Consider the following 144179-nt stretch of genomic DNA (forward strand, 5'->3'; position numbering starts at 1 on the left):
GCATCCTCACCAACACTTGGTATGGTGGGTCTTTTTCATTTTAACCATTCTGAAAGGTGTGAAGTGATATCTCATTGTGGTTTTCATTTGCATTTCTCTGACTAATAATGCTTAGCATCTTTTCCTGTGCTTATTTGCCAACTCTATATCTTTGGTGGTGTATTCAAATCTTCTGCACTTTTAAAAGTTTGAGCTGATTTTTCTTTTGTCATATTGTTGAGTTTTGAGAGGTTTTATATAGTCTGGATTCAAGCCCTTTATCAGTTATATGCTTTGCAAAATTCCCTCCTAGTCTATGGCTTCTCATTTTCTTAACAGTGTCTTTTGAAGAGTAGAAGTTTTTTGGTTTTTTAAAAAATTTATTTTATTTATTTTTGGCTGCATTGGGCCTTCGTTTCTGCGCGAGCGTTCTCTAGTTGCAGTGAGCGGGGGCTACTCTTTGTTGCGGTGCGTGGGCTTCTCATTGTGGTGGCTTCTGTTGTTGCGGAGCACGGGCTCTAGGCACGCGGGCTTCAGTAGTTGCAGCATGCAGGCTCAGTAGTTGTGCCATGCAGGCTCTAGAGTGCAGGTTCAGTAGTTGTGGCACACGGGCTTAGTTGCTTCCACAGCATGTAGGATCTTCCCTGACCAAGGCTCGAACCCATGTCCCCTGCATTGGCAGGTGGATTCTTTTTTTTTTTTTGCGGTACACGGGCCTCTCACTGCAGTGGCCTCTCCCGTTGCGGAGCACAGGCTCCAGATGCGCAGGCTCAGTGGCCATGGCTCACGGGCCCAGCCGCTCCGCCGCATGTGGGATCCTCCCAGACAGGGGCACGAACCTGTGTCCCCTGCACTGGCAGGCGGACTCTCAACCACTGCACCACCAGGGAAGCCCCGGCAGGTGGATTCTTAACCACAGCACCACCAGGGAAGTCCAAGAGCAGAAGTTTTAAATTTTGATGTAATCCTTTTTTTTTTTATCAACATGTTCTTTTATGTATTGTACTTTGGAAACAGCATGTGAAACACTGACCAGTTTAAACTGGTTTTGTTTCCTTAAAACAAGTTGACTAATCAAACCTGGAGCTATTTTACAGAGACAGCACTGCACATATGCAAGACGGGAACCCACGTCTCCTGAATGACCCCAGGACCAAGAATCTCCAGTCTACGAAACTCAAATAATAGAAATATTGCCACTGGGGCCCTTTATGAAGTGAGAAGTCCTTCAGTAAGGAAAATCCAGCTTCCAGCAGCTGATTACCATATGTGGACTGATCTAAGACTCGCCAATTAGCTTATTCCCCTCACCCCTTAAATTTCACCTGGAACTCTGGAGGGGGAGACAGATTTGAGCCCTGCCTCCTGTCTTCTTACCTGCTGACTTTGCAATAAAGCTCTTTCTTTTCTCAAAACCCTGTACCATTGTACTGGTTTTTATGCAGGTCGGGCAGCCAGCCCTTGCTCGTTAACACTTTTTGTGTCATATCTAACAAATCTCTGGCTAACCTAAAGTCACATGTACTTTCTCCTAGAAATTTTATAGTTTTAGAGTTTACATTTAAAAGTTGGTTTTTGTAGATGATGCAAGGTATGGATCCAAGTACTTTTTTTTTCATACAAATATCCAAATTGTCCCAGCACAATTTGTGGGCAGACTATCCTTTCTCCATTGCATTGCCTTTCCACCTCTGTAAAAAAGCAGGTGTTCATGTATGGGTGGGTCTATTTCTGTACACTTTTTCTCCTCCATTGATCTATTTGTACAAAATACCACTGTTTTGATTAGTGTAGCTTTATAATAATCTTGAAATCAGAGAGCATTAGTCTGTCAATTTAGTTCTTTTTCAAAGTTGTTTTGGCTGTTTGAGGTCCTTTGCCTTTCCATATAAATTTTGGTTTTGGCAGTCCTGGCATGCGGGATCTTAATTCCCTGACCAGGCATTGAACCCATGCCCCCTGCAGCAGAAGCACCTAGTCCTAACCACTGGAGTGCCAGGGAGTTCCCCTAAATTTTAGAATCATTTGTCAATTTCTACAAGAAAAGCCTACTTGGATTTTGGGTAGGATTGTGTAGAATCTGGAGGGAAGTGACATTTTAACAATATTGAGTCCTTTGACTCATGGACAGGTATAACTTGTCTTAATTGGGTGTAAGTTTCTCTTGGCAATATTTTGTAGTTTTCAGTGTATAGGTGTAGTGAACTGAATCATTGCCCTTCTATCCCATCCCCCAAGATATGTCCACATTCTAATCTCCAGAACCTGAGAGTGTGACTTTATTTAGAAAAAAGTTCTTTGTAGATGTAGTTAAGGGTCTTGAGATGAGGAGGTCATCCTGGATTATCTAGATGGGCCCTAAGTTTAATGACAAGTGTCCTCATAAGAGACATGTAGAAGAGAGAGAGAGAGGAGGAGAGGGCAATGTGAAGATGGAGTGATACGGCTACAAGCCAAGACACACCAAGGGATGCCTGAAGCCAGCAGAAGCTGAAAGAGGCAGGAAGGATCCTCCCCTAGTGCTTTTGGAAGGAGCACAGCCCTGCTGACACCTTGATTTCAGACTTCAGACCTCCAGAAGTGGGGGAGAACAAATTTCTGTTGTTGTAAGCCACCAAATTTGTGATAATTTGTTTTGGCAGCCTTAAGAAACTAATACAGCAGGTTGTTCACATCTTCTGTCAGATTTATACCTTAGTATTTCTTCTTTTTTGCTGCTATGGCATTGTTTTCCAATTTCAGTTGCAGGTTGTTCATTGCTAATACATAGAAATGGAATTGATTTTTATATATTGATAATGTATCCTCTCACTTATTAGTTCTCACAACTTTTTTCTGCAGATTCCATCAGATTTTCTATATAGATGATCATGTCTAAGGATAAAAACCATTTTACGTTTATTCATGCACCTCAGTGTTCATTGTAGCACTATTTACAATAGCCAGGACATGGAAGCAACCTAAATATCCATCAACAGAAGAATGGATAAAGAAGATGTGTTACACATTGGTTCAACATGGTGGAATAGAAGGACGTGCTCTCACTCCCTCTTGCGAGAGCACCGGAATCACAACTAACTGCTAAACAATCATCGACAGGAAAACACTGGAACTCACCAAAAAAGATACCCCAAATCCAAAGACAAAGGAAAAGCCACAGTGAAATGGTAGGAGGGGCGCAATCACAATAATATCAAATCCCATAACTGCTGAGTGGGTGACTCACAAATTGGAGAACACTTATACCACAGAAGTCCACCCACTGAAGTGAAGGTTCTGAGCCCCACGTCAGACTTCCCAACCTGGGGCCTGGCAATGGGAGGAGGAATTCCTAGAGAATCAGACTTTGAAGACTAGTGGGATTTGATTGCAGGACTTCGACAGGACTGGGGGAAACAGAGACTCCACTCCTGGAGGGCACACACAAAATAGTGTGAGCATCAGGACCCAGGGGAAGGAGCAGTGACCCCATAGGAGAATGAACCAGACCTACTTGCTGGTGGTGGAGGGTCTCCTGCAGAGGCAGGAGGTGGCTGTGTCTCACCATGAGGACAAGGACACTGGCAGCAGAAGTTTTGGGAATTACTCCTTGGCGAGAATCCTCCCAGAGTCTGCCATTGGCCCCACGAAAGAGCCCAGGTAGGCTCCAGTATTGGATCACCTCAGGCCAAACAACCAACAGGGAGGGAACCAAGCCCCACACCTCAGCAGACAAGCAGATTAAAGTTTTACTGAGCTCTGCCCACCAGAACAAGAGTCAGCTCTACCCACCACCAGTCCCTCCCATCAGGAAAGTGCACAAGCCTCTTAGATAGCCTCATCCACCAGAGGGCAGACAGCAGAAGCAAGAACTACAATCCTGCAGCCTGTGGAACAAAAACCACAGTCACAGAAAGATAGACAAGATGAAAAGGCAGAGGGCAATGTACCAGATGAAGAAACAAGATAAAACCCCAGAAAACCAACTAAATGAAGTGGAGATAGGCAACCTTCCAGAAAAAGAATTCAGAATAACGATAGTGAAGATGATCCAGGACCTCGGATAAAGAATGCAGGCAAAGATTGAGAAGATGCAAGAAATGTTTAACAAAGACATAGAAGAATTGAAGAACAAACAAACAGAGATGAACAGTACAATAACTGAAATGAAAAATACACTAGAAGGAATCAATAGCAGAATAACTGAGGCAGAAGAACGAATAAGTGACCTGGAAGACAGAATGGTGGAATACACTGCTGCGGAACAGACTAAAGAATAAAGAATGAAAGGAAATGAAGACAGCCTAGTAGACCTCTGGGACAACATTAAATGCAATAAAATTCACATTATAGGGGTCCCAGAAGGAGAAGAAAAAGAGAAAGGACCTGAGAAAATATTTGAAGAGATTATAGTCAAAAACTTCCCTAACATGGGAAAGGAAATAGCCACCCAAGTCCAGGAAGTGCAGAGAGTCCCATACAGGATAAACACAAGGAAAAACATGTCGAGACACATAGTAATCAAATTGGCAAAAATTAAAGTCAAAGAAAAACTATTGAAAGCAGCAAGGGAAAAATGACAAATAATATACAAGGGAACTCCCATAAGGTTAACAGCTGATTTCTCAGCAGAAACTCTACAAGCCAGAAGGGACTGGCATGACATATTTAAAGGGATGAAAGGGAAGGACCTACAACCAAGATTACTCTAACAGTCAAGGATCTCATTCGGATTTGATGGAGATAGCAAAAGCTTTACAGACAACCAAAAGCTAAGAGAATACAGCACCACCAAACCAGCTCTACAACAAATGCTAAAGGAACTTCTCTAAGTGGGAAACAGGAGAAGAAAAAGACCTACAGAAACAAACAAAAACAATTAAGAAAATGGTAATAAGAACATACATATCGATAATTACCTTAAACATGAATGGATTAAATGCTCCAACCAAAAGACACAGGCTCGCTGAATGGATACAAAAACAAGACCCATATATATGCTGTCTCCAAGACACCCACTACAGACCTAGGGACACATACAGACTAAAAGTGAGGGGATGGAAAAAGATATTTCATGCAAATGGAAATCAAAAGAAAGCTGGAGTAGCAATACTAATATCAGATAAAATAGACTTTAAAATAAAGCATGTTACAAGAGACAAGGAAGGACTCTACATAATGATCAAGGAGTCAATCCAAGAGAAGATATAACAATTATAAAGATATATGCACTCAACATAGGAGTACTTCAACACATAAGGCAACTACTAACAGCTATAAAAGGGGAAATCGGCAGTAACACAATAATTGTGGGAGACTTTAACACCTCACTTACACCAATGGACAGATCATCCAAAAAGAAAATTAATAAGGAAACACAAACTTTAAATGACACAATAGACCAGATAGATTTAATTGATATTTATCAGACATTCCATCCAAAAACAGCAGAATACACATTCTTCTCAAATGCTTACAGAACATTCTCCAGGATAGATCACATCTTGGGTCACAAATCAAGCCTCAGTAAATTTAAGAAAATTGAAATGATATCAAGCGTCCTTTCTGACCACAACACTATGAAATTAGAAATGAATTACAGGGAAAAAAATGTAAAAAACACAAACACATGGAGGCTAAACAATACGTTACTAAATAACCAAGAGATCACTGAAGAAATCAAAGAGGAAATCAAAAAATACCTAGAGACAAATGACAACAAAACCACGATGATACAAAACCTATGGGATGCAGCAAAAGCAGTTCTAAGAGGGAAGTTTATAGCTATACAAGCCTACCTCAAGAAACAAGAAAAATCTTAAATAAACAACCTAACCTTACACCTAAAGGAACTAGAGAAAGAAGAACAGACAAAACCCAAAGTTAGTAGAAGGAAAGAAATCATAAAGATCAGAGCAGAAATAAATGAAAAAGAAACAAAGGAAACAATAGCAAAGATCAATAAAACTAAAAGCTGGTTCTTTGAGAAGATAAACAAAATAGATAAACCACTAGCCAGACTCATCAAGAAAAAAAGGGAGAAGACTCAAATCAATAGAATTAGAAATGAAAAAGGAGAGGTAACAACTGACACTGCAGAAATAAAAGAGATCATGAGAGATTACTACAAGCAACTCTATGCCAATAAAGTGGACTGCCTGGAAGAAATGGACAAATTCTTAGAAATGCACAAACTGCCAAGACTGAATCAGGAAGAAATAGAAAATGTGAACAGACCAATCACAGGCACTGAAATTGAAACTGTGATTAAAAATCTTCCAACAAACAAAAGTCCAGATGGCTCCGCAAGCAAATTCTATCAAATATTTAGAGAAGAGCTAACACCTATCCTTCTCAAAGTCTTCCAAATTATAGCAGAGGGAGGAAAACTCCCAAACTCATTCTATGAGGCCACCATCACTCTGATACCAAAAACCAGACAAGGATGTCACAAAGAAAGAAAACTACAGGCCAATATCACTGATGAACATAGATGCAAAAATCCTCAACAAACTACTAGCAAACAGAATCCAACAGCACATTAAAAGGATCATACACCATGATCAAGTGGGGTTTATTCCAGGAATGCAAGGATTCTTCAATATATTCAAATCAATCAATGTGATACACAATATTAACAAATTGAAGGAGAAAAACCATATGATCATCTCAATAGTTGCAGAGAAAGCTTTTGACAAAATTCAACACCCATTTATGTGAAAAACTCGGCAGAAAGTAGGTATAGAGGGAACTTTCCTCAACATAATAAAGGCCATATATGTCAAACCCACAGCCAACATCATCCTCAATGGTGAAAAACTGAAAGCATTTCCACTAAGATCAGGAAAAAGACAAGGTTGCCCACTCTCACCACTCTTATTCAACATAGTTTTGGAAGTTTAGCCACAGCAATCAGAGAAGAAAAGGAAATAAAAGGAATACAAATCGGAAAAGAAGAAATAAAGCTGTCACTGTTTGCAGATGACATGATACTATACATAGAGAATGCTAAAGATGCTACCAGAAACCTACGAGAGCTAATCAATGAATTTGGTAAAGTAGCACGATACAAAATTAATGCACAGAAATCTCTCGCATTCCTATACACTAATGATGAAAAATCTATAACTGAAATCAAGAAAAGACTCCCATTTACCATTGCAACAAAAAGAATAAAATATCTAGGAATAAACCTTCTGAAGGAGACAAAAGAACTGTATGCAGAAAATTATAAGACACTGATGAAAGAAATTAACGATGATACAAATAGATGGAGAGATATACCATGTTGGATTGGAAGAATCAACATTGTGAAAATGACTCTACTACCCAAAGCAATCTACAGATTCAATGCAATCCCTATCAAACTACCAATGGCATTTTTCACAGAACTAGAACAAAAAATTTCACAATTTGCATGGAAACACAAAAGACCCCGAATAGCCAAAGCAATCTTGAGAACGAAAAACGGAGATGGTGGAATCAGGCTCCTTGACTTCAGGCTATACTACAAAGCTACAGTAAACAAGACAGTATGGTACTGGCACAAAAACAGAAATATAGATCAATGGAACAGGATAGAAAGCTCAGAGATAAACCCATGCACATATGGTCACCTTATCTTTGATAAAGGAGGCAGGAATGTACAGTGTAGAAAGGACAGCCTCTTCAGTAAGTGGTGCTGGAAAACTGGACAGGTAAATGTAAAAGTATGAGAGTAGATCACTCCCTAACACTATTCACAAAAATAAGCTCAAAATGGATTAAAGACCTAAATGTAAGGCCAGAATCTATAAAACTCTTAGAGGAAAACATAGGCAGAACACTCTATGACATAAATCACAGCAAGATCCCTTTTCACCCAGCTCCTAGAGAAATGGAAATAAAGACAAAAATAAACAAATGGGACCTAATGAAACTTCAAAGCTTTTGCACAGCAAAGGAAATCATAAACAAGAGCAAAGGACAACCCTCAGAATGGGAGAAAATATTTGCAAATGAAGCAACTGACAAAGGATTTATCTCCAAAATTTACAAGCAGCTTATGCAGCTCAATAACAAAAAAACAAACAACCCAATCCAAAAATGGGCAGATGACCTAAATAGACATTTCTCCAAAGTAGATATACAGACTGCCAACAAACACATGAAAGAATGCTCAACATCATTAATCATTAGAGAAATGCAAATCAAAACTACAATGAGATTTCATCTCACACCAATCAGAATGGCCATCATCAAAAAATCTAGAAACAATAAATGCTGGAGAGGGTGTGGAGCAAAGGGAACACTGTTGCACTGCTGGTGGGAATGTGAATTGGTACAGCCACTATGGAGAACAGTATGGAGATTCCTTAGAAAACTACAAATAGGGCCTTCCCTGGTGGCACAGTGGTTGAGAGTCTGCCTGCTGATGCAGGGGACACGGGTTCGTGCCCCGGTCCGGGAAGATCCAACATGCTGCGGAGCTGCTGTGCCCGTGAGCTATGGCTGCTGAGCCTGCATGTCCGGAGTCTGTGCTCTGCGATGGGAGAGGCCACAACATTGAGAGGCCTGCGTACCACAAAAACAACAACAACAACAAAACTACAAATAGAACTACCATATGACCCAGCAATCCCACTACTGGGTATATACCCTGAGAAAACCATAATTCAAAAAGAGTCATGTACCATAATGTTTATGGCAGCTCTATTTACAATAGCCAGGAGATGGAATCAACCTAAGTGTCCATCATCGGATGAATGGATAAAGAAGATGTGGCACATATATACAATGGAATATTACTCAGCCATAAAAAGAAACGAAATTGAGCTATTTGTAATGAGGTGGATGGACCAAGAGTCTGTCATACAGAGTGAAGTAAGTCAGAAAGAGAAAGACAAATACCGTATGCTAACACATATATATGGAATTTAAGGGAAAAAAATGTCATGAAGAACCTAGGAGTAAGACAGGAATAAAGACACAGACCTACTAGAGAATGGACTTGAGGATATGGGGAGGGGGAAGGGTAAGCTGTGACAAAGTGAGAGAGTGGCATGGACATATATACACTTCCAAATGTAAAATAGATAGCTAGTGGGAAGCAGCCGCATAGCAGAGGGAGATCAGCTCGGTGCTTTGTGACCACCTAGAGGGGTGGGATAGGGAGGGTGGGAGGGAGGGAGATGCAAGAGGGAAGAGATATGGGAACATATGTATATGTATAACTGATTCACTTTGTTATAAAGCAGAAACTAACACACCATTGTAAAGCAATTATACTCCAATAAAGTTGTAAAAAAGAAAACCAAAAAAACAGAAAAAACTTGACTTACCAGTGATGATATTGACCTTGATTCCCTGGCCAGGACCTGTTTGCCAGTTTTCTCCACTGTAACCTGATACACCTTCCTGCCCCCTTCCATATTCTACTTTCTGTAAGCAACTTACTAAGTGCATCTCACATTTTAGTGGGGAAGAGAAGAGTATCTACCTAAATTAATCTGGAATTCTTCATAGGAGATTTGTCTCATCTCCTCCACTTATCTATTGCTCACTTATTTATATAATTATGGCCTCACAGATATTTTATACTTTTTGTATGGCTCATGCATTGTAGAAAAACAAATGGTGGGCTGGATTTGGCCTGAACCCAAATCTAGGAGACTCCTCAGGAAGGACTCATGTGAATAATATTCTCTGAGTTATTTTATGTTCATACAAATGTGTGGCCTTTATATATAACGGTTGCATTGCTTGGAAACAAAATCCTTTTTTCCATTTCTTCAAAAACACAAAGGGGGGGCTGTTGGAATTGCATTGAATCTTTAAATAGCTTAGAAAATAGCTTGACATTTTAACAAGCTACTCATGTATCATTTATCTTCTGGCATGGTGTTGCTTTTGAAAAGTCTGATGTCAGTCTGATTTTACTTCCCTTTTAAATGACTTGGTCTCTTTGTCTGATTCTCCAAAGAGGTTTTTCTTTTTCCTTTAAAGTCCAATCATTTTACTAGGATATGTGTCATTGTTGGCCAGTCTGGGTCGATTTTCCCATGTATTGATAAATGGAGTGAACTTTTAGTATATACTTTTAAGTCTTCTTTTACTGAACCATTTTTTTGGTATTACAGTTTATAATTTGTTTTTTCCATTATTTTGGCTTTCTTTTTTGGATATTCCTATTATACTTGTGTTGAATTTTCTTTGACTATCTTCTGTATCTATCACTTTTCTCAAATCTTTTTAATCTTTGTAAATTTGTTTTCCTCCTTCCCACCTTTGTCTCTCTTGGATTTATTTGCTCTTGTGCTCCATCTAGTTTAATTTTCAGTTTCTCAAAGCTTTTCTTATTTCTAATTTTCTTGAGTTCATCTGCTTTCCTTTCAGAACTTCTTTTTATCCAATCATGTCATTTCTGAGTTTTTCATATTCTGATTTTTTGTTATTCTATCATAGCTTCTATAATCCTAATTTTTAAAGCTCATTTAAATATTAAGTATTTGCAAGCGTATTTTTCTGGCATCCTTTCTTTATTCATAGAGATGTTATTCTGCACCTAATCCATTAATCTTTTTTATTCTTTTAATAATTTTATATGGGATTGTTGCTCATTCTATGTGAGATGGGGCAGAACTGCTTCCCTACCTTCATGGTTTCAGGGCTTCTTTCTCTGTGGTTTTTGAAAAGTGATGAAAAAAAAAACCAAAACAACAACTCATACTTTCTGTTCCTCTCCCAACTTTTAAAAAGATCTTCTCTTTCCTTTGTCCTCAATTTCTCCCTCCTTGTCAAATTGAATTCTACTTCCAGCAGCATCTCCTTAGTAGGAGTCACAAAGATATTTATGTTAAGAAGTACAGAACAGGTTTTTGTTCTTCTAAATGAACTATTTTAGAAATTTTTCAATTACTGATATATATAAATATCAATAAATACAATATAACTAAGCAAAACCTCTTTGAGGAACTTAATGATTCTTAGGAGAGCAAAGGGGTCTTGAGATAAACCAGTCAGAATTGCTGCAGAGGAGCCAGTGTTTGTTGTGTGCATTTGTGTATGCAGAATCCACTGTCACATGCATGTATGTGTGTATCAGTGACTCTACAGCTTTGCTTTGTCACATAGTGTCTCAGTTGCTGAGAATGGAATGCTGAAGTCCCAACCCTAATTGTGGCTTTGTCTATTTCTCCTTTCAGCTCTATCAGGTTTTGCTTCATGTAACTGGACGCTCTGATGGTTGGTGTGTATGTATTCAGGATTGTGTGTCCCTGGTGGGTTGATCCTTTTATCACTGTGTAATGTTTCTGTAATTTTCTTTGCTCCAAAGTCTACTTTATCAGATACTAATATAACAGTTCTGTTTTTAAAAAATAGTGTATGCTATAACCTATCTATAACATTGTATTTTAATGTTTCTGGCAGACAGGATTTATTAATCATTTTTTATCCACTTGGCCAATCTGTCTTTTAATTGGTGCATTTAGACTATCTGAATTTAGGTAATTGTTAGAACTTAAGTCAGTCATTTTATTATTTGTTTGCTTGCTTTGCATTCCTCACTCTTGTTTCTTTTCTTTCCTGTTGTAGTTATTTGAACATTAAAAAAAAGTCCATCCTGATTATAGTTTGTAAGAGTATCACTTTGCATAGTTTTCCTAGTGCTTACTGTAGGTATGACATATGTAACTTGGCACAGTCTACTGGCACGGATATTTTACTACTTTGAATGAAGTGGAGAAATATTATTTCCATTATGCCCCTATACACTCCACTCTCTTGTTTTTAAATATAATTGCCCTAGCTATTTTTTCTATATACACAGACATCAGGGCTCTCCCCTCCTTTCCTCTACCCCCTTCCCTTTCTTTTACCCTCATTTATTGAATCCCTTTTATGTGCCCAGTGTTACACTAGGAGTAGTTCTATGGATGAAAAGAATATCAACAAATCCAGCATCCTATGTTTAAGTCCTGTGAGAGACAGAGATGCATGTGAACACACACGTGAGAGAAGAGGAAACACAAATGTCCCCAAACATGTAATAACACATTGGAACACTATCTCCATCAACTAGATCTGGCAAAAATCAAGCATTCATCACACAGTACTAAGTGTTGACAAGGATGCAGAGCAATGGGAGCTCTCATTCATGGCCGCTGGGAGTGTAAACAGGTACAAACATTTTTAGAAATGCTTTGTTATTGCATAGGAAACTGGACATGTGCATACCTTAAAGTCCATAAATTCCACTCTGAGCTACACAGGCTAGAGAAACTTGCGTGTGTGCACTCATGTGTTTATATTAATGTACAAATATAAACCACCAAGTGTCTATCACAAGTCAAAGGGATAAATGGTGGTATATCCACACAATGAAATACCACTCAGCAGATAACACACAGATCACACATCAACACGCAGAAATATGAGCATGTTGAGCAAAAAAAAGCAAGTCACAGGAAAATGCATACTGCATTCTTCAGTTTACATGAAGTTTTTAACCAAGCAATGTGCTATTTGAAGTAAAACTATAAACACACACAAGGTACACTGTAAGCACTGAGGAGGAGCAGAGATTTTGCTTTCTCCTGTGTCAGTCAGCTCAGGCTGCTGTAACAAAATACTACAGATGGGTGGATTAAACAACAGACATTTATTTTCCCACAATTCTGGAGGCTGGGAGTCCAAAATGAAAGTATCAGCAGCGTGGGTTCCCCAGTGACCTCTCCTTGGCTTGAAGATGGCCATATACTCTGTGTCCTCATATCTTCTCTTTGTGCATGTCTGTGTCCTGATCTTTTCTTCTAAGGACAGCAGTCAGATTGGATTAGGGCCCACACATATGGGCATCCTTTTAACTTAATCACCCCTTAAAAGGCCCTATCTCCAAACACAGTCACATTCTGAGGTACTGGGGATTAGGACTTCAACATATGAATTTTAGGACATAATTCAGCCTATAACACCTCCCCACCTCCTTGGTCGTCAGGTAGTTGAATTTTACACTTAACAAAGAGTTAATTAGAACATATTCTGTTTGAAGGGATCAGAGCTGAGTTTTGAAGGACATCCAGAATTAACTGAATAACAAGTGTTGAGAATTAGTCTTCCAGCATTGTATAGAAAGAGTGCAAGTGTGGACTGAAGGGGGTAGCGAGGTGGCATACAATGCAGAACTCAGGGTGCTGATGGAAGGAGAAGATAGCATGGACAAGTGACGTGGCAGATATAGACTTGGCTCCTGATGGCGGGATGAATGATGGAATGATTCCTGGGTGTCCCCAGCATCAGCAGAGTGCAAGCACAGAGTAGCACAAATCAACTGCTGAAAGAATAGGAGTTTCGTATTAGTCTCTTCCAATTGTATTGGAACTCTAATGTGAGCATACAAGATATTCTTAGAAAATAATTGATCATCTAAACTTTGCTAAAATAATTCAGAAAATGTCACCTACCAGTCCCAGGTACACTAAATTTAGTATTTGGTTGAACCATATGAAATGGCCCATATTTGATAATTCTTGACTTGCAGAAATGGCCATTCAATATGGTTCAACCTGATTCAACGTCTGAGTAGTCTTGTTTTATTTTTAAGAGGAGAAAAAAAATGATAAAGCAATTCACTAAATCAAAACCAAGGAATATTTGAAGACTGTAATCAAATGGTCATGTAAGTAGGAAAGTATTCTAAAAACATAACTTCTCTCCCAAAGAGGCAATTTTAAAACATGTTTTCATTTGCCTCCCAGAGGCAATCTTAAAACTTTTCATTCTTAAAACATCTTTTCATCAAAAAAGCCAGGAGGCAAGAGCGTAACAGCCTTCTATTGTGATATAAATTGCAGTGGATGTATGAAACTTATCTTGAGTGCAAAAGGTTTTATGATATTAAAGTCTTATTGGGACATTATTTTTAGTGACTGGATATTTTAATTGATGGCTTAGAACGAAGATTTGCCACAGCTCCACTATTGAATGGCTCCATTGTGATTACTTATAAATCAGTTTTATTGTCAGCGTTGGGCTAATCAGAGATCAGCTCATGCTTAAAAGCATAACTAAAAAATAATGCACCACTGTGTAACAGGATTTGTTGAATTTTTCTCCTGCCATTTTATCTGTAAATAATTTTCAACACCTAACAATGAAAAGGGCTCCTTTGGTAAGGTGCTAATCTTGGGCCACATTCATAAAAATAAAAAGCACCAAAGGGAATGTGGTTCTTGGTTCACTTGCACTGAAAATATATCAATGCTTATTAATTTTGAACAACAAAGATCCTATGAGTAAGCTATCACTTTTAAACAATCACCCAAATTATTTGGGGGCCTTCAGATATCAAGAACTTGGGGCATGCACTGTTTACAACATAGCATCTCTGGAAATTTTTTTAGACTTCTAGAGAACAGCCAGAAATAGCACTCAAGCATATGAGTAAGTGTCCTCCACTTAAGAGAAAATAGAGATACTTTCTCTCTATTGAAGTATGATATATGGCTATTTTCATGGAATCCAGAGTGATGAAAGCACATACTCTTTCTCAGTTGGAAATGGGAAGCTGGCTGAAGCTATGAGAAAGTAGATCAGCGTAGCATTTCTGAGTTATGCAAATAGATGAAGCAATCTCTAAAACAGCAGCACTTCATCTCAAAGAGCATCAGCAAATCTCTGAAATAGGAAAAAACTAAAAAGTGTGATATGCTAGAGATTTTATATATATATATATATATATATATATATATATATATACACGTGTGTGTGTGCATATATATATAAAACAGTAACAGAGTGAGCTCACTCTTTTTCAGAGGACAAAAAATGTGGGATATTTTTGCTGCAGTTATGGATAATGCGATGTTCTATAATGCCATCGTGGAGTCAAGTGCTGAAAGGGCCTCAAGAGGGAGGTGAGCATGGTTCAAAGTCAGTCAGAGGGGAATTCTTTCATCAGCCAAGTGTGAAAAATACTTCTCTCTTGGTCTTGTAAGAGAAGTAAGCAAGACAAGCATGTGCTCAGCCATGGTAGTTAAGTTCTGAATGTGTGCGCTTTTGGCCCTTTCCACTCTGCTGACCTAAATTTTGCAGCCCTGTAACTTCTTCCAGTAGGTAGATTTCTATCCTCCGGGCTACAAAGAACTCCCCACCATTTCAAAGACAGGAAGGCAGGAATCTTGCTGACCTTGAGATTTTCCTCACACATTCCTCTTAGAACCCTCGTATCTGCCGCCCTCCACCCCTTTGTCATTCTGAACCGACAGGGTGGGGACTGACTAGAGCCTGGCTAGCTAACTATTCAGCCTGCAGCTCAGGCTGCCCGTCAGGATACTCTAATCACAAAGCCACATCTTTATCATCGGGACCTCAGAAGCACCAAGCTAAAGAACTACAAGACGAAGGTTATGGGTTTTTGTTTTCCCCACTTTTATTCAAATTAATACAAAAACTGTATACAGTCTAATTAATTTCTCCCACCATCTCTCTTTTTCAGGCTGGTGCACTTAGATTTTAGACATGCACTGCTGTGGTCACATCATGGCTGTGCAGGATCTATCCTCTAATTTGAAACGACCATTTCAGACACACAAGCCAAAAGCCACTTGTCAAATAAGCCATGGGTGGTGCCTGCCCACGTGAGACTGACTGAGATGAGGATAAACACCTTTTTAGGTAAAAAACATATTTTTATAATGTACCTTTGGATAAACGTAACTGTTTTCTCCCCTTCTTTCCCAGATTAGGCACTTGAAAATAAGAAATTTCAGGAATGGGCAATCCAGTTCATTAAAATTCACTGGATTTGATTTCGTAAAAAATTCAAACAGCGTGGCATTTGGCATTTGCCACTAGAGTTAGTAAGACCGATAATGACTAAAATATTTTTGATGTGCTAGAGCTTGATTCAGAAATGCACAAGTTGGAGAAATTTCATTTGTTGTAAATTAGCCTTATTTCCCCTGAAATTCTGTCTTTAAGATTAAGTAGTAGCTTTAGTTAGAAACTGGTTTAATATCACTTTTATTGGGAAGAACTACTATCTGTTCTGTGGCTTGGCCTCTCGTGCCCCACATATTCATTTAAATAATATTTAATGGCTTCAATTGCTGATAGTTTTGTTTATAAGGAACTAAAATATTTTGAGCAATTACTTCCTCTTATCCAAATGAATGCAACCTACGTTGAGTCAAATTCAGTTTAAAAGTCTTAATTCTCATAGAAGTAAAGCAGCCAAAGATAGGGCCCTGAGGCATCTGGGTTTATGGAACGATAGACTCAGGAGGTGTGGGCTGGTGCTCGAGCTATCACAACATCGGCATGAACAGAACTGCCTCTGGGGAGAGGCTATGGCTGGGGTGCCCGCCCCTGTAAGACAGTTCTTTTTGCTGGAGTCCTGCAGCTTCCCATACTGCCTGTCACTGATCTCACTTTCTCTGTAAAGATGCTGCTCAGCTTAGCAACAGCCCAGGGAAGTGGGAATAAGGTTTGATGTGTTGAGAACTGCTCCTTCCGCCTGTGACAGCAGAGGTCAGTGAGGTTGTCTGGAAGCCTGACCAAGAGCAAGTCTATTTCCTACAGTAATAAGTCCCAAACACTGCACTGTCAATCCTTTAACGTAAAACTAAATCACTCTGAAAAATAATACATTTGAGATCCTTTGCCACACTTATAAAAAGAAAAAACAGATTCAAACAAATATTAAAAAATCCTTTAAAAATGCTGAGTCAATTGCCTTCTTATTAACAAATATAAAACCGTTTAAGACACTTGGTGACTTCCTTAGGTCGTGTATTGGGGAATAGACACACAGTGAAGTTTTACTACTAAAATTATCTATTTGGTAAAAACTCTAGGAAGAGTTCCATCAATAAGATAATTGTTTTGGAAAGAAGAGTTAAAACTTTTTCCAAAATGTCAAAAAGAATAAGGATGTAAACACCACATTCTTAAAATATTAATACAACAATATTAATCCAGTTAAATAAATAAAAGAAGTGGCACCAACTTTATGGCAATTTTTCAACACAAAAATGTAACTCAAAGATATTTTAAAATAAATAATTGCTCCAAACAGGAACAAGCATTCTTAGCACAAACCAAGAGCATCTGAAATAAAGTGCTATGAGACGAAGCAGTTCCACATTTCAGCTTGTTCAGCTATGAGCAGAAATGCCATCTAGATCTTCAGGTCTGAAATATTCACGAGGGGAAAGTCAGCTTCACTAAATAGCAGGCTTAGGGCCGTCTTTTGCCATTTTTCTTTTTTCTTCCAGTGTGTGCTTAAATATTTTCTTCAGGGTGTTGTAAACTATTGGTCCATTTTCAGAATCAAAATTAACCTGGTAACAAAGAAAATTTATATTCAGGATACTATAACAAGGATTTTAACCAGTCTTTATTTTGGGAGAAAAGGGGGTGGAGAAAAAAACAAAGACTTATAAACCAAATTATATACAATTAAAATGCACACACAATGCATTTCACACACTAGTTTTAATTAAAATACTATATTAGAACTGCCAATCATGTCAATACCAAATTTATGAATGAAAACTAAAAAAATTAAATCTAGTGCCTGGATATGTACAGTACTCATGAAGCAAGTCAACAGTGAGTGTGATGGGGGTTTTGAATGCAGAAACTAATCATGGATGGTATAAGGGAAAGGTCTCCTTATTAAAACAATGCACACCAGCTTAACTGTTGGACTGAGGTTACCTGAGTGGGAAGCCTAGCTTTCCACCTGTCAGCAATTATAGCCTCAGGTCATACCTAATCTTTCTGTAAAATGAAGACCACAAGATCCATCTCCTTAGGATTTCTCTGAGTACTAAATATGAGGCTCTAACACAAGCTTGGCACATGGAAATACCTCCATAAAGTTAATTTCCTTTCCCATTGGTGGGAAGGCACCACATATACATATTTGGATTGTTTACCCAAGTTCACCGTATTGCAGGGTTAGGAGTAATGTTAGGACAGAGAACCAGAGCAGTCACCACACCTCCACCCCACTCCCATCGCCAAAGCAATGTGTGACTCCTTAGGAAAGGATGAGGATCACTTGGCCAGTGATCCCTTCCCTCCTGGAGAGAGAGAGTGAAGGCTGTTCCTTATGAAGGGCTGGGAAGAGTCTGAGATTTCACCCTGATAACACACCTTATAGATGCTAGCAGAAGACATGAGATTGCTGGGTCAGAGACAAACAACTTTATGACTGAAGGCAGCACATGCTCCATAATCACATGGGTTCCCTTGCCCTCCAACCCCCCTGGGGATGATGCAGAGGGGCACAGGTGGAGTCTGCATCACAGCTGAGGAACTCCATGCTTAGGCAATCCCCCATGTTTGATGAGGGAGCTGTGGCAAGACTACTAAGCTTTGGCCTGAAGGAAACATGATCTTTGTTACATAGGAAGCAGATGCTACACAGATTTCCTTGAAGAGCTAGCCTGGAATAGAAGCTATCAGGGCCTTTGCTCCTAAGATTGTGCACAAGGGGAGAGACCCAAGAACGGTATTCTAATATTTTTACAGACAGATTTGGAACAACTGGTATATTTAACTTTTCATTAGTATCCCCCTAAAAGGTCAACAGAAGTTGTAAAGAATTCCTACCACTTTCAGAGAGATCAGTATTCAGGATTTTTTTCCAGTTAAATTCAGAAATTTAACTTTATCTTAATCATTATTTTGTCTGTCCTATCTGCAAAAACTTAGTAACAACAGTTTGAACTGTATACTTTGTTAAACACCAAATCACAACCATCCCCACACAGCAGTGGCCTCTGGGTCTATGAAAACATAAACAGAGACGTAAAGGATCACATGACTTTGGTTTTGAGGCGCTGACTCTGGAAACAGTCATGAAGAGACTGAGAGGATGCAAAGTGGTTACTGCTGTAAAGCATCAGATGAGGAACAAAGAAACCTGCCAGAAGGACATCACTTTTGAAAGAGTGGATGGGGAAAGAGATTGGTGAATGAGTACAAATAATAAGTGCTATTATCATTAATGTTTGCCACAGATGCTGTCATCGAAAAACTGGGTTCTTTGTTTAATGACATTTTTGTATCACATATGAGAGATACCAAACAAATTGGTTTAAGAGGTATGGGGAACATTTTCTTTCTTTCAATATTCATTTGGCTGCACCAGGTCTTAGTTGTGGCATGCGGGGTCTTTTGTTGTGGCAAGCGGGCTTCTCTCTAGTTGTGGTGAACAGGCTCCAGAGTGTGAGGGGTCAGTAGTTGCGGCGCGTGGGCTTAGTTGCCCCCGTGGCATGTGGGATCTTAGTTCCCCGACCAGGGATCGAACCTGCGTCCCCTGCATTGGAAGGTAGATTCTTAACCACTGGACCACCAGGGAAGTCCCAAGGGAACCTTTTCTCTTGGTATGAAATCTGGCGTGTTTTTTCAGCCAGGAAAGACTGCTGCAGGCCAAAAGGATGTGCATGGAAAGGAAACATTATTTTACTTTTTGCTTAGGATTTGCCAACCAGACACGGTACCGAACTGCTAACGTTGGATGTTAAATTCTCAGCAGACAGTTTCTTGTTCAGACCCAAGGTAGAACTGGCTCAACAAGAAAAGATTCTCTGAGTTCTACTAGGAACATGATTTAAAAATATTTTCTCAACACTCAATTGTTTCTCTCTACACAAAACTTCTTTGTTCCAAAGTTTTCCTTCAAAAAACCCACAGTTCAGCCTTTTATATCATTGTTAGGAAACTGATATTTTTTAGCCAAAAGTTTGCAACTATTTTCGAGAAATGTCAAACACATTTCCATTAAAGGGAAACATGGCCAAAAGGTTTATTTTAGAGAAGGCTGGTGACCCTCGGATTCTGATTTACAAAGATGATACTGAGTGTGGTCTGTAGGGGGAAAGAGAAGTGCCACCCACCTTAGTGAAGGCTTTAATGGCACGTGCAAGAACGGCTTCCTCCACGTGGGCAGGAATCATCTGCAGGCTCACTATGCAATGCAACACGCAAAGAATAGTCTGTTGCTGCCCCTGTTTTTGCAGAAATCAAAATCAAACAAGTTAGGGGTAGGATAGGGAGGGTGGGAGGGAGACGCAAGAGGGAGGGGATATATGTATACATATAGCTGATTCACTTTGTTATATAGCAGAAACTAACACAACATTGTAAAGCAATTATACTCCAATAAAGATGTTAGAAAAAAAATGCGTCAAGAAATAAACTTAAAACAACTGCTAAGCCAAGAACTGGTTTGTGACCAAGTAATCATTACCTCAAATACTAAACTATCTACCAAGGGCTCTACCAGTGTTTAGGGTTATGTGTTAACTTGAAAAGCTTTCAGTAGATAATATCAATGCTAGTTAGTTATTACACAAAGTAGAATTGAATCTGAAGATAAGTGCAATTTAAAATCAAATGCCTTCCATTCAGTGAACTGAGGACGATCCATTCTTGTTGTTTCTAGACATAATTGTTTCAGTATGGCTAGTAGATGCTGACACGTCACAGCAATACGTGGACTAGATGGCTGGGTACTCAGTGCTCAGTACCTTCATCATGTCTTGCCAGTGGCAGACAATACTGAGTGGGGAGGGGCAGAAGAAGAAAGACAGCCACAGCCGTCCAGGAGCATGCCATAAGGGGGAAGGTCCCTGAAGAATGTGTCCCCAACTTGACTCCTGCGGGTTGCTTACTTTGGAGAAACAAAGGAGAAACTCCATCACTGGAGCAATTCGCATTCAATACACGTTGCCCCCTGAGAGCCACTAATTTCACTTCTGGAAATCTACTCTAAGGACATGATCTGAAATGCAGAAAAACCTGCAAGCACAAATTATCATTACAGTGATGCCTATAAAAGTAAAAAACTCTAAATAAGGTAAATGCCCTGCATGTGAGGGTTGGAGTGAATGATGAGGAAACAGCACAATGTGACAGAAAGTACATGACCTTTGTGCCGGAGTTTGTATCCTGCTCTGACACATGCTGCACACTGTGGGCAGACTGCTTCACATTCCCTTTTATGAAAAGTGGGGCCTCTACCTCTCTGAGTTATGGAGATGAACAAAGGTGAAAATATAAATTATGACCTAGCGAGGGCCTGGCCCATTGCCACCCAATGAAAGTTAACTGCCTTCCTTATCCACCCTCCTGTTTCATCTCTAAAATTTAAATGCTCAGAAAATAGCCTAAGAAAGGGACTGCAGATACAGGAAAAACCTTATCTTTAAAGACATGCATCACACAACTGTGAGCAAGTGCCTGTCTGTATCTCTGTGTGTCTATATGAAGTAGTAATAGTAGTAGTAGAAGATTTGGAAGGAATGAGGTGTTTACACCACAGCGTAGTAGGTTACTCAAGGCTGATTATAACATTGTTTCCTAAAACAAAACAAAGCCGATTTATAAATGAAAATTTAATATCTCTTCAGGGTTAAAAATATTAAATTGTATAAAAGAATCTACAATGAAAAGTCTCTCTTGCTTCTTAGATCCACTGTCTCCTACTACTATTCTCTAAAGCAGGGGTCCCCAACCCCCGGGCCACGGACTGGTAACAGTCCATGGCCTGTTAGGAACCAGGCCGTACGGCAGGAGGTGAGCAGCGGACGAGTGAGCAAAGCTTCATCTGTATTTACAGCTGCTCGCCATCACTCGCATTACTGCCTGAGCTCTGCCTCCTGTCAGCATTATGGTGAGTTGTATAATTATTTCATTATATATTACAATATAAAAATAATAGAAATAAAGTGCACAATAAATGTAACGTGCTTGCATTATCCTGAAACCATCCTCCCCCCAACCCACTCCATGGAAAAACTGTCTTCCATGAAACCTCTCCCTAGTGCCAATAAGGTTGGGGACTGCTGTTTTAAAGGCAACCACCATTATCAGTTTCTTATTTTTCCCTCTATATTTTATACATACACAAATTATATACATAAATGTATATATGTGACACACACCCTTTTTAAAGAAATACAAATGAATGCATATTCCAACCTACCTCAGTTATTCACATTATATGTTCAGAGTAAATAAGTAGAAACAAATACTTGAAAATGAAAAAGTGGTTAGTTATAACATATCCCCATGTTAGAGCATTATCTACCCATTAAAGTTAACATTAATGAAAAACGTAAACATGGAAAAATAACTATGTTACAATTTTGAGCAAAAATGAAGTATAAAGTTGTATGTGAAATAATTTTTACCAAGTTAACATATGCATCAGTAAGATTGAAAGAAAAGACTTGAAAAAGTTTAAAGTAGTTCTCCTGGGGTTATGGGTATTTTCCCTTTTTATTTTTTGTATCTTCTAAATGTTTATACTGGGGATGCATTTCTTCTCTTACCTTGGAAAAATTTAAATTAGACCCCGATAAGGGATTCTGTGTGAATTCTTTTTTTTTTTTTTTTGTGGTACGCGGGCCCCTCACTGTTGTGGCCTCTCCCATTGCGGAGCACAGGCTCCGGACGCACAGGCTCAGCGGCCATGGCTCATGGGCCCAGCCGCTCCGCGGCATGTGGGATCTTCCCGGACCAGGGCACGAACCCGTGTCCCCTGCATCGGCAGGCGGACTCTCAACCACTGCGCCACCAGGGAAGCCCTTCTCTTTTTTATAATGTTTTTTTTCAGTCTGTAAAACTTGTATTGAGGGCCTTAGTTAACTTCATCAACTGTTCAACAGCTACTTTACCTTCTCTAATAAAAACAGTGCTTCTGCGGCATCCGCAGATCTGTCAACCAACATGTCCACGTCCTCTTTGGTTATCACAGGCTCCTTCAGCTGCTCCACCCAAGACCACATCAAACTGCACAGGATGAAAGGATCCCTTTCGCCACATATTCTTTCCCAAGCTCCATCTCGGGAATTTAGTTCTTTCTAAAAAGGAAGGAAGAAAGAAAGAGAAAAAGAAAGGAGAGAGGAGAGGAGAGGACAGACAGGAAAGGAGGGAGAGGAAGAGAAAGAGAGAGACAAAGTGAGGGAGAGAAGAGGAGAGGGAGGCAGGCACGGTTTGACATCTGATGATCCTTAGGCTGTCCAGGAGAGTAAACTCTTAGGCTCTGGGGTGTGGAATGGGACCCCTCCCAGTGACCCCACTTCCAGCCAGTACCTTGGGCTAAGACATGCAATTTCTCTAAGCCTCAGTTTCCCTTTGTAAAAGTTCATCTCCACCCCACAGGTAGACTGACTAACTGAGAAGGCTGTTAAAGCTCTTGGTACAAAGAAAGGCTTAGCTAACCTGAGTTCTCCACTTTGTTTAGAGACCACAGAAACAGTTCAAGAAGAAGGAACCTTCCTTTTCAGGCTCCTTGGAACAAAACAAATATTTACTGCAAGGAAGTAGAATGGTAGATGAAAAAGTGTAAAAGTGCCAAAAAGTCAGTAAATGTGGTATATGTATTTCTTTCAAATTCCTTTTTAGAATCCTATGTAGAATTTAACAAACAAGCCCTGTATTCTGAAATTTGATAGGGTAAAATAACTAGGAAGTCTTGCCAATACTCCAAATGTCTGGAGATAATTTAAGATTTTAAAACTTTACCTCACAGAGATCAGGGGAAAAGTGAGATAAGAATTTTAATTTCTGACAGGGTTCAGATTTGTTTTTAATAAATAAAATATGTGTTTGCAATAGTAATAAGCAGAATAACTGCCACCATCCATTCATTCACCCATCCAATATTCATAGAATACTTATAGTATGATAAGAACGATGATACAAGACTTATCTCTGATTCTTACAGCAACCCAGCAAGGAGGTCTCCTTTACAGATAAATGTACTGGGGGGCTCAGGAAAGATGAAGTAACTTGCCCAGGAGCCCAAAGTGTGAGAGCGCATTCCCAACCCAGATCTGCTCTATCCCAGTCTGTGATGTTTTTCTCATGCTACCAGGGTCCTCCAGCAACTGGGTTTCTCTTTATTATGTCATAAATAAGCCAAAACTTTTAGTTGTGGATAGTCCTTCATATCCCATAGATCATGTACATAGCAGAGTAGCTTTTACTCAATTTTTATGTTGGGTAGAAACAACATGACTCAAAGACCCTCTTAGTAGAACAACCATTACATCATTGTTGTTTTCTGAAATCTTCCCGCTGGGTTAGGAAAAACATCAGGGATGATGGAAAGTATTAAACACATGAACTGTATCCTGGCCCTGCTGCCTTTGGACCACATCGCCTCAAGCACATCACTTGACCTCTGTGACCCTTAGTTTCCTGAACTGTGATACTTAATTCATAAGGACTGAAAGATTAACAAAGAATCTGTAAAAAACATCATCTGTCTCACAGGATTTCTGTGAAAATCACATGAAATAATAGATGTGAAAGGGCCTAATAAGGGCACAGGCAGCATTATCCTACTCAAATCATGTTCATTTTACTTTTTCCAGAATTCAACTGATTTGTTTTATTACTGAAAGACCCACAATAAAATCTAGAAAGGAAAAAAAAGGCAAACCTATCCAAATGATAGGGTAGTATCTACCTCTAGGAAATGCTTTCGTTTATATTATGTGTTCAAACAGTCTGGCCCATGTGGGGCTGACCCACGAGGGGGTGGTGAGCTCTCAAGCCTGAACTCGGAGGTCCTGCCACTAGCTACTGTGGCTCACAGCAACACAGAGGAGACCTGCCCACTGAGTGGAAGGCTTGTTCAGTTTGGAGTAGGAAATAAAGAAAATACTTCATGTTGGAAGAAAGCAATACATTTAACTGTTCATTAAACAAAACACTACAATTCTGATGGAGAAATCGTGTGTGGAAGCGCTCTCCTCCTGTCACACAGTTGCAAGTGAGGGTGAGGCTTCACGCCTACCCTTCCCGCCTCTGCATCTGGAAGGTCTGGCCTCCTGAAAAGTGTACACACCTTGTTTGATTAATGGTAGGATATGGAAAAGTAGCTACACAAATAATTCATGGTAGGTTATGGGCTAACAAGCCAAAATTTCACTGAGCCAGGCCTCCCCAGGTCAGCCCCGCATTTGGGCAGTTTACTTGTTTCTGATAACTAGGTTTATAAGGCCTGCCTTTTCTCTAGACCAGCTGCTTATTTTGGGCAGAGAGCAAGGCTAATTTAAGACTGTCTTCCTAGTGAAAGTACAACACAAGAAGGCGTTAAAATTTAAAATTTCACATTCTAATTTAAGTAAAGGCTAAGAAATAGACCCCAAGAACCCAATCTCAGATAAAACCAGTGGCACAAAGGTACGCTGAGGCCACTTCCATTTGCCTTCCAGAATCCAACACCTGACTTATTGGGGTGGACTGGGAAGTCTGCAGGAGGGAATGCTGAGCAGACAGCATCCATCACTTGTCCTTCTGGCTTTACTTGATAGTTGGGTTAATGAGCTTTGGAAAAGAATTGTCTCTATTTCATTTATATCTCTGTCACTGGTTCTCAGAGAGTAGTTCCCTGCTAGGTCTCAGGTTAGAGATACTTCGGGTCAGTTCCTACAGCTGTCTGCTGTGGTCTGTTCATCTGTCCATCAGTCCTGCAAGCCCAGTGAGAAAGAAGGAAACTATCGACATCAATCAATATCATTGCCTTGCTCAGTCAAGCACCCTGCTGAGTGCTAAGCACTAAGGGCTTTCCTTCACAGAGACTGAAATGAACCTACAAAACAGCCCTGTGTCTGCTGTTTCTATGACAGCAAGCTGGTATTATAGCTGAGTAACTTGAAGTTCAAAAGTTACGTATTATACAAACATGTCTTCAAATTCCTGTAACAAATGAATTTGGGAAAATGTACTGTTTTTGCTCTTACACAAATATTTCCCACTCATATATAATTAAATGAAATACAAGTACCTGCCACATTTCTACCTTCTTTTTCACTTCCTCCTTTTCTGCAATCTCATTTAAATTTGCCAGGGCTTTGGCTGCCAGTATTCTCCTTGCTTCAACACTCAAGTCAGAATGTAAAGCCGTGTATGGAGCAACTTCAGACAGGTATTTGCTATCCTGGGTTTCAGGTCCAACCCAGAACTGTGCTTTGGGACTGGACGCACAGTCCACGGGGTGGTGGCAAGTCTCACTGTCCTCCGTAACAGAGCTTGGGCTACAACCACCACGAGTTTCACACTCACAGTGGGACATTTGCTGGTGAGAACAGTTTAGTTCCTTAGGGATATTTGCAAAATTTGGTGTAACTTGTTCCCCAGGGTTGTATGAACCTGAAATACCGGAAGAGAAGGTTCTACTTCGCTGTACTTCCTTTGGAATGTTCGTCCTATGGAAAATTGATGACCTGTCATCTTTGAGTCCTTCCAGGCCTCCCAATTTAGCATGATTCCAGAAAGAAAATGTACTGCGGACCAGCGTTTCCTTATTTAAATCTAGCTGTGGAGACTGTGGGGAGTAACAATGGCTTATGTGCTTCTGCTGCCTGGGGTTATGGCAAAGCAAGGCCTGGGCAGGCGCTGTCCACGGAGTCCTCCCTTGCTCCAGAAATGACTCGGCTCTCTTTAAGTCCGAGTCACTGTAGCTGAGCTGCCTTTTCAGACGAGTCAGGGGCTGAAGGCACTCAACATTCCGCCTCTTCCAAAGAGGGTCAAACTCTTGCTCACTGGAAAGAATCACATCCTGATTCTCAAAATCTGCCACCACTGCACTGGGGGTGAAAGAGTCCGATGCATCACTGTCATGTCTCAGTAACTCTTTATCCAGCTGCATTGTGACCATCTCAGAAACAGTCTTTTCAATTTCAGCAGAGAGGCCAGGTACTTCTGCCACTTCTTCCGTCACTACTGGCCTGTTCTCAGCTAAGTCCAGCAACAATTTGCACACGAGATGGATAATTTTGGGTACATGTTTCAGAAGTCGTGCCTCATAGCCATGAAGCAGATGCCGCTGACGAATGAGATACTGTGCTAAGGTGACAGCATGTGCCTTGGGGTCACAGCAAGAGAATATATTGCGAAGAGGAATCAGAAACTGAGTAAATTCCCTTACACATAGTAGCTGTCCTCGGGTTTGTATGGAATTAGGTCGCTTTGCCCGAACAAATATAATTGCTTGGTCAGCAGTCATTCTTGTTGCAAAAACTAAGTAACATGCTATTAAAACACCTGAACAGTGAAGAAGAGAATATTGATATGAGAAAAGCTTATATTTTTATTTATACTCTTTGGTGATTTAAAATTTGAATATCTGTTAGGAAACCATATAAATACAGAAACATTTTAAGGACAACGATAACTTTTTGTACAGGTGTTCATCTATTTACTAAGTCTATGTGGCAACCCTCCCCTTGACTGAGAATGCTTGGTCACCTCTGTACTCCAGGGCAAGCACCAAGAACTGTCACAGTGAAGCTGAGTAGGTGTGGAGTGAGGGCGGATGACTGAGTGTGGAGGGTGATGACTGAATAAACTGATGACCTGGCCCATTGACGGTCATTAATGCCCAGCTCCAACATGGAAGAAAGCCAATCCTGCTTTCCACGTTGAACAGTTCTTAAAAATTTCTATCCAATCAGTCTGTACACTCTACCTGGAACTTCCCACCCCTGCCATCTTTGACATCAACTGGTGGCACATTCCAGACTGGCATTTTTCCTACTTGGGTATTTTTATCTTTGGCAATTATTCACATTCACAATCTATTTTTTTCTCCTGATGATTCTTATTTAAGACTAAACTAATGCCTAAACTAATATGTATTTTCCTCTAGACCATAACTATTTTTCTATAAGCCCTTAATATTAAGGAAAACAGCCTTAACAGTATAAACATTATGTATTCTTGTTAATTAATACTAAATTAAAATGAATAATAAAAAGGCAATGATCAATTAACTCAAATATAAAAGTTAATTAACATCAAGTAAAAGGCAATTCAAAAGACATCTGTGTAAATCACCAAGTTTGTGAATCTCGTTACACGTGAAAATCAGAGCCTCTGAAAAATGCATGTTTTCCTAGTACACGGCAAGGTCCAACCTATCTTTCTCACTAGGACATGGCAGTTCTTTAGGGTAAGTATGAAATATCTGCAGAGCTATCATGTGGAATCCTTAGAACAGTGAGATTTTGGCTCAACCATGAGAGCTGACAGTCTGGGACAGAACTGAGTCTCTACCCTAAAGATGCTCCCCAGAAGGTGGAAGACCCAGTGGTAGGTATATGGGTACACTGTGGACAGAGTCGAGCTCAGGTGTCTGGCTAGATTACATGACAATGAAGATTCCAACTCTTTTTTTTTTTTTTTTTTTTGTGGTATGCGGGCCTCTCACTGCTGTGGCCTCTCCCGTTGCGGAGCACAGGCTCCGGACGCGCAGGCTCAGCAGCCATGGCTCACGGGCCTAGCCGCTCCGCGGCATGTGGGATCTTCCCGGACCGGGGCACGAACCCGTGTCCCCTGCATCGGCAGGCGGACTCTCAACCACTGCACCACCAGGGAAGCCCAATTCCAACCCTTTTTGTGCCTCAATATCAGTATTGCACTGATATTCTGCAGCATTTTTAAGTAAAATCATTGATTTTTATATAGAATTCTAGGTACAGGTAAGACTCTCCTTTATAAACAAAATCCTTACAGCCATGGGTTTTAAATCATGGCCCTGCCACTTACTTGATGTAGCAAATTAACCTCCTTCAAAACTTACATTGTTGCTAAAGACTTAAAAAGATAGTAGGTGAAACAATGCTTGCTATTTTCATTATTATTTTGGTTCAGGAAAATTACATTTTAAAAAGACACTGCATATTAAAAATAAAATGTTGATTTTTTCCTTTAAAAAAGAAAATCAGAAAGATCATTTAGCTAGCTTTGGAAATCCACCTATTTATTACTCAATATGATGAGGTTTTAGCACTAAATCATTCAAAAATACTCTTATGAATATATGGTCACTGAAGCTATCTAAGATATTTCAAGTATCTTTTACTGACTTGTTCCATTTGACTTAAAACTTTGATAGGAATCTGAAAACTATCCTCTAGAATTAGGAAATATTCCTTATATGTTTAAACATGTAGAAGGACAATAAAACCACCTCCTAGAATTTACCTGTTCGACCAAGCCCTGCATGACAATGGATAGCTACTTTTCCTTCTTGTAAGGCAAATGTCATCACCTTCACCATATCTAAGATGGTGGTAAGGGATGCTACACCATAATCCTTCCATCCAAAATTGTAGAAGTAAACTGGACAATGAGAAAGAGAACAAGAAGAAAATCAACATACAGGAAAAATACTTGTAAAGACATTTGAAAAAAGTGAGTGAATTCATGAAAAGTATAAAGCTGTAAGGCATGCAGATCTCACTGGATGAGTAGACCTAAAATAATAGGCTTTTTACATTTCCAGTAAATTTACTGTTAACATTTCTTAAAAAGAACATTCTATATTACTTAATACATTTCCTGCTGAAACTCAGTCAGAAAGAATTAAGGAAAAGCAGGATTGCAAATTAAAGTCAATGATCTATGCCAAAATTACTCAACCATGGAGGGAAAGCATGCAACCTTGTTTAGCACGGAAACATGTCTAACTGACTGATAAATGGCATAAGGTAGTACATATAGATTTTCTAACTAGTGGGATAAAAACCTAACATACACTTCTTAAAAACAAGTTGTAGATTGTCACATACAGAATCCCTGCATCCTACCCAGGGGCAGAGCTATGCAGTAGGTAAAAGCATGAATGAGTCCTGGGTTCCAATCCTGCTGCCATGTTTAAGCTGTGTGATCTTGGGCAAGTCAGAACTTCCTCAGCCTGTGTGACCTCATGTGTGAAGCAGAACAACTATATTATGTGACTGCTTTAAGGATTAAATGAGATGACAGGTCTGGATACTGTTTATATTAATTATACAGGCATTATTTCTACAAGGTCTCCTCTCAAGTCCCCTCCCACAGGGAAAAAGAAATCTTATACTTTCAACACCAATACCACAGAAGAATGATAGCATTATTTAAAGTCAAAGTTAGCTCATCTTCACTTTTTAGAAGCCCTACTACACTACTATGCAGTAACTGTTTATTTCCATCACCTTTTTAACCTAAGAGCTGAATAAACAGAAAGTCTCTGAGTTCTGTCCTTGGTAACTCATGGAGAAGAGGATGGAAGGACTTACTGCCAGCCTCCATGAAGGCTTCAGGAAGGTATGTGAAGCCACTTTCTTGTTCCAGAGGGTTCCCACAGCTGGCATGCTCACCAGGACGCTGCAGGTTGATGATACTTTTTATGCCATGGCTTAAAGGAAAAAGAAAAAAAAATTAGTCATATTGGAAGGTAGTGTTAAAAAAATTAACCATTTTTGGCATTAATAAACATTATTAACTACTTTCAAAACCTTAATTGTCTTATTTGAAATAAGTTCTTCACACTCCTGTTGGTAAAATGAAAGCACCTTTCCATTTGAAGTCAAAAGCAATAGAAGAGAAAACACAAGCTGGCTTGTTAAAGTGTGTAAACACGCAACGTTTACCTTCGGAACTGCTCGATGATGCAGTACTTCTCGAGGAGCTCAGTGGATGGGCGTGCCATGGCCAGGATATTATCAGTGACCCTACAGATGGGAGGAGGGACTGGTGATATGCACAAAACTGAGAAAGCAAGATTTCAAGCCCTTACTTTTTCTATGATTTCAACAATGCTATAAGGTAAGAATCTCCTTATACAAATCCGACTTCAATTCTGTATTATGATTAGGGCTCTAAGAAACCCTAGCTTCTTAAATCCCTGGAAAAAATTCCAGGACATTAAGTATTTATGGACTCCAGCAAAGTACTTTCAAGGACTTTCATGAGATTATAGTGGACATGATGGAATGATGGAGAAACCTCAGCTGGCAGCAAAGGACATCCTGGATTAGTTATCCAAAGGTTACTGGCTAAATGAGGAGGGCCAGCTGGGAGGCATTTTTAGTTACATAGCTATCCGTACCTCAGTTACCTAATGTATTGAGTGGGGATAATGCCTGCCTCACAAGGTTGGTGTGAGAATTCAATATGATGTGAATGTAAAGACTTTAGCACAAATCCTAGCATGTGGTTATGAATAAATGCTGAGTTATTGTAATTTTGCAAAAAATATGGCTTTGGAGTCAGTCGGACCTGGTTTCAAATGCTGGCTTTTCTACTTTCTAGCTGTGTAGCAAATTACTTAGTCCCTCTGGACTTCAATTCCTTCACCAATAAAATGACATTAATGATGCCTACTTAAAGAGTTTTATGAAGATAATAATTTGAGAGTGTTCAGCACCGTGCCTGGCTTTTAACCAAATGGATGTTTACTGAGTGTACAAATGGATAGAGACCCAGTAAATGGCTATCACTCTCACTAGGGCTCTGGCTTCTGTTCTGATTACATTTCTCACCAGTGGCCTAGTGAAAGATACATAAGGTAGACTATTGCAAGTTGTGGGTCACAAGAACCTGAGAGGAGTAACAGAGACATTAGATGAACAGGTCAGGATTCAGAAAGATACTATCCCTCATGCCTGGGGCAATGTCTAAAACTGTTTAACAGGGACCCCCAAAGGTTTGGGACCCCCCAAATTTAATAGCATTTAGTGTAGGATTGAGAGAGATGTAACATGAAAGCAGTAGAGGCGAAAAAAGTTCAGATAGTTTAGTCAACAATAAACCAAAAATATGAATGTGACCTTAAGCTTCATTATTAGAAGACATTATTGTGTGACCACACCTCAGGAATAGTGTTTGCTTTTTCACAACATTCTTCAAGAAAGATAGTGATAAACTAGAACATGATCTGTGGAGAACAACAGTGACAGTGGACCCCAGACTATAGTACTACACATGTATCCAGAAAATCCAATATGACAAGGTACAGGGTTGCAAGTTAGTAAGCTGGTTGACAAATATCTAATTTGTAAATGAATTCTTGCTCTATAAAATGATTCACAAGCACAGTTCTTTGAATAGTGAATTCCTCTTAGTGCATTCCAAATGTGATTTGGTTTTGAATATCAGAATTTTTTAGAGATATCACTACATCAAAAAAGGTATACTCGACAGTTTACTATTAATAATAAAAGCAGTATGATTCAATAATGAATGAATTACACTTACATACCATAAACAAAGTAAGCATCTTATATCATCTACTGAACTGACAACTCGTACCACCTTCTACTGAGGCAGACTGGAAGTGTATGTATTTGTATGAAAATGTATCCTTTTATACAGAATACAGGAACAAAATAAAAACGAGGCTAAAGCTTACCTGTATGAAACTGAAAAACTACCTATGTACCTCATAATTTCTCAAATTTATAGTTGAACATTTAAATTATTTTTAGCAATTTCTGAAATTTAAGAGCTATCTAGTTACCATTTCTTTAAGATACTTTACATACAGCATTCCATTCAATTAAAAAAAAACCTTATAGGGTTGGTTTCATTATTTCCATTTTACAGATCAGGAAACTGTGGCTCCGACTGCCTGTGTGAGTAGACCAAGATCACACAGCTTGTCAAGTGGCAAAGCCAGGGATGGAGGTGAGGTCCTCCGATTTCAGAACCCCACATTCCTTCTTCTACAGCCCACTGCCTCCTGGTCATCTCCTACACGTCCATTCTGTTTTCCCACTTAGCAGTAGGTGGGAGCTACCAAAGACAGACAGAATCACTTACCAGGATGAGTAGACCCCCTTAATAGCTTGCTCCTGTTCACTCCAGCGAGCTGCATTTTCATACTTGCAAGCTTTGCCACCACATGCCATGGAACAGGCCATATGTCCAGGAATGACATGCCGTAAACGCTCTCCAACTTTTGTATACTTTGGTGTTGGACGTCCTGAATTTCCTAGAACATTCAAAGGGACGATTCAAAATCCTACTCTCCGAACAGAATAGTAACATGGGAAACAGCTTCCATTTTCTCTCAGGATTGTAGATGACAAGCTGGTGCTAAGTCCCCTTCACTTTGTCAGGAATAAAACTGTTTCCCTTTCGTGTAAGTACACTATCCTTTACTACAGAAAAGGCTTTTGCACACAATAATCTCCACATGTCACATTAGTAATGAAAAGGAAGAAACTGTAAAAGCAGACCTTCTACAAGGGAATGAGTTTTGTGCAAAAACTACATTTTTAATGAAAAAACATAAAACATTCAATCATTTTTATCTCCTATTACATGTCTACTGAATCTCTTAGCATAACAGACAATAAAAAGTATAATGCAGGATTAATTGTCAAAAATTTAAAAAGTATCAACACAGTATAACCTCTTCACAGTTCTTATATTTAAACTCAAAGCTGTGGCAATCTTTAAGAAGAAAAGGAGCTTTACTTTTTCTCTCGGGGCAAGTTGGGTTTCTCTCAGCACAGCTGACGGAGGACATGGCCACCATCACCTGGAGAGAGGATGACGAGAGCATCTTGGCAGTGGAGCTGCGCCGCCCCTGCTGCAGTCGCACGATGGGGTCGGAGGCAGAGTGTCGTCGGCCCTGGAAAAAGGAGCTGAGGAATGGCACAGCAGAAAGCCTCCGGGGTGGATCCTGCATGGCGCTGGGCTTCCAGGAGGGAAGAGCTGGAGGCAAGATGTCAGCGCCAGCCTGCTCCATGATGAAGTTACACTGAAACATGAGCATCACTCTGCGTGATCTAACCGCCATTCAGGATAGGCTGACTTGTTTCCATAGTGACAAACAAAGAAACTACTGATTCCCACTCAGATCTGTACAAGCAAAATCCCATATGAATGGATTGTTTTGAACAGACTGTTCAAATATAAGGAAGAATAACATGTATTTTAAATAGATTATACTTAAAATGTGACTTTTCTATTGTTTCTCAAACACATTTTAAAAGATCTGACTGCTCAAAGAATTACATCTAAAATACTGTAATGAATTTAGAAAAATGTCTTTCTGATGTAAACACACACATATAAAAATATTTAAATTTTGTTATTCCTTTCATATCTATTCTTTGAACAGTTTGAAAAATATTCTCTTTCTACTGCTCTCTGGAAGAGGGCTGATAAAAAGTTAATTGTAACAAAGTGAGAGAGTGGCATGGACATATATACACTACCAAATGTAAAACAGATAGCTAGTGGGACGCAGCACAGGGAGATCAGCTCGGTGCTTTGTGACCACCTAGAGGGGTGGGATAAGGATGGTGGGAGGGAGACGCAAGAGGGAGGGGATATGGGGTATATGTATATGTATAGCTGATTCACTTTGTTAAACAGCAGAAACTAACACAACGTTGTAAAGCAATTATATTCCAATAAAGATGTTAAAAAAAAAGTTAATTGTAGTAAAGTGGGATATACTAGATACCTCTAACACTATTAAAACACCATTTAATTTTTCAAAATAAAAAGAAAATCCTATTTTTTTAATAGAACTATTAAAGAAATGCTTGGATAGAACAAATAAAGACATCTGTAGAGCTGATATATTAATCAAAAGACATTTATATTCATATTCTTATTTTCAGAATGTGAAAACCCAATTCTTGGTTATTGGATAGTAATAGTAGTCATAACTATAGCCCTCAAAAACTCAAAGACACGATTCTGTGCCTTTTGTTGCTGACTATGGAGAAAAGAAAAGCTTCAGTAATGTCTTGGCAGAGGCATAGGAAGAAAATTCACTAAGTATCACATTTTTTAAAGGAACTGGATGAGGGGGAGGTTGCAACTTGATGATCAAGGATATAAAGAACACAGAAACTATAACAACCACCAACTGTCTGCCTCCTCTCTTGTTAATGTCAAGCTGCACACCCTAACCCCACCCCCGTGTCTCTCTCCCTCTGTCTCTCCAAATGGTATTTCAGCCATGTGCAGGTGGAAACAGTCTACTGTCATAGATAGGGTTCTTCTTTGTTTTGTTCTGTTTTATTTTAACAATTAATAATGCTTTAAAGCATGCTCCTTTTAAAACACAGCCCCCATCTCCCCAACTGGATGTGCTTTGTCAAATAAGACAGAGTTGCTCAATTTGGTGCCCAAATTCCTACGAGTATAGCATCCTGCCCCTGTTATTTTGCATACAGCAATGGAAAAGAATTCCTTTTAACATACCTAACCCAGAAGGCACAGCTTCCACACAGTTTTACAGGAAAGGAAAGAGTAGAGGATGCGGTATGGAAGGCAAGTTGGAACCTGATGGCAAGAGACCCTAAATGCTCAAACTAAGGGGTCTGAGTCTGCTATCTGGGGAACAGGGAGTCTGACTCAAGTTTCTTAGTGTTAACATTCCCTGCAAAGATAGGGCCGGGAGCCAAGGACTGGGGGCCTGCTGGGACTGTGACTGTGTGAACGGAGCTAAGCATGGAAACAAGACAGTACAGGGGCAGACACTGCACTGGGTGCTGAGACTTCAAGCCTAAGTGAGCAGCAGCAAGATACTGAAGCAGGTAAATATGGAAGTCCATGAGAAGAAGGTGCGAGAGAAAATCCGGCAGGCAAGTTCCATCTGAGATGAAAGGCATGTGAGGCAGCAACTAGGAGGTCTCAACCAGTGAGTAGGAAATGCATTATCTGTGCAGCTCTAAAGACATCCACAGAGGAGAGTCCAAGTGACTCTGTTCTCAACAGTTCTGAAAATGAGAATGAATTTGATGAGGATAGTACTTGTCTGGACCAAGCTAAGGAACGAAAGGTTTATGTATTAAAATACAATGTCTTACAGATGTGTGAAACAATAAGTGTGAGTATATGTAACTAAACTGACCCAAAAAATGAATAAAATAACTATTTTCAAAAAGAATACAAAAAGAGACCAATTTGGTACAAGTTCTAATATCTTTTATTCCATGAATTAGAAGACAATCCCTATAAAGTCATGGCATGATTCTTTTTCGGCAACATTCTGTGAACAAAAATGTGGTTATGTGGAGATGTGGATTTCTGAGGTCAAGGAGTTTGGCACAATAGCCTAAAAATCAATTTAAAAATTTAAATTGGGGTGAATTATAGATTTCTAATGATGAATTGTTCAGACTTTTAGAAATAACGTTTTAATATTTATTTAAATTACCAATAGGGAAAAAAGAGAAGCCTTATCTTTAGATAGAAGGAGGAACAAGACTATTTTATTTTCTATTTCATGTATTATATAAGATGGAAGTATTTTAGAGTAAGAGTAATTCTATGAAGGGCCATACTTTCAACAGAAACTAAAAGGTAAAGAACTGAGTTATTTGTAGTGAGGTGGATGGACCTAGAGTCTGTCATACAGAGTGAAGTAAGTCAGAATGAGAAAAACAAGTACCGAATGCTAACACATATATATGGAATCTAAAAAAAAAAAAATGTTAGATGAACCTAGGGCCAGGACATGAGTAAAGACACAGACATAGAGAATCGACTTGAGGACACGGGGAGGGGGAAGGGTAAGCTAGAACAAAGTGAAAGAGTGCATGGACTTATAAATACTACCAAATGTAAAATAGATAGCTAGTGGGAAGCAGCCGCATAGCATGGGGACAGCTCGGTGCTTTGTGACCACCTAGAGGGGTGTGGGATAGGGAGAGTGGGAGGGAGACGCAAGAGGGAGGAGATATGGGGATATATGATACGTATAGCTGATTCACTTTGTTATAAAGCAGAAACTAGCAGAAACTAACACAACATTGTAAAGCAATTATACTCCAATAAAGATGTTACAAAAAAAAAGGTAAAGAAACTTTTTTTCTGGCAACCACAGAGAAAGTCTGTAGAACCTCGTTATTATAAGCTACATTCACCTCTCTGCTCTCCTTCCCTCCTTCCTCCATAGTTATAACTTGAGGCCACAAGAAACAACACTACTGTTGTTTCTCCACTTACCTGCTAACAGGATCTATATTTTCCTTCTCCGACAAAGTGTTTTTCTAAATACATAAGAAAAAAAATATCAGTTTTCTATATTGCATGAATATAAAATCATAGGGGACCCTGCCTCATTACTATTTTTACCCTTTTTCTTCCAAATATGCTATCTCTAAAAAAAAATCAGTCTCCAAGAAAAAGTAGGAAAACAAAAGATAATCCCCATGACCAATCCTATACTCCCCCCTAAGATGCTGTCATCATCAATGCATAAAAGACCCCTCTCAAAGCATAAAGAATATGGGTGCTGCACTCTAAACACAACAATACCTTTGTGGCCAATGGCCTGTTTGTAGGTAGGCAATCAGACCTTCCCAAATTCAGAATAATATTTAAGGAACCAAATGAGATACTGGTCACTGCAAATGTGAAAACAGTAAACAACAAAGAAACCTACCTAAAGTTACTTATGAGCCCTTGGTCTTTTCCTCTTTAATTTCTACATGTGGGTGGTTAGAGCACTAAAGAGTCTAAAGAGATGTGGAGCCTTGAGAACTGGTAATTCCCTTTTATACTCAAGAAAGGACTAACAACTTCCTATTTAAACAAACTCATGCAACAATAGGCCCAAGAATGCAGTGGGAGATGGAGGTCCATCTGGGCTCAGTCCTAAGTCAATACAGGAGTCATTTCCAGGAACTGGAAATGGACTAGAATGCTGACTTTACAGCTTCTTGTTTTCCACTTTTTGTGACAGGAGGCTCACTTCTCACAAGGCAACTAACTATTCTAAACTGTTTGACAGCTCAAGATGTTTTCTAATGTTGAGTCAAAATCCATTTCTCTGTAAACATTGGTCCTGGTTCTTCCCTCTAAAAATTAAAAATAAAGCATCTCCTTGACTTGCAAGGTTTTCAAATATCTGAAGACAGAACTCCTCTAAGTCTTCCCCTATTCAGGTCAAATCTTCTTAATTTTTCAAACATTCCTAGTATATGTCATTGTCTCCAGATCCTTCACTATAATTCCCCTTCTTCAGAGAGCCCTCCCTCTCCCCTTTACTGCTAAACTTCTAAAAAAGTTGACTTCATTTGCCATTTCCATTTGTCACCTTCTCGTCCTCAATCTATTCAACTCTGGTCTCTGTCTTCAGCATCCACTGAAAATTGATCTTGCTAAGGTCTCTGACGCCTTTTTATAGTTTCTGTCTTATTTTGACTGCTTAGCACATTTAACACAGTTCAACAATTTAGTTTTTTTTTTATTAACAACTTTATTGGAGTATAATTGCTTTACGATGGTGTGTTAGCTCCTGCTTTATAACAAAGTGAATCAGTTATACATATACATATATCCCCATGTCTCTTCCCTCTTGCGTCTCCCTCCCTCACACCCTGCCTATCCCGCTCCTCTAGGTGGTCACAAAGCACTGAGCTGATCTCCCTGTGCTATGCGGCTGCTTCCCACTAGCTATCTATTTTACGTTTGGTAGTGTATATATGTCCATGCCACTCTCTCACTTTGTCACAGCTTACCCTTCCCCCTCCCCATATCCTCAGGTCCATTCTCTAGTACGTCTGTGTCCATATTCCAGTCTGGCCCCTAGGTTCTTCATGACAATTTTTTTTTTAGATTCCATATATATATGTTAGCATAAGGTATTTGTTTTTCTCTTACTGACTTACTTCACTCTGTATGACACACTCTAGGTCTATCCACCTCACTGTAAATACCTCAGTTTTGTTTCTTTTTATGGCTGAGTAAAATTCCATTGTATATATGTGCCACATCTTCTTTATCCATTCATCTGTTGATGGACACTTAGATTGCTTCCATGTCCTGGCTATTGTAAATAGAGCTGCAATGAACATTGTGGTACATGTATTTTTTGAATTATGGTTTTCTCAGGGTATATGCCCAGTAGTGAGATTGCTGGGTCGTATGGTAGTTCTATTTATAGTTGTTTAGGGAACCTCCATACTGTTCTCCATAGTGGCTGTATTAATTTACACTCCCACCAACAGTGCAAGAGGGTTCCCTTTTCTCCACAGCCTCTTCAGCATTTATTGTTTTCTCCACAGCCTCTTCAGCATTTATTGTAGATTTTTTGATGATGGCCATTCTGACTGGTGTGAGATGATATCTCATTGTAGTTTTGATTTGCATTTCTCTAATTAATGATGTTGAGCTTTCTTTCATGTGTTTGTTGGCAATCTGTATATCTTCTTTGGAGAAATATCTATTTAGCTCTTCTGCCCATTTTTGGATTGGGTTGTTTGTTTTTTTGATATTGAGCTGCATGAGCTCCTTGTAAATTTTGGAGATTAATCCTTTGTCAGTTGCTTCACTTGCAAATATTTTCTCCCATTCTAAGGGTTGTCTTTTTGTCTTCTTTATGGTTTCCTTTGCTGTGCAAAAGCTTTTAACTTTCATTAGGTCCCATTTGTTTATTTTTGTTTTTATTTCCATTTCTCTAGGAGGTGGATCAAAAGGGATCTTGCTGTGATTTACGACATGGAGTGTTCTGCCTAAGTTGTCCTCTAAGAGTTTAATAGTGTCTAGCCTTACATTTAGGTCTTTAATCCATTTTGAGTTTATTTTTGTGTATAGTACTAGGGAGTGTTCTAATTTCATTCTTTTACATGTAGCTGTCCAGTTTTCCCAGCACCACTTATTGAAGAGGCTGTCTTTTCTCCACTGTATAGTCTTGCCTCCTTTATCAAAGAAAAGGTGACCATATGTGCATGGGCTTATCTCTGGGCTTTCTATCCTGCTCCATTCATCTATATTTCTGTTTTTGTGCCAGTGCCATACTGTCTTGATTACTGTAGCTTTGTAGTAAAGTCTGAAGTCAGGGAGCCTGATTCCTCCAACTCCGTTTTTCTTTCTCAAGATGGTTTTGGCTATGCAGGGTCTTTTGTGTTTCCATACACATTGTGAAATTTTTTGTTCTAGTTCCCTGAAAAATGCCAGTGGTAGTTTGATAGGGATTGCACTGAATCTGTAGATTGTTTTGGGTAGTAGAGTCATTTTCACAATGTTGATTCTTTCAATCCAAGAACATGGTATATCTCTCCATCTATTTGTATCATCTTTAATTTCTTTCATCAGTGTTTTATAATTTTCTGCATACAGGTCTTTTGTCTCCTTAGGTAGGTTTATTACTAGATATTTTTTTCTTTTTGTTGCAATGGTAAATGGGGGTGTGTTCTTGATTTCACTTTCAGATTTTTCATCCTTAGTGTATAGGAATGCCAGAGATTTCTGTGCATTAATTTTGTATCCTGCTACTTTACCAAATTCATTGATTAGCTCTAGTAGCTTTCTGGTAGCATCTTTAGGATTCATTTTGTATAGTATCATGTCATCTGTAAACAGTGACAGCTTTACTTCTTCTTTTCCGATTTGGATTCCTTTTATTTCTTTTTCTTCTCTGATTGCTGTGGCTAAAACTTCCAAAACTATGTTGAATAAGAGTGGTGAGAGTGGGCAACCTTGTCTTGTTCTTGACCTTAGTGGAAATGGTTTCAGTTTTTCACCATTGAGGATGATGTTGGCTGTGGGTTTGTCATATATGGCCTTTATTATGTTGAGGAAAGTTCCCTCTATGCCTACTTTCTGCAGGGTTTTTATCATAAATGGGTGTTGAATTTTGTTGAAAGCTTTCTCTGCATCTATTGAGATGATCATATGGTTTTTCTCCTTCAATTTGTTAATATGGTGTATCACATTGATTGATTTGCGTATATTGAAGAATCCTTGCATTCCTGGGATTAAACCCCACTTGATCATGGTGGATGATCCTTTTAATGTGCTGTTGGATTCTGTTTGCTAGTATGTTGTTGAGGATTTTTGCATCTATGCTCACCAGTGATATTGGCCTGTAGTTTTCATTCCTTGTGACATCTTTGTCTGGTTTTGGTATCAAGGTGATGGTGGCCTCATAGAATGAGTTTGGCAGTGTATCTCCCTCTGCTATATTTTGGAAGCGTTTGAGAAGGATAGGTGTTAGCTCTTCTCTAAATGTTTGACAGAATTCGCCTGTGAGCCATCTGGTCCTGGGCTTTTGTTTGTTGGAAGATTTTTAATCACAGTTTCAATTTCACTGCTTGTGACTGGTCTGTTCATATTTTCTATTTCTTCCTGGTTCAGTACTGGAAGGTTGTGCATTTCTAAGAATTTGTCCATTTCTTCCAGGTTGTCCATTTTATTGGCATAGAGTTGCTTGTAGTAATCTCTCATGATTCTTTGTATTTCTGCAGTGTCAGTTGTTACTTCTCCTTTTTCATTTCTAATTCTATTGACTTGAGTCTTCTCCTTTGTTTTCCTGATGAGTCTGGCTAATGGTTTATCAATTTTGTTTATCTTCTCAAAGAACCAACTTTTAGTTTTATTGACCTTTGTATCGTTTCCTTCATTTACTTTTCATTTACTTCTGGTCTGATCTTTATGATTTCTTTCCTTCTGCTAACTTTGCAGATTTTTGTTCTTTCTCTAATTGCTTTAGGTGTAAGGTTAGGTTGTTTATTTGAGATGTTTTTTGTTTCTTAAGGTAGGCTTGTATTGCTATAAACTTCCCTCTTAGAACTGCTTTTGCTGCATCCCATAGGTTTTGGGTCATCGTGTTTTCATTGTGATTTGTTTCTGGGTATTTTTTGATTTCCTCTTTGATTTCTTCAGTGATCTCTTGGTTATTAAGTAGTGTATTGTTTAGCCTCCATATGTTTGTATTTTTTACAGATCTTTTCCTGTAATTGATATCTAGTCTCATAGCATTGTGGTCAGAAAACATACTTGATACTATTTCAATTTTCTTAAATTTACCAAGGCTTGATTTGTGACCCAAGATATGGTCTATTCTGGAGAATGTTCCATGAGCACTTGAGAAGAAAGTGTATTCTGTTGTCTTTGATTATGTCTATAAATATCAATTAAGTCCATCTTGTTTAATGTATCATTTGAAGCTTGTGTTTCCTTATTTATATTTTCATTTTGGATGATCTGTCCACTGGTGAAAGTGGGGTGTTAAAGTCCCCTACTATGATGTTTCTGTCGATTTCCCCTTTTATGGCTGGTAGTATTTGCCTTATGTATTGAGGTGCTCCTATGTTGGGTGCATAAATATTTACAATTGCTATATCTTCCTTATTAAATTGATCCCTTGATCATTATGTAGTTTCCTTCTTTGTGCCTTGTAATAGTCTTTGTTCTAAAGTGTATTTTGTCTGATATGAGAATTGCTACTCCAGCTTTCTTTTGATTTCCATTTGCATGGAATATCTTTTTCTATCCCCTCACTTTCAGTCTGTATGTGTCCCTAGGTCTGAAGTGGGTCTCTTGTAGACAGCATATATATGGGTCTTGTTTTTGTATCCACTCAGTCAGTGTGTGTCCTTTGGTGGGAGCATTTAGTCCATTTACATTTAAGGTAATTATCGATATGTATGTTCCTATTCCCATTTTCTTAATTGTATTGGGTTTGTTATTGTAGGTCTTTTCATTTTCTTGTGTTTCTTGCCTACAGAAGTTCCTTTAGCAGTTGTAGAGCTGGTTTGGTGGTGCTGAGCTCTCTCAGCTTTTGCTTGTCTGTAAAGGTTTTAATTTCTCCATCAAATCTGAATGAGATCGTTGCTGGGTAGAGGAATCTTGGTTGTAGGCTCTTCCCCTTCATCTCTTTAAATATGTCCTGCCACTCCCTTATGGCTTGCAGAGTTTCTGCTGAAAGATCAGCTGTTAACCTCATGGGGATGCCCCTCTATGTTATTTGTTGTTTTTTCCTTGCTGCTTTTAATATTTTTTCTTTGTATTTAATTTTGGATAGTTTGATTAATATGTGCCTTGGAGTGTTTGTCTTTGGATTTATCCTGTATGGGACTCTCTGTGCTGCCTGGACTTGATTAACTATTTCCCTTCCCATAATAGGGAAGTTTCCAACTATAATCTCTTCAAATATTTTCTGAGTCCCTTTCTTTTTCTCTTCTTCTTCTGGGACCCCTATAATTCACATGTTGTTGCATTTAATGTTGTCCCAGAGGCCTCTGAGACTGTCCTCAATTCTTTTCATTTTCTTTCTTTATTCTGCTCTGCAGTAGTTGTTTCTACTTTATAGTTGTTTCTATTTTATCTTCCAGGTCACTTATCCATTCTTCTGCCTCAGTTATTCTGCTATTGATCCCATCTAGAGTACTTTTAATTTCATTTATTGTGTTGTTCATCGTTGCTTGTTTCATCTTTATTTCTTCTAGGTCCTTGTCAACTGTTTCTTGCATTTTGTCCATTCTGTTTCCAAGATTTTGGATCATGTTTACTATCATTATTCTGAATTCTTTTTCAGGTAGGATGCCTATTTCCTCTTCATTTGTTTGGTCTGGTGGGTTTTTATCTTGCTCCTTCATCTGCTGTGTGTTTTTCTGTCTTCTCATTTTGCTTATCTTACTGTGTTTGGGGTCTCCTTTTTGCAGGCTGCAGGTTCGTAGTTCCCGTTGTTTTTGGTGTCTGTCTCCATTGGCTAAGGTTGGTTCAGTGGGTTGTGTAGGCTTCCTGGTGGAGGGGACTAGGGTCTGTGTTCTGTTGGATGCGGCTGGATATTTTCTTTCTGGTGGGCAGGTTCACGCCTGGTGGTGTGTTTTGGGGTGTCTGTGGCCTTATGATTTTAGGCAGCCTCTCTGCTAATGGGTGTGGTTGTGTTCCTGTCTTGCTAGTTGTTTGGCATAGGGTGTCCATCACTGGAGCTTCCTGGTCATTAAGTGGAGCTGGGTCTTGGTGTTAAGATGGAGATCTCTGGGAGATTTTCACCGTTTGAAATTACGTGGAGCTGGGAGGTCTCCTGTGGAGCAATGTCCTGAATATGGCTCTCCCACCTCTGAGGCACAGCCCTGACACCTGTCTGGAGCACCAAGAGCCTGTCATCCACATGGCTCAGAATAAGAGGGATAAAAACAAGAGAAAGAAGGAAGAAAATAAAATAAAATAAAATAAAATAAAAAAGTTATTAAAATAAAAAAATATTTAAAAAATTTTTTTAAAGTAATAAATAAAAAACAAAGAAGAGAGCAACGAAACCAAAAAACAAATCCACCAATGATAACAAGCCCTAAAAACTATACAAAAAAACAAAAAAAAGGACAGACAGAACCCTACAACAAATGGTAAAAGCAAAGCTATACAGACAAAATCACACACAGAAGCATACACATACACACTCACAAAAAGAGGAAAAGGGGAATATATATATATATATATATATATATATATATATATATATATATATCTCATTGCTCCCAAAGTCCACCTCCTCAATTTGGGATTATTCGTTGCCTATTCAGGTATTCCACAGATACAGGGTACATCAAGTTGATCACGGAGATTTAATCCGCTGCTCCTGAGGCTGCTGGGAGAGATTTCCCTTTCTCTTCTTTGTTCCCACAGCTCCTGGGGTTCAGCTTTGGACTAGGCCCCGCCTCTGCGTGTAGGTTGCCTGAGTGCATCTGTTCTTCACTCAGACAGGACAGGGTTAAAGGAGCAGCTGATTCGGGAGCTTTGGCTCACTCAGGCTGGCGAGAGGGAGGTGTACGGAGTTCGGGGCGAGCCTGCAGCAGCAGAGGTCAATGTGACGTTGCAACAGCGTGAGGCGCGCCGTGTGTTCTCCTGGGGAAGTTGTCCCTGGATCACGGGACCCTGGCAGTGGTGGGCTGCACAGGCTCCCAGGAGGGCAGGTGTGGATAGTGACCTGTGCTTGCACACAGGCTTCTTGGTGGCTGCAGCAGCAGCCTTAGCGTCTCATGCCCATCTCTGGGGTCTGTGCTGATAGTTGCCTGCCTCTGGAGCTCCTTGAAGTGGTGCTCTTAATCCCCTCTCCTCACACACCAGGAAACAAAGAGGGAAGAAAAAGTTTCTTGCCTCTTCGGTAGCTCCAGACTTTTCCCGGACTCCCTCCCAGCTAGCTGTGGTGCACTAACCCCTGCAGGCTGTGTTCACGCAGCCAACCCCAGTCCTCTCTCTGGGATCTAACCTCCGAAGAACGAGCCTCAGCTCCCAGCCTCCAACTGTCTTGGCGGGTGAGCAGACAAGCCTCTTGGGCTGGTGAGTACTGGCTGGCACAGATCCTGTGTGTGGGAATCTCTCCGCTTTGCCCTCCGCATCCCTGTTGCTGCACTGTCCTCCCTAGCTCCGATGCTTCCCTCCTCCACCACCCGCAGTCTCCGCCCATGGAGGGGCTTTCTAGTATGTGGAAATCTTTCCTCCTTCACAGCTCCCTCCCACCAGTGTAGGTCCCGTCCCTATTCTTTTGTCTCTGTTTTTTCTTTTGCCCTACCCAGGTACGTGGGGAGTTTCTTGCCTTTTGGGAGGTCTGAGGTATTTTGCCGGCATTCAGTAGGTGTTCTGTAGGGGTTGTTCCACGTGTAGATGTATTTCTGATGTATTTGTGGGAGGGAAGGTGATCTCCATGTCTGACTCTTCTGCCATCTTGAAGCTCCCTCCGCCAACGATTTAGTTTTAATTTTTAAAAAATTTTGGAGAGGATTTTTTTTTTGGAGCAATATTAAACTTACAGAAAAGTTATAAGACCAAGACTATTGTTTCTTGAACCATTTGAGAATAACCTGCAGACATACTGCCCCATTACTCTAAATAACTTAGTATATATTTCCCATAAACAAAGACATTCTCTAAAATTCCCCGAAATCAGAAAATTGATTGATACATTATTAGTTGCCCACTATTCCTCAGACCTCACTCAAGCTTCACTGATTATCTCAATGTTCCTTATGGTAAAATCATACTACACAATGTTCAGAATCACAAGCTGAATTTTAGTTGTCCCCTCATTTATTTCACTTTAGAACAAGTTCCTCAGTCTTTCCTTGATATTGATGCCTTTGACTTTTGAAGAGTATAGGCCAGTTATTTTGTACAACATCTCTCAATTTGGGTGTGTCCGCTTCCTCATAATTAGATCCAATAAGTCCTGGTGTTTATTGGTAAAGAATAATATTTGGAAACCAAGTCCAGATGCTAGGTGTGCTCATTACTGTTAACAGTGTTGTTGCTAGCAGGCCCTCTCAGTGGACACAACTAAAGAATATGTGCACTATATACATGCATACACACACACATCACACATTTAAATTAATATTTACATATGCATGCATATATGTTGAAAACTTATTCGAGTTCACCCTGACATTACCAGTTCCAATCCAAGAGCACAGGTTTCCTCCTAATATCCCCCTTTCCATAATTATAACTCCCTTCTCTGATGGTGAGAACCCTGCTATTATCCTTTACTTCTCTGACTAGTCCCCCTCTATGTGACCAATCTCCCCTCACTGCTGATGGCCCCCCTTACCTAAGTGGATGCCTCCCTTCCTCCAACTGAACTCTAAGATCCTGAGCTAGCCTGCTGTTGCCACCCACATGTGTGGATGTCTCCTCACTCTGCTTGTGTTCTGATACACTATGAGGGGTCACTCTGCCATGAGGAGCTCTCCTAACCTCATTTGAGCTCTGACACCTATTCTAACACCCAGGAATCAGGTCAGCCTCCCACATGATATCATCCTGCTCAGGAATCATGACTGCCAGGCTGCCCCCCTATATGGATCTGCCTCACCCTGTTTGGCTTCCAGTGTTGCAGCCTTACTCACCCTCTGGTGTGGATGCCTACTTTTTATGGTCCCGCCCAGTGGCTTTTGGACTGTTCAATTCAGGAAGGGAAGGAAAAAGATGAGGAAGAGAAAGCTCCTTCCTTTTTTTCCCTTGTTAATGGTGGCAAAATACACATAACATAAAATTTACTATTTTAACCATTTTTAAGTGTACAGTGCAGTAGCATTACATACATTCAGATTGTTGTGCAACCATCACCACCAACCACCTCCAGAATTTTTTCATTTTCCCAAACTGAAACTGTATACCCCCTAAACACTAAGTCCCCATTTCTCTCTTGCCCTAGTTCCTCGCAACCACCATTGCGCTTTCTGTCTCTAAGAACTTGACATTCTAGGTACCTCATGTAAGTGGAACCAAATAATTACTTTTGTCTTTTTGTGACTGGCTTATTTCACACAGCTTAATGTCTTCAAAGTTCATCCATATTGTAGCATGTGCAGAATTTCCTTCCTTTCTAAGGCTGAATAATATCCCTTTGTATGTACATGCCATATTTTATCCATTAATCTATTCATGGACGTTCAGGTTGTTTCCAACTTTTGGTTAGTGTGAATGCTGCTATAAATATGGGTGTACAAATATCTGCTCAAGTCCCTGATTTCAATTCTTTTGGTGTATACCCAGAAGTGAAATTGCTGGATCATATGTTAATTCTATTTTTAATTTTTTGAGGAACTACCATACTGTTTTCAATAGTGGCTGTACCACTTACACTACCAGTAATACAGTAATATACTAGAGTTCCAATTTCTCAACATCCTTGACAACAATCATTTCTGTGCTTTTGATAATAACCATCCTAATGGATATGTAGTTGTATCTCACTGTGGTTTTGATTTGCATTTTCTAATAGTTAATAATGTTGAGCATCTTTTCATGGTTATTGGACATCTGTGTATCTTTTCATGAGAACAGTCTATTCAAGTCCTTTGTCTGTTTCTGAATAGGGTTGTTTGTTTGTGGTTGAGTTTTAGGAGTTCTGTATAATTCTGGATATTAGTCCCTTGTTAGATACATGATTTGCAAATAGTTTCACCCATTCTGTAGGATGACTCTTCATTCTGTTGATAGTGTCTTTTGAGGAACAAAAGTTTTAAGTTTTGATGAAGTCCAATTTATCTATGTTTTTCTTCTGTCACCTGTGCTTTGGTGTCATAATCAAGAAATCATTACGAAATCCAATGTTATGAAGATTTTCCCCTTATTTTATTCTAAGAGTTTATACCTTGAGCTCTTATGTTTAGGTCTTTTTTAAAAATTGAAGTACAGCTGATTTACAATTTTGTGTTAATTTCAGATGTACAGCAAATTGATTCAATTTTATTTAAACTTATATATGTTAATATATAACTATTCAAATTTATATGTTAACATATATATATTTTTTTCTTTTTCAGATTAGGTTATTACAAGATATTTGTAATAGGTTATTACAAGATATTACAGTTCCCTGTGCTATACAGCAGGTCCTTGTTGTTTATCTATTTTATATATAGTAGTATGTATTTGTTAAGCCCAAACTCCTAATTTATAACTTCCCACTTTCCCCTTTGGTACACAAACAAGTTAATTTTCTATGTGAGTCTGTTTCTGTGAGTCTGTTTCTGTTTTGTAAATTGTAATTGTTTATTTGTATCATTTCTTTAGATTCCACATATAAGTGGTATCATGTGATATTTGTCTTTCATTGTCTGACTTCACTTACATGATAATCTCTAGGTCCATTCATTGCTGCAAGTGGCAATATTTCATTCGTTTGTATGGTTGAGTAATATTCCACTGTGTGTGTGTGTGTGTGTGTGTGTGTGTGTGTGTGTGTGTGTATACACATATACTGCATCTTCTTTACCTATTCATCTGTGAATGGATACTTAGGTTGCTTCCATGTTTTGGCTATTGTAAAGAGTGCTGTAATGAACATTGGGGTGCATGTATCTTTTTGAATTAGAGTTTCATCTTTTCCTGATATATGCCCAGGAGTGGGATTGCTGGATCATGTGGGAACTCTATTTTTAGTTTTTTAAGGAACCTCCATACTGTTTTCCACAGTGGCTGCACCAATTTACAATCCCACCAACAGTGCAGGAGAGTTCCCTTTTCTCCACACCCTCTCCAGCAATTTATTATTTGTAGACTTTTTGTGGACTTATGAGGTGGCACCTCATTGTAGTTTTCATTTGCATCTCTCTAATAATTAGCGATGTTGAGCATCTTTTCATGTGCCTGTTGACCATCTGTATATCTTCTTTGCAGAAATGTCTATTTAGGTCTTCTGCTCATTTTTTTTTTTTTGATTGGGTTGTTTATTTCATACTGAGCTGTATTTAAGTCCTTAAACCATTCGAATTTATTTTTGTGCATGGTGTGTTCTCATTTCATTGATTTACATATGGCTGCCCAGCTGTCCCAACACCACTTGCTGAACAGACTGTCTTTTCTCCGTTGTATATTTTTGCCTCCTTTGTCAAAGATTAATTGACTGTAGGTGCATGGGTTTATTTCTGGGCTGTCTCTTCTGTTCCATTGATTCATATGTCTGATTTTGTGCCAATACTCTGCTGTTTTGATTACTGTAGCTTTGTAATATTGTCTGAAGTTTGGGAGGGTTATGCCTCCAGCTTTGTTCCTTTTCCTCAGGATTGCTTTGGCAACTCTAAGCCTTTTATGATTCCATATAAATTTTAGGTTTATTTGTTTTAGTTCTGAAAAAATGTCATGGGTAATCTGATAGGGATTGCAGTAAATCAGTAGATGCTTTGGGTAGTACGGACATTTTAACAATATTAATTCTTCCAATCCAAGAGCATAGGATATCTTTCCATTTTGTTGAATCATCTTCAATCTCCTTTATCAATGTTTTATAGTTCTCAGCATATAAGTCTTTCACCTCCTTAGTCAGGTTTATTCCTAGGTTACATGGTGACCTTTCCTGCAGTTTTGGTTGTATGAGATCTTCTGCCAGCACTCAGTAGGTATTCAGTGAGAATTATTCCAAATATGGATGTATTTTTTATATATTTGTGGGAAGAGGTAAGCTCCACGTCCTTCTACTCTGCCATCTTGATCTCTCTCAGATTCTTGATTTTGAGTTAATTTTGGTATATGGCATAAGGTAAGGGTTCAACACCATTCTTTTCCATGTGCATACAGTTTTCCCTACAACAACTGATGAAAAGATTATCTTTTCCCCACTGAATAGTCTTGGCACCCTTGTCAAAAATCATTGACCACATTTGCAAGGTTTTTTCCTCCTGGGATCTCTTTTCTGTTCCATTCATTTATATGTCTTTGTTTATGCCAGTACCACACTGTTTTGATTACTGTATCTTTGTAGTAAGTTTTGAAATCAGGAAGCAAGTCCTCAAACTTTGTTCTTCTTTTTCAAGATTATTTTGGCTATTTGGGGGTCCTTTGAGCTTCCATGTGAATTTTAGGGTGAGTTTTTCTATTTCTGCAAAAAACATCATTGGGATTTTGACAGGGATCGCATTGAATCTGTAGATCCTGTTGGGTTGTACTGACATCTTAACAATTCTTCCAATCCATGAACACAAGATGTCTTTCCATTTATTTAGATCTTTAATTTCTTTCAGCAATGTTTTTTAGTTTTCAAATATGTAACTATTGGTGGAAACTGAGTAAAAGGTAAATGAGATCTTTTTGTACTATTTCTTACAATTGCACACTAGTATACAATTATTTCAATATTTTAATTAAAAATGTATATATAATCAAAGAAAAAACAGTCACAAGGCAGGCCTAAGTGAGGGTCATTTAGCAGAGGTCAGGGCCAACACAGGGAAGACAACTAACAGTGTATGGTATGTGACCTGGCAGGGCGTGGGCTCCGTGTGGAAAAAAGAGCTAAGATGGATGATGGCTGGGCAGGGCTGGGAGGGCAGGGCTGAAAAGGAGGGCTGAATAAATAAGGAAATATATTGGGGATAATAAGAGCCAGGTTTCTCATTCTTAGAGAACAGAATTATAAACAAAAAATGGGAAAACCTAGAATGATGGTAAAGTGTTGGATTAGAATAGAAAGTACCAATATGAAGTCATGGTTTTCAATATGTATAGACAGAAACAAAAATAAATATATATGTAAAAGTAGACATATATATATATATGTATATATATTAACATATATTTTCTAGCTTTGTCCCCTAGGGAGCTTGGGAACTGTGACATTTCAGTGGTAGTTAGCACATCCAGTAGTGAGTACATCTTGGTTTCTAAATACCATTCCCCACTAAAAGGGCTCCTTGGAGAAAAGGTTGATTTCAGGGCTAGGATAGGGAAAGTGCAACATGAGACTGGAAGATCTTGCTGTGCTAGAAAGCAAGGAATGCTGGAGTGGTGGGGACTTGTCAAAATGATACAGCTAAGGGCCAAAGATTAAAGTATCATACTTGAGCATCAAACAAATGATGGTAAAAGATGATATTCCACTGAACAAAAGAGGAATCTACACCGAAATAAATAACTGAGCAAATAAATGGAAAGGGAAAGTTCTTCCTCACAGAAGAATGCCAACTAAGAAATGCCTACGGAATGATGGAATTAGAAAACCTCCATTTAGTTATCTATCATAGTAATAATTAAAAGCTGAAACTACTGGGTAAAAGCTGGACGAGGACCAGGATATATATATAAGGTCTCAAAGCATCTCTCCATAAAATATTAATTATGAAGGGAGAAAGAATAATGTATAATAGGTAAATCTTGGCAGATACCACTTTACTAACGTGATCAAACTTAACATTTCCAGTTTTATGGCAAAATGATATCTTGCATCACTTGACAGGATGTATAAGAAGTGTAGAGTCACTTCTGTGATGTTTCTGCCAAAAATGCGTAACCTCAGTCTTATGATGAAACAGTAGATAAACTCATATTAAGAAACATACTGCAAAATAACTGGGCTGTAATGTTCACAAAGGTCAAGAAAGTACTAACTGTGATCATTGAAAGAAACTGAATAAACATGACAAGTATCCTTTTGTTATTAAAAGATATTATTGACACAGTTGATAAAACTTGAATGGGGGTCTCCGGTTGAAAATACATAGAAATTTTTTGTGTGCTTTTCTGTAAGTTAGGAAATTATTTCAAAAATAAAAGAACTAATATTACAAAAAGAGAGACAGTCAGACAACATGGGAATCCTGATGGAAGAATATAGCACAGTCAATGAAATATTGTGCCAATAAAAAAAACCTGACTAGACTCTACAACAGTCTATGAATCCAATTTATAGGAACACTACGAGGGTATAATCAGCAAATACGGATTGTGACAAAATCTACAAGGTAAAATTTCTGGTTTCTTCAACAAATAAAGTGTAAGGAAAAAGAGGGGGAAACCCAAATTTAAAAGAGATGTAAGATACATATCAACCATGTATGATATATGAAACCATATATATTGTCGGATCTCAATTCAAACAAAGATACATCCATGTATGAGACAATTAGAAATCTGAGCAATGTTTAGATACCTAAGCAATTATTGTTAATTTTTTTAAGTTATTGCAATGATGATATATGATTAACGAATGAAATGAAGTAATATGGAAGTAGAGAAAATGAGTGGAGGAAGTGAGTGAGCTGAAATTGTTAAAGCTGGGTGATGGTACCTATATAGGGGATCGTAATTCCATGGCAGGGGGGTGGTACCCACATGGGAATCTTTACTGTATTTTGTATACTTCTGTGAATGTTTGAAATTTCCCAAAATAAGTTTTTTTCCCTCAAAAGTAGTAGAACCAAGATTTAAATTGGGGTCTAATTCCAAAGCTAATTCTTCCTGAGTTTTCTATTTTCCTTAGTATTTTATTTATATATCCCCTAATTAAAATTTCCCATGACCCATTAGTCAACGTTTAAAAAATATACTAACCCCATCCCAATGTTAACCTAATAAAGTATAACTGACTAAATGAAGATGCACTTTAAGAAAGTTAAATATAAAGTAAGTTTTTTTATTTTTCCAGATTTTTTTTCCTAATTAAAAATTAGCTACACTTATAAAATGAGGAAAATTTTATTTAAAAAAATGTTTTTGGAAAGGTGAAAATCAGCTTACCTAGTGGATTACAATAGGGGTTACAACCTTCCTGGGGGCACTTGGAAATGTATATGATTTTTTTGGTTGTCATTGTAATCTAGGGACATTACTAGATGAGCGGGGCAGGGATACTAAATGTCTTCAATGCTCAGGGCTCTCCTGTACAGTGACCAGTTGCTCTGCCTCAAAAGCCAACAGAATCCCAGGTGAGAAACACCAACTAAGAGGTAACATTCCAACAGAAGAAAGGATAGAGAAAAAGGCTCATCTGATTCTTACATTCGTTAGGCTGGAAAGTACTCAGGGGAAAAAAAACCCCATTATTCTACAAGAGAAGCAGCAAATAGACACCATTATTGCATTTGTTTTAGACAGCACTGCTTTCTAAAACCAGGTAAATGAAAATGTATTGTAAATCTGGCACATAGAAGTTGTCCACAGATGGTAATTATCAGAAGTATTAGTCCCTCTAGAGTACCTCTAGAGTCAGACACAGCACAGACAGATGAAGGAGAATCCACAAGGATCTGGAATTTAGACAAGGTCACAAGTATAAAACACTGGTTTTCCTGATGAAAGAGAGCACCCCCTGGTGGAGTGGTTAGTTTCCAATAAGAAGCATAAACAACTTTGTGAACCAATTATTCCCAGCAAGCATTTAACTCCAATACCTTTAGACCTTTACTCCTTTACTTTTCCTTATATTATCTAATCCATACTTAGAGGGGAAAAAACCCTATAGAGGACCACTAAAGTGAACTTGGGCAAAATCCAGAGTAGGCAATAAGAAAATCATGCAAAGGGTACTGCCAAGAAAAATTATTCAACATGTCTCTTGGCTAACTGCTGGTGGTAGCAGCAAGACTAGTGGTGCCAATGTGGCAGGAAATCAGGGTGTACTTCCAGCTTAGAACTTTCAACAGAAAGAAACAGTGAAGGTGAGTGTGGTAGTAAGAGTCCAAGTCACAGCACCCTTCCTTTCCTGGGACACCTTGTAAAAATCAGAACTGTAGGACCATGACAGAGGAGAGAAAAAAAAAGAGGAGGAGGGCTAGCACGCTTCTGAATGTGCTTTATAAGTGACACTTGCGAATAACAAAAGAAGAAAAAATTGAAAGGTCGAATTGCAAGTAGGCATTTGATGAGAGGAACAACCAGATAATTTAAGTCTAAGAGGATAATGAAGGAGACAAACATTGTTTTCAATATTCCTTCTTAAAAGGCTAAGGAGAGAGTGGCCAAGATGGTGGAGTAGAAAGACTCTGAGGCCACCTCCTCTCATGAACACACCAAAATCACAACTATATGCAGAAAAACCATGGATGAAAAAGGCTGGAACCTACCAGAAAAGATCTCCTACAACTAAGGACCAAGAAGGAAACAACAGATGGGTAGAACAGGTGGACTCAACGATATAATCAAATCCCGTACTCTCCACAAACTGGAGAATAATTACATTGCAGAGTGAGTGAGAATTCTGAGTCCCACATCGGGCTCCCTAGCCCTGGAAGACAAGCCTCCAGAGCATTTGGTTTTGAACTCCAGTGGGGTTTAATTTCAGGAGCCCCACAGAACTGGGGAAACAGAGACTTTACTCCTAAAGGACACACACAAAATCACACACACCAGGACCCAGGGCTAAAGCAGTAATTTGACAGGAGTCTGGGCCAGACCTACCTGCTTATCATGGCGAGTCTCCCGGAGAGGTGGGGGCAGCTGGGGACAAAAACACTAGTGGCAGCCACATTTGGGAACATTCTGCTGGATGAATACTGCTTCTGGCAGCTGCCATCTTGGCTGACTAGCGCTAAGACCTGGTCTCACCCAACAGCCTATATGCACTAGAGCTGGGCAGCCTCCAGCCAAACAACTAACTAGGCAGGGACACAGCCCCACCCATCAGTACACAGGCTGCCCAAAGACTTCCTGAGACCACAGCCTCCTCTAAGACATGCCCCTAGACATGGCCCTACCCACCAGAGGGCCAGGACCCAGCTCCACCCACCAGTGGGCAGGCACCAGGCCTTCTCCCCAGGAAGCCTGCACTAGCCTCTAGAACAGTCTCACCCACCAGAGGGGGCAGACACCAGACGGAAGAAAATGACAATCCTGCAGCCTGCGGATCCAGGCCGCTCACAGCAGGCCAAACCCTACCCTGGGACCAGCTGGGTCCTGGCCCTGTCCACTAGCAGGCCAACGCAACCTTCGGGACACCCCAGACCCCATACTCAACTGTGACAGGAACCACTCCCCACCCCTGCCACCAACTATCTGAAAGGAGCTCTGGGATCCCAGAGAGACTCCAACAACTGGCTCTGCCTACCAGTAGGCCAGCACTAACCCCAGGACCTGGCTTCACCAACCAGTGGGCGGGCAACAGCCCTGGAGTCTTCAGGACCCTGACCCTGCCCACCAGTGAGCCAGCACTAGCCCTGGGGTTCCCTAGGATTCTGTAGCCAGCCGCCTTGTGACCAGGCCCTGCTAAACAGCAGCCAACAGCACCTGCACAATGCAGGGCCTGGCAACCAAATGGGCTAGGGGTCAACCAAGCTTAAATGACCATCCACATAGCCCCCATAACAGAAGAACCCACATATTCCCTTTAGGGGGAAGCTCTAGAGCATATAGCTTGGATGATGAGAGAGGAGTGCACTGCTGTAACACAGGACATCTCCTACAGAAGGCCACTTCTCCAAGGTCAAGAAACGTAACTAACCTACCACATACATAAAAAAATAAATAACAACTTAGACAAAGTGAAGTGGCAAAGGAACATATTCCAGAAGCAGGAATAAGATAAAACCCCAGAAAAAAACTAAGTAAAGTGGAGATAGGCAATCTACCCAAGAAAGAGTTCAGAGTAACAATCCTAAAGATGATGAAAGAACTCGGGAGAAGAATGGATGCGCACAGCGAGAAGTTAGAAGTTTTTAAACAAAGTCTTAAAAAATATAAAGAATGACCAATCAGAGATGAAGAATACAATAATTGAAATGAAAAGTACACCAGAAGGACTCAATAGCAGACTAAAAGATAAAGAGAAATGGATCAGCGAGCTAGAAGACAGAGTGGTGGAAATCACTGATTCTGAACAGAAAAAAGAAAAGAAATGAGGACAGTTTAAGAGACCTCTGGGATAATATCAAGTGCACTCATTTTGGCATTATAGAGGTCCCTGAAGTAGAACAGAGAGAAAAAAGGCCTGAGAAGATATCCGTAGACACAACAGCTGAAAACTTCCCTAACCTGGGAAAGGAAACAGTCACCCAAGTCCAGGAAGCATAGAGTCCCATGTAGGATTAATCCAAAGAGAAACACACCAAGACACATGGTAATCAAAATAACAAAAGTTAAAGAGAATATTAAAAGAAGCAAGGAAAAAGCAACAAATTACGTACAAGAGAACTCTCATAAGGCTATCAGCTGTTTTTTTTAGCAGAAATTCTGCAGGCCAAAAGGGAGTGACAACTTGTTGATGTGGTGTATCACAGTGATTGATTTGTGGATATTGAAAAATCCTTGCATCCCTGGGATAAATCCCACTTGATCATGGTGTATGATCCTTTTAATGTACTGCTGGATTTGGATTGCTAGTATTTTGTTGAGGACTTTTGTGTCTATGTTGATTAGTGATATTAGCCTATAATTTTCTTTTTTTTGTGGTATCTTTGCCTAGTTTTGGTATCAGGGTGATGGTGGCCTCACAGAAAGAGTTTGGGAGTCTTCTTTCCTCTGCAATTTTTTGGAACAGTTTCAGAAGGACAGGTGTTAGCTCTTCTCTAAATGTTTGATAGAATTCACCTGTGAAGCCATCCGGTCCTGGACTTTTACTTGTTGGGAGTTTTTTTTGATTTCAGTGCTGTGATTGGTCTGTTCATATTTTCTATTTCTTCCTGGTTCAGTCTTGGGAGACTGTACCTCTCTAAGAATTTGTCCATTTCTTCCAGATTGTCCATTTTATTGGCATATAGTTGCTTATACTAGTCTCTTATGATCCTTTGTATTTCTGCAGTGTCAGTTGTAACTTCTCCACTTTCACTTCTACTTTTATTGATTTGAGTCCTCTCCCTTTATTTCTTGATGATTCTGACTAAAGGTTCATCAATTTTGTTTATCTTTTCAAAGAACAAGCTTTTAGTTTCACTGTTCTTTGTTACTGTTTTCTTCATCTCTATTTCATTTATTTCTGCTCTCATCTTTACGATTTCTTTCCTTCTACTAACTTTGGGAATTGTTTGTTCTTCTTTCCCTAGTTGCTTTAGGTGTAAGGTTAGGTTGTTTACTTGAGATTTTTCTTGTTTCCTGAGGTAAGACTCTATTGCTTTAAACTTCCCTCTTAAAACTTCTTTTGCTGCATCCCATAGGTTTTGGATTGTTGTACTTTTGTGTTCGTCGGTACGTATTTTTTGATTTCCTCTTTGATTTATTTCTTCAGTGATTCATTGGTTGTTTAGTAGCATGTTGTTTAGCTTCCACATGTTTGTGTTTTTTACAGGTTTTTTTTCATGTAGGTTATTTCTAATCTTATAGCATTATAGATGGAAAATACGTTTGATATGATTTCATTTTTCTTACAAATTGAAGAATAAAAACTATATGATCATCTCAATAGATGCAGAAAAAGCTTTTGACAAAATTCAACACCCATTTATGATAAAAACTCTCTAGAAAGTGGGCATAGAGAGTGGGCATAGAAAGTGGGCATACCTCAACATAATAAAGGCCATATATGACAAACCTACAGTTAACATCTTACTCAAAGGTGAAAAGCTGAAAGCATTTCATCTAAGATCAGGAACAAGACAAGGATGTCCTCTCTCGCCACTTTTATTCAACATAGATTTGGAAGTCCTAGCTGTGGCAATCAGAGAAGAAAAAGAAATAAAAGGAATCTAAACTGGAAAAGAAGACATTAAACTGTCACTTTTGCAGATTACATGTTACTGTACATAGAAAATCCTAAAGATGCTACCAGAAAACTACTATAGCTGATTAATGAATTTGGTAAAGTTGCAGGATACAAAATTAAGACACAGAAACCTGTTGCATTTCTATACACTAGCAATGAAAAATCAGAAAGAGAAATTCAAGAAACAATCCCCTCCCAAAAAAAGAAACAATCCCATTTACCATCTCATCAAAAAGAACAAAATACCTAGGAATAAACTTACCTAAGGAGAAAAAAACCTGTACTCCAAAAACTATGAAACGCTGATGAAAGAAATCAAAGGTAACACAAACAGATGGAAAGATATACCATGTTCTTGGATTGGAAGAATGAGTATTGTCAAAATGACTACATTACCCAAGGAAATCTACAGATTCAATGCAATCCCTATAAAATTACCAATGGCATTTTCCACTGAACTAGAACAAAAAAACCTTAAAATTTGTATGGAGACACAAAAGACAATGAATAGCCAAAGCAATCTTGAAAAAGAAAAACAGAGCTGGAGGGATCAGGCTTCCTGACTTCGGACTACTACAAAGCGATAGTCATCAAAACAGTATGGTACCGGCACAAAAATAGAAATATAGATCAATGGAATAGGATAGAAAGCCCAGAAGTAAACCCACGCACCTATGGTCAATTTATCTATGAAAAAGGAGGCAAGACTATACAATGACAGAAAGACAGTCTCTTCAATAAGTGGTGCTGGGAAAACTAGACAGCTACATGGAAAAAAAATGCAATTAGAACATTCTTTCATAACATACACAAAAATAGGCTCAAAATGGATTAAAGACCTAAATGTGAGACCAGACACTATAAAACTCTTAGTGGAAAACATTGGCAGAACACTCTTGGACATAAATTGCAGCATTATCTTTTTCCATCTGTCTTCCAGAGTAATGAAAATAAAAACAAAAATAAACAAAGGAGACCTAATGAAACTCAAAAGCTTTTGCACAGCAAAGGAAACCATAAACAAAACGAAAAGACAACCCACAGAATGGCAGAAAATATTTGAAAATTATGTGACTGATGAGGGATCAGTCTCCAAAATTTACAAACAGCTCCTGTGGCTTAATATCATCAAAATGAACAACCCAGAAGACCTAAATACACATTTTTCCAAAGAAGACATACAGATGGCCAACAGGCATATGAAAAGATGTTCAACATTGCTAATTATTAGAGAAATGCAAATCAAAACTACACTGAGATATCACCTCACACAAGTCAGAATGGCTATTATCAGAAAATCCACAAACAATAAATGCTGGAGAGGGTGTGGAGAGAAGGAAACCCTCCTACATTGTTGGTGGGAATGTAAATTGGCACAGTCACTATGGATAACAGTATGAAAGTTCCTTTAAAAACTAAAAATAGAGCTATCATATGATCTTGCAATCCTATTCCTGGGCATATATCCAAAGAAAAACGTGGTCCAAAAGGATACATGCACCCCAATGTTCATTGCAGCACTGTTTACAATAGCCAAGACATGGCAGCAACCTAAATGTCCATCGACAGAGGAATGGATAAAGAAGACGTGGTACATATATACAATGGAATATTACTCAGCCACTAAAAATAACGAAATAATGCCATATGCAGCAACAAGGATGGACCTAGAGATTATCTAGGTCCTAGAGATAATGAGTGAAGTAAACCAGAGAAAGTGAAATATTGTATGATACCACTTACATGCAGAATCTAAAAAAAAATGATACAAATGAACTTATTTTCAAAACAGAAAGAGACTCACAGACTTAAAGAACAAACTTATGGTTACCGGGGGAATGGTGGGGTGAAGAGATAGTTAGGCAGTTTGTGACTGACATGTACACACACTGCTGTATTTAAAATGGATAACCAACAAGGACCTACTGTGTAGCACGGGAATGCTGCTCAATATTCTGTAATAACCTAAATGGGAAAAGAATTTGAAAAAGAATAGATACACGTATATGTATAAATGAATCACTTTGCTGTACACCTGAAACTAACAGAACATTGTTAAACAACTATACTCCAATATAAAATAAAAAGTTAAAAAAACTAAGATAAAAAACAAAAGGGAGTGGCAAGATATATTTAATGGGATGAAGGGCAATAACTTACAACCAAGAATACTCTACCCAGTAAAGCTCTTGGTTCTGATTTGATGGAGAAATCAAAAGCTTTACAGACAAGCAAAAGCTAAAAGGAGTTCAGCACCACCAAACCAGCTTCACAACAAATGTTAAAGGAACTTCTCCAGGCAAAAAAGAAAAATCCACAACCAGAAACAAGAAAATTACAAAATGAAAAAGCTCATAGGTAAAGGCAATCATACAGTAAAGGTAGGAAATAATCCACACACAAAGCTAGTAGAGGGGTTAAAAGACAAAAGTAGTAAAATCATCTATATCCACAATAAGCAGTTAAATGATACACTAAACGATTAGATGTAAAATATGACCTCAAAAACAGTAATTGTACAATATTGTAAAGCAACCATACTTCAATAAAAAAGGAAAAACCAGTAATCATGAGAAGAGTACAAATGCAGGTTTTTTTAAATGCATTTGAAATTAAGAGATCAAAAACTTAAAACAATCATGTATATACATAGACTGCTACACAAAAACCTCATGGTAACCACAAACCAAAAATCTATAATAAGTATACACTTAAAAGAGAAAAAGGAATACAACATAACACTAAAGACATTCATCAAATCACAAGAGAAGAAAACAAAGGAAGAAAGGGAATAAAAGACCCATAAAAGCAAATCCAAAATAATCAACAAAATGGCAATAAGAACATACACATCGACAATTACCTTAAATGTAAACTGACTAAATGCTCCAACCAAAAGACACAGAGTGGCTGAATGGATACAAAAGCAAGACCCGTGTATATGGTGCCTACAAGAGCCTTGCTTCAGATCTAGAGACACATACAGACTGAAAGTCAGGGGATAGAAAAAGGTATTCCAGAAAAATTGAAATCAAAAGAAAGCCAGAGTAGCAATACTTATATCAGACAAAATAGACTTTATTTTATTTTTAAAAAATTGTTTTATCATTCTTATTTATTGATTGATTTATATTTCTTGGCCAAGCCATGTGGCATGTGGGATCTTAGTTCCCCAAAAGGGATCGAACCCACACCCCCTGCACTGGAAGAATGGAGTCTTAACCACTGGACTACCAGGGAAGTCCAGACAAAATAGACTTTAAGATAAAGACTGTTACAACAGACAACGAAGAACACTACACAATGTTCAAGGGATCAATCCAAGAAGAAGATATACAGATTGTAAATATATATGCACCCAATATAGGAGGCACCTAAATACATAAAGCAAATATGAACAGACATAAAGGAAGAAATTTACAGTACCACAGTAGCAGTATGGGACTTTAAAACCTCACTTGCATCAATGGAGAGATTATGCATACAGAAAATTAATAAGGAAACACTGCCCTTAAATGACACATTAGACCAGATGGATTGTATTGAGATATATATATATATATATATATATATATATATATAAAGCATTCCATCTGAAAGCAGCAGAATACACATTCTTTTTAAGTGCACATGGAATATTTCTCCAGGATAGATCACATGCTAGGCCACAAAACAAGCCTCAGTAAATTTAAGAAAATTGAAATCATATCAAGCATCCTTTTTAAAAAAAATAAATTTATTTATTTATTAATTAATTCATTCATTCCTGGCTGCACTGGGTCCTCATTGCTGCACGTGGGCTCCATCTAGTTGCAGCGAGAGGAGGCCACCCCTAGCTGCGGTGCACGGGCTTCTCACTGTGGTAGCCTCTCCCACCATTGAGCACAGGCTCCAGGCACACAGGCCTCAGCAGTTGCAGCACATGGGGTCAGCAGCTATGGCTCAAGGGCTGCAGAGCACAGGCTTAGCAGCTGTGGCACATGGGCCCAGACGCTCCGTGCCACGTGAGATCCTCCGAGACCAGGGCTCGAACCTGCATCCTGTGCACTGCCAGGCAAACTCCCAACCACTGTACCACCAGGGAAGCCCTCAAGAATCTTTTTTGACCACAATACTATGAGACTCGAAATCAACCAGAAAAAAACTGCAAAAAACACAAACACATGGAGGTTAAACAAAATGCTACTAAACAAGTAATGGATCACAGAAGAAGTCAAAGAGGAAATTAAAAGAAAACCTAGAGACAAATGAAAACAAAACACGACAATCCAAAACCTATGGGATGCAGCAAAAAGTTCTAAGAGGGAAGTTTACACTAATACAAGCTTACCTCCGGAAACAAGAAAATCTCAAATAAACAACCTAACCTTATACCTCAAAGAACTAGAGAAAGAAGAACAAACAAAACCTGACGTTAGTAGAAGGAAAGAAATCATAAAGATCAGAGCAGAAATAAACAAAATAGGGATGACAAAAACAATAGCAAAGATCAGTGAAACTAAAAGCTGGTTCTTTGAAAAGATAAACAAAATTGATAAACCTTTAGCCAGAATCATCAAGGAAAAGAGGGACAGGACTCAAAACCAATAAAAGTAGAAATGAAAAAGGAGAAGTTATAACTGACACCACAGAAATATAAAGGATCATAAGAGACTACTACAAGCAACTCTATGCTGATAAAATGGACAACCTGGAAGAAATGGACTAATTCTTAGAAAGGTACAAACTCCCAAGTCTGAACCAGGAAGAAATAAAAACTATGAACAGCCCAATTACCAGTAATGAAACTAAATCAGTAATGAAAAAAAAAAACTCCCCAACAAGTAAAAGTCCAGGACCAGATGGCTTCACAGGTGAATTCTATCAAACATTTAGGGAAGAGTTAACACCTATCCTCCTCAAACTATTCCAAAAATTTGCAGAGGAAGGAATACTTCCAACTCATTCTATGAGGCCAGCATCCCCTGATACCAAGATCAAAGAAAATTATAGGCCAATATCACTGATGAACATAGATGCAAAAATCCTCAACAAAATACCAAAATCCAAACCAAATCCAACAATATATTAAAAGGATCATATACCATGATCAAATGGGATTTATTCCAAGAATGCAAGGATTTTGCAATATCTGCAAATCAATCAATATGATATACCACATTAACAAACTGAAGAATAAAAACCATGTCATCATCTCAATAGATGCAGAAAAAGCTTTTGATAAAATCAAACATCCAGTTATGATAAAAACTCTCCAGAAAGTGGGAGTAGATGTAACATACCTCATCTTAATAAAGGCCATATATGACAAACCCACAGCTAACATCATACTCAATGGTGAAAAGCTGAAAGCATTTCCTCTAAGATTAGGAATAAGACAAGGATATCCACTCTCGCCACTTTAATTCAACATAGTTTTGGAATTCCTAGCCACAGCAATCAGACAAGAAAAAGAAATAAAAAGAATCTAAATTAGAAAGGAAGAAGTAAAACTGTTAATGTTTGCAGATGACATGATACTACACATAGAAAATCCTAAGGATGTCACCAGAAAACTACTAGAGCTGATTAATGAATTTGGTAAAGTTGAAGGACACAAACTTGATACACAGAAATCTGTTCATTTCCATACACTAACAATGAACTATCAGAAGGATAAATAAGGAAACAAGCCCATTTACCATTGCATCAAAAAGAATAACATACCTAGGAATAAACCTACCTAAGGAAACAAAAGACCTGTACTTAGAAAACTGTAAGACACTGATGAAAGAAACTGAAGATGACATAAACAGATGGAAAGATATACCATGTTCTTGGACTGGAAGAATCAATATTGTTAAAATGACCATACTGACCAAGGCTATCTACAGATTCAATGGAATCCCTATCAAAATACCAATGCCATTTTTCACAGAACTAGAATAAATAATTTAAAAAAATTTGTATGGAAACAAAAGACCCCAAATAGCCAAAACAATCTTGAGAAAGAAGAACAGAGCTGGAGGTATCATGCTCCCTGACTTCAGACTATACTACAAAGCTACAGTGATCAAAACAGTATGATAGTGGCACAAAAACACACATAGATCAATAGGGATAGAGAGCCTAGTATAAACTCAAGCACTTATGGTCACTTAATCTATGACAAAGGAGGCAAGAATATACAATGGGGAAAAGACAGTCTCTTCAATAAGTGGTGCTGGGAAAACTGGACAGCTACATGTAAAAGAATGAAATTAGAACATTCTGTAACATAATATACAAAAATGAACTCAAAATGAATTAAAGACCTAAATTTAAGACTGGTACTGTACAACTCCTAGAGGAAAACACAGGCAGAACACTCTTTGACATAAATTGTAGCAACAGTTTTTTGCATTTGTCTCCTAAAGCAAAGGAAATAAAAGCAAAAATAAATAAATGAGACCTAATTAAATCTAAAAGCTTTGGCACAGCAAAGGAAACCATCGACAAAATGAAAAGACAACCTACTGAATGGGAGAAGATAGCTGCAAATGATATGACCAATAAGCGATTAATATCCAACATATATTGATATAAACAGGTCATACACCTGATGAAAAAATGGACAGAACTGAACAGACATTTTTCCAAAGAGGAAATACAGATGGCCAACAAAGATGCTCAACATAGCTAATCAACAGGGAATTGCAAATTAGAACCACAATGAGATATCACCTCACACCTGTCAGTATGGCTATCATTAAAAAGAACACAAATGACAAATGTTGGCGAGGATGTGGAGAAAAGGGAAACTTTGTACACTGTTCGTGGGAATGTAAATTGGTGTGGCCACTGTGGAAAATAGTATAGAGTTTTCTCAAAAAACTAAAAATAGAACTACCATATAGAACTTCCACTCTTGGGTATATATCCAAAAGAAAGAAAAGCATTAACTCGAAAAGATACATGCACCCCAATGTTCACAGCAGCGTTATTTACAATTGCCAAGATATGGATGCAACCTAAGTGTCCATCAACAAATGAACGTTTAAAGAAGATGTGGCGTATATATACACAATGGAATTTATTCAGCCATAAAAAAGAACAAAATCTTGCCATTTGCAGTAACATGGATGGACTTGGAGGGCACTATGCTAAGTGAATAAGTCAGAGAAAGACAAGTACTGTACAATATCACTTATATGTGGAATATAAAAAATACAACAAACTAGTGAATATAACATAAAAGACTCACAGATATTGAGAACAAACTAATGGTTACCAGTGGTGGGGGGAGCAATACAGGAGTAGGGGACTGGGAGGTACAAACTACTGGGTGTAAGATAAGCTCAAGGATATATTGTACAACACAGGGAATATAGTCAACATTTTGTAAGAACTGTAAATGCAAAGTAACCTTCAAAAATTGTATAAAAAATTAAGGAATAAAAAAGGCTAAGGTCATTAATCAGGATTTTGAAAAGGAATTTTAACAGGTGAAAATAGTAAGGCAGAAATAAACAAAAGGCTGTAAGTAGTACCTGCAACTTGAGATTCCAATATGAAGAATCAGCCTTTTCTTTCATGTGTATTCATATAACTATTAAACTCTAGTTTACACAAAGACAAAAAGCATATTAAAGAACTATTACCTTTCATGTTTGCAGCATACCCACTGTTATTCACCAAAGTAGAATATGGTTGTTCATTTTGAGGCAAGACTCCCGCAGCCATGGTAGTCTGTTGGGGGAGAAAAGATTACTTTTTGAAGGTTTGCCTATAGAATATTCATATGCTAATCACGTATAATGTGCTAGACTTCTACTGTCTTATACAGCAGTCATTAGCTAAGGGGTTATTGAGCACTTGAAATGTGGCTAGTACAGATTTGAGATATGTTGTAGATAAAGAATACAAGATTTTGGAGACTTGTACAAAAAAAGAATGTAAAATATCTAATTTTTTACATTTATTTGGCATTGAAATATTTTTGATATATTGGGTTAAATACATTTTTAAAATTATTTTTCTGATTCTTTTTATTGTTACTGGCGAATCTAAATTTGAATATGTGGCTCACATGATATTCTACTGGACAGTGCTGTGCTAGACAGTAAGGACATTACAGAGAAAAATAAGACATACTCTTCCTATACATTTATAGTCTGTTGGGAAGATAAGATGTAGACACAAATAATGCTAATATGTGCTAAGTGTCACAAGGCAGTCTTGGACAAGCAAGACGGCTGTCCAATTTGAGGGTAGGTGCAAGGCTTGAAGAAGGAATTTGTACTTGAACTGGGCTCAAGGAGTAACATTTATTGTGGACATGACAGTACACTAGGCAATTAAACAGAAGCCCTCATTCTTTACTAAAAGTAAGGTAGATAGCTAGTGGGAAGTAGCCGCATAGCACAGGGAGATCAGCTTGGTGTTTTGTGACCACCTGGAGGGGTGGGATATGGAGGGTGGGAGGGAGATATGGGAACATATGTATAACTGATTCACTTTGTTATAAAGCAGAAACTAACACATCATTGTAAAGCAATTATACGCCAATAAAGATGTAAAAAAAAAAAAGAGTTTACTGAGTTTATGACTTTACAGTTAACAGTCTTCATCTAGCTCATGCTAAGCTATATGGCTAAGTGTTCACTGTGTTCCTATGGTTTCTCCACTGAGGAAAGTGAAGTAAATCTTTTTATGTGTCAAAAAGCAAAAACTGCCACCTTTCTGAAGCCCCTATTATGTGTTGGATTGTGAAATAAGGAAAACACATTGATCTTTGTTCCCTGGTTCCTGACACAGAGCAACTAGACCATCGTAAATTCCTAAGTGATAGGAGCCCAAGGAGCCTCTTTTGTTCCAATTCTAATGAGGCAACTTTAACTCTAGGTGGGCTACTGGATGGCTCCTGGATTGCACTGGTCACCAGAAAGACCAAGCCATGATTAGAAGCTTGGAATGTTCTAGAAGGGGAGAGTTGACTGTGACACAACAGAAAGTCACACACAATATTAACGTTTTTTTCTAAATAATGATTTTAATATTTTTCTTTGAAAAAGCACGTTTATTGTTTGGGCATCAATGACTGGGGGGGTCAAACTATAATTTTTATATGGTTATGTATTTTTTTTAAATGCTCTAAAAATCTGTTGAAATTTTTTGCACCAATAAATTAACAGTGGCAATTAATACAGCCTTAATATTTTTCCCTAGAGCATTTATTTTTGTGAGAAAAATCACTTCACAAATTTCAGGGGTCCTCCGAGAATTTCAAATTCACTAAAATTTTATTTCTAAAATCAAGTTTTATATGCTCAATAGGTATAAAATTTTTAATCTAAAGTCCTACTCAATGAAACTGTCTCCCTTCAAAAGAAATACAAGAATTAAAATCATAGAGGTGCTCTAACATGAAAGAAAAAAGAAATTCCTGCAATATTTATATACAAATCTGGTATCATACTAATTAATACAAAATTTTATAATGGGCATAACATTTCAAATGAATGTTACATAAAGACAAGAAGTCAATGGACTAATGGAACAAGTTGTTCCAGGAAACTCATTAGCAAAAACTTAATTTGAAAGAATATACATTATGATTAGATTTACAGTAAACATTTTTACCATATTACTTTTCAAAAATTTGGACTTTTAAAACATGTTTTGACCAAAAAACAATTTATCACCATGTTAGAACCATGGAATTTTAGAGCAGTCAGAGTTCTAGCCCAGGCTGTTTTGTAGATGAGGAGTTATAAAGCATATCCCAGGTGATCCAGCATGTGGTAACAAGGTAGAACCAGTTGTCACTTTTTCTGTGAAGGCTTCCCTGATGCCACCCTAAGCTCTTCAGCTGTAATGTAATGAAATGCGTCTACTGGACTGGCTCCCCTGCACACCACGGGGTCTCGAGAGGAGAAGCCATGATTTGCTCATCTCTCTCTCTAAAGAAGGGGAGAGTCTGGTGTAAGGAACACATTCACTGCACATCTGTTGAGCTGAAATGGGCATACTAGACTGAGTTTCATGGATCTATTCATGTCTTATTTATGTGTGTATCCCCAAGACCTAGAGCTCACTGAAAACATGGCTTTTCATGTTGTGGTTAAGACTCCCCGCTTCCAATGCAGGGGGCGCGGGTTCGATCCCTGGTCGGGGAATTAAGACCCCACATACTGTGCCGCGCAGCCAAAATAACAAACAAAAACAAAAAAACAGAAAAACTCCATGGCTTTAAAGAGTGTTGAATTAATTTTACTCTTTTGGGTAGCAAAAAGTACAAATATGATTGTGGACTGTCTTTAAAAACTTTCTTTTTAACTAGCCCCTCAGAAACTCAAACTTGTAAGGAACCTCAGAAGTCCTCTATTAGAATCCTAACCCACAAGAGCATTCTCTCCACAATGTCTTTGAACAGTAACACTGACATTATCACACAGCTCTGGTAGTTAGAAAGCTCTTTATAACGTGGCCACTCTGTAATTTCTGCCCATTGGTGAGAAATATTTCTGCCCTTTGAGACTACACAGAACAATAAATAAACCCTTTCTTCCTCATATCAAAAGCTGGCTGGCAATCATCCCAAATTACATCTTCCCAGACTAAGGACCAGCAGTTCCTCCCCTCACCGTTTTTCATATGTAATGGTTCTAGACCTCACAGACCTGGATGCTGTTTTCTATTTACACTCTATAGTTATTCATATCCTAGTACTCAGAGCTGAGAGGTATCCCTCAGGTGGCGTGTGATCATCAAAAATTAGAACAAAAACAATCAGCTCCTCTGTCTGCAGTGAATGTGGCTTACCATCATATTTCAGCAGTCTCAAGCAGTTTTCAGCAGTCTCAAGACACATCAGGATACAATGGTTAAAAAAAAAAGGCTAAAAAATGATCTATAGTACATTTCGAGGTTAAAAAATGGACATTCAGTACAGATAATTAAACATATATAAAAGTTTAAAGTGAAATAAATGGTACAGAAGAAGAAGTAAAGTCTCCATTCCTATCTCCCAGCCCAAGTTTTACTCCCCAGAGGTAAACAATGTAAACATAGGCTTTAGTTCTTCCGGTGGGTAGTGACTATATGTACACCTCTGGTTATTATTTTATCATCTTTAAAATGATTCACCAGACTATTGAATTCCTGGTATAAAAGATGAGGAAATTGGCTCATTTACTCTACCAACCTCCTACCATGCCAAACCTTTCCCCATTTAATACATCATTATATTTTTAATTCTTCTGATTATCTTTGTAATTTTAGATAACATCCTTTAACCATCTTTTCTTCTATCAACTTTAAACAGTATCATGACTCCTTACCTTGTAAAATAAGAAAAGTAGTTTATCTGTATTATTCCATTTCACCTTTCCCCTCCACTTCCACGTTCTGCTAACTATATCATTTCTTATTTTTAAAGATTTTTAATTTTTAAGCTTTAGCTATATCTGTAATTAAGTTTCCCATGCTTTGTCTATAGGCTCATTCCAATATGTAAGATGAAATACAATATAATTATTGAGTGTATTAGATATTTTATATATATATATATATCTGTATACACATATGTATAATCCATACATATTTACCTTAAAAATATTTTTTACCAAGTCTTATGCTTGGACTCATATAAAAAGAAGTGCAATCGTGTATCACAAAACCTGTGCTGCTCAAAGTAAAACATTCCAAGCATCAGTGTCAAGTGGATTATCCTTTATTTCATTAGCTGCTTAAAACAAGGGCAGATTTTGTTCTGCTGTAAATTTAGACAATGTATTTCTTATACAGACTTCCCCGTTTGTTTGTTTGTTTTGCGGTACGCGCGCCTCTCCCTGCCGTGGCCTCTCCCGTTGCGGAGCACAGGCTCTGGATGAGCAGGCTCAGCGGCCATGGCTCAAGGGCCCAGCACGAACCAGCGTCCCCTGCATCGGCAGGCGGACTCTCAACCACTGCGCCACCAGGGAAGCCCTCAAATTCTTAATCATACTATCTACTTGCTTTTTAAAAATATTTTTTCCAAGCCCTTTGGGTTCCTAATTCTAATGTGGATGAAAAGCTTCCTAGGCCCACTAAACAGTTACCAACCTAGGATTTCTTTTAATTGCACCCCTGAGTTGAGGCCACTGTTCCTCAGATTCTGCTTTGGCTTTGCTCTATCCTCAAGTAATTTTTTCATGAAAGGTGAATGGATGACGAACTTTCTAAGTCCTCTCATTCTGAAAATATTTATTTTATCCTCATACTTAGATGATAATTTGGCTACTTACAGAATTCTACGTTGAAAGCCATATTATGTCATGTCTACTGTGTTTTAACAAACAACATTGCTGATGAGAAGTCTGGATGTCAATCAGTATATTAGAAACAGGCCCTTTTCATTAACCTTGATTATTAGTTCCTTCCAATATGTAGATTGAGTCTCCTTCAGAAGCTAAAATTGTCTGTGTACCAAGTACCATGATCTATATTTTAAGTGCTTTACTTTACAAAATCCACATCATTCTTACATAATCACTCTATGCAGTATATACTATTATTAGCTCCATTTTCTCAGGTGGGAAACCTTGCTTGAGATTACACATTTTCACTGGTAGAGCTGGGACATGAATACAGCCTGCACGCTTCTAATACCAATCCACTGTGCCCTACAGAAAGATCTGACCAATTTACACAATTTATTAAAAGACAAGTCTTTTCTCTCGTCCTCATCAATGCCAGCCATTTTAAACCTTTTTAACAGAATCATCTCATTATTGTTTTACTTTGCATTTCTTAAGTGAGGCAAAGTAGTTTTTCAGAAGCTTTTTTAAAAACGTGAATTTCTTGTAAATAAACTGCCTGCTTCAGAATTTAGCCCTTTTCCTACTGGGACATTTGCCCCTTTCTTACAGACTTGCAAGATGTCTTTCTATATTAATATCAACTCTTCATCATATATGCTGCACATCTTTTTATTTATTTATGTTTGATGTGGACCATTTTTAAAGTCTTTATTGAACTTGTTACAATATAGCTTCTGCTTTATGTTTTGGTTTTTTGGCCTCAAGGCATATGCTATCTTAGCTCCCTGACCAGGGAACGAACCTGCACCCCCTGCATTGGAAGGTCAAGTCTTAACCACTGGACCACCAGGGAAGTCCCTGTACATCTTTTTAAAAATAGCTTACCATGTCTTAAATATGTTGTGTGTTTTGCCTAGCAGTCTTACTCTGTCCTGTAGTCCAGACTGTAAGATTTTTCTATTGACTTTTCTGGCTGCAGTGACACAATACAAAAAGCTTTCTCCAATATAAGCTGTAAATCCCAATTTAATGTCTCCCATTTGGGGGTGATAAATGCTGTCCTTTTTTTGCAGGTTAACAGTACTATTGCTAAAACATAAGTTAATCTACAAAATTAAAGATAGTCCATCTTTAAAGAATATCATATGTATCCTAATATGACTTTATAAAAGCCATCTTTAAAAGTAGTAAAATAAAATATTCTTATTTGTAAATTATCTACAATTGTAAAGCTTAAATACTATATTTTACCAAACAACACGACATGCTTTATATGAAAAAGTAATTCTTCTAACCTAGGAAAAACAGTGGAAGAATGGAAAATTTTCTTTAAAGGTGTTAGTAACCCAAGAGTTACTATACATGCGTACAGTTAAATTACCAATTTTCAAAGATCTGAAATATATAATAAACATTAGTTTGAGAAACAGAATATTTCAAGACCATTCAAAATCTAAGAGTTAAAACAGAAAATCAGCTCTATTTGTATCTGTAAGGCCATCAAAAGCATCCAGCGCAGATTCCTTTTCATTCTTCTCGCAGTTGCTGATCACTTGCCTTCATCTAAACTCTAGTAGCCTCAGTTCCACTGCTTTATAAATTAAACAGCTTTCCTGTTTTCCTGAACAACCAGTCAAACTTTCATCCTGTTTTACTTAATCCTTCTTTCTCCTCAAGGAAATCCTCATTACTTATTCAATAGGTCTCAATTGCTGACTTTTTTTCCCTTTCTCATTAGACTAGTTATTTGAAATCAGTATGGCAGCTCCAGAGCTGCCTTTATTTTAGGCTAATTTAGCCCATTGCTTAAGGCCATATCTTTCTAAGGCTTCCACCTGCTTCTCTGGGTATTATGAGGCCTTTCTTCTCTGGCTGGTGGGAACACGAACTATTTCCAGCCCCCTGAGTGCCCTGAAAACTGTTCTGTCTACTCCTTCCTGTATCTTTCCCTAGTCTTGAGTAATTTGCACAGGTCAGTACTCAGCCAAATACTTTAGGCCAGCGAAGACTTAAGGGCCCTCTGCACGTTTCTGAAGGCTCTCTTCACACTGCTCCCTTCTCTCCAGTACGCTACGCTGCAAATTCTAGCCACCCTGGCTCTCTACACATCTCTGAGAAGGCTCTGTTTAGGTACCCCTGCACTGCAGCCTACAGATTGTTTCCAGAGAGGCAGCTGGTGCAACCTTAGGCTCATCACATTTCTCTTCTCTCAGATATCACAATTCCAAGCTGCCTGCTTTCCAATGTCCAAAACCCATTTTTTATATATTTTGCCTGGCTTTATAGTTATTTCAGGCAGGAGGGTGATTCTGGTCTCTGTTATTTCATCTTGGTTGGAAGCAGAAATCTCCGTTGGCCCTCTTCAAATACCTCAAATTCAGGGGAACTCTGCAAGAGTGCTCATTGTGCATTGACTCTGCATAAAAACATTAATTTACTGTCCAATTATATACAGCTCAACTAGGTTAGTTAAACTATATGGTATAGTCAAAAGTTCTCTGTTTAAATCTTGACTCAGTTCATTGCCTTCTGTATGAACCATTTTGAGCTTCAATTTTATCTTCTGTAAAATGAGGATTATTATATCTACTTTCTTAGGATGCTGTGAAGATGAGAGGTTGTGTAAGTGTGTGTTTCTAGCACAATGTCCGGTATATAGGTATTCAATAAATGCTTATTTTCATTTGCAAGCCAGTATCTGTAATCTTTTTGTTTCTCTCCCTTCTGTCTATACTCACTTCATTTTCCTGTGATTTTTTATAAGAATCTGTAAAGGATTCCCTTCATTATCTGTAAAACAGTCCTGCCAGTAGTTAGTAATGGTTGAGCTTTTCAAGAAGATTTATAAAAATATTATCTCCATTCACAACTGAATTTATTTCATGTGCCTGGTTGTAGATTCAGGAGAAAAAGGGTTTGAATAGTAATCCTATCATTTCACTGCACCATCATATATTACTTAACTTCATGTTCTGCTCCTTATGACAGATATTTTGCTCACTCTATCCTAGAATTTGCTTTTATTCCAAAAGTCCCTCAAAATGACTCAATTGTTAGGATTAATCACGCGCTATTTAGTACCTAATACTTAAAAGTTAGAGCAGCATGGACTATGACTCATACTGTTAAGGATCATCACAAAGTAAGAGTTCGATACAAAGTATGTTCTACTTCATAAAAAAGTCATTTCACACCAGAGACTGGGTTCTGAGGTGGACTGAGGAGTTCTTAGGTCACTACTTTCCCTTCCATCTTCCAGATACACAGTGATCTGCCAAAATCTACATGTGTATTTTTGGGAGAAAATTTGTGGGGATTACATTAAGAAGTGCCTGGGAAGTTAGAAGTGTGGTATAATCCTTCCTAGATTCTCAAAGCACTACCACTCCAACTTGCATCAGAATCACCTTGGGTGCTTGTGGAAAATGCAAATTCCTTGGCCCACCCTCAAAATGTCTGAGTTGGTAAGTTTGGTGTAACAATTTGTATTATCAAATTGTTATTATTATTGTTATTGTTATTATTACACGCCAGCTCATTCTGGTAAGAGGCCTTCTGCCCACACTTAAAGAAGTACAGTCAATATGATTAGATTCTACACAGCAACCATGACAGAAGAATTTGAGGCTGAAAAACTTAAGTTTGTAGGGGGAAAAACAGAGATGGAAGCCCAAGTCTATAAGCGAACACATGAAACCTATATAAATATTTTTATGTTCATGAATAATAACTAAAACACATAAGCTTACTCGATGCCAGGCACTGTTCCAAATGCTTTATATATCCTAATTCATACAATATCCATGACAACACTATTAGGTGAATACTACCATTATTCCCATTTTAAAAAAATAATTTTATTTATTTATTTTTTTAACATCTGTATTGGAGTGTAATTGCTTTACAATGGTGTGTTAGTTTCTGCTTTATAACAAAAAAATAGCTTTATTTTTTAGAGCAGTTTTAGGTCCATAGCAAAACTGAGTAGAAGGTATGGAGATTTCCCATAAACCCCCACCCTACCTCGCACATGCACAGCCTTTTTCCCATTATCAACAATCCCCACCAAAGTGGTACATCTGTTGCAATAGATGAACCTACACTGACACATCATAATCACCCAGAGTCCACAGTTTACCTTAGGGTTCACTCTTGGTATTAGACACTGTGGAACTGGACAAATGCATTGCATGTATCCACCATTATAGTATCATACAGAATATTTTCACTACCTTAAAAATCCTCTATGCTCCACTTAGTTATGCTCCCTACCCCACCCCAGCAACCATTGATCTTTTTATTGTCTCCGTATTTTGGCTTTTCCAGAATGTATTGATAATACAGTTGGAATCATACATTATGTAGCCTTTTCATATTGGGTAATTTCACTTAGTAATATGGAAGTAAGGTTCTCCATGTCTTTTCATGGCTTGATAGCTAATTTCTTTTTAGTGCTGAACAATATTCCATTCTCTAGATGTAACAGTTTATTCACTAACCTAATTAAGAACTTGGTTGCTTCCAAGTTTTGGTAATTATGAATACAGTGGCTATAAACATCTGTGCGCAGGTTTTTGTGTGAGCATAGGTTTTACAGCTCCTTTGGGTAAACACCATGGAGCATGACTGCTGGATCATATGGTAAGAACATGTTTAGTTTGTACATTATTTCTATTTTACAGATTAGGAAACTAAGGCAAAGAGAAACCAAATAATTTGCCTGAAGTCACGTCTATTATTTGAATTGGGATTTGAGCTGGGATTTGAATTTACACAGTTTAGCTCCAGAGTTAGTGCTCTTAACCACTACACATACAGCTTCTCAACAATTAATAAAGACCTCACACTAAATAAAAGGAACGTCACTGTTAGTCAGCTACACTATGCATTGTAACCTGGCTACGCTGGATTCTGCACCATTTATAAATTCTTCATTTTCAAGAAACTCTTCAGATCTCCTTTCCACAGCAAAATTTTCAAATTTATTTTGCTCTTTGCAGGCAATCTGCTGATTCTCATTCCAAATCTTCATTCACTGCTGTACCAAAGACAAATATCAAGAACACAGCCCCTTTTAGGTTTAACACATTTTAGGTTCCTCCCTCCCAACAGAAAAAGAAATGCAGCTGGTCTGAACGTAACGTTATAAAATCTAAACATATTTTCAATAGAGTCGTTGGCACTTACTGGCTCTGTGATCTTAAGCACACTTACTAACATCTCTGAGACTCACTATCTGCTCTGCAGTAGTTATAAAGATTACCTGAGAGCCAGTACACAGATCTAACTCCATGCCTGATCCATAATTCAGTCTGTTCTCAAGACAGCAGCCAGAGTGATCTTGTTAACTTCATGTCACCCTTCTCTTCAAAACCCTTCTAGTCACCCTATTTACAATTTAAACCAGCTCCCCTTCCCTGTTCCACTTTTCTCTTCAGGACTTATGAATAGCACATTACATAATTTACTTATTTATCCTGTTTATCATCTGCCTTTCTCTACCCAATGAAGACATAGATTTTTGTCTGCTTTGTCAACTGTTATGCCTCAAAAGCCCAGAAAAGGGCCTGTCACTAGTAGGTGCTCAAAGATTTGTTGAACAAATACATGAATATATGTTCAATAAAAAGTAGCTGCCACCACACCACCATCATTTAATCTCTTTGAACCTCAGCTTTTTAATCTGTAAAGGAGGCATAGTAATAGTGCTTTACTTATCTCAAGATTATCGCTAAAAGCCTATTAATTACATGACAGTACCACTACGCAAATGCAAGGAATGGCATTCTCACTATCTTAGCTTTCCTGATCACAGTTATATCTCCAACTGCTCACCTATTTTCAAACTGACAAATTTGTATTTCTTCTAATTCCCTGAGGTGTGTAGCTGTTTTTCTTCAGCCAGCCAAATACACATGATGACAATAAATTCAACCCTCAGCCCAAATTTTCTCTCCTTTAGGATGCCTTCGTAATACCAATTACACTGTTTATTCACATCCCCTTATCATGAAGGGCTGACTGAAGATTTATCTAGTGGCCCGGATGCTATAAAACATAGCTTCCTAATACCACAGTAGTATTTTGTTCTTAAAAGAATTAAAGCACTCCTTATGACCTTTTATGTAGTAAAACAAAACCAAACCAGGTTACTTTTAAACTGTAAGTCCTCACCTCTGAATCTGCAACCTCAAAAAAACAAAACAAAAAACTCCAAAAACAACAAAAAAACCCCAAACCCCCAGAACTATATAAAATCCCCTTTCTCCTCAAATCACTTCCGGAGGGCAGGTAGGCAACATTTAAAAAACACCTTTTCTTTTTTAAATCCCTCCAGCCTTTCTAACTATGTAAGTCCTCAGGGAAAGAACTAAGGACTGCTTTGAATATACGATATGTCTAGCAGTTTGCTATGAACTTCACTGGCTTCTGTGATCTCACACCTTAAATACACCTTAGGCAGGGTCCCTGTCTCTCAGGAGACTCATCACAGATCAGGGAAAAACAATACTACAGTAGGATTCTCACCATTTCATCATTTAAAGAAATATGCTGTTTGTTTCAGATTCTTCAGAAAACACATTATGATAAAGCAGATAGGTAAGATATTAACAATAGGTGAAGCTGGTTTTCACAAGCAAGGTTTCCATACTCCCTAGCCTTTTCCCACAAAAAACCACATCTGGCTGGTTATTCCTACAGAGTTGAACCAACCTCACGTGAACATCACCACCACAGATACTTCTAAACTCATAAGGAGGTCAACAATTCCTAATTCAACACTCATCAGAATCACTTGGAGGGCTTTCTTAAAAACCCAGACTGCTAGGCCCCACCCCCAGAATTTCCACTCAGTAGGTCTGAGTGGGGCTGAGAATCTGCATTTTTAACTAGTTTCCAGTGATGCTGATGCTTTGAGAACTACTGCATTAGGTAAGCAATCTGCATTTACCTAACAGCACATATTCTATAGGTTATTGTCAAAGAGTGTCTCCTGGGTTCTGTTAAAACCTGTCACACAAGCAAACCTTGCTTTTTTTCTGAGCCAATCTTTGCAATGTCTTGAAATACATTAAGGAGTCCTACATCATCAACCAGACCTAGAAAAAGCGTCATGTTCCTGGGTGAGACCTGGGCACTAATGTTCCTACCAAAATTCTATTTTAAACCAAACACATCACCTGGAATCAGGGCATTGCTATGCAAGTGGTATCAGCAAGAAGAAAGACTCTCCACATCAGCCACTTTTTAGTCAAGCACCACACCCCGCATCATTTTGGAGACCATAATTAGGATTCCTAACCAACAGATGTTTATTATCTGAATATTCCTTTTAGTAAGTATATAAGTATTACAGACATATAATTACATTCACCTTTAAATACACATATTGTGACACTGTGTAGAATGTTTTAAATAAATTGCAGCTAGTTCAACACGAAAAGCTTAAACTACTAGATGAAGCAGAGTTTACTATTCACTTTACTATCCCCATTTATTTACAGACTGGGAAGGATAACAAGATTTTACACCTCTTAAATTCCTGAACTACTTCTCAAAGAAAAAGCCATCCTGTGAAACATATTTCAAATACCTGGGTGACAAGCTTGGATGACTTAAAACATATGCAGGTGTGTAGCTCCTGGGACACCACAGGCTTAGATTAGACCTTCTATAGCAAGATAGAGAATATCTGGTTTAAGTAGTAGATTGAACTCATACACTAGCTTCCCCTTCCTCCTAAGACCCTGGTGAGAAAAAATTTTAAAAAGAATAAGCTCGGGGCTTCCCTGGTGGCGCAGTGGTTGAGAGTCCGCCTGCCGATGCAGGTGACACGGGTTCGTGCCCCGGTCTGGGAGGATCCCACATGCCGCGGAGCGGCTGGGCCCGTGAGCCATGGCCGCTGAGCCTGCATGTCTGGTGCCTGTGCTCCACAATGGGAGAGGCCACAACAGTGAGAGGCCCGCGTACTGAAAAAAAAAAAAGAGTAAGCTCACAGAGCAAGTAGCAAGAGTCTTCAATGGATTTTGGAAGAAAGAAAGCAGATGAAAGTAAAGAGGCAACTAAAACTGAGTGGCCTAAAATACGACCATGAAGAGGGTAACAACAGATGGTTATGTCTCATCAGAAAAGATGGAAGACAGTGAGATGACCACCTTCGAAGTGCTGAAAGAAATACATGGTCAACCAAGAATTCTATAACCAGCTAAATTCTCCTTGAAAAATGAAGGCGAAATTAAGACACCTCCAGATTTAAAAACAAACAATCCAAAACCATAAAACAGATATGAGAGAATTTGTTGCTAGCAGACTTGCCCTATGAGAAATACTAAAGGAAATCCTTCAGGCCGAAATGAATGACATTATAGGATAACTTGAATCCACACAAAGAAATAAAAAGCACCAGAAAAAGTTAACTAAATGGGTATTATGAGAATAAATATAACTCTTTAAATATAACACTTTTCTTGACCAGTTTTAAGACACTTGCATAAAGCAATAATTATAAAAATAGGCTGATAAGCATATAAAAGTATAATTTGATGACAGTAATAGTACAAAAGAGGGAGAAGGCAATGCAGATATACTGGAGGAAAGGTTCTGTATACTTCAATTAAACTAGTATTAATCTGAACGAGGCTCTTTTAAGAGCTAATTGTAATCCTAAGGTGAGTGCTAAGAAAATAATTGAAAATAAACAGAAAAGAAAGAAAAAGGAAATTGGAAAGGCATAATCAAAAATATCTAACACAACAGAAGGCAAGAATCAAGGAATAAAGGAATGCAAAAGCTGCAAGACATATAAAAACAAGAAAAGGGCAGGTGTAAATTTATCAGTAATTACACTAAGTGTAAGTGGATTACATACCCCAATCAAAAGTCAGAGATTGGCAGAATGGATTTAGAAAATGAGCCACCTAAAATATATATATATAAGACCTACATGAGGAAAATTACAAAACACTAATGAACAAAATCAAAGAAGAACTAAGTAAATGGAAAAATAGTCCATGTTCATGGACAGGAAGATTCAATATTGTCAAGATGTCAGTTCTTTCCAACTTGATCTATAGATTCAATGCAATCTCAGCCAGAAAAATCCCAGCAAGTTATTTTACGGACATCAACAAACTGATTCTAAAGTTTATATGGAAAGGCAAAAGACGTAGGATAGCCAACACAATACTGAATGAGAAGAACAAAGCTGGAATACTTACACTACCTGACTCCAAGACTTACTATAAAGCTACAGTAATCAAGACAATGTGGTACTGGCCAAAATAACAGATCAATGGACCAAATAGAGAACCCAGCAATAGACCCACATAAATACAGTCAACTGATCTTTGACAAAGGAGCAAAGCTATACAGTCTCTTCAACAAACGGTGCTGGAACAACAGGATGTCCATAAGAAAAAAACATTAATCTAGACATAGACCTTAGACTCATCACAAAAATTAACTCAAAATCAATGATAGGCCAAAATGTAAAACACAAAACTATAAAACTTCTATAAGATAATATAGGAGAAAACCTTGGGAACAGTGATGCCTTTTGAGATACAACACCAAAGACAAAATCCATAAAAGAAATGACTAATAAGCTGGACTTAATTAAAATTAAAAACTTCTGCTCTGTGAAAGACAAAGTCAAAAGAAAGAGAAGACAAACAATGGACTGGGAAAAAACATTTGCACAAGAGATATCTGGTAATGGACTATTATGCAAAACATACAAACAACTCTTAAAATTCAACAATAAGAGAACAAACACCTGAGTAAAAACTGAGCCAGAGACCTTAACAGAGACCTCACCAAAGAAAATACATGGCAAATAATCATATGAAAAGGAGCTCCACATCATATGTCATCAGAGAAATGCAAATTAATACAACAATGAGATACCATTACACACCTATTAGAATGGCTAAAACCTGGAACACTGGTAACACCAAATGCTGGTGAGAATGTGGAGCAATAGCAACTCTGTACATTACTAGTGGAAATGTGAAATGGTACAGCCACTTTGAAAGAGTTTGGTGGTTTCTTACAAAACTAAACATACTCTTAGTATATAATCCAGCAGTTACGCTCCTTGGTATTTTCCCAAAGGAGTTGAAAACTATGTCCACACAAAAACCTGCACACAAATGTTTATAACAGATTTATAATACTTGGAAGCATCAAGATGCCCTTCAATAAGTGAATGAATAAACAAGTTGCAGTATATCCAGGTAATAGAATATTATTCAGCACTAAAAAGAAATGAGCTATCAAACTATGAAAAGACATGAAGGAATCTTAAATGTATTATCACTAAGTGAAAGAAGTCAATCTGAAAATGCTACATACTATATGATTCCAACTATATGACATTCTGGAAAAAAAAGAAACTATGAAGACAAAAAGATCAGTTTTTGCTGGGGATGGGGGAGGCAAAGAGATAAGAAGGGATGAATAGGCAGAGCAAGAGGATTTTTAGGGCAGTGAAAATACTCTGTATGATGTTCTAATGATAACTATGTCATTATACATTTGTCCAAATCCATAAAATGTACATCAAGAATGAACCCTAAGGGAAACTATGGCTGACTATGATGTATCAATGTAGGTTCATTGATTATAACAAATGTATCATTCTGGTGAGTGATGCTGATAATGAGAGATGCATCTGTTGGGGCAGGGGATATATGGGAAATCTCTGTACCTTCCTCTCTCTGTACCTTCACAATTTTGTTATGAACTTAAAACTGATCTAAAAAAATTAATCTTAAAAACATGGACCCAAAAAACATAAAACAAAAAGGCATAAATAGGATTCCATTCAAAAAAATAAATCCAACTATATGCTATTTACAAAAGACAAGTTAGATTCAATGACACAAACAGGCTAAAAAATAAAAGAAAAATATAGACCATGCAAGCAATAACCAAAATAGAACTGAGAAGCCTATACTAATATCACACAAAATTCTATAAGGCAAAAATTGTTCCTAGAAACAAAAGAAAGATATTTTACAATGCTAAGAGGATCGATTCATCAGGAAGATATAGTGACTATAAGTATACTTGCACTTATAAAGAGAGCCCCAAAATACATGAAGTAAAACTGAAAACCTGAAGGGAGAAATAGACAATTCAACAAAAATAGTTGGAGACTTCAATACCTCTCTTATAAGAATGGGTTGAAAGCAAGGCAGATCAACAAAAAAGAGCTAATTTATTGAAGAATACCATAAACTACCTTGTCATAGCAGATATCTACAGAATACTCTAGATCCAAAAAGAACAGAATACACATCCTTCTCAAATGCACATGAAACATTCTCCATGACAGACCATGTGCTAGGTGAGAAAACAAACCTCAATAAACTAAAAAAGAATTAAATCATGCAAAGTATGTTCTTTGACCACAATGAAATTAAATTTGAAATCAGTAACAAAAGAAAATGTGGAAAATGACAAATATATAAAAGTCAAGCAACATATGCTTAAATAACCAATGGGTCAAAGAGGAAAACACAATGGAAAACATAAAGTACTTTGGGATGAATGAAAAAAACAAAAAAAAAATCAAACCTTATGATACACAGCTATGCTGATACATAGCAGTGCTAAAGAGAAATTTATAGCTGCAAATGCTATATTAGAAAGAGAAAGAATTCAACTCAATAACCTTCCACCTTAAGTAACTGGAAAAAAGAAGAGCAAGATGAACCCAAAGCAAGCAGAAAGTAGGAAATGCAAAAGATTAGAATGGGAAAAAAAGAGATAGAGAAAAGTCATGCAGAAAAATCAACTAACCCAAAAGTTGGTTCTTTAAAAAATCAACAAAATAGACAGACTTTTAGCGAGACTTCCCCCCACCGCAAAAAAGAGAAGACTCAAATTATAATAATAAAGAGGGAATATTATAACCAGAAATAAAAAGGATTATAAGAGAATACTATGAAGAAAAGTATGCCAACAAATAGGTAAGAAAGATTTAAAAAGTTCCTAGAAAGACACAAACTACCAAGAATACCTTTGAGAAGAAACAAAATCTGGGAGAGTGATGTCAGCAGCACAGTGAAATGAGACACTCCCTTTCAATCTACAACCAGTAAAACATCCATAACTCAACTAGGGCCCCTCTACTCAACACAATAGGATGCTGAAGAATACCACACACTTGTACACCAAAAGGTGGGTGGACTGTAACACATAGAGGCAGAACTGAGGGAACAATAGAGGCAGTGCCTGCAATCCTAGCACTCCAGCCACAACAGCTAAGCCCACAGCCCTAGAAAACCAGGTAGCAACAGAGGAGGTGGTATACGTGACTCTGACCTCCCAGCAGGAGTGGCGCCCATGGCCACTGGTAACTGGGCAGCAGCAGTACTAGGGCCCAGGATCCCATCCCCCAAGTCACTGAGGCGTCCACAACTCTGGCCAACTGCTACAGTGCCCACAGTGGTGGAGCCTGTGAACCTTACAATACCAGATACAAGCAGAGGTGCCTGCATGACCCCAACTCCCCATCCCCACCCTTGGTTGTGAAGCCTGTGATTCAGAGAATTCTGGACGTGGCAGAAGAGCCCATCATCCCTGTGCCCCAGGAGGCAATGCCACTGACCCTGAAGGCACAAGAAGCGATAATGAGGGTATGGGGCAATACCTCTGATACTGGAAAACAAAAGAAAATCCTCTAATTTCTTACTTGTTGAGTTATTAGAATCCAGTCGGAAAGTATTTGCTTCTTCAAATGCACCAGCAGAGGAACAACTCATCAGGCATCCTAAAGAACCACAGTAACACTGTATCACAAAAAGAAAATGACAATTCCCCAAAAACCAACAGAAAATTGTGGAGCATTATGATCTAATAGAGAATTCAAAATAGCTGTCATGAAGAAATTCCACAAGTTACAAGAAAACTCAGAAAGGCTCAAGTTCAATTAGCTCAGGAATAAAATTAATGAACAGAAAGAACACTTTACCAAAGAGACTGAAATTCTAAAAAAGAACCCAACAAACTCTGGAGCTGAAGAACTCAATACATGAAATAAAGAATGTACTAGAAAGCACTGGAAATAGAGCAAACCAGATACCACAAAAATACAAAGAATTATAAGAGAATCTTATGAACAGCTATGTAGCAACAAACTGGACAACCTAGAAGAAGCAAATTCTTAGAATAATATAACCTTCCAAAACTGAATCATAAAGACAGAGATTGAAACAGTAATATAAAAACCTCCCCCAAAACAAAAGACCAGGACCAGAGAGCTTCACAGGTGAATTCTATCAAGCATTCAAAGAAGATTTAATATCTATCCTATCAAAGTCTTCAGAAAAATAAAGAAGAAGGAATGCTTTCTAACTCATTTCATGAAGCCAATGTCACTCTGATACCAAAACCAAATGAAGACAACACACAAAAGAGAAAATTACAGCCAATATCTCTGATAAACACACACGCAAAAATCCTCAACAAAATATTGGCAAACTAAATACAACAGTATATTCAAAGGATCACACACCATGATCAGGTGGGATTTATTCCAGAGAGGCAAGGATGGTTCAATATCCTGAAACCAATCACAATGATACATCACATTAATAAAATGAAGCATAAAAACATAAGATCATCTGAATACATGCAGAAAAAGCATTTGGTAAGATTCTAACACCCATTTGTGATAAAAACTCAATAAAGTGAGTATAGAACATACCTCAACATAATAAAGGCCATATATGACAAAAGCACAGCTAACATCACCCTCATTGGTGAAAAACAGAAAACTATCCCATTAAAATTAGGAATAAGGACTTCTCCAGTGGCGCAGTGGTTAAGAATCTGCCTGCCGATGCAGGGGACATGGGTTCGATCCCTGGTCCGGGAAGATCCCACATGTCACAGAGCAACTACACCCGTGCGCCACAACTACTGAGCCAGCACTCTAGAGCCTGTGAGCCACAACTACTGAGCCCACGTGCCACAACTACTGAGACTGCGCACCCTAGAACCCGCGCACTGCAACTACTGAGCCCACGTGCCACAACTACTGAACCTGCACGTCGCCAACTACTGAAGCCCACACACTCTAGAGACAGTGTGCCACAACTACTGAGCCTGTGTGCTGCAACTACTGAAGCCCGCATGCCTAGAGCCTGTGCTCTGCAACAAGAGAAGCCACCACAATGAGAAGCCTACACACTTGCAACGAAGAGTAGCCTCTGCTCGCCACAAATAGAGAAAGCCCGTGCACAGCAATGAAGACCCAATGCAGCCAAAAAACAAATAAAACTTTAAAAAATTTTAAAAATTAAAATAAAATTAGGAATAAGACAAAGATGCCCACTCTTGCCACTCCTGTTCAACATAGCATTGGAAATCCTAGGTAGAGCAATTAGATAAGAAAAAGAAATAAAACACTGTTACTATTTGTGGATGGTATGATTATATGTTAAAAACCCTAAAGACACCACCACAAAATTATTAGAAGTAATAAACAAACACAGCAAAGTTGCAGAATACAAAATCAACATACACAAATTTGTGGTGTTTTTAACACACTAACATTGAGCTAACAGAAAGAGAAATTAAGAAAATAACCCCACTTACAATCACAACAAAAAGAATAAAATAGCTAGGAATAAAGTTAACCAAGGAGGTGAAAGATCTGTACATTGAAAACTATAACACACTGTTGAAAAATACTGAAGAAGAGATAAATAAATGGAAATATACTCTGTGCTCACAGACTGGAAGAATTAACATTGCTCAAATGTCCTAAAGCAATCTCAGGTTTGAAGTAATCCCTATCAAAAATTCCAAGGACATTTTTCACAGACACAGAACCAAAACTTCTAAGACTTATATGGAACCACAAAAGACCCCTGAAGAGCCAAAATAATCCTGATGGAAAAAAAACAAACAAACCTGGAGGTATCACACACCCCGATTTCAAATATTACAAAGCCATAGTAACAAAACAGCATGGTATTGGCAGAAAAAGTTACATAGATCTATGCAACAGAACTGACAGCAAGAAATAAACCCACACATATATGGATAACTAATTTATGACAAAGGAGCAAAGAAAATACAATGGAGAAAGCCTAGTCTTTTCAATAAATGGTGATGGGAAAACTGGACAATCACATGCAAAAAAAGAAAAATGAAACTAGACCACTATCTCACATCATACACAAAAATCAACTCAAAGTAGATTAAAGACTTGAATGTAAGATTTAAAACCATAAAACTCCTGGAAGAAAACATAGGCTGTATGCTCTTTGACACTGATCTTATTATTTTTCTAGATAATGTCTCCTCAGGCAAGAGAAACTAAAGCAAAAATAAACAGGACTCCATCAAACTAAAAAGCTTCTGCACAGCAAAGGAAAATGTCAACAGAACGAAAAGACACCCTACTGAATGGGAGAAGATATCTGTAAATCATATATCCAATAAGGGATTGATATCCAAAATACATAAAGAATTCATACAACTTAACAACAAAAAAACCATATGACCTTATTTAAAAGTGGGCAAAGGAGCTTCCAAAAGAAGACATACAGAATGCCAACAGGCACATGAAAAGATGTTAACAACACTATTTATTAGAGAAATGCAAATCAAAACCACAATGAGATACTAACTCATGCTTGTTAAAATTAACAAGCTATGATCAAAAAGGCAAGAAATAACAAGTTTTAGCAAATATGTGAAGAAAAGGGAATGCTCATACACTATTGGTGGGAATGTAAATCAGTGTAGCCACTAGGGAAAACAGTATGGAGATTCCTCAAAAAATTAATAGAACTACAATAAGGTCCAGCTATCCCTCTTTTGGCTATTTATCCAAAGAATACAAAAACACTCGCTCCAAAAGATACACGGACCCCTGTGATCATTGTGGCATTATGTACAATAGCCATGATATGAATATAACCTAATTGCCCATCTTGTGATGAGTGGAGAAAGAAGGTGTAGATAGATAAATAGATAGATGTGTATATACTAGAATACGCACTACTCAGCCATAGAAAAAGAAAGAAATCTTGCCATTTCTTTCAACATGGATGGACCTTGAGAGTATTATCCTAAGTGAAATATGTCAGATGAATAAAGACAAATATCATATAATTTCACTCATGTGGAATATAAAAAACAAATTTTAAAAAGTTGAATAAACTAAACCAAACATAGATACAGTGAGCGTAGTGGTTACCAGAGAGGAAGGTGTGTTGTGGCAGGGGGGTGAAATGGGTAAAGGGGGTCAACTATGTGGTGACAGGTGGAAACTAAATTTTTGGTGAGCTGTAATGTATACAGAAGCAGAAGTATATTATTGCACACATGAAGCTTATATAATGCTATAAACCAATGTTACCTCAATAAAGAAATAATTAAAACAAAGAAAAAAATAGAAAATCTGAATAGACCTATATCAAGTAAAGAAACTAATTATTCCAAAAACTTGCCACAAAAAAAGCACCAAGCCTAGATGGTTTTACTGGTGAGTCCTACCAAACATTAAAGAATTAACACCAATGCTTTTCAAGCTCCTCAAAAAACAGAAGAGGAACATGTCACAATTCATTCTACGAGTACAGAATTACACTGATACTAAAATGAGAAAAACAACACAAGAAAATTATAGACCAGTATCTCTTATGAATATGGAGGAAAAAAATCCTCAAAATATATTAGCAACAAACCAAATGCAACAACATACAGAAAAGTATACACACCATGATAAAATGGAATTTATCTCAGGAACATGAGGTTGGTGTAACACTCAAAATCAATAAAATACCTCATATCAGTGGAATAAATGACAAAAACCACATGATCATCTCAACAGACACAAAAAGCATTTGACAGGCCATATATGAGAAACCCACAGCCAACATTGTCCTCAATAGTGAAAAACTGAAAGCATTTTCACTAAGATCAGGAACAAGACAAGGTTGCCCACTCTCACCACTCTTATTCAACATAGTTTTGGAAGTTTTAGCCACAGCAATCAGAGAAGAAAAGGAAATAAAAGGAATCCAAATCGGAAAAGAAGTAAAGCTGTCACTGTTTGCAGATGACATGATACTATATATAGAGAATCCTAAAGATGCTACCAGAAAACTACTAGAGCTAATCAATGAATTTGGTAAAGTAGCAGGATACAAAATTTATGCACAGAAATCTCTGGCATTCCTATACACTAATGATGAAAAATGTGAAAGTGAAATCAAGAAAACACTCCCATTTACCACTGCCACAAAAAGAATAAAATATCTAGGAATAAACCTACCTAAGGAGACAAAAGACCTGTATGCAGAAAACTATAAGACACTCATGAAAGAAATTCAAGATGATACAAATAGATGGAGAGATATACCATGTTCTTGGATTGGAAGAATCAACATTGCGAAAATGACTCTACTACCCAAAGTAATCTATAGATTCAATGCAATCCCTATCAAACTACCACTGGCATTTTTCACAGAACTAGAACATAAAATTTAACAATTTGTATGGAAACACAAAAGACCCTGAATAGCCAAAGCAATCTTGAGAACGAAAAACGGAGCTGGAGGAATCAGGCTCCCTGACTTCAGACTATACTACAAAGCTACAGTAATCAAGACAGTATGGTACTGGCACAAAAACAGAAAGATAGATCAATGGAACAGGATAGAAAGCCCAGAGATAAACCCATGCACATACGGTCACCTTATCTTTGATAAAGGAGGCAGGAATGTACAGTGGAAAAGGACAGCCTCTTCAATAAGTGGTGCTGGGAAAACTGGACAGGTACATGTAAAAGTATGAGATTAGATCCCTCCCTAACACCATACACAAAAATAAGCTCAAAATGGATTAAAGACCTAAATGTAAGGCCAGAAACTAATAAACTCTTAGAGGACAACATAGGCAGAACACTCTATGACATAAATCACAGCAAGATCCTTTCTGACCCACCTCCTAGAGAAATGTAAATAAAAACAAAAATAAACAAATGGGACCTATTGAAACTTCAAAGCTTTTGCACAGCAAAGGAAACCATAAACAAGACCGAAAGACAACCCTCAGAATGGGAGAAAATATTTGCAAATGAGCAACTGACAAAGGATTAATCTGCAAAATTTATAAGCAGCTCATGCAGCTCAATATCAAAAAAACAAACAACCCAATCCAAAAATGGGCAGAAGACCTAAATAGACATTTCTCCAAAGAAGATATACAGACTGCCAACAAACACATGAAAGAATTCTCAACATCATTAATCATTGGAGAAATGCAAATCAAAACTACAGTGACATATCATCTCACACCAGTCAGAATGGCCATCATCAAAAAATCTAGAAACAATAAATGCTGAGGGTATGAGAGGGTATATGAGAGGGTATGGAGAAAAGGGAACACTGTTGCACTGCTGGTGGGAATGTGAATTGGTATAGCCACTATGGAGAACAGTATGGAGGTTCTTCATAAAACTACAAATACAACTACCATATGACCTAGCAATCCCACTACTGGGCATATACCCTGAGAAAACCATAATTCAAAAAGGGTCATGTACCAAAATGTTCATTGCAGCTCTATTTACAATAGCCAGGAGATGGAAACAACCTAAATGTCCATCATCGGATGAATGGATAAAGAAGATGTGGCACATATATACAATGGAATATTACTCAGCCATAAAAAGAAACGAAATTGAGCTATTTGTGATGAGGTGGATGGACCTAGAGTCTGTCATACAGAGTGAAGTAAGTCAGAAAGAGAAAGACAAATACCGTATGCTAACACATATATATGGAATTTAAGAAAAAAAATGTCATGAAGAACCTAGGGATAAGACAGGAATAAAGACAGAGACCTACTAGAGAATGGACTTGAGGATATGGGGACGGGGAAGGGTAAGCTGTGACAAAGCGAGAGAGTGGCATGGACATATATACACTACCAAACGTAAAACAGATAGCTAGTGGGAAGCAGCCGCATAGCAGAGGGACATCAGCTCGGTGCTTTGTGACCACCTAGAGGGGTGGGATAGGGAGGGTGGGAGGGAGGGAGATGCAAGAAGGAAGAGATATGGGAACATATGTATATGTATAACTGATTCACTTTGTTATATTGCAGAAACTAACACACCATTGTAAAGCAATTATACTCCAATAAAGATGTAAAAAAAAAAAAGCTTTTGACAAAAACCAACATCCTCTCAAGATAAAAACACTCAATAAACTAGCATTACAAGGGAATTTCCTCATACTGACAAAGGGCACCTAGGAAAAACCCACAACTAACATCATAAGTAACGGTGGAATACAAACAGCTATCCCCTAAGATCCAGAACCAGACAGACATACACTCTTATCACTTCTGTTCAACACTGTAATGGGGGTTCCAGTCAGAGCAATAATGCAAGAAAAATAAATAAAAGTCTTCCATATTGCAAAGGAAGAAATAAAAGAATTTCAATTTGCAGATGATGTAATGATTAGAAGAGTTTAAGGAATCCACTAAAAAAAAAAGCTATTAGAATAAACAAGTTCAGCAAGTTGTCAGGATACAAGATTGATATACAAAAACAACTGTATTTCTGTAAGTTTAAACTAAATATAAATTCTACTTCTATAAGGTCTGTAAGAAAAAGATGCTCTTTATCAAGCTGAGGCAGTTCCCCTCTATTCCTAACTTTCTGAGAGTTTTTAATGAGTCAGTGTTGAATTGTGTCAAATGCTTTTTCTGCATCGAGTGATATAAGTGTGTGACTTTTGTCTCTTTAACCTGTTAATATGGTCAGTTACACTGATTTTCAAATACTGAAGCAGCCTTGCATCCTCTTTCAGCAGTGTTTTAGGCAGCTCACAAGTTTTTGATATGATGAAATTTCATTCAGTTTAACATATTTCCCCCACTGAAAAAAGCATGTCCACTCTTACCACTTTTACACAATACAGTATGGAGGCAAAATTATGTTTATTCAAAGATGACACATCAACTATGTAATCTGATGCAATCCACAAAAAACCTACTAGAAATAAGCCAACTTAACAAGGTTACATGATCAACATACAAAAATTAATCATATTTTTATATAAATCATAAATAATAAAATTAGAAAGCACATTTACAATAGCATCAAAAATAATGAAATATTTAGGGCTACATCTAACAAAAGATGTGAAAAGGTTGTATACTGAAAACTGTAAAACACTACTGAGAAAAAATAAAGAGGACCTTAAAAAGGGGCAAGATCTACTGTGTTAGTATTTCAGAAGACTAAGATATCAATTCTCTCCATAATGACCTATAGATCCATCACAATCTCAACCAAAATTTCATGAGGTTTTTTTGCAGAAATTGACAAGCCAATTACACAACTTATATGGAAATACAGTAGCCAAAACAACTTGAACAAGAAAAGTTTTCAGTCTAATACTTCCAACAGCAATAAAAACAGTGAGGTAGTAGCATAAAGCCAGATAAATGGAGCAATGAAACAAGAAAAAACAATGTCCAGAAATATACCCACACCTACTGGACAACTGATTTTTGACAAAGATATAAAGGCAGTGAAGTAGAAAAAAGTATGCTCTTTTCAACAAAGTGTGCTGAAACAACTGAATATCCCTATGCAAAAAACAGGAACCTCTAATGACCTCTCATACCACAAACAAAAATTGACTCAAGGGCTTCCCTGGTGGCGCAGTGGTTGAGAGTCCGCCTGCCGATGCAGGGGACACGGGTTCGTGCCCCGGTCCGGGAAGATCCCACATGCCGCGGAGCGGCTGGGCCCGTGGGCCATGGCTGCTGAGCCTGCGCGTCCGGAACCTGTGCTCCGCAACAGGAGAGGCCACAACAGTGAGAGGCCCGCGTACCGCAAAAAAAAAAAAAAAAAAAAAAAATTGACTCAAAATTGATAATATGCCCAAATTTGAGAATTGATAGCATAAACTTTATAAACATGAAGCAAAAACTGATAAAACTGAAAGGAGAAATAGACAAATTGCCTACAGTTAGCCCTCTATACCCACAGGTTCCCTACTCATGGATTCAACCAACCATGGATGGAAAACATTTGGAAAACAAATTCCAGAAAGCTCCAAAAAGCAAAACTTGAATTTGCTACATACCTGTAACTAGTTACATAGATTTCAGCTTGTATTTACAACCATTTACATAGCATTTACACTGTATTAGGTATTATAAGTAACCTAAAGATGTTTTAAAGTATACGGGAGGATATGCATAGGTTATACACAGAGACAACACCACTTTATATAAGGGACTTGAGCATCGATGGATTTTGGAATCTGGGGTTGGGGGCGGATACTGGAACCAATCCACTGTGGATAAGTGGGATGACTGTATTTACAATTGGAGGCTTCAACACCCTTTTCCAAGTAATTGATAGAACAGGTAGGCAGAAAATCAGTAAGAATACAGATGACCTGAACAGCACTATCAATCAACTTGATACAACTGATATTTATAGAACATTCCATCTAACAACAAGAGCACACACAGAACATTCATCAACATTCTGGTACAGAAAACACAATTTAACAAATAGAACAGAAACCTTACAAAGTATATTCTCAAAGCATACCAAAATAAAACTAGAAATCAGTAACAGAAGATAGCTAGACAATTCAAAATATTTGGAAATCAATTTTTTATATACTTTTGGCTGCGTTGGGTCTTTGTTGCTGCACACGGGCTTTCTCTAGTAACAGGCGAGCAAGGGCTACTCTTCATTGCAGTGCCTGGGCTTCTCATTGCAGTGGCTTCTCTTGTTGCAGAGCACTGGCTCAGAGCACTGGGCTCTAGAGTGCAGGCTCAGTAGTTGGGCACATGGGCTTAGCTGTTCCACAGCATGTGGGATCTTCCTGGACCAGGGCTCGAACCCATGTCCCCCGCATTGGCAGGCAGATTCTTAACCACTGCACCACCAAGGAAGCCTCAAATATTTGGAAATTAAACAACATAGTTCTAAATTATATATGAGTTAAGAAATCTCAAGATAAATTTGAAAATATTTTGAACAAAATAAAAATGAAAATACAATTTAACTTGCACAGCATGAATATACTTAATATCATTTAACCACTTAAAATGGTTAAGATGGTAAATTTTATGTTATGTATATTTTACTACAATTAAAAATAACTTTTAAAAATACATCAAAATTTATGGGATGCAGCTAACGTAGTGCTTAGAGAGAAATGTTTAGTATTATATATTTTAGAAAAGAAGAAAGTTCTAAAATCAATAACCTAAGCTTTCAACTTAGGAAACTAGATAAAGAAAAATGAATTAAACCTAAAGTTAAAGGAATGAGATGATAAACCTCTAATCAAAGTAACCAAGAAAAAAAAGAAGAGACTACAAATTAACAATATCAGGAATAAAACAGGTATCATCACTACTAAAACCAAAGACATGAAAAGATAATAACGGAATACTACAAACAAGTCTGTGCCCATACATTTGATAATCTGGATAAAATGAACCAGTCCTTGAAGGGCACAAACTACTGAAACAAACTTAAGGAAATATAGATAATATAAATAGTCCTATATCTAAAAAAGAAATTAAATTAGTAGAAAACCTTCACCCCCCACACACACACAAAAGGAACACAAGGCTTAGATGGTTTCACTGGTGAATTTTACTACATATTTAAGGAAGAAATAATACCACATTTACAGTCTCTTCCAGAAAACATGGGAGATCACTTCCCTACTCATTTTATTAGGCCAGCATTAACCTATTCCAAAACTAAAATATACAGTTGACTCATGAACAGTGTTGGGGTTAGGGATGTTGACACTCCATGCAGTTGAAAATCCGCTTGTATAACTTTACAATCAGCCCTTGGTATCCACAGTTCCACATCTGCAGAGTCAGCCAAACAGGGTTCGTTCAGTACTGTAGTATGTATTTATTGAAAAAAATCTGTGTATAAGTGGATCCACACAGTTCAAACCCATGTTGTTCAAGGGTCAACGGTATTACAAAAAAGAAAACTATAAAAGAGTATCTTTCATGAATTTAGATGTAAATATATTAGTCAACTGAATCCAGCAATATATAAAAAGGGTAATACATCATGATCACATGGGCGTTCATACCAAAATTGCAAGGTTGGTTTAACATATGTAAATTAGTCAATGTAATTCATCATTTTAATACATTGAACAAGAAAAATCATGTAATCATATTAATACATAAGCAGAAACAGTTCAACATCCATTCATGATAAAAACTCTCAAAAAACTGAGAATAGAAGGGAACTTCACTAACCTAATAAAGATTATTTTTTAAAAGTCACAGCTAACATCATCCTCAATAGCAAGATGTTAAGTTTCCCCCTAAGATCAGGAACAAGGCAAGGATGTCCTTTCTCACCACTTCTAATTCAACCTCATACTAAAAGTCCTAGCTAGTGTATTCAAATAAAGAAATGAAAGGTATACAGACTAGAAAGGAAGAAATATGCAAAACTGCTTTAATCACAGACAACATAACTGCTATGCAGAAAACCCCAAAGTATCCACCAAATAACTCCTGTACATAATAAATGAGTTTAGCAAGGTCAAAAGTTACATAGTCAATACACAAAAGTCAACTGCTTTTCTATATACCAGCAACGAATACTCAGAATTTGAATTTTTAAAAATAATAAATTTATAATAACATCCCCCAAAATGAAGTCCTTAGGTGTAAATCTAACAAAATATGTACAGGATTTGAGTATAGAAAACTAGAAATCACTGATGAAAGAAAGAAAATCTAAATAAATAGAGGAGATATTTTGTGTTCTTGCCCTGGAAGACTCAACACAGTAAAGATGTCAATTCTCTGTGGCCTAATGAAATCCCTACTGAAATTCCAGCCAGGTTTTTTATAGACATACATAAGCATATTCTAAAATTTTATGAAAAGGTAAAGGTACTAGAATAACTAATTCAATTCTGAGAAAGAAGAACAAAAGTTGAAGGATTTATATTACCTAATTTCAAGACTCACTGTTACAATAATGAACACAGGGTAAGAATAGACACATCAATCAATTGGACAGAATTGAGAGTATGGAAACAATAGAGTATGGAAACAGACCTACAAAAATACTGTCAATTTTTTGACAAAGGTACAAAAGCAATTCAATGGAGAAAGAACAGTCTTTTCAACAAATGATGCTACACGTTGGAAGTCCATATGCAACAAACTGAACCTCACATCTTACACAAAAATTAACTTGAAACGGATCACAGACCTAAATGTAAAATGCAGAAACTATAAAATTTCTAGAAGAAAATGTAGGGGAACATCTGCATAACTTTGGGTTTGGCGATGAGTTTTTAAGTACAATACCAAAAGCAAAATTCATAAAAGAAAAAAATTTAAGTTGGACTTAATTAAAATCAAAACCCCTTGCTTTGTGAAAGACACTGTTAGGAGAATGAAAAGACATACTGGGGGCTTCCCTGGTGGCACAGTGGTTAAGAATCCACCTGCCAATGCAGGGGAAACGGGTTCAAGCCCTTGTCCGGGAAGATCCCACGTGCCATGTAGCAACTAAGCCCGTGTGCCACAACTACTGAGCCTGTGCTCTAGAGCCCACAAGCCACAACTACTGAGCCTGCGAGCCACAACTACTGAGCCCATGAGCCACAACTACTGAAGCCCACATGCCTAGAGCCTGTGCTCCGCAACAAGAGAAGCCACCACAATAAGCAGCCTGCGCACCACAACGAAGAGTAGCCTCTGCTCACCACAACTAGAGAAAGCCTGCGCGCAGCAACAAAGACCCAACATAGCCAAAAATAATAAATAAATAAGGAAAGAAAGAAAGAAAAGAAAGAGAGAGAGAGAAAGACAGAGAGAGAAAGAGAAAGAAAGAAGAAAGGGAAGAAAGGGAAGAAAGGGAAGGAAGGAAGGAAGGAAGAGAAAGAAAGAAAGAATGAAAGAAAGAAAGAGAGAAAGAAAGGAAGGAAGGAAGGAAGGAAGAAAGAAAGAAAGAAAAGAAAGAAAGAGAATGAAAAAACATACTGGGAGAAAATATCTGCAAATCACATACTGACAAAGGACATGTTTCCAGCATATACAAAGAAACTTTTAAGGTTGAATAAGAAAACAACCTCATTTTTTTTTAATGAGCAAAATGAGAGAGGGAAATGGTGAGGAGAGAGGGCAGGAGTGAGAGTGAGAGCAAGACTGACAGGAAGGATAGGTTTCAGGATAGAATATGATTACCATTCCCAAGAAGCCTACTGCTTTTTTTCTGTTTATATATTGGTAAATTATAAAATTATAGATATCCATATAGTGTATTTTTATTTAAGAAAAAAACTAAAAGGCCATCAGTGTGTATAAAAGTGTGGTTACTGTGGTATTTTTCTTGTAGACAAGAAACTGGTATTAATTTGAATACTTTTGAGTAAGAAATGGTTGAGCAAATTATAGCACATATTTCTTATGGAATGAAAACCAGCTGGAACAAGTTAGATTTAAATGTACTGACCTGGAACACTGACTATAATACAGTGGTAAGTTAAAAAATAAAAGCAAGTTGCAGAGTAATAATTTTAGTCTAGTTAGGTTTATATGTAAAACATTTCAAAATTATAGAAAAAAATGCATTTCTGTTACTAGAAGCATAGGGGAAAAACCTGCAGCATATGTGTCAATTTGTTAACACCAGTTATTTTAAAAGATTTAGGTTTGGAGCAAAAAGGGAGCATTTATCCTATTTTATTTCCTTTATACACTTCTGTATTGTCTGAACTTTGCTTTGAAATTAAAAATTAAACCTTGATATTCTATTTTTTAGTTCCTACTGAAATAAAAAAAAAATGGGCAAAAGATCTATTCGTAGTTACCAACTGCCAATACCTGGAAACAACCAAGATGTTACAATCCTGCTACGAACACCATTCTGTGATCAAACAGAAAGAGCCATTAATCTATGCAACAACATGGATAAATCCTAAATGCATTATGCCAAGTGAAAGAATCCAGTCTGAGAAGCCTACATCCTGTATGATTTCATTTATATGACTTTCTAGAAAAGACAGAAAACAGATCAGTTTTTGTAAGTGGTCTGGAAAGGGCAGAGGAGTGGCTAGGTAAAGCACAATTTTTTAGAGCCATTAAACTATTTTGTCTTGCACTACAGTGATGGATACATGATGTTATCTACTTGTCAAAACCCATGGAACTTCATAGCACAAGGAATCAATGTAATATTTTTAAATGAAAATTAAAACAAAACTCAACTAAGAGGGTGGAGGGGGGGAATTCCAGCACGGAATGCAGACTATGACAAAAGAACTTAATTGTATTACAAATGTATGACATAACCCCACTGGAGAGGATGGGGAGAAACGGCTCTAAGTATCTTTGGAAATGACTGGAGACGGCAGGACAAAACAAAAGGAACTGTATATAAACACTATACTGTAGTTGGTAATGTTGTTTCTCGAGGTACTGGTTAACAATTCTGATACTGCTGTACTTGTACACTGCGACTGATAAAATAAGTAAAAAGATGGGGAATGGTAGAAGCTAGATTTCTCACTGTTGGAATGGGAGTTTACAGATAAGTAAGGGGAAGAGGCTAAAATGAACCATGTAGTTCTGAACTAGAGTCTGAGACATCAGTGGGAACTCCTGTTTAGCTTAAGTTAGGAACTGATGAGTAATAGTAGAAATAATACAGATGTGTATACATACACAGGTTAATATACATACATTTACTTTCTAACACTGACAGGGCCTAAAGGCAGTGACACAAATGAACTTATTTACAAAACAGAAACAGACTCACAGACATAGTGAACAGACTTGTGGTTGCCAAGGGTAAGGGGAGTGCGGGAGGGATGGATTGGGAGTTTGGGATTAGCAGATGCAAACTATTATATATAGAATGGATAAACAGCAAGGTCCTACTATATAGCACAGGGAACTATATTCAGTATCTTGTAATAAATCATAATGGAAAAGAAAAAAATAAGCAACAACAAAAACAAACAAAAAGAAATGGCTGATTTTAGGGGTGGAGCAAGGAATATACAAGATGATCCTGGAGCATCCTACAGTGCCAGAAAGTAGGAAAGTGCTCAAAACACAAACTGCTGGGACTATGCCAACGTTCTTTCAGCCAACTGGAAGAACTCCCAATGGCAAATGCTGGAACAATTTGAGCAACAAAATAAATAGTACAGTTTTCAGTTATAACTGTCTGGTAAGAGAAAACTTTGACATCCTCAATAATAATAAAATTAGGTCATCTTTGATATTTTTCCAACTTTCAATCATGTAAAATTGTGTCTTTGTGCAAATATATTTTTTTCAAAGTCAGAAGACAGAACATACAAGGAACATAACTGAAAAAAGACAGATAAACTGGAATATGTTTAGAGGGGAAGAGGCCAGGATAGTTAGGGACTCACATGAACAACAGTCCAATTCAATATAATAAATATTTGAGCTGCTACTAGATGCCAAGAACTATAAGAGTAATGGGGAATATAAGGATAAATAAATAGGCCCTGACCTTTAAAAACATAATTGTCTGGTAGAAAGGATGAAAACATATACTCAGGGAGTAATGAAGTGTGGAAAAGGAGTCAGAGTTGTTCACTATGACCTGAGGGATAGGCTTAGGAAAGAAGGGTGGATATTGTACCAGGCTCCCTTGGTCTCAATGTCTAGCACAAAGTGAATGATTGCTATATGTTAAAATCTCTTCCCCAAATGCCCACAGGACAAGATTCACTCTACTGAAACCAATAAATTTCACCGCTTATGTGACAAAAGGATATTACTTCTAGTCTATATTGTTATAGTCACCTAGAAAAGTTAGTTTTAAAAAAGTATAAAATTTAAGTCCAAAATTTAATATAAAGAAAAATAGTTCAATTTTATTTCCATCTTCACCAATGTGAGGAATTTTGAAGTTTGATTTGTCTATCTAGGAGGTCTACCACTGATCCAAGTAATAATCAATTAGACAACAAGACTTTGAAAGGTACAAGCTAAAAGCATAATTATTCTACAATCTTTTTATAGCAATTTAGACCATTAATGGCATTCACACTTTAAAAATACACAAATAATCAGAACTGTGTTTTCCCTGTTTTGAAATATCTAATCATTTGCATAAGACAGAAGAGAAGAAAATTATCTAAATGAGAATACTTTTCCCATGTGCACCAGGAACCACACACAAATAGTCACAGAGAGAAGAAAACCTCCCCTGTGGTCCTGCTTATCATCTTTGTTTTCAATGAGCTTTTGCTCAAAGGAAAGAAAACAGTGAACTAGAGTCAGTTGATTCTTTACAGCCTTTTACTGACAAAATTAGGCAGGCTAAATTAGATGCATGGTAGGACCTGTGCAAAACAGACTTATAGAATGAAGGAAATGTGGAGATTACAAGGGCTGAGAAAATGAACTCAGCTATGGGGAAGAAAGGAAGACATAGCAGTCCAATAATAGCATTCACCAGGACATGATAAAGTAAGCTTGTTCAGATAAGCCACCAATATAAAGTACAGAAACATAAGAAGTGTTCAAGAAATGACAGCAATGATGACAATGAATATTATAAAGCATCCATGTCAGGATGATCAACATCTGGGAAGAACCTAGCCTGCAGGAGAATTCAGATGGAGGAGCTGGGAAAGACAGGGGCTAGCATTAGCTGCAGTACATTATATCAGGGACATATTAAAATATTAAAAATTGATTTAAAGTGGTAAAACATTTCTATTAAGGAAGTCAAATACAAAAACTGTACACATACTTTGTAAAAATAAATAGGCAGAGAAAAAGGACTTGAAAGAAATTGACCAAAAATGGGAGTGTGATTGTTTTTTTCCTTTACACATTTCTATATTTTCCATTATTACTTATATTAGTTCTTATTTTGTTATCACTCAGATTATTAAAACAAATTTAAAAAGTTAGTATGCTCACGGTTTTCCCTAAAGACACATGATGGGCCAGATATCTATAGATGCGCAAGGGAAGTTGAAATCTGTTATGGTTTATAAAAAGGGTGGATAAAAGATTTCAACCTTGGAATAGGAATAAGCCCATCCATTCACAAAACAGGTTCAAAACAGATAATGTATACATATTCAATTCAAATAGAGTTAAAGCACTCACGGGAGAGCTATCATTTGATATGACCATTATGAATAGAATTCACTATAGATTAGGAAAGAGAAAGGCAAATTAGATTAGTAAACTAATGGAACATTAACAGTGGTGGGATGCTAAGTGTTTTTTTCTGTTTGGCCTATTGGTATTTTCTAAATTTTTAAACATTTAATTTTTAAAATTTTCTCCTTTTATAGAAATAAATTTGTCTTCAAAAGATTCTATAGTTGCACTGGTTACAATTATGTACACTTTTGGGTATTTACTTTCATACTACAATTTAAAACCCATTCCTACCGTTGTTTTTAATATCCAATATAAACTTAATCTGTGGCTTGAGTCATTTATGTATAATTTCTCATAGAGTATAAAGACATTGAGAATGAAAACAAAAATACTGCATATTTCAAAACAGGGATATTTAATAGTCAAATATATTTGCACATTAGCAACAGATAAAACAAAATTGCTAGAGAGTTTGAAGTAATACACAAAAGGCAAGATGGAATTTAAAAACTGGGCCATTTTCTTTGGAACACAAAAAAACTTAAATTTGAATGTCTATTACTCAACCCTAAACATATTTTTATTCAGATATCTCCCCTTCCCCTACAATTCTGAGCAAGAATTCCAGCATATGATTTTTATTTTCCCACATTACTACAAACCCTCCCAACTCCACTCTTGATGGGAAGTTGAAATCTGTTATGGTTTATAAAAAGGGTGGATAAAAGATTTCGACCTTAGAATAGGAATAAGCCCATCCATTCACAAAACAGGTTCTCTAGCAAATAAAGTAAAAACTAAAAATGCTGAAGGATTGGCTGAAAACGTTTGAAAAGATGAGATCTTAAGCGTTAGTATGTAACTGACTAGATAAACCTTCCTTCAGAGATTCCCCCAACAGAACCCTCCTGGGGGTGGGAGAATGGGCAGTGGGGAGTAACGGGGACAGAATTAAGGATGGAAAGGAGCAGAGAAGTGGATTTTGTTGGTAGATTGGGTTTCTGAATTTATCCTGCAGAATAATTTAATAAATAGATTCTTGTAGTCCCTATTCTAGCAATAAAACATCTGCTTACAAAGAACGGGAATCATGTGAATAAAAAAGCATATTTATTTGCCATGTAATACTAGATTAAAAAATACAAGCTGTGAAATAGAATGCAGAGTATGATCTCATTTTTATCAAAGAAATATATAAATAAAATAGGTACACAGAGAAAGACCAGAAGAATATATATCAAAATATTAACAGGGTGTATTTTATTTTATTTTCTGATTATTAATATTTTCTAAGTCTGATACTGAATATATATTACCTTTATACCTTTATTTTCTTCCTAGAAAACATTATTTTTAAAAGTCAATATATATTATATGAAAATTTCTTGGGAAACAGTATTGTGAATAGAATAAAATAAAAACACAGTCACAGAGAGTAGCAGCTACACAGCTACAGCTACACAGAGAGTAGCACTGACATATATACACTACCAAATGTAAAACAGATAGCTAGTGGGAAGCTGCTGCATAGCACAGGGAGATCAGCTTGATGCTCTGTGACCACCTGAGGGGTGAGATAGGGAGGGTGGGAGGGGGGCTCAAGAGGCAGGGGATATGGGGATATATGTATATATATAGCTGATTCACTCTGTTGTACAGCAGAAACTTAAAACAACATTGTAAAGCAATTATACTCAATAAAGATGTAAAAAAAAAATCCACAGTCACAACACTAAATTAAACTACGGGGCTATTTAATTCCTAGAACAGAAGATTTTTTAAAATGGAGAAAATATAAATTCTCTAGAACATTTTCCACCTAGAGCTGAATTAGTCTTTATAAAGCTATAAAAGTAACATAATCAATTGACTTTGCAAAGGCATGTTTCTAAATGAGAAAATGTTTCCATGAGTAGCTAAGATCACTTGGCCCTTCTTAAACTTAAAGAAATTTGTCACTGAATCCATAATAACAGATCCATTTAAACTACTATAATGTCTAGCACGTAGTAAGTATTCAAATTTTTTTGATGAAATAAAGTCCTGAGTTCATTTATGCAGCCAGACAACCTGGCTTTTGAAGGGGAGAGTGCCACAAATTATTAGATCAAGTGTGCAGAAGAAATGGTGCTGCTTGAACTGTAGTGAATACAAATGACTCAGAGATCAAAAGGCATGCCTTTGTTTCCCTCAAGTACTATTTGTGGGCTTTCTCCAAACCATTCTCTACCTGCAATGGTCAACTCCTTGTGTTATAAACACAGCAGCATCCAGACAGGAAAGTATGATCCAAAGACTGAAACTTATTCACACCCAAGAGAAAGAGCAAAGAGAGGAAGTATTCTTTCATAGCAGCTAGAATGAGGCTGGGTGATGATCTTGAGGTAGAACCTACTACTCAAAAAGTTATGGATTAAAATCATAAAGGTTTATTACCCAAGAGAACAAATGTTAGGTTTTAAACCAAGACAAAAAAAGCATGTCCAAATACTTAACTACATAGCCCAGAAAACATGATCAATAACAAACTGAGAAAATGCTAAAGCTGAATCCCTATTAATATTCTTAAGTTATTTTTTTCAGGCAAGTGTATATAGATAGGGAGTTTCAAATTTTCATCATTGTAACTAGCCACTTGCAAAATTCAGTTTTTTTAAAAATCCAATTTGCTCAATTTACTGTGATCAGATTGATCACTGATAAACTAGAAAAATAAAGATATGTAACTTCTAAATTATATCTAAAATTACTGGACTTATATCTAAAGTTTCTTAGACACCTGTTTTACAATGGTCAGTCCATATTCACTGTGTGTTAAAATTCCCATGGGCTTAAGAATCAATAAATTTTACAGAAACCATAGAGGAAGATGTTTTTTGGACACAATTTTCTACCAAGCTAGGTACCCATGTTAATTTCTATTAAAGGGAATAATTTCCAAGAAAAATATTATAACTTATTTAAAGTCAAGGTAAAGAACTATCAACATTGACAGTTCTATGGAACTGTAAATCACATCTCTTGCATCAGTTGTAAAAATTACAGTATTTCAGATCTCGGTAATCTTTAACTGTGATCATTTATTTTCCTTAAGTTCTCCATTTTCTGACACACAATCTACGTTCACAATCTTAACTGAGACTTTTTAGAGAATTTTCTAACCAATATTTGTTACAAATTAAACTCAGTGAGGAACACAGTTCCTTATCATGTTAACACTGAGACACTTTACAGTCTTATTGTCCTGGCATTTATCACAATCTGTAATTACCTTGTTTTATTCATTTATTGTCCTTTTCTTATATAATTTTTGTAAGATAAGGGACGTTGTTTGTCTTCTTCACTGGTATATCCCCTACATTTAGATGCCTGGCACTAATAAGTGTTCATAAATGTTTACCGAATTAACAAATGGATGATTTTGGTCATAGCAAAATGTGATAAAGAGCTAGATAGTCTATGCCCTTAGATTTCTCAAAGAAAAATTTAAAAGGTGGTTCACTATTATTTTTATGGATTTTGTTTATGCCACACATAGAAGATCCCCAAGAAAACCCTCTGCATCTCTTTTGGAAATGAAAATAACCTCAAATATTATACAGCAGGATTGGAACTCACAAATTTGCTCTAAAAAGAGTGAAGGAGAAAGAGAACTAATAGTAGAAAAAGAGTTGTGCTTAGTACTCTGGTGGCTTTATAAATGCTGTCTCAGATAAACCCCTGGTGGCACTGTCCCCATCTTAAAGATGAGCTAAGTGAGAAAAACAGAGGAAGTCAATGGCCCAAGGTTAAAGTGTTGGAATTGGGATTGGAACATGAAGTTTTCCTTAAACCAAAACCCACTTTATTTTCTCTATCCCATACTGCCTCCACAAAAGCCAGAAAACTAAAACCTTTTCAGCAACAAAGTGCATTAAATGATAATAATTGCAAAGAAATGTTTTGATTATTCAACTTATATTTTTTAGAACAGGAAATATATAAGCAAACTAAGTAATTAAACATATTTTGGTGAGGTTGAAGTGATATGGGAAAGAACAGATAAAGTTACTAGAGAAGAAATATTTCAGTGTATACATTTTCATTCCCACTATACCATTTATTTTAGAACTAAAGAAAAACCTTCAGATTTTGAGGAATTTGGAAGAAGAATGAGACATGCTTTCAAGAAAACTGTGATTTAAAGTTTATCTTCAGCATAATTTTCTGATTTCCAATAGGAATTGTGAAGTTCAAGCCTATCTCTTGGAAGAATTTTCTAAATTTTGTGAACTTGAACAATCTATGATTGTTCAATGATTAACAAGAGGGAGATCATTAATTAACAGTAGAACAATACAACGGAACATGAACATTGTTAGACTGGTAGCATTATGACTGAATTGTGGCTTTTAAACTTTTTTTCATGGTGTTTTAAAGTTTAATATTAACTTTAAAAGAAATGCCTTGAGCCTGGTTTTTCAGGAGGGTCAGAATAGCAGTGAAGGAAGCTCTACAAAAAAAGGAAGGAAGCAAGGGAGGGAGGAAGGAAGGAAGGGAAAGAAAGAAGGAAGGAAGGGAGGGAGGGAGGTAAGGAAGGAAGGGAGGGAGGAGGAAAGAAAGAAGAAAGGAAGGAAGGGAAAGAAGGAAGGAAGGAAGGAAGGAAGCGAGGGGGGAGGAAGGGAGAGAAAGAAAAAAAAAGCAAAATTGTCAGCACTTTCTCAAACAGAGCTGTGCAACATGCTGTCTCATAAACTTTGGCTTCTCCCAACAAAGGACTTCCTCCCAAAGCTTGGTTGGTCACCTATCTGGAAGAGGAGATGGAATCTCTGATCTGGAAGGGGAATTTTGAATCCCTAGGGTACAATCCCATGAGGACATGGGGACTGGGTGGGAAATTAGACTAGAGTAGTTGTTCTCCAAATGATCCCTGGATCACCAAAATGGAATCACCTAGTAAAGTTATTAAAATGCAGATTCCCGGTCCCAGATACTGAATTCACATTTCTGGAGTGGAGGGTGCTGGGAATCTTCATTTTTAAAAAGTCACAAAGTAGAATTCTTGGTTGGGACATAATTGGACCACAGGCTGAGAGGCAACATGATGTGCAGGTGGGTTTGGAGCCATAGAGACTTGGGTTTAAATTCCAGTTCTTCCATTTAATAGCTCTGACTGCAGCACATCACCCAAACGCTTTGACTCTCAATTTTCTCATTACAGAAAGTGGAATGACAGTTTGTTTTGGAGACCAAGTAAAATTATGTGTGTGTACATGTATGGTGTCACAAAACTTTTCTAATAGTTAGATGACCTCTCAGGTTCTTCCAACTCTGTCTATAAATGCTAGTTTGTTTTAATCCTTTAATATATACAAGTATCACAGGAACGTCTGTTTACCTCTTCCCTTAAAGCAGTGTTTCTCACCTTTTTCTCATTTCCCCACTCTCTCCCCCAGAAGCCTTTCTAGGCATTTTCTCTTCTAATTCCCCCAGCCCCTATTAACATTTTAACGCCACATGTACATCTGCTTATATTCTGTGGCCCTTTGCAAAGCCACAAGCCATTGTATTTTCTAAGACCTTTCTGACCCCCAGGTATATGAGCACTATTACCCATGTTGAGAATGCCCATCCCAGGGAGACGTGACTTGGTCAAGGTCACACCACAAATCAGGAAGAGAATCTGGTCTACATAGGTCACAAACTGATGGTCTGGAATCGGCCCGTCAACAACTTGTTTGGTTCCCCCCGTGTTTACTTATTTACTTTTAATTAGTTACTAACATTTAAAAATCAGGAGCTTCTACAGGAGAATGGCGACATTCAGCTTCTCGAGATCCAGGTCGGGTCCTGGGTGGGGCTGAGGACGGCCCCTCGCGCCCCGGCCCTGCAGCCCCGAGACCCAGGCCAGTCCCCCTCACTGAGGTGCCCTCCAGCACTCACCACGTGCTGATCCAGACGTTTAGGACGGTGTTGGAGTCGCAGGCGCAGCTACGTTAGCTGCAAGTCGCGCACCTCTTCCCCGACTCCTCATCCAGAGTCCTAGCAGCGGCGGGCGGGTCAGCTTCGCAGCTTCCCCCGCCGGCCCCGCCCCACTCGCTCCCCTCCCGTCGGCCCCAGCCTCAACCGAACCCCACAGGCCGCGCTTCGCCGGGATGTCCCAGAGGCCCCGCCGCCCCCCGCAGCAGGATAGGCAACACTACCGCCCCTCACGGCCTTGCTCTACCAGGCCGCCCGCCTAGCAGACCGCTCACCGCCGCTGGGCGCTCGGGGCTGAGGCAACTCTGCCTCTGCGGTCCCCGGTCCGCCCCCGCCTCCTCGTACCGCACCAATCGCCGCCGCGCGCTGCCGCACGTGACGCGCGCTGGCGAATGGCAGCTCGACACAGCCCATGACGCAGCTGGAAGCTCCGGGCGCTTTCAAAGCGGGCGGCGGGCTGAGGACGCGGCGTGGCACTAGCTGGCTACAGGGCCGCGAGAGGGGTCCTGATAACGTGGGTGGTCTCGGACTCGGTTCTGCACGGCTGCGGGTAGCCGAAGTCCGGCTCTGACTCCCTCTGCTCTCCCCGGAGGACACCGGAGTTCGGTGGGAAAAGGAAGGGAAAGGAGTACGGACGAGGGCTGACAGAGTATGGGGCTTGGCCAGCCTCTCTGCCCTGGACCTGGAGTCTGTTACCCGCCTTTTCTCCCTCTATTGTCATCCTGGTCCAGCCCCACTCTTACTGGCCACCTGGCCTCCAGCTAGTCCCAGGATGTTCCCAAGGACACTGCAAGGGATGGGAATACTGGGATTAGAGCAAAGCCCAGCAGTCAGTCTCACACTAGCTGTTAACAGATGGACTGATGGGTTCGCCTGCATCCCCAAATTCCAACATCTTAAACACATATGGCTTTTGTCTTCTCTCTCAGAAAGTGTTAAGTAGGTACCCCAGGGATCCAAACTCTACTCTATACTTACTGCTTGGCTTCTATCCCCAAATTTGGGCCAAAATTTTTGTTGGAGCTCCAGACATCACGTCTTTTATTTTATTTTACTTTATTTTGTATTAAACTGTAGTCATTGTATTCTTCACCACTACTCTTTGCAGAAAAAGAAAATAAAAAGCCAGTTTCATTTAAGAAAGTCATAGATGAAACAGTAACAATTATTAACTATATTAAAACTTGACCCTTGAAATATACATATCTTTAACATTCAATGATGATTGTCTGGAAAGGCATTTGGTCTATTAGGTTGAATGATATGATATGACATTGCCATTTGTTCTAATCAAATACCGTTTGAGTTGTGAGCTTGTAATAGAGTGGGGCAACGTACAGCCATTAGCACTTGGCCAGTTACTGGGCACCGTTATTGCGCAGCCTCGGGTGAGCTGGGGGGCCCAGGAAACAGGCTGGGGGCTGTGTCCTGCAGGACTCTAGAGCCCTCTCCAAGGCCGCCCACTGGCTGCACCCAGGCCTTAAGGCAGCGGTGAACCTCTCCCCCATCCCTGCCCCTTTGGCCCCTTCTGCAACCTCTGCATCTTCAGTCTGTCTGGGTCGCAGTCTGCAGGACCTGGCCCCTGCCATCTGAGCGGCCTAAGGGCCAGGCTCCCTCAGTGATGACAGCTGGGTAGGGTCTGGGAACCTGGCCCTGAGGGAGCTGCCTCTTCAGCCAGGCCTGGGCACTGGCGGGAGGACCCAGACTGGGTGCTGGACAAACGCTCTGGGGCAGGGTAACCGGCCCCTGCAGGCACCCCCTCCTCTTAGCCAGGACCTGGACCTTGGAGGGTGAAAGTTTTGCCTAGGGACCTTGCCCTTTTCTTGTCAGAACAGAGACTAACATTTGTTTGGTGGAGATTTACAGAAACGTAGTTACCTGACCATGACCTGACCTCAAGAACAAAGGATCTGACACCAAGAAGTTTGCAACAACTAATCATGTCCCTCCCCCACCTTTCCTGTAAAAGGGCTTTGCTAAAAACTTTCAGGGAGTTTGGGGCTTTTAAGGTGTGAGCCACCCATTTCCTTGCATGGCCTTCCAATAAACCTTTCTCTGTTCCAAACTGTGACGTTTTGGTATTATTTGGCCTCACTGTGCATCAGACAAACGGGAAAAGGACAAGAGAACAGACAGTTTGAATACATCATGATGCTGTGGGTGGTATGGGAACACGTGAGAAGGGCATCCAACCTGGAGGGGAGGCGAGGGAGAAAAAGGGAGTTGTCAGAGAAGAATTTCTAAAGAGCTGATAACTAAAAAAATTAAAATACAAAATAAAGAGCTAATGACTGAACAGGGTCTTGAAAATTGAACAGGAGACCACCAGCTAAATGTAGGGAATGGTAGTACAAAAGTATGTAGATGGCAAAGAGTGTGAGTTATATGTGACTACTGGGTATGAAGAGAGAGGGATAGGAGAGCATACTGAAGAGTTAGGCAGTGCCTTATTATGATGGATCATGTATGCATGCCAAGGAGTTTGTACACTATGGCCACTAGAATCCATTCCCTCCTTGCTTTGGGGGGAGTTACATTCTTAATTTAGACCCCTCTGCTTCCCCAGCCAATGGATGGGCAGTTGACTCAAGCAAAGCCAATCAGATCATCTACCAAGAGTGAGAGGGAAAGTTGTGGGATGGGGAGTTGAGTGTTTACACATCCTCACTAGAAAGAGGGTGAGGGAGTTGCTCTTGGATCCATGAAAAGATTCCAAGTTTGGATGGAGAGCACAACTGATCATAGAGGTTATATGTATGATATTTTCTTTAGCAAACCCAATAACCTAGAGTCCCATTACTTCATTTTCACATCTCACAACTGGATATAAATACTGTATTTTATATTTGCAAATGAATCAACAGATAGAAGATTAATCTCCAAAATATACAAACAGCTCATGGAGCTCAATATCAAAAAATCAAATAACGCAATTAAAAAATGGGCAGAAGACCTAAATAGACATTTCACCAAAGAAGACATACAGATGGGCAAGAGGCGTATGAAAAGAGGCTCAACATACTAATTATTAGAAATGCAAATCAAAGCTACAATGAGGTATAACCACACACCGGTCAGAATGGCCATCATCAGAAAATCTACAAACAATAAAAGCTGGAGAGGGTGTGGAGAAAAAGGAAACCCCTTGCATTGTTGGTGGGAATGTAAATTGATACAGCCACTATGGAGAACAGTATGAAGGTTCCTTAAAAAACTAAAAATAGATCTACCATATGACCCAGCAATCCCACTACTGGGCATATACCCTGAGAAAACCATAATTCAAAAGGATGCATGTACCCCAATGTTCATTGCAGCACTATTTACAACAGCCAGGACATGGAAACAACCTAAACGTCCAACGTCAGATGAATGGATAAAGAAGCTGAGGTACATATATATATATATATACAATGGAATATTTCTCATCCATAAAAAGGAACAAAACTGGGTTATTTGTAGAGATGTGGATGGACCTAGAGTCTGTCATACAGAGTGAAGTAAGCCAGAAAGGGAAAAACAAATAATGTATATTAACACATATATATGGACTCTAGAAAAATGGTACAGATGAACCTATTTGCAGGACAGGAATACAGACATAGACATAGAGAATGGACATGTGGACACAGGGGGGAAGGGGAGGGTGGGAGGAATTGCGAGATTAGGATTGACATATATACACTACGACGTGTAAAATAGATAACTAGCGGGAACATGCTATAAAGTGCAGGAAGCTCAGCTCGGTGCTCTGGGACAACCTAGATGTGTGGGATGGGGGGCTGATGGGAGGGAGGTCCAAGAGGGAGGGGAATATAAGTATACATATAGCTGATTCACTTCTTGTACAGCAGAATCCAACACAACAATGTAAAGCAGTTATACTCCAATAAAAAAAATACTGTATTTTAGTTACTGAAAAGATATACTTATATGTATTTATATATATATATAGTGATCATACTTTCTAACCAAAAATTAAATACTTCATATTTAATCAGCACTGTTATGGAAAATCTGGACTATGTGGAAATCATTTCACTATGGCAACTTGTGTGGGGTGTTCCACACAAAATTTTTTTCACTAATGTGTGCAAAAACCCTACCCAATTTTACTCTCATTCCATGTTCACCTAACAACCTTCCTGGAGTTTCAACTCAATAATAACAAGGTTCCCCAGTGGAAAAATGATTACTCTGGCATTATACATGAATTCTTTAGGTTTCAAAATTTCTAAGAGCTTAAAACCATTGCATCCTCTTGCCCGAAACGAGACAGAACTGACTGCCTAGGAAAGCTTCTACTTTCGAGACCTCTACCAGTATTATGATTTCAAGACACAGCCAGTAGCTGTGATCCAGAGATAGGAAGCCAGAATTAATAGTAGGTGCTGCTGTTGCAGCTGCTGTAATAACCTCTAGTCCCCTAGGATGGAGAAGGGATACTGGTGAACTGGACAGGAAAACCTTAACATATCCAAGACTTTGTTTCCTAGTAGAAAGAGCTGAAGGTGGAGGCAGAGAACCTATGTCTCACTTCCACCTCCAAATCTCAAAATCCTAATTTATACAAGAACATAGTTTCAAGAGAATGTGGGAAGTATAGTTATCACATCTCCAGCCAAAAGGCATATGGAATGGAAATAGTGAATACCAATTCACATTATCCACCATGTAGAGATGTAATCAAAATTGCCTGTTCAAGGAGGGATAATCAGATCTTACTTTTGTCCTCCATCCTCCCCAGGGATACTCTGATGTGTATGAGGAAGCTAGACTGGAGTGGTGCACTTCATTTTTGATCTCTTGAAATCAAAGGTGCATGATTTTAAAAAAAATGAAAGAATGTAATTACATATAAATGCTAATTTTAAGCAGTTTTACATCTCTCACCAAATAGAACTGGCTTTCATCAAAATACTGATGAAGGAAGAAAGAATGATTGGAGAATTAGAATTAAATTTATTCCTGTGAGTCTGAGTCATTTTATCTTAGTGAATAAAGTTGTGAATTTTAAAGCAGAAGGTTTTCTGATGGTGAAAGTCAAATAGAACTCATATGCTAATATATAATTTCTCCCCTTTCACTGCCACCCTAGAGTAAAAGTTTCATTGTCCTCATGATAAAGAACAATAGTGTTGAGAAAAGACAACTTTGTGGGAGGTGTGGAATAAAACCAGAGTTTTGTTCTTAAGTTCCTGGAGGACCACTAGTTAGAGCCACTTGCAAGCAAACTCTTCTTTTCTTTTCTTTTTTTTTTTTTTTACATCTCTATTGGAGTATATTTGCTTTACAATGGTGTGTTAGTTTCTGCTTTATAACAAAGTGAATCAGTTATACATATACATATGTTCCCATATCTCTTCCTTCTTGCATCTCTCTCCCTCCCACTCTCCCTATCCCACCCCTCCAGGCGATCACAAAGCACCGAGCTGATGTCCCTGTGCTATGAGGCTGCTTCCCACTAGCTATCTATTTTACGTTTGGTAGTGTATATATGTCCATGCCACTCTCTCACTTTGTCACAGCTTACTCTTCCCCCTCCCCATATCCTCAAGTCCATTCTCTAGTATGTCTGTGTCTTTATTCCCGTCTTACCCCTAGGTTCTTCATGACATTTTTTTTCTTGGATTCCATATATATGTGTTAGCGTATGGTATTTGTTTTTCTCCTTCTGACTTACTTCACTCTGTATGACAGACTCTAGGTCTATCCACCTCACTGTAAATACCTCAATTTTGTTTCTTTTTATGGCTGAGTAATATTCCATTGTATATATGTGCCACATCTTCTTTATCCATTCATCCGATGATGGACAATTAGTTTGATTCCATCTCCTGGCTATTGTAAATAGAGCTGCAATGAACATTTTGGTACATGACTCTTTTTGAATTATGGTTTTCTCAGGGTATAAGCCCAGTAGTGGGATTGCTGGGTCATATGGTAGTTCTATTTGTAGTTTTATAAGGAACCTTCATACTGTTCTCCATAGTGGCTCTACCAATTCACATTCCCACCAGCAGTGCAACAGTGTTCCCTTTTCTCCATACCCTCTCCAGCATTTATTGTTTCTAGATTTTTTGATGATGGCCATTCTGACTGGTGTGAGATGATATCTCATTGTACTTTTGATTTGCAATTCTCCAATGATTAATGATGTTGAGCATTCTTTCATGTGTTTGTTGGCAGTCTGTATATCTTCTTTGGAGAAATGTCTATTTAGGTCTTCTGCCCATTTTTGGATTGGGTTGTTTGTTTTTTTGTTATTGAGCTTCAAGAGCTGCTTGTAAATTTTGCAGATTAATCCTTTGTCAGTTGCTTCATTTGCAAATATTTTCTCCCATTCTGAGGGTTGTCTTTTGGTCTTGTTTATGGTTTCCTTTGCTGTGCAAAAGCTTTGAAGTTTCATTAGGTCCCTTTTGTTTATTTTTGTTTTTATTTCCCTTTCTCTAGGAGGTGGGTCAAAAGGATCCTGCTGTGATTTATGTCATAGAGTGCTCTGCCTATGTTTTCCTCTAAGAGTTTTATAATTTCTGGCCTTACATTTAGGTCTTTAATCCATTTTGAGCTTATTTTTGTGTATGGTATTAGGGAGTGTCCTAATCTCATATTTTTATATGTACCTGTCCAGTTTTCCCAGCACCACTTATTGAAGAGACTGTCCTTTCTCCACTGTACATTCCTGACTCCTTTATCAAAGATAAGGTGACCATATGTGCGTGGGTTTTCTCTGGGCTTTCTATCTTGTTCCATTTATCTATCTTTCTGTTTTTGTGCCAGTACCATACTGTCTTGATTACTGTATCTTTGTAGTATAGTTTGAGGTCAGGGAGCCTGATTCCTCCAGCTCCACTTTTTGTTCTCAAGATTGCTTTGGCTATTCGGGATCTTTTGTGTTTCCATACAAATAGTGAACTTTTTTGTTCTAGTTCTGTGAAAAATGCCAGTGGTAGTTTGATAGGGATTGCATTGAATCTGTAGATTGCTTTGGGTAGTAGAGTCATTTTCACAATGTTGATTCTTCCAATCCAAGAACATGGTATATTTCTCCATCTATTTGTATAATTTTTAATTTCTTTCATGAGTGTCTTATAGTTTTCTGCATACAGGTCTTTTGTCTCCTTAGGTAGGTTTATTCCTAGATATTTTATTCTTTTTGTTGCAATGGTAAATGGGAGTGTTTTCTTAATTTCACTTTCAAATTTTTCATCATTAGTGTATAGGCATGCCAGAGATTTCTGTGTATTAATTTTGTATCTTGCTACTTTACCAAATTCATTGATTAGCTCTAGTAGTTTTCTGGTAGCATCTTTAGGATTCTCTATGTATAGTATCATGTCATCAGCAAACAGCGACAGATTTACTTCTTCTTTTCCTATTTGGATCCCTTTTCTTTTCTTTTCTTCTCTGATTGCTGTGGCTAGGACTTCCAAACCTATGTTGAATAATAGTGGTGAGAGTGGGCAAACTTGTCTTGTTCCTGATCTTAGTGGAAATGGTTTCAATTTTTCACCATTGAGGACGATGTTGGCTGTGGGTTTGTCATATATGGCCTTTATTATGTTGAGGAAAGTTCCCTCTATGCCTACTTTCTGCAGGATTTTTATCATAAATGGGTGTTGAATTTTGTCAAAAGCTTTCTCTGCATCTATTGAGATGATCATATGGTTTTTCTCCTTCAGTTTGTTAATATGGTGTATGACATTGATTGATTTGTGCATATTGAAAAATCCTTGCATTCCTGGAATAAGCCCCACTTGATCATGGTGTATGATCCTTTAATGTGCTGTTGGATTCTGTTTGCTAGTATTCTGTTGAGGATTTTTGCATCTATGTTCATCAGTGATATTGGCCTGTAGTTTTCTTTCTTTGTGACATCCTTGTCTGGTTTTGGTATCAGGGTGATGTTGGCCTTGTAGAATGAGTTTGGGAGTGTTCCTCCCTCTGCTATATTTTGGAAGCATTTGAGAAGGATAGGTGTTAGCTCTTCTCTAAATGTTTAATAGAATTCGCCTGTGAAGACATCTGGCCTGGGCTTTTGTTTGTTGGAAGATTTTAATCACAGTTTCAAATTCAGTGCTTGTGATTGGTCTGTTCATATTTTCTATTTCTTCCTGTTTCAGTCTTGGCAGGTTGTGCATTTCTAAGAATTTGTCCATTTCTTCCAGGTTGTCCATTTTATTGGCATAGGGTTGCTTGTAGTAATCTCTCATGATCTTTTGTATTTCTGCAGTGTCAGTTGTTACTTCTCCTTTTTCGTTTCTAATTCTAATGATTTGAGTCTTCTCCCTTTTTTTCTTGGTGAGTCTGGCTAATGGTTTATCAATTTTTTTTATCTTCTCAAAGAACCAGCTCTTAGTTTCATTGATCTTTGCTATCGTTTCCTTCATTTCTTTTTCATTTATTTCTGATCTGATCTTTATGATTTTTTTCCTTCTGCAAACTTTGGGGGTTTTTTTGGTCTTTCTCTAATTGCTTTAGGTGCAAGGTTAGGTTGTTTATTCGAGATGTTTCCTGTTTCTTAAGGTAGGATTGTATTGCTGTATAGTTCCCTCTTAGAACTGCTTTTTCTCCATCCCATAGGTTTTGGGTCATCGTGTCTCCATTGTCATTTGTTTCTAGGTATTTTTTGATTTCCTCTTTGATTTTTTCAATGATCACTTCGTTATTAAGTAGTGTATTGTTTAGCCTCCATGTGTTTGTATTTTTTACAGATCTTTTCCTGTAATTGATATCTAGTCTCATAGCGTTGTGGTCAGAAAGGATACTTGATACTATTTCAATTTTCTTAAATTTACCAAGGCTTGATTTGTGACCCAAGATATGATCTATCCTGGAGAATGTTCCATGAGCACATGAGAAAAATGCATATTCTGTTGTCTTTGGATGGAATGTCCTATAAATTAAGTCCATCTTGTTTAATGTATCATTTAAAGCTTGTGTTTTCTTATTTATTTTCATCTTGGATGATCTGTCCATTGGTGCAAGTGGGATGTTAAAGTTCCCTACTATGATTGTGTTACTGTCGATTTCCCCTTTTATGGCTGTTAGTATTTGTCTTATATACTGAGGTGCTCCTATGTTGGGTGCATAAATATTTACAATTGTTATATCTTCTTGGATTGATCCCTTGATCATTAGGTAGTGTCCTTCTTTGTCTCTTGTAATAGTCTTTATTTTAAAGTCTATTTTTTCTGATATGAGAATTGCTACTGCAGATTTCTTTTGGTTTCCATTGGCATGGAACGTCTTTTTCCATCCCCTCACTTTCAGTCTGGATGTGTCCCTAGGTCTGAAGTGGGTCTCTTGTAGACAGTATATATATGGGTCTTGTTTTTGTATCCATTCAACCAGTCTGTGTCTTTTGGTGGGAGCATTTAATCCATTTATATTTAAGGTAATTATCAATATATATGTTCCTATTCCCATTTTCTTAATTGTTTTGGATTTGTTATTGTAGGTCTTTTCCTTCTCTTGTGTTTCTTGTCTAGAGAAGTTCCTTTAGCATTTGTTGTAAAGCTGGTTTGGAGGTGCTGAACTCTCTCAGCTTTGCAAGCAAACTCTTTCTAACTTATTTTTGATAAGTGATGAAGTTTCTGGTGACACTTTCAAAATGTTTTTTCTTAAGGAATAAAAAGGTTATGGGCTTCCCTGGTGGCGCAGTAGTTGAGAGTCCGCCTGCTGATGCAGGGGACATGGGTTCGTTCCCCGGTCCGGGAAGATGCTACATGCCGTGGAGCGGCTGGGCCCATGAGCCATGGCCGCTGAGCCTGCGCATTGGAGCCTGTGCTCCACAACGGGAGACGCCACAACAGTGAGAGGCCCACGTACCGCAAAAAAAAAAAAAAAAAAAAAGTTACAAGTTAGAGTACATTAAAATGATAGTTTTTAAAGCATTTCTGTGTATTTTAATCCTTACTCTTTTTTTTTTGCTGTTTTTTTTTGCTTCCCAGATTTGAATCTCTGAAAATTAATGATTGATTAGACCTAACTAAGTAGATTGCTTTATGAATTAGAGCATTAAAAAGAAAATCCTGATATAAACATAAATCTGTAAGTCATATTTCCAAACTTCCACCAAATGCATTCTCTAGTTAATATCAAAACAGTTTATTCCATGGCACCGTCTCCTATTATGTTCTCCTCAATAATATACCTTAGCCACTCCTTGACCATCTCTGAATCCACCTACTGTAAGGGAGATAAATGGACAATCATTCTTGAAAAGTAAGTTGTTGCTCTTACAGAAGAACTTGCCCTGTTAGTTTAGCTCAAATATTCCATTATTGGGTAGAATGAATGTTCTGGCATAGCAGTTATTCAAGTTGTGATTTTGTTTCCTTATAATCACTTGCAGTTGTGCTTGGAGTAAGCCATAATGCAATTGTCTCAATTTATTGTGAGCTGTTTTTAGCAATGCAAAAGCTCTGATTGTGTTTTTTCATTTTATCCCTTAGTATAAGATGGGAATCCATGTTTAGTCATATCCACAGATTACCTTAATGAACAAAAATGTATTACATTATCTTTATTTTTTAAAACATCTTTATTGGAGTATAATTGCTTTACAATGTTGTGTTAGTTTCTGCTTTATAACAAAGCGAATCAGCTATATGCACACATATATCCCCATATCCTCTCCTTCTTGCGTCTCCCTCCCGCCCTCATCTCACCCCTCTAGGTGGTCGCAAACCACCGAGCTGATCTCCCTGTGCTATGCAGCTGCTTTCCACTAGCTATCTGTTTTACATTTGGTAGTGTATATACGCCAGTGTTACTCTCTCACTTCGTCCCAGCTTACCCTTCCCCCTCCCCGTGTCCTCAAGTCCATTCTCAACATCTCTGTTTTTATTCCTGTCCTGCCCCTAGGTTCATCAGAACCATTTTTTTTTTTTAGATTCCATATATATGTGTTAGCATACGGTATTTGTTTTTCTCTTTCTGACTTACTTCATTCTGTAGGACAGACTCTAGGTCCATCCACCTCACTACATATAATTCAATTTCATTTCTATTTTTTAATAGATTTTATCTATCTATTTACTTATCTATCTTTCCATTTACTTTTGGCTGTGTTGGGTCTTCATTGCTGCGTGTGGGTTTTCTTTAGTTACGGCTAGTGGGGGTTACTCTTTTTTGTGGTGTGCAGGCTTCTCTCATTGCGATGATGGTTTCTCTTGTTGTGGAGCACAGGCTCTAGAGTGCAGGCTCAGTAGCTGTGGTGCACAGGCTTAGTTGTTCAGAGGATCTTCCAAGATCAGGGCTCGAACCCATGTCCCCTGTATTGGCAGGCGTATCCTTAACCACTGCACCACCAGGGAAGCTCCTTAATTTCATTTATTTTTATGGCTGAGTAATATTCCATTATATATATGTGCCATATCTTCTTTATCCATTCATCTGTTGATGGACAAGTAGGTTGATTCCATGTCCTGGCTATTGTAAATAGTACTGCAATGAATATTGGGGTACATGTGTCCTTTTGAACTATGGTTTTCTCAGGGTATATGCCCAGTAGTGGGAATGCTGGTTCATATGGTAGTTCTACTTTTAGTGTTTAAAGGAACCTCCATACTGTCCTCCACAGTGGCTGTATCAAGTTACATTCCCACCAACAATGCAAGAGGGTTTCCCTTTCTCCACACCCTTTCCAGTTTTCATTGTTTGTAGATTTTTTGATGATGGCCATTCTGACCAGTGTGAGGGTGATACCTCATTGTGGTTTTGATTTGCATTTCTCTAATGATTAGTGATGTTAAGCATCTTTTCACGTGTTTGTTGGCAATCTGTATATCTTCTTTGGAGAAATGTCTATTTAGGTCTTCTGCCCATTTTTGGATTCAGTAATTCTTTTCTTTGATATTGAGCTGCATAAGCTGCTTGTATATTTTGGAGATTAACCCTTTGTCTGTTGCGTTGTTTGCAAATATTTTCTCCCATTCTGATGGTTGACTTTCTGTCTTGTTTATGGTTTCATTTGACGTGCAAGACCTTTTAAGTTTCATTAGGTTCCATTTGTTTATTTTTGTTTTTATTTCCATTTTTCTAGGAGGTAGGTCAAAAAGGATCTTGCTGTGATTTATGTCATAGAGTGTTCTGCCTATGTTTTCCTCTAAGAGTTTTATACTGTCTGGCCTTATATTTAGGTCTTTAATCCATTTTGAGTTTATTTTGGGGTATGGTGTTAAGTGATTTAATTTCATTCTTTTACATGTAGCTATCCAGTTTTCTCAGCATCATTTATTGAAGAGGCTGTCTTTTCTCCATTCTCTTGCCACCTTTATCAAAGATAAGGTGACCAGATGCACGTGGATTAATCTCTGGGCTTTCTATCCTGTTCCATTCATCTATATGTCTGTTTTTGTGCCAGTACCATACTGTCTTGATTACTGTAGCTTTGTAGTATAGTCTGAAGTCCAGGAACCTGATTCCTCTAACTGCATTTTTCTTTCTCAGGATTGCTTTGGCTATTTGGAGTCTTTTATGTTTCCATACAAATTGTGAAATTTTTTGTTCTAGTTCTGTGAGAAATGCCATTAGTAGTTTGATAGGAATTGCATTGAATCTGTAGCTTGCTTTGGGTAGTAGAGTCATTTTCACAATGTTGATTCTTCCAATCCAAGAACATGATATATCTCTCCATCTATTTGTATCATCTTTAATTTTTTTCATCAGTGTCTTATAGTTTTCTGCGCACAGGTCTTTTATCTCCTTAGGTAGGTTTATTCCTAGGTATTTTACTCTTTTTGTTGCAATGGTAAAGGGGAATCTTTCCTTAATTTTTCTTTAGATTTTTCATCATTAGTGTATAGGAATGCAAGAGATTTCTGTACATTAATTTTGTATCCTGCTACTCTACCAAATTCATTGATTGGTTCTAGTAGTTTTCTGGTAGGATCTTTAGGATTCTCTATGTATATTATCATGTCATCTGCAAACAGTGACAATTTTACTTCTTCTTTTCTGGTTTGGATTCCTTTTAATTCTTTTTCTTCTCTGATTGCTGTGGCTAAAACCTCCAAAACTATATTGAATAATAGTGGTGAGAGTGGTCGACCTTGTCTTTTTCCTGATCCTAGAGGAAATGGTTTCAGTTTTTCACCATTGAGAATGATATTGGCTGCAGGCTTTGCCATATACAGCCTTTATTATGCTGAGGTAAGTTCCCTCTATGCTTACTTTCTGAGGGGTGTTTTATCATAAATCGGTGTTGAATTTTGTCAAAAGCTTTTTCTGCATCTATTGAGATTGTCATATGGTTTTTATCCTTCAATTTGTTAATATGGTGTGTCACATTGAATGATTTGCGTATTTTCAAGAATCCTTGCATTCCTGGAATAAACCCCACTTGATCATGGTGTATGATCCTTTTAATGTGTTTTTGGATTCTGTTTGCTAGTATTTTTTGGGGGATTTTTGCCTCTATGTTCACCAGAGATCTTGGCCTGCAGTTTTCTCTTTTTTTGACATCTTTGTCTGGTTTTGGTATCAGGATGATGGTGGCCTCATAGAATGAGTTTGGGAGTGTTCCTCCTTCTGCTATATTTTGCAAGAGTTGGAGAAGGATGGGTGTTAGCTCTTCTCTAAATGTTTGATAGAATTCACCTGGGAAGCCATCTGGTCCTGGGCTTTTGTTTGTTGGAAGATTTTTAATCACAGTTTCAGTTTCAGTGCTTGTGACTGGTCTGTTTATATTCTCTATTTCTTCTTGGTACAGTCTCTGAAGGTTGTACTTTTCTGAGAATTTGTTCATTTCTTCCACGTTGTCCATTTACTGGCATTTAGTTGTGTGTAGGGGTCTCTCATGATCCTTTGTATTTCTGCAGTGTCAGTTGTTTCTTCTACTTTTTCATTTCTAATTCTGTTGATTTGAGTCTTCTCCCTATTTTTCTTGATGAGTCTGGCTAATGGTTTATCCGTTTTGTTAATCTTTTCAAAGAACCAGCTTTTAGTTTTATTGATCTTTGCTATTGTTTCCTTCACTTCTTTTTCATTTGTTTCTGATCTGATCTTTATGATTTCTTTCCTTATGCTAAGTTTGGGTTTTTGTTTCTTATGCTGTTGTTCTTCTTTCTCTAATTTGTTTAGCTGTAATGTTAGGCTGTTTATTTGAGATTTTTCTTGTTTCTTCAGGTAGGATTATATTGCTATAAACTTCCCTCTTAGAACTCTTTTGCTGCATCCCATAGGTTTTGGGTCTTCATGTTTTCATTGTGATTTGTTAGTAAGTGTTCTTTATTTCCCCTTTGTTTTCTTCAGAGAACTCTTGGTTATTTAGTATCATACTGTGTAGCCTCCATGTGTTTGTATCTTTTACAGTTTTTTTCCTGTAATTGATATCTAGTCTTATAGCGTTCTGGTCAGAAAAGATACTTGATCTGATTTCAATTTTCTTAAATTTACCAAGTCTTGATTTGTGACCCAAGGTATGGTCTATCCTGGAGAATGTTCCATGAGCACTTGAGAGAAAGTGTATTCTGCTCTTTTGGGATGGAATGTCCTATTAATATAAATTAAGTCCATCTTGTTTACTCTTGTTAAATCTTGTGTTTCCTTATTTATTTTCATTTTGGATGATCTGTCCATTGTTGAGGTGGGTTGTTATAGTCCCCTAGTGTTATTGTTTAACTGTCGATTTCCCCTTTTATGGCTGTTAGCATGCCTGATGTAATGAAATGCTCCTCTGTTGGGTGTATAAATATTTACAATTGCTATATCTTCTTCTTGGATTGATCCCTTGATCATATGCAGTGTCCTTGTTTGTCTCTTGTAATAGTCTTTATTTTAAAATCTATTTTGTCTGATATGAGAATTGCTACTCCAGTTTTCTTTTGATTTCCACCTGCATGGAATATCTTTTTCCATCCCCTCACTTTCAGTCTGTATGTTTCCCTAGGTTTGAAGTGGGTCTCTTCTAGACAGTATATGTACGGGTCTTGTTTTTGTATCCATTCAGCCAGTCTATGTCTTTTGGTTGGAGCATTTAATGCATTTACATTTAAGGTAATTATCAATATGTATGTTGCTATTACCATTTTCTTAATTGTTTTGAGTTTGTAATTCTTTTCCTTCTCTTGTGTTTCCTGCCTGGAGAAGTTCCTGTAGGATTTGTTGTAAAGCTGGTTTCGTGGTGCTGAATTATTTTAACCTTTGGTTATCTGTAAAGTTTTAAATTTCTCCATCGAATCTGAATGAGATCCTTGCTGGGTAGAGTAATCTTGTTTGTAAGTTTTTCCCTTTCATCACTTTAAATACGTTCAGCCACTCTCTTCTGGCTTGCAGAGTTTATGCTGAAAAATCAGCTCTTAACCTTATGGTGAGTGCCTGTACCTGATTTTTTGCTTTTCCCTTGCAGCTTTTAACATTTTTTCTTTGTATTTATTTTTTGATATTTATATTAATATGTGTCTTGGTGTGTTTTTCTTTGAGGTTTATCCTGTATGGTACTCTCTGTGCTTCCTGGACTTGATTATTTCCTTTCCCATGTTACGGAAGTTTTTGTCTATAATCTCTTAAAATATTTTCTCAAACCATTTCTTTTTCTCTTCTTCTTCTGGGACCCCTATAATTCAAATGTTGGTGCATTTAATGTTTTCCCAGAGGTTTCTGAACCTGTCCTCAATTCTTTATATTCTTTTTTCTTTATTCTGCTCCCTGGCAGTTATTTCCACCATTTTATCTTTCAGGACACTAATCAGTTCTTCTGCCTCCGTTATTCAGGTATTGATTCCTTCTAGAGTATTTTTTTTATATATACAGCATGTTCTTATTAGTCATCAATTTTATACACATCAATGTATACATGTCAATCCCAATCGCCCAGTTCATCGCACCACCACCCCACCACCCCGCGGCTTTCCCCCCTTGCTGTCCATACGTTTGATCTCTATATATGTGTCTCAATTTCTGCCCTGAAAACTGGTTCATCTGTACCATTTTTCTAGCTTCCACATATATGCGTTAATATATGATATTTGTTTTTCTCTTTCTGACTTACCTCACTCTGTATGACAGTCTCTAGATCCATCTACATCTCAACAAATGACCCAATTTCGTTCCTTTTTATGGCCGAGTAATATTCCATTGTATCTATGTACCACATCTTCTTTATCCATTCATCTTTCAATGGGCATTTAGGTTGCTTCCATGACTTGGCTATTGTAAATAGTGCTGGAATGAATATTGTGGTGCATGTGTCTTTTTGAATTGTGGTTTTTCTCTAGGTATATGCCCAGTAGTGGGATTGCTGGATCATATGGTAATTCTATTTTTAGTTTTCTAAGGAATCTCCATACTGTTTTCCATAGTGGCTGTATTAGTTTACATTCCCACCAACAGTGCAAGAGGTTTCCCTTTGCTCCACAGCCTCTCCAGAATTTGTTTGTAGATTTTCTGATGATGCCCATTCTAACTGGTGTGAGGTGATACCTCATTGTAGTTTTGATTTGCATTTCTCTAATGATTAGTGATGCTTGAGCAGCTTTTCATGTGCTTCTTGGCCATCTGTATGTCTTCTTGGGAGAAATGTCTATTTAGGTCTTCTGCCCATTTTTGGATTGGTTTTTTTGTTTTTTTAATATCGAGCTGCATGAGTTGTTTATACATTTTGGAGATTAATCCTTTGTCCGTTAACTCGTTTGCAAATATTTTCTCCCATTCTGAGGGTTGTCTTTTCATCTTCTTTATGGATTCCTTTGCTGTGCAAAAGCTTTTAAGTTTCATTAGGTCCCATTTGTTTATTTTTGTTTTTATTTCCATTACTCTAGGAGGTGGATCAAAAGAGATCTTGCTGTGATTTATGTCAAAGTGTGTTCTTCCTATGTTTTCCTCTAAGAGTTTCATAGTGTCCAGTCTTACATTTAGGTCTCTAATCCATTTTGAGTTTATTTTTTGTATGGTGTTATGGAGTGTTCTAATTTCATTCTTTTACATGTAGCTGTCCAGTTTTCCCAGAAGCACTTATTGAAGAGACTGTCTTTTCTCCATTGTATATCCTTGCCTCCTTTGTCCTAGATTAGTTGACCATAGGTGCTTGGGTTTACCTCTTGGCTTTCTATCTTGTTCCATTGATCTATGTTTCTGTTTTTGTGCCAGTACCATATTGTCTCCATGACTGTAGCTTTGTAGTATAGTCTGAAGTCAGGGAGTCTGATTCCTCCAGCTCCATTTTTTTCCCCTCAAGACTGCTTTGGCTATTCGGGGTTTTTTTTTTTGTATCCATACAAATTTTAAGATTTTTTTGTTCTATTTCTGTAAAAAATGCCATTGGTAATTTGATAGGAATTACATTGCATCTGTAGTTTGCTTTGGGTATTATAGTCATTTTCACAATATTGATTCTTCCAATCCAAGAACATGGTATACCTCTCCATCTGTTGGTATCATCTTTAATTGATTTCTTCAGTGTCTTATAGTTTTCTGCATACAGGTCTTTTGTCTCCCTAGGTAGGTTTATTCATAGGTATTTTCTTCTTTTTGTTGCAATGGTAAATGGGAATGTTTCCTTAGTTTCTCTTTCAGATATTTCAATGTTAGTGTATAGGAATGCAAGAGATTTCTTTGCATTAATTTTGTATACAGCAACTTTAGTAAATTCATTGATCAGCTCTGGTTGTTTTCTGGTGGCATCTTTAGGATTCGCTATGTATAGTATCATGTCATCTGTAAACAGTGACAGTTTTACTTCTTCTTTTCCAATTTGTATTCCTTTTATTTTTTTTTTTCTTCTCTGATTGCTGAGACTAGGACTTCCAACACTATGTTGAATAATAGCGGTGAGAGTGGACATCCTTGTCTTGTTGCTGGTCTCATAAGAAATTCTTTCAGTTTTTCACAATTAAGAATGATATTGGCTGTGGGTTTGCTGTATATGGCCTGTATTATGTTGAGGTAGGTTCCCTCTATGCCCACTTTCTGGAGAATTTTTATCATAAATGGGTGTTGAATTTTGTCAAAACAATTTTCTGCATTCATTGAGATGACCATATGGTTTTTCTTCTTCCATTTGTTAATATAAGTTATCACGTTGATTGATTTGCATATATTGAAGAATCCTTGCATCCCTGGGATAAATCCCACTTGATCTTGGTGTATGATCCTTTTAATGTGTTGTTGGATTCTGTTTGCTAGTACTTGGTTGAGGATTTTTGCATTTATATTTATCAGTGATATTGGTCTGTAATTTTCTTTTTTTGTATCTTTGTCTGGTTTTGGTATCAGGGTGATGGTGGCCTCATAGAATGAGTTTGGGAGTGTTCCTTCTTCCTCAATTTTTTGGAAGAGTTTGGAAGGATTGGTGTTAGCTATTCTCTCAATGTTTGACAGAATTCACCTGTGAAGCCATCTGGTCCAGGACCTTTGTTTGTTGGAAGATTTTTAATCACAGTTTCAATTTCATTACTTGTGATTTGTCTGTTCATATTTTCTATTTCTTCCTGGTTCAGCCTTGGAAGATTATACCTTTCTAACAATTTGTCCATTTCTTCCAGGTTGTCCATTTTTTTGGCATAAGGTTGCTTGTAGTCGTCTTTTAGGATGCTTTGTATTTCTGCAGTGACTGTTGTAACTTCTCCTTTTTCATTTGTAATTTTATTGATTTGAGTCCTGTCCCTCATTTTCTTGATGAGCCTGGCTAATGGTTTAGCAATTTTGTTTATCTTCTCAAAGAAGTAGCTTTTAGTTTTATTGACCTTTGCTATCGTTTTCTTTGTTTCTATTTCATTCATTTCCACTCTGATCTTTATAAGTTCTTTCCTTCTGCTAACTTTGGGTTTTGTTTGTTCTTCTTTCTCTAGTTCCTTTAGGTGTAAGGTTAGATTATTTATTTGAGATTTTTCGTGTTTCTGGAGGTAGGCTTGTATTGCTATAAACTTCCCTCTTAGAACTGCTTTTGCTGATTCCCATAGGTTTTGGAATGTCATGTTTTCATTCTCTTTTGTCTCTAGGTATTTTTTTATTTCCTCTTTGTCTTCAGTGATCCTTTGGTTATTTAGTAACGTAGGTTTAGCTTCCATGTGTTTGTGTTTTTCACTTTTTTCCCCTGTTATTCATTTGTAATCACATGGCATTGTGGTCAGAAAAGATGCTTGATATGATTTCAATTTTCTTAATATTACTGAGGCTTTGTTTGTGACCCAACATGTGATCTATCCTGGAGAATGTTCCGTGCGCACCTGAGAAGAAAGTGTAATCTCCTGTTTTGGGATGGAATGTCCTATAAATATCAATTAAATCTATCTGGTCTATTGTGTCATTTAAAGTTTCTGTTTCCTTATTTATTTTTATTTTGGATGGTCTGTCCATTGGTGTAAGTGAGGTGTTAAAGTCCTCCAGTATTATGGTGTTACTCTTGATTTCCTATTTTAGAGCTGTTAGTAGTTGCCTTATGCATTGAGGTGCTCCTATGTTGGGTGCATATATGTTTATAATTGTTATATCTTCTTCTTGGAATGATCCTTTGATCATTATGTAGTGTCCTTCCTTGTCTCTTGTAACATTCTTTATTTTAAAGTCCATTTTATCTGATATGAGTATTGCTACTCCAGCTTTCTTTTGATTTCCATTTGCATGGAATATCTTTTTCCATCCCCTCACTTTCAGTCTGTATGTGTCCCCAGGTCTGAAGTGGGTCTCTTGTAGACAGCATATATATAGGTCTTGCTTTTGTATCAATTCAGCGAGCCTGTGTCTTTTGGTTGGAGCATTTAATCCATTCACATTTAAGGTAAGTATCAATATGTATGTTCCTATGACCATTTTCTTAATTGTTTTCAGTTTGTTTTTGTAGCTCCTTTCCTTCTCTTGTGTTTCCCACTTAGAGAAGTTCCTTTAGCATTTGTTGTAGAGCTGGTTTGCTGGTGCTGAATTCTCTTAGCTTTTGCTTGTCTGTAAAGCTTTTGATTTCTCCATCGAATCTGAATGAGATCCTTGCTGGGTAGAGTAATCTTGGTTGTAGATTTCTTCCTGGTTCAGTCTTGGAAGGTTATACCTTTCTAAGAATTTTTCCATTTCTTCCAGGTTGTTCATTTTATTGGCATAGGGTTGCTTGTAGTTGTTCCTCCCTTTCATCAGTTGAAGTATATCATGCCACTCCTATCTGGTTTGCAGAGTTTCTGCTGAGAAGTCAGCTGTTAACCTTATGGGAGTACCCTTGTATGTTATTCGTCGTTTTTCCCATGTTGCTTTCAATAATTTTTCTTTGTCTTTAATATTTGCCAGTTTGATTACCATGTGTCTTGGCGTGTTTCTCCTTGGGTTCATCCTGTATGGGACTCTCTGCACTTCCTGGACTTGGGTGGCTATTTCCTTTCCCATGTTAGGGAAGTTTTCGCCTATATTCTCTTCAAATATTTTCTCGGGTCCTTTTTCTCTCTGTTCTCCTTCTGGGACCCCTATAATGCGAATGTTCTTGCATTTACTGTTGTCCCAGAGGTCTCTTAGGCTGTCTTCATTTCTTTTCATTCTTTTTTCTTTATTCTGTTCTGCAGCAGTGAATTCCACCATTCTGTCTTCCAGGTCACTTATCCGTTCTTCTGCATCAGTTATTCTGCTATTGATTCCTTGTAGTGTAGTTTTCATTTCAGTTATTTTATTGTTCATCTCTGTTTGTTTGTTCTTTAATTCTTCTATGTCTTTGTTAAACATTTCTTGCATCTTCTCGATCTTTGCCTCCATTGTTTTTCCGAGGTCCTGGATCATCTTCACTATCATTATTCTGAATTCTTTTTATGGAAGGTTGCCTATGTCTACTTCATTTAGTTGTTTTTCTGGGGTTTTATCTTGTTCCTTCATCTGGTACATTGCCCTCTGCCTTTTCATCTTGCCTATCTTTCTGTGAATGTGGTTTTTGTTCCACAGGCTGCAGGATTTTAGTTCTTCTTGCTTCGGCTGTCTGTCCTCTCTAGAGTATTTTTAATTTCAGCAACTGTGTTGTTCATCACTGTTTGTTTGCTCTTTAGTTCTTTTAGAATCTTGTTCAATGTTTCTTGTATTTTCTCCATTCTGTTTTGAAGATTTGTGATCCTCTTTACTATCATTACTTTGAATTCTTTTTCAGGTAGGTTGCCTGTTTCATCTTCATTTATTTCATCTTGTAGGTTTTTACCCTGATACTTCATCTGTAACATATATTTTTGTCATTTGTTTTTTTAATTTTTGATGGGTGGTGCTATATTCCTGTCTTATTGGGTGTTTGGCCTGAGACATCCAGCACTGGAGTTTGCAGGCAGTTGGATAGAGCCAGTTCTTGGTGCTGAGATGTGGATCTCCGGGACTTCTCACTCTGATTGATATTCCCCTGGGTCTGAGGTTCTCTGTTAGTCCAGCAGTTTGGACTCAGAGCTCCCACCATAGAAGCTTGGGCCCAACCTCCAGTCTGGGAACCAAGATCCTGCAAGCTTCAGGGCATGGTTAAAAAATAATAATAATAAAAAATAAAAGAAAGTAAGAAAGAAAAAATGGAGCAGTACAATATTAAAGAATAAAAACCAAAATAATATTAGAAAGATAAAAAATATATTCAGAAAAATAAAACTATAATTGAAACAAGTGCAACAGTGTAAAATAAAACCACAAGAGAAAAAAGAAAGAAAAGGAAAAGGTGGAGGGGTGGCGTGCGGGGGACAGGAACAAGCCAAAAGGAGAGAACAATAACAAAGTATAAAGAATAAAGTAAAATTAGAAAAATAAAAGATTTATTAGGAAAAATAATAATGTAAAAGAATTAACAGCAATGAACCAAAAAGGTAAAATGGAACCTCAATCTAAAAGGAGAAAAAAGAAGAAGAAAAATTTTAAAAAGCCTTGGCCACGGGGGCGGAGTTTAGCTGGGGGTGGAGCTTAGACGGGGCGGGGTTTAGGGTCAGGTGGGATCTAGGCAGGTGGGGGGGTGACGTTTGATCATGGGGCAGGGCCTAGGCGGGGCGACATTTAAGTATGTGGCAGGGCCTCTGCTTAGGACCTGAGGAGAAGGGGAGAGGCAGCATATAGAAAGGATGGCCGCTGGAGTGTGGAATTCCAGAGTTTGGAGGTAGAGACCTGGGTGGGGGTGTAGGGGCGGGTCTCAGGTTCTGCACAGCAGGCTCCGAAGGCAGAGGATTAGGCCTGGGAGCCCAACAGGCTTCCTGGTGCCTAAGTGGACAAGGAAAGCACTGTCCGCGTTCCCTTCCGTTTCTTCACACCCCTCCCCCACTGTGTTCTCCAGGGTCTTCCGTGGCCGCTGGACCCCTAACCATGGGTGGGTCCCGCTGGGTGTAGGAACTCCTCTTCTCCCCCAGCCACTCCGCAGTGGTGCTGGTCCCAGAGGTCCACCTTTACTTTTGCTCCCCCTTCCCCCTCTTCCATTCCCTCAGGACCCCTGCTGCTGGAGGGGGCCTAGGTGGGCAAAGGATCAGGCCCAGGATCTCAACAGGTTCCTGGAGGACCAAGTGGACAGGAAAAACCTGGCCACACTCCCTTTTGATCCTCTGCTCTCCCAGTGGTTCCCCAATTTCCCGCTTTGGCATAGGATCCCTTCCCCTCCCCAGCTTCCCCTCAGGGGCGCCAGTCCCGTTGCATCTCCACTTCTCCACCCCCTTCACTCCCCCCATGCCCCGGGTCCTACCAGGTTGCTGGGGGGTCCTCCTGTTCCCTTAGTTGTCCATGTTCCCCCACTGATGCCTAGTAGTTGCTCTAGTTGTGAGGAGATGCGAATTCCATGTCCTCCTAGTGTGCCATCTTGACTCCGCCCCACATTATCTTTTAATCAATGAATTTCAGTATGTTCCAAGGTTCCCCCCAAAATGTTGTATCATTATGACACAAATATGACACCATCACAGATAAACTTTCCTCCCAAGGTTTTGAATATATTTTTTTCTTTGAAAATGGGAATACATCTATCTTTAATTATAAAATAAATGTTCATTGAAAAACTAAATTTCAAGACACGCAGAAAAGTATGAGGAATACTTTTAAAATATATACATTTTATATATATAAAATATATAAATTTTAAAATATATTAAAGTGCTTTATATTGTCCAAGACATTTTTCTACAAATATTTTTTCAAACATAAGCTTAATTTTAAATAAGATCATATAACATAATGTTTCATAACCTATTTGTTATTTAACATAACATAGACAGGTTTGAATAGCAAAACCACAAACTTAGTGACCTAGAACAACACTTATTTATTATCTCATTTTTTTGTTGCCAGGCTACAATCAGGTGTTGGCTAGGACTGCAGTCTCATCAGAGGCTTGACCAGGGAAAGATTTGCTTCCAAGCTCCCTCAGGTTATTGGCAGGATTCATCTCTTTACAGCTCTAGACTGTGGCTCTATTTTCTTGCTGACTGTCAGCAGTGGGCTGCTCTCAGCTCCTAGAGTTATATCAAATATCCACCCTCAGTTCCTTGCCATGTGGTTCTCTCCGTTGACCCTCTCACAACCTGGAAGCTTCTTCAAAGCCAGCAAAAGAGAGAGAATCATTATCATTTTAATGGTAGCATAATATTCTACTGTACAAATGTCACGTAATTTAACTACCCTCTATAGATATAAGGTTGTTTCAAATTTTTCTTTATTATAAACAATACTACAATACATCTTTGTGACTTCTCTGGTTACTTCCTTAGCATAATGCCCAGAAGTGGAATTGCTGAGTCAAATGGTATGTGCTTTTAAAACTATTTAAATATTACAAAATAGCCATCCAGAAAACTAATCCCCTCATACCTCCAGTAAGAATGTATGAGAGTGCTGGTTCGTGCACATACTTGCCAACACTGGCCTTATCCATAAATTTAAGCTTTGTTAATCTAATGGTGAAAAGTTATATTTCATTGTTTTAATTTGTATTTATTTGATTGGTAAGATGAAACATGTTTATATGTTTACTGGACATTGTGTTTTATGAATTGTCCTTTCATGACTTTTGCCCATTTTTCAATTGTGAAACATTATATGTTAAGTGCTCTTTGTGGACTGCAAATATTTCTCCTAATTCATGTTTGTTAATGCTTGGGGGAATTGTTGGCCATATGAAAGTTTTAAACTTTTTTCAGAAATCAGTTCTATTGGTCATTTTCTTAATGCTTTTGCCTTTGATGTCATACTTAGAAATAACTTTCCCATCTGAGAAGTGTAAAAATTTTCACACATTTGTGGTTCTAAAATTCTTATAGTTTTATATCTCATTTAACTTTTAATTGTTCTGGAATTATTGTGTTGTAAGATTGATTAATTGTGACAACCATGACAAGTGTGTGGGGTTTTTTTTCTTGAGTTATTCTATGAAAGTTTATTATTATTATTATTATTTTTTGCGGTGCACGGGCCTCTCACTGTTGTGGCCTCTCCCGTTGCGGAGCACAGGCTCCGGACGCGCAGTCTCAGTGTCCATGGCTCACGGGGCCCAGCCGCTCTGCGGAATGTGGGATCTTCCCAGACCGGGGCACGAACCCATGTCCCCTGCATCGGCAGGCGGACTCTCAACCACTGCGCCACCAGGGAAGCCCTACCTGTGTTTTCGAAAGTGTGTACCATCTTATATCCCCACCAGCAGTGCACGAGAGTTCCCGTACTTTGCATCCTCACCAACACTTGGTATGGTGGGTCTTTTTCATTTTAACCATTCTGAAAGGTGTGAAGTGATATCTCATTGTGGCATTTCTCTGACTAATAATGCTTAGCATCTTTTCCTGTGCTTATTTGCCAACTCTATATCTTTGGTGGTGTATTCAAATCTTTTGCACTTTTAAAAGTTTGAGCTGATTTTTCTTTTGTCATATTGTTGAGTTTTGAGAGGTTTTATATAGTCTGGATTCAAGCCCTTTATCAGTTATATGCTTTGCAAAATTCCCTCCTAGTCTATGGCTTGTCTTCTCATTTTCTTAACAGTGTCTTTTGAAGAGCAGAAGTTTTTCGGTTTTTTAAAAATTTTATTTTATTTATTTTTGGCTGCATTGGGCCTTCGTTGCTGCGCGGGCATTCTCTAGTTGCAGTGAGTGGGGGCTACTCTTTGTTGCGGTGCATGGGCTTCTTATTGTGGTGGCTTCTGTTGTTGCAGAGCACAGGCTCTAGGCATGCGGGCTTCAGTAGTTGCAGCATGCAGGCTCAGTAGTTGTGCCATGCAGGCTCTAGAGTGCAGGTTCAGTAGTTGTGGCACACGGGCTTAGTTGCTTCCGCAGCATGTAGGATCTTCCCCGACCAAGGCTCGAACCCGTGTCCCCTGCATTGGCAGGTGGATTCTTTTTTTTTTTTTTGTGGTACACAGGCCTCTCACTGCAGTGGTCTCTCCCGTTGTGGAGCACAGGCTCCAGACGCGCAGGCTCAGCGGCCATGGCTCACGGGCCCAGCCGCTCCACCGCATGTGGGATCCTCCCAGACCGGGGCACGAACCCGTGTCCCCTGCACTGGCAGGCGGACTCTCAACCACTGCGCCACCAGGGAAGCCCTCTTGAGTTATTCTAGATGGGCAACCCTAGAGCTATTTTAAAAACGAGTCACTTGTTACTATAGATTTGCAGGAAATAGAGAACAAATCAGCACTGTGGAATGTTTTCTTCATCATGTGCTTCTCTGAGTACTTTTATTTCCAGTAATATCCACTTTTTCCTGAAGTTTGATGGAACTGTGTCACTTGTGCTATAATAACATTGTATAAGAGGATGTACTTAGTGATGAAATTGACAACAGGGAATAAATTAAGAGGACCTAGGACAAGGACCAAACCACAAAAGCCCTTAATTAAGAGGTCAGAATGATCTTGCCACAACACAATTACTTTCAAAAGTAATAATGTTGAGGCCAAGGGCACTGAGGCTTCTGTTGAGAAAGTGGAGTTATTCATCGCTACAAGTGGGAAACCAAAGATAGTCGGGTAGCAGAGGGATGCCAAGACTGAGATTAGGCCTGGCTAGAGTGTAAAGCAAGTCTCTTAGGTACATTCTTCTGCCCCAGTGAGATTCAAAGAAAACTGATTCAAAAGGAATTTTGGTGACCAGAAAGCCAAAGTAGCTTTTGTGAGCTTTGATGTCTCTTAAATGAATGAATGTGTGAAATGAAGAAGCAAAAGCAGATATGAGATTCAAATGCTGTGACTTCTTGGCCTGCAATTCCCAACACTTGGCACAGAGCCTGGCTCAATGTGGGTTCTCAATCAATGTTAATTTCCTCTTAGCCATCCTCTTGCTTGTCTCAACATCTATCACTTAGCACAGTGACTGGCATATTATTGAGCACTTAGTGAATGTTTATGGAATAAATGATTGCAGGGTTTGAAGAAGTAAATGTGTAGGTATCCAAGAGGAAGTTTAGTCACATACCAACAATTATAGTAGCCAATTTATGAAGTGCCAATTTCTAAACTAAGTGCTTTGCACACTTAGTTCATTTAATCTTCATGATAGCCTCATGATCTAAATATTATTATAATTCCAATTTTACATGTGAAGAAACAGAAGATCAGAGAGGAACCAAAGTTATCCAACTAAGTGGAGGAATCAAGGTCTAAAACCCTGAGCTGTCTACATTACAAAGCCCAAGTATTTTCGCAGTTTCCCTTATAGCCTCTAAAATGCTCACAAATCAGTATGGTGAGAAAACTCTAATCATTGTATAGGCATGTACACTCCCAAGGCATTTCATGGGGGTGTTTATCTTCCAAAATGGACAAGACCCACACCCAAAGATTGTGCAAGACCACACTAGCCAGAGAGAGCTCATTAACCTTCCAAATTCCTTCAACTCAGCTCCCCAGGGAAGAAAGAAAACAGATGGTCAACGTGCTGTTCACTTCCTCAGCTGCGCAACTATTTCTAAAGACATTTAACTTGACAGGCTGGTTGGACTTTCTAGTGGCTGTGGGAGCTGGAGCATTCAAGTTTAGCTTGAGCCTTCACACCTGCTTATTAAATCTGTTCAAAAGGCAGCCACCAGGCCAATATAGTGGGAAACAGTTTACTAGAAAGAGTGGTGAGAAGGAAATAGGAGATCTGGGTCCAGCTCACTGTTTATTATCATTATTATTACTTTCATTATAAATTTGTTCATTCAGAAAATGCTTTTTGAAATGTCTGTTATATGCCAGACTGTGTTCTAGTCTATGAATTTAGCAAGAAAGGGTTGAGGGAGACCATCACATAATGATTTCTTCTGCTGAAGGGGAAAACATATATGTAACCATCATCCTTAAGCAAGTTACATCCTGGTCTATGTGCTCCTTTCTCAGAAAGTAAGCCACACTGAAGGAAGAGAAAATGGGGCTCCTACAGATGAGTGTGCTGACTTACTTTCAATGTTTCTTTCAGATAATAGACAACCTTGCCCCTTGGTGTTCTATAAGAGAGTTATAATTAGATGTTATCATAACTCATAATTTCTGCCCTAAGGAACATTGGAGAGCGGGGAGGTATAGACAAGCCGTCTTCCCTGCTGAAACATTTGCCTGGTCATCTCTGCTGTGCCTACCTCCTTCTGAGTTAGGCCCCGACTTTACCAGATGAACCATGTCAGCTTGGCGGTCCAGTTCGGTTATTTGAAGAAATCCCAGCTTCAGCCGAGGGCTAGAGCCGTCCAGATACATCCAAATACAGTTTAGCATTGTCCTGGATAGGAAGAAATGGCCATTTAAACCCTGCAGCTTCTCTCCATTTTTGGTGCCCTCAACTAACATGTCATTGTGACTAAGAGTAAGGCTCACACTACAGAGGAGGAAGCCCCTTATTTTTGGCAGGTCTGAAGAGACAAACTTTCCTCTAACTTTTAGGAACTTTGAGTCTAGGGATGCCACGTGCTTGTACATATTAACTTCAACTAGACCCTGCCAGGTTGTGCCTTATACCTTAAAGCCACTCTCATATTCATCTTCTCATTAAGCCTTACAAAAGGCTTGTGGGGTATTTACTATTTTCATCCTACCAATGAAGAAACATGGGCTCAATCAAATGTAATGATATGTCCAACTGCAGAGATGGTGAGTGGTGAAGCTGTCAAAACCACGTCTGTGATCCCCGTGCCCTTGTGTGTTGGCAGGATTATCACTTGTTTTCCAAGAGTTCTTGCCCACCTTCCATATATACATCCTGAATAATCCTTGGGATTGAATCTGTTGGGTTTTCCTGCCATAATTAAGTTATGTTACCCAGCACAGTTGATGTTAAGGAAAAGAGAGAGGATCTTGGTGGGTCTAACCTAATTGCATGAGACCACTGAAAGGAGAGGATTTTCTGTGGCTGGTAACCACAGCAGAAGTCAGAGATTTGAAGTGTGAGAAGGATTTGAGGCACTGTTTTTGGCTTAATGATGGAGGTGGAAAGGACTTGAGAGAGGCCTCCAGAAGTGAGAGCCAATGGCCAGCAAGGAAATTGGGCCTTCAATCCTGCAACTGAGAGGAACCGAGTCCTGCCAATAAGGATGAGCTTGGGAGTGGATCCTTCCCCAGAGCCTCCAGATGGGAACTCAGCCCAATGATGCCTTAATTTCAACCTCATGAGACCCTGAGCAGGAAACCAGTCATGCTGGGCTGGGCAGGGCCTCTGACCCACAGAACTGTGAGTTAATAAATTGGTGTTGTCTTAAGCCACTAAATTTGTGGTAATTTGTTTTGCAGCTTGCTTTTCTTGCTAAATCATAGGACTTGGAGCAAGTCTTTTAAATTTTCTGGTCTTCATTTTCATTTAAAAGAGAATTTATGTGATCTTTAAGGTCTTTCCAGCTCAGATGATTCTAAGATTCTTAAAACTGTGTTTTTATAAAGATAGAAAGAAAATAGTGCACATGAAAGCACTTTAATCTTGAGAAAGTATACAAATTGAGAATAGTAATCAATCTAATAACGTTACGAGTCATCTGATGCCCTCCTGGGATCTTCTAGGACAGTTTCCCATGAAAAGTAATCTGTATTTTAGGGCTACAGCTGTGAACATATATGGAAGAGAGAATTCCTGACTCCTGAGGGCTTTCTTTCCACTGTGGCAGACAGTGGAGCACATAGAGGGAAAGATACCCCCCAGCATCTTGAAGCACCCGAGCTATGGGGTCGGAGGTGCTGTAGGAATGAGGTGCAGCTCCTGCCTTGCAGTGTGAGAGGGTGGTGTCCACATGAATAAGCCGAGACAACAAAGTGATCGGAAGCTACAGAGGAGGAAGAGGCATTGTCAGGGGCATCTATGAGCTTGGGCTGTGTTTTGAAAGGAAGGGGTTTCCCAGCCACACTGTGTTGGAGCAGCCCAAACAGAGGCAGCAGCACATGGGAAAGTGTGGATAACAGTTGCTGATCCTAAAGCCCAGGTGGGTATTCAGTTGATGGGAACTGTTAGTTGATTATTGCTGGAGAATTTGGAGTGGGCACGCTGGAGGGGGATTAGGGTGACTCTGTGCTAATATCCGAGTCTGATATCACCTCTCTAATTTTAAATTCACATAACTGATACTTAGTCAACCTTGTGCACATCCCTTCTGAAGGATAGTTTTATTGTGTTTTACTTTCTGTAGTTAGAATTATCAAATCAGTAAGCACATATCGAATCTACCCTTTCCAATGACCTGACCATCACCCCTTTCTACCACCCAGCTCAAGATCCCATTAGGGTCTCCTGAAGATTAGGAATCATTTATCCAAAATATGAACTTAATGTGAATTATGACTAATAGTGCTGACATAAGAACTGCTGGACTGTAAACTCCTTGAGGACAGGAGTCTTGCTTTGCACATCTCCATAGCACTCAACACAGTTTCTTGCACACAGCAAATTCTGTGTTGAATTAAATTTAGTTTGAGATAAGCTGTATTAGCATGCAGATAAAAAAGGAGCAGAGATCATAACAAAACCTCCCTGATAGATAGTGCTCAGGCTTTTTGCACACACCAAACCACAGCGGCTTCAAAGCACAGAGCCAATTGGTTAGAGCATGTTTCTCTGAGAGAATACCACATTTCAGGCCGTTGTTCCTGGGAGAAAGTCATTCAGCTGCCAGAGGTGAACTTGGAGGAAATCCCATCTCTGCACTAGATCCAAGTTGTTCTCATCAGTCACAGGAGACTCACTTATTCCTACTCTACATGACAGCTTTATGAGTTGATAGTTAAATTACACGACAATTATGGATGATAGTGTGACATTAACTGAGGAATTATCAAAGTAGTTCTAATCAAAGCATTGCTAATCTCCTCCCACCATTATACAGAATTAAAGACCAGACATGATGGAAACTTGGTTGGTCAATCTTTTGTTTCTTTTTGGTGGGAAAAAAATTTCCCCTGAAATCTTTTAATTTTCAATCTGGAAGAAACCTTAGAGGTTACCTATTTCTCTATCATTTAGTCTACCATTAATTTATTCATTGAAAAATGTTAATTATTGAGTGCTTACTGTGACTCAGACACTAGGCTGGCCTCTAGGTTGGAGCTGCAAATGAGATCAATGTGTTTCCTTGTCCTTATATGAAGCTTCAAATCTAGAAGTAAGACATTTCAAGAGTGTAAAGTATTATGATGGCCAAGGGCAAGATGCTCCAGGAGTGTGTTCTCAGGGAACTAACCTAGTTCAGGGAGATGAGATTCTCTAAGGAAATATTTCAAGTGATAAGTAAAGATGAATGTGAGTTAGTGAGGGAAGGGAGATAAGAGAGGGTGGGAGGGATTCCAGATTAAAGGAATAACCACATTCTTGTAAACTAGGCCTTAGGAAATAGAAAACTCAAGACTCAGTTTCTTAAAGAGAAAGGATGCTATAAGTGGAGAAGGCAAATGTGAGATCTTAGACTTAGACCAACCTCATTGCATTTACTGAGAATTGTGCCACCTTGTGGCAGCTAATTATGAATGCACATACTGTGTGTCAACAAATTTTCTTGGAATCCTAGGGTTTTTTTGAGCTGGAAGGTCTTTGCTTTAGAAAACAACTATTACATAGGTTCCTAACTTTATCAAGAAGGTTACACATGATTATCTGCCTCTCCTCATGGGTCATGTTTTGAATGATATCTATCAAACAAGGATACACTTCTTGTTCTTTTTTTTCCCCCTCTGTTAACTGGATAATCCTAGCTACATTATTAAGTTGATATAATTCAATTTAAAAGCAAAGAAACTTAGTTTTTCATTTTATTTAGCCTTGTAAAACCCCACTTCTGCCTTAGGAAAGTTATCTCACTCTGTGGACTATTTCATCATCTGAAAATGGAAATGGCAAAATAGATATAAGAATACCTACTTCATTAGGTAACTTCAAGGAAACATGAGCCTAAGACATGGGTACTTAGTAAATGTTTATTCCTTTTGTAGCCTTTTCGTGGGCAAAAGTTCCATTTTATTAGCTTACTGATTCCTGTTCATATCACTGAAGGCCCCCTGGGAATCCAGGGGTCCAATTCTTGGCGTCTAACTCCAATCAAGTTCAACCTTCTTATTTTACAGACGAAGAAACTATGACGGACTTCCCTGGTGGCACAGTGGTTAAGAATCCGCCTGTCAATGCAGGGGACACGGGTTCGATCCCTGGTCCGGGAAGATCCCACACGCCGCGGAGCAACTAAGCCTGTGTGCCACATCTACTGAAGCCTGCGCCCCTAGAGCCCATGCTCTGCAACAAGAGAAACCACCACAATGAGAAGCTTGTGCACCACAACAAAGAGTAGCCCCCGCTCGCCACTACTGGAGAGAGCCCATGCACAGCAACGGAGACCCAGTGCAGCCAAAAACAACAACAACAACAAAAACAAAACTATGACACAAGAGAAAGGAATTTGGAAACCTATGCCTAATGGCGGAATGAAGACCAGGGAGAATTCGCATCTCCCCCCCCACGGTATCTATGACCACCTTGACTCTGGCACACTAGGACACATAGTTCAGCCGAGGACTCAAATGGAAGGGCTAATGGATTTCTGCCTCCCTGTACTTTGCTGTCACATTTATGGGAGAAGAAAGGAGAATTTAAGTTCTTCTTTGCTAGTGGGTGTCCCATTGACTTTTGCTTTGTCTTCTTACGTTTATTGTATTTAGTTAACAAACAAGTATATATTGTTCAATAAGGTATCAGGTGCTGTTCTATGCTCAATAAGGTATCAGGTGCTGTTCTAAGGATCTTACAAGCATAAATTATTCCATTTAGCTTGTAACTTTGTCAAGGACAGGGAATTCCTCTCCCTTATGCACCTTGGCACATGGTAGACTCTAGGTAACATTGATTTGCTTACCCATCAACATGAATTAGAATACTCAAGAAGAGGAGGAAAGTCTATTGGGTTTATCCATACTTTTTTTTTTTTTTTAGAGGGTTTACCCATACTTTTACTCCTACTGTTTTTCCTTCTTCCTTCCTGGAATTCCCAAATTCCTTCTTTTATCATTTTGGTCTCAACAATACCTTTTAGTGTATGTCTGCTGGTGACAAATTTTAGTTTTCCTTCCTTTAAGAGTATTTTGATTTCCCATTTATTCCTGAGGGATACTTTCACTGGATGTAGAATTCTGGGTTCATAGTTCGTTTCTTTCTGTATCTGAAGCGTGCTGTGCCTTCTGGCCACCATGGTTTCTAATGAGAAATATGGTCATTTGAATGGTTTTCTCCACAGATAAAGTGTCATTTCTCTGGCTGCTTTCAAGATTTCTTGGTCTTTCATGTTCAGGAGTTTGACTGTGTTATTTGGCATGGGTTTCATTATGTTTATCCTATTTGGAGTTAGTTCAGTTTCTTGAATCCGTAGGGTTATGTCATCTGCTAAGTTTGGGAAATGTTCAGCCGTTATTTCTTTGAAAACTTTTCAGTCCTATCTTCTTTCTCCTCTTCTTCTGAGACTCCAATGACACATGTAAGATATGTTACAGCTCCACAGGAAATGAGGGCTCATTCATTTTTTAAAAAATCTGTTTTCTTTCTGTTGTTCAGTTTGGGTAATTTCCTTTTCTCTACCTTCAACTTTATTGATTCTTCACTCTGTCCTTTCCTGTCCATTTTCCATGGTACCCATTCATGGAGTTTTTCATTTGTATTTTTCAGTTCTAAAATTTTCATCTGACGTTTCTTTACATCTCCTGTTTCTTTGCTGAGACTTTCTATTTTTTTCATTTGTTTCAAGCATGTTTATATTTGCTCATTGAAGCATTTTTATTACGGCTGTTTTAAAATTCTTGCCGTATAATTCCAACATGTGTCCTCTTGGTGTTGGCTTCTGTTGTCTTTTCTCAGTCAAGTTGAGATTTTCCTGGTTCTTGGTTTAACCGGTGATTTTCTATTATATTCTGGACATATTGAGTATTATGCTATAAGACCCTGGTTCATATTTAAATCCTTTATTTCAACAGGCTTCTCTGTCACTGCACTGGTGGAGAAAGGAGGGTACCGCCTTGGTACTGCCAAGTTGGTGTGGAAATTCAGATTCCCCACTTGGCCTCCACTGATATGGTGGAGGAGGGTTTCATTACCATCAGATGGGGATGAAAGTCCCAGCTCCCCATTCAGCCTTCTCTGACACCATGCTGATGGTTGGGAGGGACTGTCTTGTTACAGCCATGTAGGTGAGCGTTCCCCACTAGTTCTTTGAGGATGGGGATGGCAATAGAGCTGCAGTGTTTTCTGTGGTGTTTGACTGGAGTTTTTAATTTGCATTTTCTAGTTCTAAGATTTCTATTTGGTTCTTCTTTATGGCCTTAAAGTTATGGTCTAAAGGTTTTCTGTCTTGCTAGGCTGTTGTGTTCCAATTCCTTTGGCTAGAGAGAATTGGCTTTTTGGAAGGCTTTTGTTGTCTGTACTCATTGGCATTTGCAAGTTGTCAGCTTCTGTAGCTCCAAGTCTTGAATGTAGGAGGGAACCTAGGGAAAAGAAGAATACCCAGGGAATACTCCACAGTGCCATTTCTCAGGTCTCAAGATCCCTAGTTGATCCCCCTTCCTTTCTACATCTTTCAGATTATTCTCATGTTCATTTTATATGTAATGCCCAGGATTTTTAGATGTACTTAGTGGGAGGAACAGGGATAAGTGAGTCTACTCCACCTTGTGTGGAACCAAAAGCCCCCCCCCCTTTTTTTTTTTTACTTTTGAAGTGGATCTTAGAAGATATGTTCCTGTTACCTTAAATAGGTATTAATGGGGAAAACAGTTGCATCATGTTGGAAAAGCATGACATTTTTGTCACCTTTGCTGGACACAATCGTAAATACGGATAGTGAAGTGGGTCATAATGCTGAGTGCTATGGGGCAGGCTGCATGGATTATTTCTATTGTAGCTGAGGTCCCCACCTGCTTTTTGTCCTTCACTTTTGACTACTGGAGCTGAAAGAAATCTGCATTTCCTAGATTCACTTGACAACTGGCTTCTGGTTCTCACAATGGAGGCACTAGCAGGAGATTGAAATTGGGGGAGAGAGAAGCTTCCTGTTCCTGCTGTGACAGCACACAGTTGCTCTGCAGGTGGGAGGGGCATCACTGTGCTCTCACGTCCCAGCACAGGCAGCATAGGAGTGAGTGGTGGTTTCAGAGCAGGAGTGATGGTGGCCCCTTGGTTCCTGGTTATCACTCTTTCTTTTTCACTCTTCTAGCCCTTCTAACTCATTCGTAACCAATTCCCTATATAAATTATTTTCTGTTTAAATACCTAGTTTGGTTTCTGTTTTCTTTCTTTCTTTTTTTTTTAACGTCTTTATTGGCGTATAATTGCTTTACAATGGTGTGTTAGTTTCTGCTTTACAACAAAGTGAATCAGCATCTCCCTCTCTCCCACCCTCCCTATCCCACCCCTCTAGGTGGTCACAAAGCACCGAGCTAGGCCATGACTAATACAGTAATCTAGAGTACTAGAAATACTGGTCTGACATAACACAATAAACACAACAGTCCAGCCCAGGGCCAGGTGGGGAGAGGGTAATAATTTGACAATGTTTAAATGGGTGGTTTTAAAACATTTGTTCAACTTTTACTTAGAGGAAAGGCTCAGTGCTCTTAACAAATAAAGGAAGGGCCCATAGGAGGAATGTCCCCGGGGGGGTTGACCCCAGGCTTTCTGCCACCTCCAGGAAATTCATTTCTGGCCCCAAATTTATCGTCCCCTCTCAGCAAAACAAAAGCCCCACAATTAAGGGCACCTGTTATCTTAGGAGTCAATGTCCTGGTGCAGGCCCCTCAGAACCTTCTTTCCAGGCCCTAATCACATATTCCTTTCCTTGCCCTGCTGTTTCTCTTGAGGGAAAATCTGGAAAAGACTATTATGTCTCCATCTTGGTACTGTTTTCAGTGATATTCAACTGGCCTACCCCAGCTAAAAGGAAACATTGTTTTTTTTCCAAGTGAACTGGGAGGGCTGAGTACTCTGGTCTTCCTATAAGGGGTGGCTTGTGCCTTCATACCCACTGCTCACCACTCCTAGTTCCACCGCGCCCCCCAATTTATCTGTCAGTAGGGCCATGACATAGAATGTGCACAGAAGTTAGAAAGGATTGCTCTTTGGGTCTTTATAAGTTTAATTCTGGCTTCTAGCTTGGCATCCCTTTCACACGACCCCCTTGGTCACCTCTCCCAGCCTTGGAGTGCAGCTTATGATGCTGTTACTCTTGCAAAGGGCTTCCTCCTGCAAAGGGCATGGCTCACTGAACTTTACCCTCCACTTCCTCCACCATTTCCATGATGGCAACTTGAGCTGCCTGGAAATTGGTTTTTTGACATTAAGTGTAATAGTTTTCCTTTTTCTCTTTGAGGCGAGTCCAGAATGATCACTTGAATACCTTTTACCCACAACTATGGGTCAAAATTATTCCCTAGAACATAAGTGGCAGAAAGAAAGGACAAAGCAGAGTAAACAGTGTGTTTCGCAGAACACAGTCAACTTTGAATGGCATGGAAAGTACTCATTAGCCAAGAGGATTTATAGAGCAGCGTGCAATGCTCAAGGCACCAAAATGGATGGGGCGCCTCCTTCCTCAGCTTGCATTAGTTGAGAATACGGAGTGTGATGTGTGTGTGTGTGTGTAGTATATACAACTTTTAAGAAAAGTATTTCTGAGACCAATAGTATCATAAAGAATTAGCACACTTAAACAGGAACTGTATGTGACCTATTTGTAAAAGTAAAAAAAAAAAACAAAACTGATGTGGTCAAGATGGTGGATTGAAAAGATATATGTTTAATTTCCTTATTTCCCAAAACCCAACCAAAATAGAAGTGGAAACATTTACAAAAACTTATTAGCCCAAACAGCAAAGAGAACACTGGGAAGAAATATCAACATGTGAGAGAGTTTAATATGTTGACTGCAAATTAAATGTGGGTAGAACTCTGTCCTTGAAGGAAATAGGAGAGAAAGCCACTGTCCAGATGCAGTGGCTGTCAGTGGTTGGACCACACAAAAGGCACCCCATAATTCCTACCTCCTAACACTCTCAGATTCCATCTTCTGCATTATACCAGGGGAGTTTGAGCATCTTACTGTTATTTAATGCAGTTTGTTGTTGGACCAGGTGTTAGTCAATCAGACAAACAAACTGTTAGAGTCACTCCACATTTAATCTAGGATCTCAGGTACTGGCATACCACAGTGATACCTTTTCTTGATTCAACTATCCCACCCAGCCATTTTGCACGCTCTCATTCCTTCCCCCAAAAGGGGACACACAAAGTCCCATTACTCCCATGACAATGTCTGGATGGTCATTTCTTTTCTGACTTAATTAAAATCCCACCTGGAAATTCTGTGACCCAAAAACTAATAGAAATTAATCACTATCAAAACTGCTGAGTAAACAATAGGGAAGAAGAGAAGGCAAAACTTGGTTTACACACACATACACCAGGAAAAAAACAAGAAAATGTGTGTAGCTTTTACAATTTTCATTTGTACAACTGGTCTTGAAGCCATAGTCAGTATTTGAGTTTTCTTCCTTCACTACCCCATCCATGTTCTCTTTGCTCTCAGCCAACCAACCTTTCAGCTGGTTGGGATCTAGCCCCAGTGGTGATCCAAACCTTCAGTATTTGAAACTTTGAATTCTTAATGGCCCTGCTTTTATTGAGAGGCCATAGTTTTCCATTCACTTATATATATATAGTTGTGGCATGCGGGATCTTCATTGAGGCACGTGGGATCTTTCACTGCGGCGTGCAAACTTCTCTCCAGTTGCAGAGTGCAGGCTTAGTTGCCCCGTGGAATGTGGGATCTTACCAGGGATCAAACCCATGTCCCCTGCATTGGAAGGACGATTCTCAACCACTGGGCCACCAAGGAAGTCCCTCCATTCACTTTAAAAAATTAGCCTTATTGTTGCATAATTCACATGAATAAATAGCACTCATTTTAGTGTGGAGCTCTATGAATTTTGAAAAATGTACACGTCCATGTAGTCACCATGACAATCAAAATAGAGAACATTCTCATCAGCCCAGAAAGTTCCACATGCTCCTTTGCAGTGAATCTTCCTTGCTGGAGCCCCAGACACTGCCGGTTTGCCTGTTAGGGTATTTCCTATAAACAGAGTCACATAATAGGTGCCCTTTCGTGTCTGGCTGCTTTTTTCTCAGCAAAATGTCTTTGTGATGCATCTGAGTTGTGTGTGTGTCAGCTGTTCATTAATTTTTATTGCTGAGTGGTGTTTTCCATTGTATAGATTCACCACAGTTTGTTCATCCGTTAACCTATTGATAAACACTGGTGTCATGTCTATATTGGGGCATGTGCAAGATCAATTTATTGCCTCTGAACTCCAGATTCACCCCAAGAGCACTTTTTCTTGTGATAATGGCCTGGGTTCTATCAGCATTTCTCCTTTGCAGGGAGCATAATGCCAACATTGTCAGCAGATGGCACTAGAGGGCCAGTGTAGGAGGGAGGGGCCCCTCCTCTTGTCACCCATGCGCTGCATCCTGCTTTTTCTTGCTTCTGCCGCACCCCCGGGGAACACCCAGAGGTGTTCATATGCCCAGAGGTGTCATATGCCCAGAGTGTGTGCCCCTTGAAACTTCTCTGCCTAGAACAGGCCCGGTAGCCACTTTGCTGTAGCGCTTCCAACATGGACTCCATGCACCAGAGACCGTGTACTGTCCTGTTAGTGAGCAGGCAACCTCAGAGGGTCATTTCCTGCTGTCCAGGGACTTTGGATCAGCTCTGGCCAGGCAACCAGCAAAATCCTGTGCCATCTAGTGAGCTACAACCAACACCTCCAACAACAGTGCCTGAACTTCATGCTTGGGGAAGCAGGGCCCCTTCCAAGTTTGTTCTTCCTTACGTGTCCTTGCTACATACAAGAACACGTGTGTCGTGTTTTTCCTGCAATGTACCACAGTTTGTTTATCCAGCCGTAGGATTCCCTTTAGAGTTCTCTCTACATCTTTATACTTACTCCTCTAATCACAGCTTAATAATTCTTTATACTAAACTTTCCCTGTTTAAACTATGTGGTTTCTGTCTTTTGCTTGGATCCAAACTAATATAGAATTGGTTCTGGGACTGGTCTCAGGAAATAGATATGTAAAAATGGAATTTGGGGATTGATGTAATTGTGCCCTCAGGTTCCTTGCCAATGGGAAACAGGAGGCTGGTAACCATGACATGGCAGCATCACAGCTGATGATGGTGACCCAGGTGGCTGCTGCTCTTGACCATTAGGGCAGTAATCATTCCTGCAAGGACTCTGGGGTGGGATGTATCCTTTCAGGTGTACTTGAGCTCTTACAGAGAGAAAATGAGAAGCTCAGATGTGTTAACTCTCAGCTCAAGCCATCTCTGAGAACCAGAAGAGTCCATGGCAGCCCCTGAAGAGTCTCACTCCTTGTAGACATAGAACTGATACTGATGGAAATCAAGCACAAAATTTAGTTGTGCAGGTTGATGGATGACGATTGTTGAATTCACAGTCTTGCCAAGTTTCTCATTTGAAAGCTAGGGTATTGATCAGGAAAGAATGAGATCTTGAAACTTGGAATAGAGAAATCTGGTTGGACCCAGATGAAAACAACAATATCGAACCCCCAAATCATTCTGAGACTCTCTCACCAGTGGAAGTGGCTTGCCTTTTAGTGGCCAGGGAGAGCTTCTGGGTTAAACGTTGTGATAACTTCACCTGGTCAAATGCTCAAAAAGGAGTACTCATTCTTTTCAAGACCCACCACAACCTCTCCCTGTTGCCACTAGACCCAAAAATAAGGTCAGATCTCAGCATGATTTCTAGGAACAGATACACACTCTGGCCCAGGAGGATATAGTGCAAACATCGAAAGATTCCCAAGATTTCACTAATATATATTGGAAAACTGGGGAACACGTGGAGATAGATTCTAAGCTGTTAGACCAAGGAGAATAGACTAGAACACCAGATCAGGCTGAATTTGTCAATATGGATGTTCTTACTAGAGAGTCTGGATTTAACATATTAACTGGAGGTTGCTTTAACAGCTTATCTAGCTGGTTGGCTCAGTGTCGACTCAGCAGTGGTCTACACTTAATGAGGTTAAGATGCTAGTGCTTTCTGTTACAAC

General features: G+C 38.5%; 1 protein-coding gene across 4 annotated transcripts; it reads right to left on the reverse strand.

The window, feature by feature from the left end:
* Nucleotides 1–17061: 17061 nt before the first annotated feature.
* On the reverse strand, nucleotides 17062–103531 carry PTPDC1 (protein tyrosine phosphatase domain containing 1; the record flags this gene model as incomplete). 4 transcript variants are annotated; one of them, XM_082657411.1, is made up of 10 exons in its annotated part: nucleotides 17062–17279; nucleotides 19848–19958; nucleotides 22632–22817; nucleotides 25754–27012; nucleotides 28954–29091; nucleotides 30027–30145; nucleotides 30381–30461; nucleotides 32551–32722; nucleotides 64954–65041; nucleotides 103508–103531. In XM_082657411.1, the coding sequence occupies 9 exons, from the start codon at nucleotides 65033–65035 to the stop codon at nucleotides 17163–17165; spliced, it is 2265 nt and encodes a 754-aa protein (XP_082513537.1). In that variant the 3' UTR covers nucleotides 17062–17162. The 4 variants fall into 4 exon arrangements, with proteins under 4 accessions (XP_082513537.1, XP_082513536.1, XP_082513535.1 ...); XM_082657410.1 differs by lacking the exon at nucleotides 103508–103531 and having other exon boundaries at nucleotides 25769–27012; nucleotides 64954–65035; XM_082657409.1 differs by lacking the exon at nucleotides 103508–103531 and having other exon boundaries at nucleotides 64954–65035.
* Nucleotides 103532–144179: the final 40648 nt, after the last annotated feature.

The sequence above is a fragment of the Grampus griseus genome (genome assembly GCF_964374135.1).
Source record: "Grampus griseus genome assembly, chromosome: 6".
Lineage (NCBI taxonomy): Eukaryota > Metazoa > Chordata > Mammalia > Artiodactyla > Delphinidae > Grampus > Grampus griseus.